This window comes from Anabas testudineus, chromosome 21, assembly GCF_900324465.2.
Source record: "Anabas testudineus chromosome 21, fAnaTes1.2, whole genome shotgun sequence".
Taxonomy (NCBI): domain Eukaryota; kingdom Metazoa; phylum Chordata; class Actinopteri; order Anabantiformes; family Anabantidae; genus Anabas; species Anabas testudineus.
Genome location: NC_046629.1, coordinates 18944273 through 19059886, shown reverse-complemented (window position 1 = coordinate 19059886; position 115614 = coordinate 18944273). Strand labels below are relative to the sequence as shown.

General features: G+C 40.0%; 7 protein-coding genes across 17 annotated transcripts; 2 read left to right on the top strand and 5 right to left on the bottom strand.

The window, feature by feature from the left end:
- Nucleotides 1-2084: 2084 nt before the first annotated feature.
- Nucleotides 2085-17731, top strand: tmprss3a (transmembrane serine protease 3a). Its single transcript, XM_026375874.1, has 12 exons — nt 2085-2298; nt 3111-3224; nt 4020-4136; nt 5191-5314; nt 7359-7478; nt 9981-10027; nt 10576-10741; nt 14336-14505; nt 15189-15284; nt 15409-15551; nt 16709-16930; nt 17585-17731. The coding sequence occupies exons 1-12, from the start codon at nt 2265-2267 to the stop codon at nt 17729-17731; spliced, it is 1500 nt and encodes a 499-aa protein (XP_026231659.1). The 5' UTR covers nt 2085-2264.
- A 3233-nt stretch (nt 17732-20964) lies between these two features.
- On the bottom strand, nt 20965-34569 carry pknox1.1 (pbx/knotted 1 homeobox 1.1). Of its 9 annotated transcripts, none has more exons than XM_026376599.1 (12): nt 34513-34569; nt 32936-33048; nt 30906-30974; nt 30469-30599; nt 29786-29957; nt 28616-28816; nt 28185-28335; nt 27952-28049; nt 27146-27271; nt 26979-27055; nt 23913-24079; nt 20965-22800 (listed from the first exon to the last, which is right to left on the bottom strand). In XM_026376599.1, the coding sequence occupies exons 2-12, from the start codon at nt 32984-32986 to the stop codon at nt 22619-22621; spliced, it is 1425 nt and encodes a 474-aa protein (XP_026232384.1). In that variant the 5' UTR covers nt 32987-33048; nt 34513-34569; the 3' UTR covers nt 20965-22618. The 9 variants fall into 9 exon arrangements, with proteins under 9 accessions (XP_026232384.1, XP_026232385.1, XP_026232387.1 ...); XM_026376600.2 differs by lacking the exon at nt 34513-34569 and adding an exon at nt 33546-34311; XM_026376602.1 differs by lacking the exon at nt 30906-30974.
- A 481-nt stretch (nt 34570-35050) lies between these two features.
- Nucleotides 35051-39737, bottom strand: ndufv3 (NADH:ubiquinone oxidoreductase subunit V3). Its single transcript, XM_026376058.1, has 4 exons — nt 39596-39737; nt 38563-38674; nt 36741-37694; nt 35051-35370 (listed from the first exon to the last, which is right to left on the bottom strand). Exons 1-4 carry the CDS (start codon nt 39638-39640, stop codon nt 35213-35215), a joined length of 1269 nt encoding a protein of 422 aa, XP_026231843.1. The 5' UTR covers nt 39641-39737; the 3' UTR covers nt 35051-35212.
- A 789-nt stretch (nt 39738-40526) lies between these two features.
- si:ch211-140m22.7 (uncharacterized protein LOC570370 homolog) lies at nt 40527-50431 on the bottom strand. Of its 2 annotated transcripts, none has more exons than XM_026376056.1 (7): nt 49999-50431; nt 49725-49787; nt 47565-47670; nt 44229-45458; nt 41765-41828; nt 41256-41380; nt 40527-41087 (listed from the first exon to the last, which is right to left on the bottom strand). In XM_026376056.1, the coding sequence occupies exons 2-7, from the start codon at nt 49767-49769 to the stop codon at nt 41056-41058; spliced, it is 1602 nt and encodes a 533-aa protein (XP_026231841.1). In that variant the 5' UTR covers nt 49770-49787; nt 49999-50431; the 3' UTR covers nt 40527-41055. The 2 variants fall into 2 exon arrangements, with proteins under 2 accessions (XP_026231841.1, XP_026231842.1); XM_026376057.1 differs by having other exon boundaries at nt 44229-44999; nt 49999-50428.
- A 125-nt stretch (nt 50432-50556) lies between these two features.
- wdr4 (WD repeat domain 4) lies at nt 50557-60849 on the top strand. The gene is made up of 11 exons (XM_026376619.1): nt 50557-50687; nt 51297-51365; nt 52425-52568; nt 52717-52873; nt 53214-53326; nt 53442-53502; nt 53925-54029; nt 54938-55002; nt 56061-56247; nt 57538-57607; nt 59388-60849. Exons 1-11 carry the CDS (start codon nt 50605-50607, stop codon nt 59561-59563), a joined length of 1230 nt encoding a protein of 409 aa, XP_026232404.1. The 5' UTR covers nt 50557-50604; the 3' UTR covers nt 59564-60849.
- Nucleotides 60850-60993: 144 nt separating this feature from the next.
- On the bottom strand, nt 60994-88505 carry pde9a (phosphodiesterase 9A). Its single transcript, XM_026376618.1, has 17 exons — nt 88267-88505; nt 77774-77844; nt 75917-75994; nt 72423-72466; nt 71437-71491; nt 70989-71059; nt 68311-68395; nt 68024-68084; nt 67115-67189; nt 66235-66321; nt 65998-66102; nt 64902-64984; nt 64612-64768; nt 63703-63816; nt 62230-62334; nt 61853-61981; nt 60994-61655 (listed from the first exon to the last, which is right to left on the bottom strand). Exons 1-17 carry the CDS (start codon nt 88327-88329, stop codon nt 61542-61544), a joined length of 1497 nt encoding a protein of 498 aa, XP_026232403.1. The 5' UTR covers nt 88330-88505; the 3' UTR covers nt 60994-61541.
- A 4985-nt stretch (nt 88506-93490) lies between these two features.
- On the bottom strand, nt 93491-113340 carry slc37a1 (solute carrier family 37 member 1). Of its 2 annotated transcripts, XM_026376006.1 has the most exons (21): nt 113186-113340; nt 111455-111708; nt 109865-109946; nt 109621-109762; nt 109415-109493; nt 108582-108717; nt 108075-108151; nt 107170-107336; nt 107023-107075; nt 106372-106446; nt 104804-104842; nt 104153-104275; nt 103632-103722; nt 102671-102733; nt 102360-102445; nt 101987-102035; nt 100622-100695; nt 100443-100521; nt 98927-99024; nt 95434-95498; nt 93491-95203 (listed from the first exon to the last, which is right to left on the bottom strand). In XM_026376006.1, exons 2-21 carry the CDS (start codon nt 111508-111510, stop codon nt 95188-95190), a joined length of 1650 nt encoding a protein of 549 aa, XP_026231791.1. In that variant the 5' UTR covers nt 111511-111708; nt 113186-113340; the 3' UTR covers nt 93491-95187. The 2 variants fall into 2 exon arrangements, with proteins under 2 accessions (XP_026231791.1, XP_026231792.1); XM_026376007.1 differs by lacking the exon at nt 104804-104842.
- Nucleotides 113341-115614: the final 2274 nt, after the last annotated feature.

The window sequence follows — 115614 nt, the reverse complement described above, 5'->3', positions numbered from 1 at the left end:
ACAAGCACAACACTGCTTTTCATATGAGTGTTAAGCTATTCTGTGACTGTGTTCATAATATCAATTAATCTAATTAATCTAAGTAGCATAATTAATGCAGAATCTGTAGGACATGTAATGCACTTACATTTCTATACTGTGGTTTTCTATATAATTCTTTATACAATTATACTTTGTAAGGTCTTAAACTTTACACTTGAAAGTGCTTTAAGATGACTTTGACTTCTGTTGATCTAATGTGATTTGGCACTATACAAATAAAATTTAATTGAATTTAATTGAATATTACTATTTCTGCCACTCCTGTCAGCAACTATATATAAAAACAAAAAAAAACTGAAATCAGTTTATACTCCAACAAGGTGCACCCCACAGTTTCTATGGGAATCCACTGTATTTCTAAACAGGAAACAGTCCTCATAACAACAGCAGTGTTCAAATGGAAACTTCTAGTTCTCTAAACCAACACAGGTGGAGTTTCATTTACCTTTGTATACTGAGATCTCAAACAGTGTCACATACCTACGTACCTGTGTATGGGCATGTTTCCATAAAGCAGCTGGACAGTGAAGTCACTGGGCAGTGTCCAGACTGTGACCAGCAGCTCCCCTTTCACCACCTGTCTCCCTAGACACTTAGGGGACACACGTATGTAATCCTACCCACAGCGTGGGAGGTCATCTGATCCCCACTCCCAGCACTCAACTGCTCAGGTGTCCCTTTTGTACCAAAGTGTAGGCATAACAGGGGAGCAGCCATTGAGGCAGAAAGAGAGAAGAGAAAAGGTGAAAAGGAGAGAGGAGAAGATAAAGTCAGGAAGTTAGGGGGATATGGTCATAGATGAAGCTCTGCTGAGTGTGGACAATGGCACAATGATGAAAAGCTGTGTGGAGATCAGTACGTTGGACATTATTTGATCAAACTCAGGAATACAGCTCATCCAGCCTTTTTCTAGAAGAATTCTGGTTGTTTTTTCTTTCTTCCATTTTCCACAGCTTCCTCTTCCTTTACGTTCATTTGTCTCTTTTTTTTTGTGTAATTTCTACTTATCCTACTGTTTCGACTATTTTTGCAGATCCTGCAGCCAACACTGCTGCTGCTGACATATCAGTAAGTGGACAAAATACAGTCTGTGAAATTAGTGCTAGAAAAGCTAATAGCAAACAATAAAGTTTTTGCTTTATATGTTATTAATTTTGGGGGGTTTGGACAAACTAAGACATATAAGGATCAGCAGATAAACATTTTAGCTTTTATTTCCAGGTGTTAACATCTGAATCTGATACACAACTTCTGTTAGAACCCACCCATTTTTCATCTAAGCTAAGTGGAACATGTGCATGACAGGTGTGTTTTGTTGCCCATGTGTGTCCTATTACATTGATTATTCAAACAATACATAGCACATAGCAAACAAGTAACTGTGAAGCTGAGAGATGATGGAAAGTCAATGAGAGCCATTGCACAACCACTGACCATAGCCAGTGCAACCTTTTGTCCTGAAGAAGAAAGAAACCACTGGTCTACAGAAGTCTACAGAAACATTTTGTCTGCCAATTTGAGGAATGATGCAACCAAACTGATTGGGAGATCCTTTATCATGCAGCAAGATAGTGCTAGTCCCAAAACATAATGCTATAACAATAAAAGAGCAATAAGAGGAAGATTGGATAAGTCAGTCGCCAGACTTAAACCCTTTAAAGCATTTTACCTGCTAAAGAGAGGACTGAATGGAGTAACCATCCAAAACAAACAACAACTGAAAAAGGCTGCAGTGAAAACCTGGAAAAGCATCACAAAAGAAGAATGCAAAAGCTTGGTGATGTCAGTGTTTGATGCAGTTATTGCAAGCAAGAATTTGTAATTAAATATTAAGTCGTATTCACTTAAATCTATTTTAAGTCTTGTGAAAAATGGGTTGGTTCAAATTATTTGCTTTCCAGTGGGCATCAATGAGAATGCCGAGAGAAGTCAAAAACCACAGAACAAAGAAATCAACAGATTTAATTTAATTTTGATTTAATTGTATATGAATCATTTCTCTCCATTTTGCTACCCTTTAGGAATTTCAAACAGAGGCACCTGAGGAACCAGACCACTCCAAGATAGAACTGGTCTCTGTGACAGAAGAAGACCTCCCCACTGTTGAGACCCCCAACACATTCAATATAAGCCCTCTGGGCAGCTTTGCTGCTGACCCCCAGTCAGAGAACGATTCTGCCAAACCTGAACAACCCCAAACTGCAGTTGCACACAGCCTAACCATGCCAATCACCAAGGTGCAGCCATTTATTAATGGTAAGAGCATGTTTTTGAGGCAATGATACAGAATCAATGGATAAATTACCAGAATATGAGCCAACATTACATTATTTGTTGTGGGTATAACAGTGCTACATCTTTCCAGGATGTAGCAAAGCTTTTTGTTCTGTAGTCCTCTTCACCTTCACAGATAGAAAACAGAATGAATAAATTAATTAATTGAAAGACCTGTTAGAAACTCTCCTAAATAGAAGGGACAGAAGACTGAGCATGACCAACAGACATATACTGTGTGTTGGTCACAAGTGAGCTGAGGAGAATGTACAGTAGTATTATAGCAGGTTCGGCTACATTCATACCATGCCTTTTACTTAATATAAGTTTAGCCCTCTTCTCAGCAGAGTGTGTGTTAAATTGTTAGTAGATCCGGCTGGTGTATTAACCAAACCTTAAAAAAATGTCTTCTACTAAGTATTCTGTGTTTATTCAAAGTTCCACATCTTCTACCTCTGAAATCTTAGAGACCCACTGGTTCACAAACACTAGTAAAAAGCATCACATGGTTTAATCCAGTACTGAAAAAGTTAGTTTTCTTCTGTTTGAGTTTGTTGGTTGACAGTAGTGTCCATCCTTTATGAAATGTATTATCCTTGTTATGCTTTTATGTATGATGTCCTCAGTAGGAACAAGTGGAATTGAAGCACAAGGATAGCCCAAGAAGTGAAACGTTCTCACTCTTCACCAAGTTGTACAGATTTAATTTTATAGAAAATAAATCAATCCTAGTAGCTCATATTGTATAATTTCTAAACCCTGTAGATGTTTATTTCTAAACCCTGTGTCAGCAGAGGATGACATGGAGAGGAGCTGGAAGAGCAGGTTGCTGGCCCATCCAGTTGAGCTACTGATCCCTTTGTGCCTCGTCTTGGTGGTCACTCTCGCTCTCGGCATCGGCCTTGGAGGTGAGGTGCTCAGTGTTTTGTGAACTTTGTTCATTTAGCAATAATGGAGTAACTGTAACATGAGATGTCTTTGCTCAATATTTGATGTTGTCATTACTTGATATACAGTTTAGTTTTCTACCACACAGTGCAGTTAGAGAGTTTATAGTCAGAGCACACAGACACCATTTTTGTTACACTTCCAGTTGTAATTTCATGGTCAAAATGTGTCCTAGGAGGGAACAGAAGACAATGGTATAAGTTAACATGAAAAAAGTTAGTAGTTACTGATTAGTTGTTACTGGTTAGCGGTAAATAGTTAGTGGTTACGTGTTACCTGGTCTGTTATACAAATTGTTGAGTGTTCGCGAAGAGACATCCCACATATGTGGGTTTGTCTTTACACCTTTATTTGTGGCTTCTCTATAAAACAATGTGAAAACATTTGACTATTTGCATTATTCCGGTTTGGCTGTAGCCTCTATCTCTCACAATGCCCATGTGTCACATTTTAACAACATATATTATACCCTGTATAACACAGCTCAGCAACATGAATCATTACTTGTACAGTGTAACAGTAAATATACAGTAGGCTACAGTATGTTACCTGTGCACTAGGCTATGCTGCTGATAAAATTAGAAACAGTGTAAAAACAGGGTCTTAAACCTTACAAAATCCTTATCTAAGTGCTTTGAGATGACTTATGTTGTGATTTGGTGTTATACAAATAAAATGGAATTGAAATGAAAAAATTAAAACCAAATGAATTGATTGTATTACAACATTTGGGTTGCTTCTCTGTGTACATGCAGTGGGCCTAAGATGTATGGGGAGGTTTCGCTGTGGTTCGTCAGCTCAGTGCATCAGTTTCTCTGCTCGATGTGATGGCAAGCTGCAATGTCACAATGGAGAGGACGAGCTCGGCTGTGGTGAGACGCACATTTAGAAACATGTACACAGACATGACTGATGACTTGAACTGCTCTTAAAAGCAGTTATGAAAACATTTACAGTATCCTGTTATTTAACTACACAGTAAATAGGTACTAGAATACCAACACAGAAGGATCTATAAAGTCCTGTATCTTCCTGAACTAGAGAGAAAGGCATATAGGCCTACCAGAGGTGTCAAACTCTGGCCCGCGGTGTAATTATATTTGGCCCGCGAGATCATATGAAATGTATATTAGAGCTGCCCCCCAGTAGGTAAATGGCGCATACACTGCTAATACTACCAATCCCAGAATGAGAACGCCAAGCGCCTCCTGCTTTTCTGTTGACAATCATTCGCATCCATGCAACTATTCACATCGGACAAACTTAACCTACCCCTCCCCAAAAATAGACAAATGAAAGAGGCCAGGTGAACAGTGCGCTAAAAAAACTTTGCGTATTCTGTACCGAGTTTACCCGGCGATTGGCCGACTTTAAAGCCCAAAAATGCAGATTTGAACTGCTCAGTAAGCCATTTGCGGTTGACTTGGAAAGCGCACCAACCAACCTCCAAATGGAGCTGATTGAACTCCAGTGTAGTAACACGCTCAAGTCAAAGTATGACTCTGTGGGTGCTGCACAGTTTCCATGTTTCCTCCCCGACACGCTGCCCTAACTCCGTGCCCAAGAGACGTTGATGCACTTGCATCTAAAAAGAGATGCCAGGTATCTGGCTTTTGGCATTCTTTTTGGCTTCTGGCATTTGTTTATAATACTAAGCTTTGCTTGCTCCAGATTTAATGATTACGCAAAACTAAAGTTTGTTTCCATATGAAAAGGTTCAACATTACATATCTGGAGAGACGGGAAAACATGCACAATTGCAGTTAATTTTTCAATATATATTGAGTTTGGCCCTCGACTTCGTCCCAGTTTTTAATTTAGGCCCACTGCGTATTTGAGTTTGACAACCCTGGCATATACAGTGTAACAACTTCTCTTTACAAGGGAGTCAGTGGGTGTGGATGTTTCTCTCTGTCTTTCTGTCAGTGCGTCTAAGTGGGAAGAGCTCAGTGCTACAGGTCCAGAAAGGGGGAGTATGGAGGACAGTCTGCTCAGAGGACTGGAACAATTGGTTGGGGCTCTCTGCCTGCAGACAGCTGGGATACTCCAGGTCTTATTTTCTTTTCCCTTGTTTAGCTTTTAGCAGTGTCTGTATGTCTTAGTACGAAGTTGTGTCTATGCCCCCTTTATATTTAGCCTGTTGTCTTGATTTATACTCTCTCGCATTGTTAATCCCAGACAAATTATGACACAATAGCCTCAACTACATACTGATGCTAATTGATGTTAAATCCTTTCCAGATATAAATATAGCGTTGTGCACCTTTCAGGCTACAAGTGTACAAGACACACTTACACAACAGGCTGATACTCAGTGGATTATATTTTCAAAATAAAATATTAAGCTGTAGGCTACATAAACCAAACAAATTGTAATATTAAGAACAGTTTTAATGAACTCACATTGACATCGAAATATAGAAATATCCTTCTAAATCCAAAATAAATATTAACACTGACAAATAATAAAAGTTGTGTTACCTAATCTAACTGCAACTTTTGAGGTTTTCCAAAACCTGCAGTAAGAATCGGAAGGTCTTATTCCCCCCCAATGCTCCCAGTAGTAGACGTTTCAACAGACTGAAGCCTGTGCTGCCATAGCATCCATTGCAATGAGGCTTAATAACTGCCTCAAAGAGAAGACAGCCACCTTTACATCTACAATCTGTCAACTACACTTGCAGAAACACCCAGCATGTGATGTGATGTCACAAAGTTTTTACAAAGGTGCTGAATATCAATGTTTCTATTTGACACCATAACCAAGAGAAAACTTAGACTATAAGGTCTTAGAGAAAGACCTTATAGTCCTGTATTGACCCTGAACAAATGGACTCAAAACCTCACTTTGATTTATCAGTCAGGAAAACTGAACTTTACAGCTCATCGGCTTTGTCGTCTAAATCAACTTTTTACTACTTCAACAATATGTTGCTAAACTGGATTCTGTTGGTTTTAATGTGGTGGTGGACAGGGACACTGGGAATGTTGACATCTATCGATCACGGCCAGAATTAAACAACGGGTGGTGTTAAAGTTGTTGGTTTACATGTACAGTGCCTATAAATATTCACCCCCTAGAATGTTTTCATGTTTCTTTTATTGACATTATAAATCAATCATGGTCAATAAGAATTGCCATCTTTGACGAATACATTTCAGAAAAAAACCTCATTAATGTCAAAGTGAAAACAGGTTTCTACAAAGTAATGTCAATTAATCAAAAATATATAAGGAAATCAGTGTTTGCATTATTATTTACCCCTTGCACTTTTGACTGCAATCCCAGCAATGGAGTCTGTGTGGATAGGTCTCAATTAGTCTTGCACATCTGGACAATTTTCAAGTCCATCCTAAATTTCTCTGTAGGATTGAGGTCTGGGCTTTGACTCGGCCACTCCAGAACATTCACCTTGTCTTCGGTAAACAATTTCTGTGTAGCCTTTGCTGTATGCTTTGCATACATGTTCCACTTACAAACTTCTCCAAAGCTGTAGTTGTCTTGCTGACTGAATAAGATTGTCCTCCAGGACTGTCCTATATTTTGTCGCATTCATCTTACCCTCTACCTTAACAAGCCTTCCAGAGCCGGCTGCCGAGAAGCATCCCCACAGCATGATGCTGCCACCACTGTGTTTCACAGTGGGAATGGTGTGTTTGTGGTGATGTGCAGTGTTTGGGGTACGCCAAACATTGCGTCTTGTCAAATGGCCAAAAAGCACCATTTTGGTCTCATCAGACCAAAGAACTTTAACACACCATATTACACATGCCTATTGGCAAACTCAAGTCATTATTTAATTGATTCATGGGATTTCACCTTACATATTTTTATTTAATTGACATTACTTTGTAGAAACCTAGAAAGACATTTTTTTGTCAAAGTCACCAACTTTCACTGACCATAATTGATTTATAATGTCAATAAAAGGATGAAACATCCTAAGGGGTGAATACTTTTTATAGGCACTGTATGACCAATGCAGCCTCAATATGTAAAACAATTCTAATTTTATTATTAATTCTCGTTACATGTTTAATGACATCCATCACTGTCTGTGCTCTTTTTTTGTGTGTGTTGCTGTGTCTGTCAGTTATGTGGAGTCGTTTTTTGTCTCTGTGACCTCCATTGAGAAGGATCTTCAGTACAACCTGGTGTCCGTCAACCTGAGCCAGTCACAGATCATTAAGCTCCAGAATGTCACGACCTTAAGGTACAAAGCACATTCCCATTCGAATGACTGAAAAACAAACAATGCAAGTACTCTTAAAAGAACATGAACCATTCAAATCAGTTCCATTACAACTATGGGTGTTACTTCTTTATATCTACTATAAGCCTAATTTGTCTTTGTTCCTGCTGTATACAGTATGTTGTTAATGTGCAGTTCTGTTACTGCCTATTTGCAAGTCTTCCTAGAGTCTGTTGTATAAGCTGCTCTCTCAACAGGAGGAAATAACTTTTATAACACCGTCAGTGAGTCAAGATTCTGTCATCCAGGGGAAGTTATCTGGAAGTTGAGTCATGGCAACTGGACTTCCTTCTTGTTAGGTTGAAGCTACTCATCCCAGTAATTCATGATAAAGCTACTTGGATGAGGAGGCTTGGTTATGTTCTGAGGCTGCTTTGCTCCATCTGGCACAGGGTTTCCTAAATCTGTGCAGGGTACAATGTTGGTTTACCGATACTGTTTGAGACCTAATGTGAACATTGCTACCAGCAGGTAAAGTTATCTTTCCAGCCTCAGATTGTGAGTACAGTAAAAAACCTGCACATAGCATGTGTTCTACATGTTCAGTTGATGTACAGTACCAGTGGTCCAAAAAGTATTGCTGACATTTATTGTTCACCCTTCCCTCGAAGAAAGAAAAACCCACAAAGGTCAATGAAATAACTTGAAACTGACCAAAGTAATAATAAATCAAAACTAAAAAAAAAAAAAAAAATTTTACTCATGAAAATCAGACATTGCTTTTGAGTTGTGGTTTAACAGGGGTTATTTAAAAAACAAACTAATGAAACTGATCTGCAGAAAAATGATGGCACCCTAAACTTAACTATTTGCAATCACTGTAAGCAAGTGATTTCTGTAACTCTCAATGAGACTTCTGCACCTATCGACAGGTATTTTGGCCCACTACTTATGAGTAAACTGTGCCAGCTTTAGCAGGTTTGAAGGGTGCCTTCTCCAGACTGTGTTTTTTTGCTCCTTCTACAGATGTTTAATATGATTTAGATCAGGACTCAAAGAAGGCCAATTTAGAATAGTCCAATGAATTGTTCTTAGCCATTCTTGGGTGCTTGTAGCTGTGTTTTGGGTTATTATCCTGTTAGAGGACTATGACCTGTGACAAAGACCAAGTCTTCTGACACTGGACAGCACGTTTTGCTCCAGAATGCCTTGATAGTCTTGAGATTACATTGTACCCTGCACAGATTTAAGAAACCCTGTGCCAGATGGAGCAAAGCAGCCCCAGAATATAACCAAGCCTTCGCCATGTGTCACAGTAGGTATAGTGTTCTTTTCTTTGTATGTTTCGTTTTTGCATCTGTGCACATAGAGCTGATGTTAGTTGCCAAAAAGTTCCAGTTTTGTCTCATTTGTCAAAGGACATTCTCCCAGAAGCTTTGTGGTTTGTGATCAGGCATTTTCAATTTTTTTTAATATATTTCTAACAGTGGAGTCCACCTCGGTAGTCTTCTATTAAGTTCACTTTGGCTTAAACAGTGACTGATGGTGTGATCTGATCTGATGTGATCTACCTTAAACTTGGATTTCTCCTCTAATCTCTTTGGAGGTTGTTCTGGATTCTTTGGTTACCATTCGTATTATCCATCTCTTCAATTTGTCATCGACTGTTCTCTTGTGGCCATGTCCAGGTTGGCTACAGTCCTGTTGACCTTAAATTTCTGAATATGTGCAACTGTAATCACAGGAACATCAAGCTGCTTGGTGACGGTTTTACAGCCTTTACCTTTAACATGTTTGTCTATCATTTTCTCTCTCTGAAAATAGAAATGGGAATTGTTTCACTTTCCCTGCTTAATTTACTTCAAGCAGATTGACTGATTACAAGTCTGAAGACACCTGTGATGTTAATTATAGGACATGCATGTTTGACATGTCATTATGGTCAAATTATTTAACTTTTCTAGGGTTGCCATAATTTTTGTTCAGGCCAGTTTCATTAGTTTGTTTTTTAAAACAAAAGCAATGTCTGATTTTCATGAATTAATTTTTAGCAAATATTTATTTATTATTACTTAAGTCAGTTACAAGTTAATTCATTGGTCTTTGTGGGTTTTGCATTCTTTAACAAAAGGGTGCGAATAATTAAGTCCACATCTGTATGTGAAATATCCATTAAATGTACACTGTGGATGCATTTCTATCCACTATAATATCCATTGCTCCAGTAGAGCATCCAGTTTTGTGACACTGTAGTTTTGGCTTCCACTTTGTTTGTGATATAGTCCAAAATGAGGCCACATGTTAAGTAACAGGTGCAATGTTTCCTTCTGAAATGTAGTACAAAATATGACTAACTACAATATGTCTAACTACACCTCAGTAACTGATGAAGCCAATATAAAAACATTCTTCTGCATTTTAACTCTCTGTTTTGTGTAAAGCGCAGGACTTTGACAGCATGTGTTGTTGTACTTCTCCACTACTTTCTCTGTGATTTAACCTCCAACTCCTGTGTCACCACAGTAAGAATCAGTGCAGCTCAGGAAAGGTGACAACTCTGAAATGTCTGGGTGAGACAACATACTGTGATCTTTGTTCTTATCATTGCTGGTGTTTCTATGAGGGTTTAAGATCAAGTGTGGAAGAGCTCACGTACTTCTCATGTACTCCTGCACTGCATGCAAAAGTGTGTTTCTTCTGTGTGTGTGTGTGTCTGTCCAAACAAGATATCAGAAAAATATGTCACCTGACACTGACATGATGTTAATGTAAAAACAGCAGCATCTGCTGCCAGGGTGTGGACATGAACATGTGTGTGTGACTGGTGTTTATTTGTGTCTGTATGAACTAGGGTTCAACCAATATGGATTTTAAAGTTAATACCAATACAAACATACAAACAGTCTCTGTAACACGTGCAATGGTATCTATATTGGAATATTTAAAGTCAAATTTGGGTTAAAGTTACTTGTAAAAAGCAGCATCATTGCAGGCCTCTAAGTAATCTTCTCACACACAGAATGACTGTTGCTAGTTCGGGACCAGCCAAGTACATGTAAATTGGTGTGGGTATTGCGGAACTGCCACCTTTTCACCACTGTCATATGTCTGTCTCCAGATTGTGGCTCCAGGCCTCTGTACAACACTCGTATTGTTGGAGGAAATGTTTCCAAACCTGGTCAGTTCCCCTGGCAGGTCAGCCTCCACTTCAACAATGAACACGTGTGTGGTGGCTCCATCATAACATCAAACTGGATCCTCACAGCAGCACACTGTGTGTATGGGTGAGTCACACAATCAACTTAAACAATTTACAAATGAGATGTTCTTCTGTGAACGCTCCCACAGGACATTTGTAGTGAGGCAAGCTGCCAATAAGTGGAGCCGGATCTGGTGACTCTGACGCATCTCTTACACTGTAACAAATTGCTTTAAAAAAAACAACAAATTCCAACAGTAACATATTGTTTCCCATTGTAGAAAACAATGCATTCTGGGAAATATTTATGGGCTGCTGGCTATTTACCAAAAATAGTATAACATACTGTAAATAGCATTGCATTCTGGGAGGGATGTTAGAATGAACAGCAGAGAGGCTGCCTAAACACAAGATGCTACTGTATTTTCTCAAGATGGCTGCAGAACAGGCACGGAGCCAACTCTGGACTTTCAAGAGTGTTATCTATTGGAATTCTAAACTGTAGAAGCAAATCAAATGGTAAGTTCAATTATATTTTATATGTCTGCCGATGTTAGCTTACTAACATCATATTTGTTACTAAGCAAACTTCAACTGATCAGTAATGTTAATGAGTTTAACTGACTAGGGGGTGGCTGTGGCTCAATAGGTAGAGCAGTTGATTGCCAATCACAGGATTGGTGGTTTGATTCCCAGTATCTTGGGCAAGATACTGAACCCCTAGTTGCCCCTGGTGAGTCAGGTCAGCTGCATAGCAGCTCTGTGTGAATGGGTGAATGAGGCGCAGTGTAAAGTGCTTTGAGTACCAGCTAGGTAGAAAAGTGCTATATAAGTGCAGACTAGCTTGCAGTGCTCTTGCTAAGAAGTGACTGGCCAGTGACTTGCTTTTTTAGTATCATTTTGGTCGTTAAGGCTGATTACTGAATAGTTTCTTTGGTCAGTTTTGCATGTCATGAAATGAAAACATTTCTTTCTTGTCTTAGATATTTTCCTTTCTTATAAGTTGCTTTGGATACAAGCATCTGTCAAATCACTAAATGTAAATATAGTTGGTTTGCATCTAGAAGCATTATTGTGTATCTGGTTTATGGATTTTGGAGTTTCTCCTCTCTTTTCTGTGCATTATCCATTATCCATCCATATCAATACAGTTCAGGTCTGGTAAAAGTAGATCTGTCTAAGGTTTACTTTGACTTAGTTGGAAATAGAAATGGAAATAGCTTTTATTTCCCTGTTTAATTTACTTGGACTTGTCCATCAGAAATGTACTGACTATCAAAGCACAAGTAATCATCCCTGTAACATCTTCACAACATCAATATTAGATTCAGAACATTTTGATATATAATTTTGTTCACCCAGCTCTATTTTCTGTACTAACAGACTTTATTTCAACCTCTAATCTCCATCTGCTTTGTCTTTCAGGAGATTCCTCATAATCAACCCATAACAGGGAGAGTTGTTCAGAAGTATATGTTCTACCTGTGTATAAATGTTCTACCTGTCTACTAAATATGAAATGCACTTAAAAATGTTTTTATGCTGTAGAATGTTGAAGAAAAACTTGTTTATGTATGTCTCAGGAGAGGATTGTACTATTGTATGTTCATATGTATATATTTTGTTATGAGTACTTGAACTTTACAACTGTATTAGAAGAAAGTGTTTGCATTAACAAATTAAGGTGCCTTTTTAAAATAAATGTTGGGTTACATAATTTTCATATTTATTTCTCTTCTTTACTATAGATGTTTGTTGTTGCATTTTAGTTACAACAATCTTTCAGCATATATTATTATTAGAATATACAACATACCAATAGTATACTGAAATTTTAATTAAATGCAGCAATGTACTGGCAACCCTGCTGCCAGTACTTTGGAATCAAGAAATGACAGAAATCTACTTCACTTCAGTACATGGTATTATAAAAGCAACATGCTGTCAAATTCATAACAGTAGGGGTACTGTTAAATGAACAGTAAAATGCCAGCAGCACTGCTGCCGGCTAATTACTGTTTATCTACAGGACAATCTTTTACAGTGTAGTTATTCTGCTAGATACATTGAGCTCCTCTCCTCTCCTTGCCCAACCAACCTTTCCAGTGTTTTGTTTCCTACCTATTGTTGTACTTTTTCTCTCTCTTTCCATTCATCCCAACCGGTCTAGGCAGATGGCATGACCATCTAGGTTTCTTGGTTTTGCTGGAAGTTTCTTCTATTAAAAGGATTTTTTTCTCCCCTTTCTCCCGTACTATGTAAGATACCTTGATATGACATTTGTTGTGTTTTTGTGCAATAGAAATTAACTGAATTGAACTGAATCCAATCTGAATTAAGACAGAGACTTTCTCTGTCGTAAGGTGTTAGATCTCTTAATTAGTGAGACTGCAAACAGTGGAGGCAGTTACTGTAAGTTAGTGCTGCAGGAGCTAGTGTTCACTTCTTAAGAGTTAATCCATATTTCCCGATGCTTCTCTAGGACACCATGATTTAGTTAATTATATAGTATATAGTTTTTGTGTCTGTACATGATGTTGGGAAGTACTAAAACTATTGGTATTATCATGAAACAGGTGTTAAATTACACTCTATGTGCTTTTTATACAGGTAAAGTTTTAAGCTCGTCCACAGCAACAGAGCTGATCCTGTCTTTCACTGCTCTCAGATTCTTACAGTTATCTAGTAAAAATTCATCCTGTAGTTTGGTTTGATTTCACACCAATTTAAACATTTAGACAGACTTTTGCAGTATCTACTTTATACCTTCATTTCTTTCATTCAAGCCTGAGCTCTGGCATCATTATGCCTATCCCCATCTGATACTCAAATAACCTAATCATTAAAACAAGAAACATGCCATCTGTTCTAATTGAGACTGTAGATTTGCCCATATATGTGTTGAGTTTCAGTGTACTATCCAGATGGAGAGGGAGTTGAATCAGAAGTTACTCAGAGCCTGTATTTTCTCTAAGCACCATTAAAACAATTTTTTAAAAACTCAATACACACACATACACAATACATACACAATGTTAAAACCGACACACAATTTTAAGCACTTTGCTTGGAGTTAATAGTTCAATCCGGTGTTTAAATTAATCTGATTGGTCCAAAGATGATTATTGATAAATTCATACTGTACTAAAATAATTACTTTCTAGTGTAGTGAGTGACAGTAGGGGGAGCACTGCTTGATTGGGTAACATTAAGTTGTTTCCTCTCTCATTCACGTTGTGTCCTTCTTGGATATGTAACATGATAGTTGGTGTTGGTAAATGTGACTACGTTCTGTGCTGGTCATCACTTTACAAGATTTCTAGGTATTGCAATCAACCCACTGCTTCCTGTTACCCAACTTTGCCTTGTGCAGTTTTAAATGACTTATTGAAGAAGGTGTCACATGTAGACAGCTGTTTTTTGTGCTCTGCTGCCTTCAGCTGCTACATAGACAGGAAGACAGCAGAGAGCACAAACACTCTTATCATGCGTAGTTAAAGTTCTAAGGGCTGGAATCAGATTTCTCTACAGTAATGCCTTTAACCAAGCAGATTGAAAGAGTTTGTCCAATAAACAACATGTTTAAATATCCTGACTGAAAACACTCAACTGTACTGTAGGTAGTAGGATTATGTTCAGAATTTTTCACTGACATGACTACTTGACTGTCTGTCATCAGGTTTGCAGACCCATCCATGTGGTCAGTCCTCGTGGGGCTGATAGAGCAGCCAGTCCACGGGGCCCAGTCTCTACACGTGCAGCAGATTATATACCACCCTCGGTACCGGCCCAAAGGACTGGACTACGACATTGCAATGATGAAACTGGCCACATCACTTGTTTTCAATGGTATTACAATCTTTTTCATTCGTCTTTCTCTCTAACATTATACTCTTTGTTCATACTGTAGATTAATTTATAATTCAGAGCTTTCCGGTGCTCTTCTACTGGATCTTTGGGTATCTGAGTCATTTGAAGTAAGCAGTTCCCTAGTTCAGTCCTCAGACTGTCTGGATGGTGGTCAAAGAGCAGAGCTTGCTCCTCTGTCATTACTGATTGCACTGGGTTAAGGTTGTATTCACACACAACTACATATAGGGCTGAGTTGGTGGTGATGTATTTTATCATGTTACATTAGATAATGACATACAGTCAAGTCTCATTGAATGCAGCTACGACCATGCTCATCCAAGCAAAAAATTGATTAGGTTGCACAGGGACAGCAGTATTTTTTTAGTTATGTTGTGCTATGTGTTATGCTTTTATATACTGTTTTCAGGTGATGTGTCACTGCTGGGTTAACATGTAGGCATCTGTTTTATGCCTTGAAATTAAACATTATTCCTGTGAAGCTGAGTGCTCTCCCTACCTCCCTTGCTCCTCCTCCTTGCACTCTGACATTCTCAAAGGGTCATGTCTTAATTAACTGTCTTGGCTTTCACCCATCTGTCTTCACCTTCCTCACTTTTTCACACTTACTTATAGTATGTGATACTCAGGGAGGCGTAGTCCATTAAATGTCTCTTGTGCAGGCTTTGTGCAGCCCATCTGCCTTCCTAACCATGGGGAGGAGTTTCAGGAGGGCACCATGTGCTGGATCTCTGGCTGGGGAGCAACTGAGGATAATGGTCAGTCTGAAAATGAGAGAAATGTATCTTATTTGTTATGTCACCAGCCCAAACACTTCAATGCGTGCATATTTGTTCAGCCCAGTGACAGTGACACATGCTGTACGTGCTGATATGGTTCTAGGTGAGCCCAATGTGCTTCTGCACGCAGCCACTGTACCCCTCATCTCCACTAAGACCTGCAACAAGCCAGAGGTTTATGATGGCCTTATTTCCTCCTGGATGATCTGTGCTGGAAACCTGGAGGGAGGAACAGACTCCTGTCAGGTGCAGATGCATTCTTTCAGCATTAAGATTCACTGTTAACTCAAAGCAGCTAAGAAACTCTCTGCAGCGGGAATCACTATGAAAATATCCGCTTCCAAAAATATTTAAGAAATAAAAGCAACAATATATAGAATTGAATTGAAAAGAAAATAAACCCTGATTAAAGATAAACAACTAAATAATTATATAACTCTTATTAGTTATTTCAAAGAGAACAAAGGGATTGATTGTGAGATTAAGGTTTAAATAATAATCTGACAACGAAGAGATGCTGGATGAAGTTCAAGCACGGTTGCCAAGATGGTGTGGATTTCACAGAGGACGTTTTCTTAGCCAGTCTCCAGGACAAAAAAAACCTTCGTTCAAATGAACTTTTTTCTTAATATAATATTGAAGAACAGAAAGAACTTTGGATGTATTCTATTTTATCATCTGATTAAAGGCCACAAGGAGCCTACTGTATTCCCAAAAGAGGTCAGTGAGGGAAAACAACTCATTTAACCCCCACATGTCCAAAACCTGATCTAATACACCTAGTAGACAATTTGGGTTACCTGTGTTAGGAATAACACAGGTATATAGTCAGGTACTGACTGTTTCAGTACAGTTCCCCAGGCCTTAGTGAGTGATTTCAGATTTTCCAGATGAGAGGGTGAGTCTCAAAAACTCAAAAACACTACATTTTAATTCTACACAGCGTAAATATGTACAAGCATTAATGCAGTAACATCAATATCAACTTGTAAGACAAGTGTAAGTGTATGAGTGTAAGTTTAATAAATAGCTGTGTGAAGACCTTACAGTGTTCTGAGACAGCATTAAGTACACACACTGTAAGATAGAAACCGGGAGTGACAACAGAAAAAACATTAGTTATAAGTTTTCATGTTCACCTTACTTGCACTGACTTAAAATGAGTGATCACACAATAAATCAAGAAGAATTAAGATACATGTAACTGTCTCAACAAGCGTAACTACCAAATCATATACTCTTTTTCAAAGAATTACAATGAACTCTCTGTTCCTTTCTATGAAACCATGCACATGAAAATGTCACCATGCTGATGCTGTGAGTATTCCCATTTGTGAAGGGCCATTGATTTGGCTAGTGAGTTTACTTCCAGTGTTCTGTGTTTCACCTGCATGTTTCCTCAGGGCGACAGTGGAGGTCCTCTGGCCTGTGAGGTCTCGTCTATATGGAAGCTAGTTGGAGCGACCAGCTGGGGAATTGGCTGTGCTGTAAAGAACAAGCCGGGTGTTTACACCTGCATCACAGAGTCACTGAGCTGGATCAGCCAAGAGATGGAGGTCAGAACAACACAAGCTGTGTCCAGTTTCAGAACCTGCTTCATTTACAGGAACATGCTCAGGCTGAAAGTAGGACAGGGCTCCTTAAAAATTTCATATTATGTCCTGTTTGGGGCTTAAAAAAGTTCCCTGAACTTCCCAAAATGTGCCTGTAAATGTCATGCTGAAAAAATGTGTGAATTATAGTAAGCTGCAAGTTTGAAAATGTGTGAGAACCGACCCTATGAAAAATTACTAATTTTGAGGTGCATCTTCGATATAAGTTTTCACACAATGTCTCTAGGACATCCTGACTGTCCCACTGTGTAATTAGCCCAAAGATTTATTCTGCTATGTAGATGAGTAGAGACTAGATGTAACATTACTGTGCAGCTAATGTAGCTAGATTCAACAAGCTAACCCAGTAACCAAACAACACAAAAAACTGGTGGTTATGATACTGGCAGGGCTAGAGAGTTGGTTGACATGATGCAGTGGAGGAAGGTGGACATACTGTGTGTCCAGGAGGCCAGGTGAAACTGTAGCAAGGTTAGAAGCTTAGGATCAGGGTTCAAGTTGTTTTACCATGGTGTGGAAGGGAAGAGAAATTGAGTAGGAGTTATTCTGAAAGAGAAGTTTGTCAGTAATGTTCTTGAGGTGAAAAGAGTATCAAAGAGGATGAGAACTGTGAAGCTGGAAATTAAAGGTGTAATGTTCAATGTTATTAGTGGTTATGTCCCACAGATTGGATATGAGTTATATGTTATGATGACGATGAAGGGGAACAGAGGTGATGAGATTGTGATGGGCAGGTTTGGTCTTCAGGAAAGGAACACAGAAGGACATATGGTGGTAGACTTTGCAAAACGGATGGAAATTGCTGTAATCTGAAAGAGATCAGTTACTGCAAAGTATAAGTAGGCAAGAGTGTAGCCAGACGGTGATGAGGAAGATGAAGAGGACTAAGGCAGAGCAGTGGACAACGTGGTGGGAGTTGAGGAAAGGAAGAATGTTGTGTAGTTTTCAGGGAGGAGGTGAGACAGGCTCTGGGATGTCAGGACACAACTACAACTAATGTGATCAGGGAGACAGGTAACAGGGTACTTGGAGTGTCTGTAGGGAAGCAGAAAGTGGACAAGGAGACTTGGGGGTGGAATGAGGAAGTCCAGGTATGTGTACAGAAATAGTAGAGTGGGACACTGAGAGAACTGAAGAGAGTAGACAGGAGTACAGGGAGATGCAGAGTAAGGTGAAGGTAGAGGTGGCTAAGGCCAATCAAAGGGCATATATAAGAGGTGGAATTGTACAGGTTGGAGAGGCAAAGAGATATTCAATTAAATTAATTTTTTTATTCCGCCAAATCACAACAGAAGCCATATCAAGGCACTTTACAGTGTAAGGTTTAGGAATTGTATTAAAAACTATGAAATATTTATAAAAAAAACCCAACAATCCCATTTGAGCAAGCATTAAGCAACAGTGGAGAGGAAAAACTCCAGCAGAACCAGGCTCAGGGTGGGCGACCATCTGCCTCAACCGGTTGGGGTGAGTGGAAAGAGGAGAGAGAAAAGAACAGCAGGCAACAAAAAACAACAACAACAAGCAGGAAAAACACTGGGCAGGTCGGTAGGACCAGTAACTGAACTCTGTAGACATACAGCTCCAAGGCCAAGGATACCTGCAGAAAAGTACAGAGAGGAGGAAGCACTAGTCTTAAATGTAGAGAGGGTGTCTGCCTCCCGAACCTGAACTGGGAGCTGGTTCCACAGGAGAGGAGCTTGATAGCTGTAGGCTCTGCCTCCCATTCTATATTTGGAAACTCTAGGAACCACAAGTAAATCTGCACTCTGAGAACGGAGAGTTCTGCTTACATATATGGTACTATGAGGTCTTTAAGATAAGATGGAGCCTGATTATTAAATATGATTTATAAGTGATTTTACAGGGATGGCTGTGGCTCAATAGGTAGAGCAGTTGTCTGCCAATCATAGGATTGGTGGTTCGATTCCCGGCTGCTACGTCACATGCCAAAGTGTCCTTGGGCAAGATACTGAACCCCAAGTTGCCCCCGGTGAGTCAGACCAGCTGCATAACAGCTCTGCCATCGGTGTGTGTATGTGTGTGTGCTGAGACGCAGTGTAAAGTGCTCTGAGTACCAGCTAGGTAGAAAAGCGCTATATAAGTGCCGACCATTTAAACGTCTAATAGCTAACTAATTAAAGTAATTTGGACCTTACATGATAACTAGTGAGTGCTACTAGTAAACTGGTAAAAACAAAAATATTACTATTGAAAATAGGTGAAGATTTTATTTACCTAGCAAGTTGCGTACTGTGATCATAAAAATTTACTAGTTAACAAGTAAAATCAGGATTTTGTCATTATCCTACCAAGTTAATTTGCATGTCACACTCTAGTAAACATGTTTGCCTGATAAACAGGAACAAGTTACCCTAGTGGCTGTATGTTGTGCTTAACATGTTAACTGGTTAAAGCAGCAAAGCTGACTAGTTCACTAGTTTAAACCTACCGGACTTTACTAGTTAACTAGTGAGTTTTGAAAATGCACATTAGTTAAGTAGTGAAGGTAAAAAAGGCGATAAGTTAACTTGTAGATTTTTTATTTTTATTTTATTTTACCAGTTAACTAATGAGAAAACAACTGTTATACTAGTTAACGTGTGTGTCATACTAGTCAACATGTATGTCATACTATGCACTGGTTAACATGTGCATGCAACTAGTTAATTATTCATTTGTCAATACCTTAACTAGTTAACATGTATGGTGCCCAAAGAACAATACATGTCAACTAGTAGTGCTCACATGTTAACTAGTTCACCAATTTGTCGATTTTGTTTTTCTATTTTGTTCTCTTTTTTACATGGAGCTAATAGAGAAATGTTAATGTAGGAGAATAGATAAAATAAACAAGTCAATGTCAGTGAGTAAACCACACTGAAGTCTAATAAAGGGTAACTGAGTTTTTTTGTATTATAAAATTATCTGAATTTTCACAGTAAAATGTTTGTCTTTTCAGTTCGGAAGAAATGTCCAGTTTACCAAGAATGAATAGCAAATTATTTCTATTTAAAATAGAAAACAACTAGACATCTACTTGTCAGGTTTAAACTAGGCTAAGCCAGGACTGTCTTTATGAAAGCAACTCCTAGTTTTATTCAAATATACACACTTATCTCACTCATACTACTGCATACTGTAAATCTGTCGGTTGATTACAAGTACTAGTAATGATAGGTAATGAAAAGTAATGGTATTATGGCACTTACAACAGGGCCATGAGGTTGCTGTGAGGGTAAACTACAGTTTCCACTGTTAAACCTTGACTAATTTGCCCCTGCCACATGATAGACCAACAGCTGGTTCTCCTTCTTACTGGACTATGTGTAGAGCACCTGGCAGTATAGTCTTTATTTCAGCTGTTTTTACATGGAAAATGTTTTGAAATAGTAACACCAAACTCATTGTGCTTTGATTAGAATCTAAATACTCCCAAGATTTTATGAAAGGTGACTATCACAGAGGTAATTTTGTTTCCATGCACTTGCTTCCATCGATCACAACAGATGCTTGAATCACTATATGATGAATGAAAGTTAATTTTGTGGGTTTGTAAGTTAATGGTCATTACAGGAATTTTCTTTAAAAATATCTGCACATTACGCCCTCATTACAATTTACCCCTGATTCACATAGAGATCGAACATTTCTACAGTTTTAGAAATGCACATAGTTTGGAATATGCTTATTCCAAACTATGTGCAATAATTTTACTGTTAGTGGAAATACATCTTATGCATTATTTGGTTAATGTTTGATCTGACAAAGCTTAGAATTACACTTAACTATGTTTTGGAAAAAAGAGATCTTTATGTTTGTTTTCTGTGCTGTCTTTCAGAGAGAAATGGCTCACAATTCTCCAACTCTGAGCACAGACAACTGAATCATCAACAGGCGGTTTTAACAGGATCCTGTATGGATGTTATCCAATTTAACAAAAAAAAAAAAACAATATAAACTGTACCACATCAGAATGGCAGCTGAACTAATTAAATCCTGCTCTGGAGTAAAGCTGATGGAAAGTGGAAAGATGGTGCACAGCAGAGAGTTAGGCATTGTTTATTCCAAAATAGAAAGTTCTAAGGCAAAACAGACAAGAGAAAAGTGAACAACGCGTCATAAAAATCAAGACAAATGCAAGTGAGGAACTGAGAGCTCAGTGGCAGCCCACCCAGATTCTGGACCCTCAGGCCGCAAGAGATTAACCATTTCAAGTCTTAACTTTACATCAGGAATATAAACCAGATTACTGCAACTACTAACAGCTGTTGTACAGTACAACATTACAGATATTCAAACAAGAGGCACATCAATCTGTGCAGTAATAGCAACTAATTGATGAAGAGATTTCAAATCTTTCACTACATGTGTCTGTAGTGGCAGTGGGAACTGACATCCTTCGGGCTGGCAATGAACAAGAGTCCAACTTTCAAACTGCTCTCGATTTCAATGCAGTAACATGTATGTTTACATGAATAAAAGCTGAATGCGTGCAAACAAGTCCACTGCTTCTTGCTGTTGATGGAGTTTATATCTCCAGGGGTTTCCACCTCAGACCCTTGTGACTGTGTGATTAGCATAGTGTTCTGGATTGTGCATTGAGAAAGTGACACTTACGCTACTACTGTAAAATTATTAAAAGACGTAATGAATGGTATACACAATGTGGGTAAAACAGGAGCTGTATTAAAAAAATGTGAGCACTGCAGGCAAGTAACTATGTAAGGTAACTCTTCAAAAAAGTGATACTGCAATACACAAAGGAATATTATTAATAATGCTTTACAGAACCACAGGTGCTCTACTGTTTAGTGTCTTTTTGATCAATTTCAACAAGGGTCAGACTTTCTTTTTGTGCTTCTTGAATTCTTTAGAAAAGAACATAGGTAAGGCCATGTTAGTATTGTAAGTTTAAAACCAATTTAAATAGCAATTTTCAAATTCTTTTTATGTATTTTAGAAAACCTTTAACAACCCTGGAAAACAGGGTCACTAGCTTTAATTATGAATCTGTACATAAATATTCCTTACAAAACAGAAGAACACAAAAATGAAACAAAAAACACTAATTCCATATGTTTTGTATATAAAAATAAGCATCTCTCCTCCCCCCCTCCCCCAAACATCTCCACCTGGGCTCTGCTCAGCCTGCAGTGGCCCATGTGAGAGCTGTTTGTAAGAGTTCCGCACATCTACTCAAAACACAAGCATGCAAAAAGTGAAGACAAATCCTTAGAGATACACCTTTAAAGTGTTGGCATCCAAAACGACATCTGGAGAATTGGGGCCAAGAAAATTAAAATGAAGAATCAGTCAACATTTATTAACAGAGCACACAAACTTGCTTCAGGTGTTTTTAACACTTCTTTTTCTTCTGTTTCTTTGATTTCATCTTTTTGAGCTTAAATAAACAAAAAAAAAGTGCACTCGCCAACGTCAACTAAATATTTTAAAAACAGTTTCTGAAATGAAACTCCTGATGTAGACACGCGCAGCATAAACTGCCATTCAGCAGGGTGGAGGGTTGGAAGAGTGCAGGACGCTTTCAGTTGCATCCTGTAGTTTTGTGCTCTATGTAAACCTAATGTGTGTCTGCTTGTACTATGATTCACTGTGTGTTTGACAACACACATGTAATCTGTAGAACTATTTACGCATATCTTGTGTGTAGATCAATGGTGTGAGGGAGTGTGTCCTCTATTGCAATGAGTCGCTGTTGTCCAGGCCCAGCCCGGCCATGTCCACATCATCGTCCTCATCTCCGCTGTCCCCCGACTCGTCTTCGCTGTGGCCCCCCAGCATCACCTGCTGAACTGCTAATGTGGCTCCATCTGATGTTAGGCTCTGCAGACCCTCCACATTCATTGTCACCATTGTACCTAACAATGGTGGAAGGTACAAGGTAAGGGACAAGGAAAAATATGATACATGAAGAAAAACGGAAAAAAAAAGTTCTTCACTCACAGTCTGTTTAAATTACTCTCACTTATTACTGAGAGAAACCTGTTTTTTCTGGTAATCGGGAACAAGTTTGCACTCAAGCAACCTGGTTAGTGGACACTTCTGATAGTAGCAGAGTGTCAGTAGCACATTGTTATGCACATGCGCTTTTGTAAAAAGACAATTAGAAACCCAGTTATGTGTTTACATGGCAGAATAGAGTTCTCTAAGAGAAATCTAGACCTGGAAATCAGGTTTCTCTAATCCCCTACCCCAACTATGGTAACCAGGTTTCCCGTTTACATGACAATCAACAAATCAGCTTACTCGAGAAGTCAGAGTAATGCATGTAAATGCACTGACTAAAACAGCTGCAAAATCTGACATTTGAAATAGAAAGAGACGAAAGGGTAATTGTTGATAATCAGTGAAGGACAAGTGTTTAGCCTAAGCCTACAGCTTTGGCAACACTATTCTTGTAACCCTTGATATTCTGTGGCCAATCATTTCACCTTTCGGTAACTGTAAGTGCACTTGCAAAACACCAGTGATTTCTTAAAAATTAACTGAACAATAAAGTAAAATTCCTTTTAATGTATTGTTTTTACATTTTCTGCAGCACACCCCCCTAGTGAAAGCAGCATGAAAAATGAGTTAGGACAGTTAATGAACATCAAGTGACACAATATGTAGTAAAAGTCCAATAACCTTTTAGCCCAGCAGAACATCCATGGGTTAGATTCAGATCACTCAGTATTAGGTTTAGATTCTCACATAGGAACTATGTGTTTTGTTACTGCATTAAGAAAAATAACAACTGTACACTTTAACAAACTACTGGAGGATGCAGTAGTTAAAGATGAAGTCAGATGAACCTCATCCCGGTGTTAAAATATAGCCATTATGTCCCACACAGTTCTGAAAAACTGTAACTGTCTGAATACATGCTAAGCACCAATGGGAGTTGTTGTTCTTTCATTTAATGGCCAATTTACTTTTTTTTACCTTTTAACTACATATGGTACATGGTATAGAAAACATTGTGGCATACCATCTGGCATGGTAACTTGCTGCTGGGTGCCTCCTCCAGTGGCAATGGAGTCAGGCCAGAAGCGCTGCAGAGGCCGGTTTTGAGGAGTTTTCTTCTTGGCTTTGGGTGTCTCAGAGGAGCTGGCGTCTAACATGGGTTGTAGGATTCGTCTCCGTGCATTTATAAACCTGGAGAAACAAATAGAATCCTGTTGGTTTTTTATAAGTAACTGCTCTGACTGAAACACACACTTTTGTACTTGTACATGATGTTGACACAGCACAGTGAGGCTGTGATTAAATCTTCCTCAAATTTCAAGGAGTTTAAGATGGACAATACATGCAGCTACCTAGCTTTGCTCTTGACATATGGTTGCAAAGCAATGGTTTTCTGCATAAATTGATGTGAAATGTGATATGATATATTCCTAAGACACAAATATCAACACACAATAATTCTAATTGTGATATTCAATGATAAATACAGTCATGATCTTTCATTTGTTTTTGAAAGGAACAAACATAAAAAGTGACTGCGGTGCATCAACGGGGGTGAGGTGTTAGTAAACCTGGAGTCTAATGATTGACTGTATTTATACGCACTCAAGTAACCAGGTTACTCTGAGAAACCAAGTTTTTCTGCACTAAAGAAACCTGGTTACTCAAAATCTGTGTATACATACATATGCAAGTAACTACATTTATCCTCCACCTTGGGTTGATTTTGAAAGCATGGTTCACAGATTCACGTCTATATATGGCAGAGTAATTGAGTTCTCTAGGAGAAATCTACTGGGGGAAATCAGGGTCCGTATTTCAGAACATTCCTAGAAAACTCTGAGTGAGCTTGTAATTTAGCCTAAACAGCCCTAGCTTGATCAAAAAATTTATTATAATGACCTGAGTGAAATGACTTCTTGGACTTCATATGCTATTTAAGTGCAAGGACTCATGGGTCTGCTAGTTTGCAGGTTCAAGTTGTTCAGTTAGTACTGTTGAGACTGTGTGTTGACTGGTTGATTGTGGTGTCAGTAGGTGTGGGTAACAACAATTTTAGAGTTTAGTTAACACCCATGAAAACTCAGATTTTTGTTTCCTGACTCATCATTTCCCTGTACACTTGCCACAATATTAAAAAATATTGGAAATGTGTTCATGACAACAAATATAAAAAAATAGGCGTACTTAGTACTTAGGAAGTGGTTTGAGTACAGTTTGATAAAAATAATTACAGAATATATTATAAGCTGATACTGATTGCTAACCAGTCTATGATAGTAGCATTAACAAGTAGTCCGCACTGAAAACTGTCACTCTCTTAAAATTAAAGATGTTATGTTCGCCCAAAATATTTTTGTTCTGCAAGGTCTGAACGTTATATAAACAAGGTACATGTACATCACAATAGGAAGCTATGAAAGTGCAGCAATAGTTTTTCCTGATCACTCTGCTGACATAAAGTTATAACAGACACAAGTCATCACTGCTGCCCTGTTTCATGTTGTTATGATATCATTTTCTGCAATTACAGTGTTACTGTGTTTGGTGGGTGATGTGAGACAACCTCTAATGAAATCAACTACCAACATTATTCCTACATGATCTACACTGTGTTATCACTGTCATTGAATGCTTGAAGATGTCTCTGTCCTTCCACGATTTAGTATTAATTTTAAATTCTTAGAAAATGTCATAATTTTAAGAATTTTCTTAGAATTGCATCACTAGGAACAACTTTTCGATTTAGAAAGCTTTGTGAATTAACTGTTATACTGAAATGCCTGCTGCCTAACACATAGCATGTGATCACCCATATGAGGATGGGTTCCCTGGTGACTCTGGTTCGTCTCAAGGTTACTTCCTGTTGCCTTTTCCTTGCCACCGTCCCCCTCGGCTTGCTCATCAGGGACAATCTCATTATTATGATTCATACATATTCACTGTTCATGTAATCTTCCATGGTTACTTTGGTTGTGTAAAGCTGCTTTGCTACAATGTCAATTGTAAAAAGCGCTATACAAATAAAATTTTATTGAACTGAATTGTGAATAAACCACTACCCTAATTACAGTAACTAGGTTTCCCATTTACACTGCAGTTAAGTAGCTTTGCTTTGGAGACACAAAATCCAACTTTTGGGATAGCCCAGTCAAAGCCCAGACCTAAACCCCATAGAGATGCTGTGGATTGATCTAAAGAGATCAAGAGAGACATTTACAGCAGACACAGATGACCTAAGAATATGTATGAACTGAAGATTATTTGACATCATGACCAGTTTGACCAAAATGAAAAAATCATCATGACCAAAAAAAAAAAAAAAAAAAAAAAAAAAAAATTGCAATTACTTTTTTGTAACCTGTAACCTGGCTGTCCTGTTTTTGAATGCACACCTGACTTCTGAAAAGTGCATATGATCTAGTAAGCAGCTGTCTGGGTTTTTTTTCTTTATTGAGAGAGTTCTACTCACTACTCTTATCAGTTGATGAGGCCTTCCTTGGTCTGTCATCCACTTTGCCATATGTAAGCCAATTATCAGCACTCTTTCTCAGTAAATTATGTTCCAAATCTTTCATTTTAGCAAGCCTGAAGGCCAGTCCCTTGAACCATTTTATGCTTGTCCCTCTTGCGTCTCATAACGGTCACTTTCAAACTGAAATTTTTAAATTGTGGAGCACAGAGGCAAGACGATAAAATATGGGTCTTTGTCCCAGAAATTATGGAAGGTACTATATAAAGCTGTAATACTGAAATTATATAAAACCTGTCCCCAAATATTTTAATTTGCAGAACATATTATGACAGGATGTCTGCTACCCATCAAAAATAGCTAGAGTTTCTCAAGTATCTTCAACATTCAACAAGTAACAGCAAAAATAGTTAATTACTTTAAAAACAGCTAGTTAACTTACACCTTAATAGTAATATGTTCGGGGTGCTGGCATGAAAGACAATCTTCTGAGAAATTGTTGTAAGTAGAAAAAGGAATAACACAACAATAACAACATTGCCCCAACTAGGGAGGGAGCAGAGCAGTTTCATGGTATCAGACAGTCTCTTTGACAACCACCAGAACAACAAAACTTACCAGTTGTTGACCTGTAGAAGGGTCAGGTTAGTCTGAGTGGCAATCTGTTTCTTTTCATCCTCTGTTGGATATGGGTGCTACAGAAAAGAGCAAGGAAGAAATGCTTCAGAGCTGTAAGTGTTTGTAGCAATACACAGTTGAACAGTTGCACATGCACATAGACTCACGCCGATGTGCTGGAAAAGCCATGAGCGCATGACATTGGTGGCATGCTTGGGTAGAACGCCACGCTTGTTCTTGGTTGAGTTGTCATCATTAAAGAGAGTCACATCCTGGTGAAACTGCAGCTGAAGCTAAACAAATAGATTCATTCAAATTCATTCAATCAGTCATTTCTTTATCACCAACAATGTATTGTTCTGTTCAAATTCCAGCCCTGGTTCACACTCTTTAAAGATAATTTTTCAAAGTTCAAAAGTTTTCAAACAAATAACTACTCGATATCTAAAACAGTAACAGCTTTAACACAACATGGGTGGACAAAAAAAACCCCAAAATATTCATAGGTTAATGATGTCATGGTGGGTGCCCAAACAGGTTTTTCCTGACAGGCCCATTTCGAAACCTGCAATGTGTCCACATCCCCATTTTTCCCCATTCCACCATTTTGGGATCACTAAACTCTTCAGTTCAGTGACCCCACGATGGTGGATCGAGCTGCCTAACTCTGCACCCTCAGCCACCTCACTTGCAATATTTAAAAAACTGCTGAAAACGGAACTCTTCCACATCTTCCTTTGCACTTAAAATAAAAAAGAAACACTTTTCTGCTTTTCGTATTCACATCTCTTGAAACAGAAACACTTTTTTGATAGCACTTTGCTGTGATGATTTTTTCTCCTTGACTTAGATTTTGTTTGCTTGCCTTGTTCCTCACTTGTAAGTCACTTTGGATAAAAGCGTCTGCTAAATGACTAAATCTAAATTTTAGGAACCACTTTTCAGCAGCATGTCATGTAAACAGATGTACTACCTGATTGTTTTGAACACGTATTGTCCCAGGAGAAAGAGCCTGCGTTACCACCTGGCCCTGAGGAGTGACGACTGTAACAGGCTGATACACTGTGCCACCTGAAATTAACACACACACACGCATGCACAGATTAATCTGCCGAGCTGTGGAGAGCAGACTGCAATGAGAGCTCTGAACTAAGCGTCCCACTGGTACACAATAATATATCAGTTGCAGACACGACAGAACAGTACCTGAGGGAGGGGTTGTATGCCATGGTGACATACCTGCAACCACCTGTGTGGGGTTGACCGCTGTCACAGTAACATTCCCTTGCTGCAGGGCTGATGCTGGGACCACAATTTGACCCTGGGGATTGATGGTCCCTGAGAGAGAGCTAGGAGTCTGCATGATAGAGCATGCACACACAAAATAAGCCTGAGTGACATGCATATTCATCTTGTTGTTGGCACACTTGTTTCTTATGTTATCTTAAAATATTATTAACTGGTTAACATTTTGTAGTGGGAAATGAACCAAATTGATTGAAAAACATTAAAAGAAAAAACCTGATCCCAAACAATAATCATGTCTAGTTTGACACTTTGAAGATCCGACTAGTTGTGGTTGTTGTGTTGCAGCCGTGTATTTGTTTACATGTGTGCAGTCCATCTACAGTCCACACCTGAGTCTTGGTGGGTGAGAAGCTCTGGGCCTGGCCTTGTACAGGGGAATATGGGCTTCCTGGCTCCCCACTCAACAAAGTCTCACTGTTCATCTTAGTTTTGAGGCAGGCAATGTAGCGGCTACAGAAGTCCTTGCACAGGTCGCTCACCTTCTCCAGCTCCAGCAGGTGGATGCGCAGTACTTGGATGGCTTTCACCATCTGCAGATAAAAAACAAATACAATAAGAGCTTCATGGCAGGCTGGGAACGGTAAAATTATCTTTCTTTAAGCTATACGTTGTATTTTGCCCACTTTTTTCCTAATAAATTTTTTGATTTCAATTTGATTATTTAATTCAACCTTTCACTTGTCTTGTTTATATACCTCCTTGTACAGGGCATGTTTACATACCTGTTACTACTAGTGGATATACTCAACATATACAGTAAAATAATGCCTGTACGTATCTATCCGCCTTTTTTGTATCAGTCTTGGCCAGCCATGGGACACTGAATTTTAATTTGCCTCTTACAGGGAGGTATGAGGCAAGGTTCGGTTACAGCATGGGTCCCATGTTGTACTTAGCACATCTAAAATGATTAAGATAACAAAGTCATCGGCTCACTGACCTAAATGCTGCATCAAATAATTCTGAGAAAGTACTGAATTATAAATAAAATGTAGGAACCAAAACAGAAGCGGGCACAGACTGCATGTCACCATGCTGCTGAAGTCACTGACACATAAGCGTGTGAATGAGTTGAGGCTCTTGATTTGGTTTCCTAGTGAAAAAACCCATATCCCTGTTTTAGCTTGATCATACACATGGCTCAAAACTTAAACTGGTTTTCAGTCATCTGCTTGTGCTATTAGCCTAAACAATCTTCAGATATGACTAGGAGCAGAGGGTTTAGAAAATATTAAAATTAGAGTGGGACAGTGATACCAATCAAACTGAATTCTGTCAAGAAAGAGTAAACTGTGTATAAGAGAAAACTGTGCTCCCTATCTTTTTCCATTTTATAGTGATGTGGTTTGTCACTAGTCAATATTAATGTTTAAACAGCAGTGTGTAACAGGGAATAAAAGTCTTCTCCACTAAAATGCAGTAGGAAAATAACAAAACCTAACAGAAAAAACAACCAGAAGTCTGAGAGTTTCTACCCATGATGTTCAGAAGCAGCTTACCAAGTTGTCGAGTTCAGGGTCCTCACTAAAGAAGGGTTTGCCTTCTTTCTCCTGGTTGCGAACAAAGTTCTCAATGTCCACATCAAAGCTTGCTGAGGTAATACAGTCAGAGCTCAGTGTGGACTGTTCACACTTTTCAAACAGCAGGGCCAACAGAGGGAACAGAGGATGCCTGTGAAATGTGTGCACACACGCACGCATGTACACATGCACGCACGCACAAAATAGAACAAGTTATGAAATAGCATACTTTTTCGAGAGATACTTTCTCCTCACTAACAAAAGATGTTAAGAGTATTTCTAAACAAATTATGACATACATACCCTGGCACATTGTAATGAATGAAGACTTTTCTAAAGGCTGACCATCTTTTTCTTCATCTACTGTATGTTTATTATAAACACACAACTGACTACAGAAGTATGACTGCAAACTAGACTTATAACAACGCAAAAAAGACTTCTGTTAAGAAGACATCAGAAAACATCAGCACATGTATACACCCACTTGTGAATTTTGAAGGCCAGAGAACAACACGTGAACAAAGGGTGTGGTGTCATGGACATCATGTGAGGTTATTTGGTGATAGTTTAGCTTCTGGTCAATATGGAACTAATGAAGTTCAAACATGAAAACAGAAGATACAAAATAAAAAGGTTCAAACACATGGATTAAGCTCTACCGATATATGGAGGCTTTGGCAGCGTCCATGGGTGTCTGTGGTTCTGTTGGTGCTGGACTGGATGCCTCTGCCAATGTCCCTTCAATAAACTTCTGCTCTGAATCACTGTCTACCTTTACCACACCTTGCATCTGCAGAAAAAGAGAAACAAACAAGTAAAAAAAAAAGATTGCAGTAGAGTGACAAAAAGAAACAGAAGAGGTGAAGGGAGGCAGAGAATTAAAAGAATAAAGACATCATGTGAAGAGCCAGAGTAGCTAGAGGACAAAGCTTGACACAGAGTACTGCTTCTTTGCCTTTGGGAAGTCATGAGGATACAGTCTGAAAACACTTTAAAAAATTAAACATGAAGAATTTTTACTGTGATCATCAAAAAGCCAGATTATTAGTGTCATAATTTGTCAGTCCTGAATCACCAGCACTGTATGTTGACGTACAGCAGGGGCGTCAAATCGTGGTCCAAGAGGATCCTGTGTGTTTTCCAGCCATCCCTGTCCTAACCACTGCTGATTACAATAGATCAGGTGTGTTCAATCAGAAGCTGAAGATACAGGAATGGTTAAAAAAACGATACAACAGAAAAACAAAGAACGACAGTAACATGAAAGAAGTCTTTAAAAAAGTCTTTGCAAATTTATTAAAAGAAAAAAATCATGAACATAAATATTCAGTCTTTGCTCAATGATTTGCACCTTTAGCACCAATTACAGCCTTAAGTGTTTTTGAGTATAATGCTACAAGCTTGGCACACCTGTTTTTAGGCAATTTCTCCCATTCTTCTTTGCAGTACCTCTTAAGCTCCATCAGAGTGTAAGGGGACCGTCAGTGAACATTTTCATTTTCAGAGGTTCAATCAGGTTCAAGTCTGGGATCTGGCTGGGCCATTCAAGGACATTTATAGAGCTGTCCAGTAGCCACTCCTTTGCTATCTTGGGTATGTGCTTAGGGTCGCTGTCATATTGAAAGATGAACAGTAGCCTCAATCTGGGGTCCAGAGCATTCTGGAACAGGTTTTCATCAAGGATGTCTCTGTACATTGCTGCATTCATATTTTCCTTCATCCTGACTACTCTACAACAAACTCCAGGTGGGCTGTCATGTTCATTTTTATTGAGGAGTGGTTTCCGTCTGGCCATTCTACAACATCGGCCTGATTGGTAGAGTTATGCAGAGATGGTTGTTCTTCTGGAGTGTTTTCCTCTCTCCACAGAGAAACACTGAAGCTCCTACAGAGTGACCATCGGGTTCTTGGTCACCTCCCTGACCAAGGCCGTTCTCTCTCGACCTCTTAGTTTGGTTGGGCTGTCAACTGTAGGAAGAGTCCTGGAGATTCCAAAATTCACAAATGGCGGCAGCCACTGTGCTCATGGGGACCTGAGATTTTTTTTCTGTACCCTTCCCCAGATCTGTGCCTTGATACAATTCTGTCTCAGAGGTCAACAGACAATTCCTTGGACTTCATGGCTTGTTTTGTGCTCTGACATGAACTGTGGGACCTTATATAGAAATATTACATATATATATTTCCTATTCATCTGAATTTCCTATAGGTGGACTTCAATCAAGTTGTAGAAACATTTCAAGGATGATCAGTGGAAATAAGATCCACCACAGCTTAGTTTTGAATGTCATGTCAAAAACTGAATACTTATGTACATGTGATTTGCAAAGGTTTCAAACAAACTTCTTTCACATTGTCAAAACCACAATGTGGTATTGTTTGCAGAATTTGAGGAAAATAATGAATGTAATCCATTTTGAAATAAGGCTGTAACATAACAAAATGTTTACAAATCTAAAAAGTTCCATTTTATATGCTCATTGACTAAGAGCTGAGTCCACATCCCAAACAGTGCCCGCCCAGTGGCAAGCCAGGCTCACTTTTGCTAGAGAATAAATCCCATTCCCAGCCATGTGACTCAGACCAACAGTAACTTAGACCGTGTACAAACTGGCTAAAACAAACACTTGCTAGGGGTGTAAAAATTCTTAGTCATAGATGGGGCTTAACACCCTAAATTTTGCACATCAATAAAAAATACTTGTAAATGATTTGCATAAATACAGACACAGGCTTACTAGGCAAAAATAGGGCTTGATATTGATTGAATCAGTGTCTCAAAAGTGATTTGTGACCACCACAAATAAAACACCTTTTGACAACCAACAGTTTACTAAAACAAATCTAACAGGATTGAAAGAGCTTATGTTTTATTGTCAAATTTATGAAGTGTTTACCTTTGTCTGGCTGTCCACGCTGAATTATACCACTAAATGTAACAGAATGATCCATGGGAAAAGACTGAAAAATACTAAAAGCTGTAGCCTAGAATATGTAAGTGTATTTGCAAATAATGTCCTTTGCAGTAATGTGATTGATTATCTTTGGCAAACAAGCAAAAACGTGCAGTTGAAGAACGTTGTGTAGGCCTCAAGGTCCCAAAACAAATTTGTCCCTCTCACCCACCTGCTGCTCTCCCTTTGGGTATTTGTCTATGGAAGCCGACTGGGCTGCCATCACGTTCACTGCAGATGATGCAAACACTGGGGCATTATAGACAGCGGGGACAGGTGCCCAACCTACACAATGCACATAGTTTCAGTTAGAGTAGGTGTAACGTATAAAGTGTACTCACAAAAGCTTGTAATGATGTCATAATTACTGAATGAGATTATTATTAGGCTTCTAAACTGGGCTGATATGGTTATGGAAGAATAAACAAGCTTCATTTAATAACTTTCTACAGATTAGTTCTGAACACGACATTTTATGGTAATATTTACAAAAAAATAAGACACAAAGCAGATGCAACGCATCATGTAGGACCACTGCAGAAATAATCAAAACATATAAAGGAAAACTCAAATATTGAATGTTTTGTTGGTATATTAACCCTTGGATAAAGGGACGGTGTTCACCCCATTTATTTAAATATTTCCGGTCAGTATTCATACAGATTTCAGTTCATTACATCATTATAAAACAAAAGAATGTTATTATAAAGTTAGAAACCTTATACTGCATTGTCATAAGTGAGCTTATGCAAACGATATCCTGGATCTTTTAACACACCCACCACGATGAAGTTAGCTTGTAGCAACGTGTTAGCTGCTGAAACATCATTTGTGGCGGCAAGGAGATTAAAATTTAAGCAAACGTTTCTGCTAACACTAGCCAACTATCCTCTGACAGGGATATCGTTAGTGTTAGTCGTTGACAAAGCAGCTTGGTTTGAGTAATGATACGCATTGTTTGCCCACAATATTTAGCTAGCTAGTCTGTTATGTTAACGCTACGTTTGCGTTAGCTTGAAAGCCCAACATGAGGTTAAATAAAAGAGCAACCGTGTGGTCAGGATATAGCTAACGTTAGCTAGGAAGCTCAATGTTAACTTAAAAGGTGTTTCTTGTGCTGGTACAGTACGACCAAAACGCAAAGCGCCATATTTAGCCATGGGAATCACTGCCAAAAGACAAGCTAACCTAGCTAGCCAGGTACAAAAAAAGACCCCGCTGCGGATTGATACGAAGCAAGCCGTGTGTGCCAAAATACCAGGACAGCTTCGGTCGCTTTAGCTTTTTCAATAAACATTATAAACGAGTATGCATTTATTGTCAGCTGTGTACAGGAATTCGACTACAGTAATATTAAGAAACAGCGACTGCACGCCAGGCTAGCCCGGTTGATCTTCTAATCCTTCCCACATCAGTCAATCAATCAAGCGGGGACAGCTGCCCTCTCCTTCCCCTCCCCTCCGCGCTAACTGTACAACTGTCGGGCCTGGTTTCTAGCTCTCTCGCCCTTTGCTTTTCCACAATCCTCCTCTGCCCCCAAAACGCCGACATATTTTTTTTAACCCCCCCTCCCTTGTATACAGATTTTTTTATTCTTCCCGAAGCTCTGACGCTTTTGCTTCCCTTCCAAAGACACCCTCCACTACCCTGACAAGGTCCGCGCTCCTCGCCCCGGGGCATTTTTGCGTGCGGCCCAGATTCTTTGATTGATAGGGAACGGAAAAAGAGGGATTTTGAGTGACAGCTTACCTGAGTGCCAATCTTCGTCACACTGACAAGCGGCTGCAGCAATCGGGACCCGCAGTTGTTGCGTTACGTCATCGCGTAAGGCCACGTAGGGGCGCTTAGCTCATGAATATTTATAAAATGGGCGGAGATATGACGTCCTACACTCTTCCAATCCCATTGCACCCTCCTGTTTTTTTGCTTTGCAAACACTGCTCACTGCTCTCAGTTACACAAAACGTTTCCTATGCATAATCTCGCACCAGCCGCACAATAATATACAAACATAACAGATGCAAATTGTTTACTCCTAAAAAAAGGCATGCAGCCAGGATAATTAGGACATTATGTGCATGCAGGCAGACTAAGGGATTCAAAATTGTAATGATTAAAATAGAAACACAGATAAACGAGTTGCACATTCAGCTCTATTCAAATGACTCCCCTAAGGCAAAAGAGCAGCAGAATAGCAGCATATAATAAGCATTTGATCTTTGCCTATCCATTTATATGCCTGTTTTTTGATATAAGACAAAACAGAATCACACTAGGCAAAGAAGACTTCATTTCATATGTGTGTACTTTAATAACATAACATTTGAACAGGTGATTTTCACGTAGGTCTGACAAGCAGGTGAGTGATCATAAGTAAAGAGGGACAACACCATCATCATGTATAAGCATTTATAGATTTGCAGCCAGGCCAGCTCCATTAGTGTCTGGGTTAGGGTCTGCCAGAGGAGGGCTGAGGGAGGCGGAATTTTGCCATTTCTACGTCCATGTCAACGAATGTGTATGGGGTGTAGCTGTGGTGCTGGTAGTTTTTATAAGTACTGTTGTCAAAAGGCTCATCAGGCTCTGGAGTTGGTGCTGCTACAGCCTCTGCAGAAGGAGGGAAGAAAAAAAACAATAGCCACATAAGAAAGTTGAGTCTGGTACAAAGATGAGCATCTCATATCTTTCTGCTGTTCATATATTAAAACTGAAATAGCACAAGAGTTGCCAAAAGCAATAGTTCTGCTGATTCTTAGCTAACAAAAGCAGTACGTATTACTGAATAAACTATAAAATGAGAACAAAAGTGGGGCTTGCTTGTTTGAAAGATTGTTCAAAGGACAAGGCATTTACATATTCACACGTTGACAAAGGTGGTTTATAGTGGGGCATTTCCCATAGTGGCCATGCATGGTACCCCCAACAGAGTGTGGAGACACACTGGTGTAAAAAATCTCAAGGAATGCATTTGTAAGAGGCAGCATGTGGAGGTAAATGTGCTTGCAGAGTGCAAAGACAGCCCATCCTAGGAAAATAACACTGCCAGAGGTGTGCATGAAATAGGTCTTGGGCAACAAGTCAAAATCACTGTTTTCTGAACTATATAAACCACATAATCATACACATCCATCACCAGAAAGAAATACATTTAAACAAATTTCCTTTTTGTCATTAGTTACAATGTATACCAGTCAGTAAAATCCATTGGTTAGCACTGGTTGGTAGCTGTTAATCAGTTTGACATTCATATGACTAGGATCCAAGGAATTTTTGGAACTGCATGATCTTGGTCCTTGAAATAATTTTGCTGACTCCAATTACTTCCAGCTCTGCTCATATAGCTACTGTCAGTGATACGTGTTTACTCTAACCACAGCACTGCCTTGTGCATGCTAACTGTTCCTGTAACATAAAATCTTCTCACAAAACCTGTAAAAAAAAACAACAAGAAGGAGCAATAGCAAGCAATTTACCCAGTAAAGTAAAGTAAAGAGAGATATATGCAGTTGATTTCTTATGCAAAAAGAGACAAAGAAAGTAAAAACTTGAGCAGGATTAGTGTCACATGAGTTATAAGCAACGTACACTGACAGCATCAACATAGTTGTGCAGGTGCGTTAAAATCTAAATTACAATTAGCAAGCAAAGTCCAATGAGTAACAAAATATGAGGAAAATGTATAAGGAAAATGAATACACCAAAGCCCTGCAAGCATAGTTAAAATACAAGTAGACAACATCCATGTCATGCAAAATAACCACAATAAATGCAATGAGAGTTTAGGCATAATAGAACAAAGAAAAAAAAAATCCAGAGATGATATTTTAATCTGTGTACAGCAACTACTGTGAGTGAGGAAGTCAAGATCTGGTCAACATGATAAAAGGGGGGTAGAGAAAGTATGTTCATCTAGGCGGGGGGCTTAAAGATCCTTAAAGAAAAAGCGAGAAACATAGATTAGGTGGTGTGGTGTGTACCCTCAGACGGTTCAACTCCGGCCTCCTCTTGCAGCTTCTCTCCTGCAGCTACAACTGGAGCACAATCCACTAGTGCCTCTGTTCTCTCTACAGGGACAGAAACCTCAGCTGTAGTCCCTGCAGTCCATTTAGTGGTGGCATCTTCAGCTTCTGCAGCAGAGGTAGTCTGTGTGGTTCTAATAGGTACATCAGTTGGTTGTTTTTCAGGAGTTCCAGCCTCAATCATAACATCAGCTGAAGTTTGTGTTTGAGTATCAGGGACAGCTGGAGATATACCATGTTCTCTTACTTCTAGAGAGAGTTTTTCTGCATCCTCAGCTGAGACTTTGATGCTAGGGACCTCTGGAGCATCTTCTGTAGCAGTGCAAATCTCAGCGGCAGAGTCCACTAACTCTTCAGAGCTAACACCAGGTGTCTCCACTGTAGCTTCTATTGTTAACAGAACTGCTGCTGGAGCATTCTCCTGTACAGCCTCAGCACTTTCAACAGGGGTATGCTCAGGTTCTGTAGGAACTTCCTTCTTATCTTTTTGACTAACTCCTGTTGCTTTTGATCTGACCTTCTGAATTTCAGCTTCTTTTTTCACTGTCAATTCTGACAGCTCTGGTGGTGAAGTCTTGGTTTCAGCCTTAACTTCTGACTTCTCGTCCTCTGAGTCTGAGTCTGAGTCTGAGTTGGAATCGGAATCGGAATCGCTGAATGAGGAGGAGGATGATCTAACAGGTGCTCGATCACTAGGTGCAGAGGAGCCTGTGGCAGCAGGGGCTGTATCATCTGAGGTGAAGGCTGTAGCTGCTGAAGCTACTGCTGCCTGTGCAGTAGAAATGGGGCTGACCTTTGACTCAGCTACACCTAAAGACTGTGTTAGGAATACTTCAGGCTGTGAAAGTCTAACTGGGAAGGAAACTGCAGTCTTGTAGGTTAGCAGGGTGTCTCTCTCATCTTGAGCTTTTGCTGCAAAGGAAAATGGTAAATGGGACAAATGTAATTAATTATAACATCTTGCACCCACATATGCATTCTTGGTGGTGGTTTAAAGTACCACAGCAAAATAGCCATTTGTTAAAATACAAATACCCCTTAACTTATACTCTTAGTAAGACACAGTCAGCAATTACAAACTGAATTTTAACTCTGTATAATGACCGGAAGATTGAGATAATATAAAGGCAGCTACAGACTTTGAGAAAACAGCAATCTGTGCCACACTGTGCGACATGGTTCTGTGTATGACATCAACTATGTAAACTTTGTGATAACGCCTGCTGATTTGTGGGCTACGAGGCAAGTCAGTATGCAAGTAATTATTAACAGTGTGCATGATCCACCTGTATCACTACAGTTGTAAACAAAAAAACAAAGAGAAAAAGTATTGTGTTGCGTTGCCTTGTGTGTCATTCATGCAACATTTACATTTAGTTAGCAGACATAGATCATAGTGGCAGTCACACCGTGAAACAGTCTTCCTAAACCTCAAAAGATAAAGAATTTTGTCTGAGGTCATCTTCAGTTGTAAAAACCATGATGTCACTCTTTCTTGACCTCTATCATGGTGCTACATAGGACCAATGTTTTGGAGCCAAAATCAAATATCTCACCACACTTCATCTTTTGTCTGGGACAGCCCAAAATTGCACAGTGTATACCTGCCTTAACACTTCATGGCACATTGTTGGACTGTGAAAAAAGTGACAGGTTAGGCTTTAAAAATCAACACTGTAAATTATGCCCCTGTAAACACACTCAGCATATAAAAGACAAAAATGAAAACAATGGAAAAACATAATTGATACACATTATCAAGCAGCAAACATGTTCTTACTTTTGCTTGTTGCCTTTGTCTTTTTTGCTGGCTTTGCAGGATCCCCAGTCTGAGTGCAGAATGAAACGACAGACTGGCTCCTCAGGATTCCCCAGATCTCCACCTGGAGACACTGCAGGAGAGCACAGACAACTTTTGGTATGAGTCTCAAACACACTGCAAGACAACAGCCAGCCATTAGTGGTTCAGTCGTTTCTATAGTTTGTTTCTGTTTTTCAGTAATCAGTAATACCCACCACCTAAATTTTTGATCTAGCCAACACTAACACCCATACTCATGCACACATGCCAGCATCACACATTTGCACAAATCTTATCTTACTATAGTGTGAATCTTCTACATGTTAGATTTCTGTAAAAACTCAGGTTACCTCTGCAGTGCAGAAGTCACAGTACCTGATGAAATTTAATTTCTTTACTGAAACACTGCTGTTGTCATCATAGCGGAATAGCCAAACCGCACAATTTCTCTGCATTTGTATGTGTCATCGCAACTGTAGTAAGACGACGCTTAGCAATGCTTTTGGTGATTGACGCTAGGGATTCGGTGATTTTTAATGTGAGAAACACAAACTTTCAGCTGTCATATTGTCAAAATTTACATACATTTTATACCGACGTTGCTAAAATACCAGGCACGCTATATGTCCAGTTGCAAAAGATAATGATGATATACTTTATTGATCCCCTTGAGGAAATTGTCACTATATTGTCCAGGCAGGCTGACTTTAATTATGTCAAACTAAATTACAATCGTCCGTTATCAATATCGATAATAGTATTTAGGTTTGTGGGTGACAATTAAATTACAATCTAAACTGTCAGTTTGTACATTAGGTCATTAACCTCAAACCAGTGGCGTATGCTTCGTACATTTAATGAAGACGCAGTATGTTGAAAATTGTTGTAATGTTTGTCAGACGGAGTAACGTCTAACATATGTAACTACGCCTGGTAGTTTTAGAGAACTACCGAATGCGCCCTTTGAACATTAGTGTGTTCAAACACATTAAAATGATTAAACTGTTTTTACCTTGAGAGGACGCATTTGCCCGTAGCGCAGCAAGGAGGCCGCCATTTCGTGTTCCTAATGCAATATTACGGTCGGAAACTGGCGAATAAACTATCGTTCCGCAGAGATACTGCGTTACCCACAAACAAGGAAATTACATAACATTCCTTACATATTATCTTACTGTAATAATATGTGTTATACCTTTATCATTTATGTGTAACGTTACACTTAGTGTCAACAGATATTTAAGTTTAAGAAGTTACTACATTACAACGGTTTCTGTAGAAACTTCCGTTTCACGTTTGTTTTAGATGTTTTCACCAACGACGTATAAGTAAGTCGGAGGTCGTATTAAATTCTAATACACAGTGCTATATATAATTATTGCACAGATATATTGGTTTGAAATGACTCATGGTCCTTGTAATGTTCTTCTAATACCGCTAGATGGAGCGGATGGAGCTCACTTGGGTCACCCGTAGACTGAGAGAGGCAGTTACGCGTCGCCTTAAAATAACATCAGATCGTCTTTTTATTTCTTCAAAACAGCTTAAAAATCATAACCTGGAAAGAGTGTAGCCTTTAGTCATAACACACAGGTGTTACAGTGACATCTGTCGTGTAATGGAATCCAAATGTACCAACAGGTGATGAAATAGCCGGACGTTAAACTGTATGTCACGTGTGCACGTCCTCCCGTTCACCTTTTTAAGACACTGCTCGTACCTTCGCTATCGCAGAGGTTTAGCTCAGTGGTTACTTCGCTAAAAGCCTAGTACTTATGCTCTAGCTCAACCGGCCCGCGGGTCGAGAGTTCGAACCTCGTGCGCTGTCCTCTGTTTTTTTTTTTTTTTTCCCCTGTCTTCATCATTTCGCTAATGTTTGACATACTGGTCGATTTCATGGTGTACATACCAGTTTTCAAATAAACAGCATCTACGTATAATCGTATATTAGGCGCACGATTTATTATACAATAAAACAGATACATAGCCTTACCTTAGTGAAGCACCTTCTATAAAGACGTAGTCTGATCTGAAATCACACTGTACCTACAGTACAGTATGATTCATTTTGCTTAACTAAAACACAATTTAAAATGCTTAATGCTCCTGCACATTCCCTAACTATACCGCTAACACTATAGCTTCAGTTTTTGCGAAAGCAAAATGTTAACTTTTAAGAGTACGATGTTAATTTCCATTTCTATTAAGGCTGCCTACAGCGACAGAAAGACACACACACAACAACAACAACAAATCTGAAGTTGAATGTTTTTTGTTTTTTTTTCCACACTGAGTGCATAACAGTCCAGACAAAGCTTATGTCACAGCACTGATATCCGATATTACTGATATCATTCTATTCTCACATATAAATCTACTGTGGGTATAAGGTTTTATTCATGTTCCACTATGGAGCTCAGATGCACAGGAAAAAGGCTGCAGAAGGATAGATTGATTACAAAGTGTCAATGTTCACTTCTGGGACACTTCATCCAACTTGGGCTCTAGAAAAACATATAACAGGGCTGTTAACACAATGTATTATTCAGCAGTCACCAAAACTCTAAATCTCCAAAAGTCTAAATCAACCATTAGAGAACACATATTAAAGTTTTGTTTTGCAACCATAGATTTTACAACATTTATTTCACAACTGTCAATTTTCATCTCACCTGCAAATTTGAACTCTGGGAAGGATGTGAGGTCACCACCACCGTAAAGTCTCTGAACCTTTGCTAGCTCTTCTGCCAAAGCCTCCTCGTACTCTGAACCTGGATCAACTAGCCCGCCAGTAGCCCTACAGGATATCACCAACATATCAGTTAATTTATGCTAGATTAAAAGAGTTGACAAAATGCTGGCAGCTGCAGTTGACAAAATGCACATGAAAAGAAAGCTGCTTTGTGGAAACAAAAATCAACCTGTACCAAAACGATAGGGAGAGCATGTGCTCATAACCAAAAACCTCCCCCTCAACGGTCAAACGTGGTACTGGTTCTCTTATGACCTGTATGTGTATGGTTCCCAAAGGCATTAACTTACAGTAACCTAATGTGACAGTCAGTGACAGTTCATCACACATTTAGCTGCTGGCAGAAATCAGATCCTACTGAACACACCATAATTATGTGAGGTTCTTGCGTTAACCTGACAACAAACAGGTTGAGATATTGAGACTCACTGGCTTCTTGACGAGTACTTGCGAATGGAGTCCAGGAAGAGCTTGTGAATTGGGTCCATATGAGCTGGGAGTCACAAGTGAGAAAAAAAGTAAACCTTCTTTTCACAGAACAATGTCTATGTTTATTTGTAACCCTTATGCACAAATTTACACCTAGCATTGGTAGACACAAGTAGGCAGCTACAGGGGTCTGATGGAAAAGAACGTGTGAAAGGTCAAGTCAGTTCATAGGCTAATAGGTTGCTGTGATAGGTCATGCTGGGCTACACATTTACAGCATTTACAGCATTGCTGTTAGACAGGCTGACAACGCTCTAGGCATTCAAAGCATGTAATAGCAAAGTCTAAAGAACTGGTTTCAAATATACTTTGACTCTATAGACAGCAACCAGGGTGCAACCTCACCAAGTACTTTTACCATGGAAGAAAGGAGCAGGATAGTTTACATTCACTCTTCAACCAAAAACAAAACACAACCAACAATCAGATCAAACACACAGGGGCTGGTTAAACATAACCTTTACTATGTGTCTGCCGAATAAATGTGAAGAGGGTAGGGAAGGAAGGAGGAGAAAGTGGAACTTTAAAGTGGAACAGATCCACAGTTTAGCTTTAGTTTTCAATAATCACAAATCCAAAATCCAAGAATAACAGACCAAAAAGGTCGACACAAAACTGGGAAGTTTTCAGTGCTGAAATTTATTTTCTGTCATGTTTGAACGTATTAGGTAAGATAACTGGAAACTGAACTAAATGAAAATGTGGATCTTCAAATAAAGGAGCGAAAGCACCAACAAACACAAACTTGAAGTGAGTTAGTAGAAGTTGGGGGGGAACGGATCACAGCGACTTATGCAAGATGCTGGAAAGAAAATCTAGAAAACGCAATCAGTGCAGCTGACAGAGAGATAGTAAGAAGGAAAATAACATAAAAGAGTCAAAAACTCATACATCTGCTTCACAACGTATTAAGACCTCTTCACATTTTGCACATCTTTTTTTGCAAATGTTTTGAACATAAAATTAGAAATATATATCACTGACATAAGTATTCAGACCACTAGTTTAGTACTGTGTGAAATCCCTTTAGTGGTAATTACAGCTACAGATCGTCTCGGTCTCAAACTTGGCAACTGGATTTGGACATTTTATCCCATTCTTCCTTACAGATTATTTCAAGTTCCATCAAAATGAATTCATTAATTAAACTAAATGTGTGAACTGCCACCTTCAGATGTATTCATAGAGACCAGTTGTATGAGGTTTAAATCTGGACTTTGGCCCACTCAAAGACAGTCAAGGACTTGTCCTCAGGACAGGAAGTTTTATCTTGACTGTGTGCTTCAAGTCTTTGTTGAGAGCAATCACCCCAGTCTCATGTAGTGTCAGCAGGTTTTCTTTAAGGACCTCTTTGTATGGCTTCCCTGTCCCTGGTGCTGGCAAGCTCCACCATAGCATGATGCTGCCACAGCCATGCTTCACTGTAGGGATAATATTAGCCAGATGGTGAGCAAAGCCAGAGAAAACATTCTCTTCATGCTCTCAGAGTGCTTTAAATGTTGACAAACTCAAAACAGGCTGTAGTCTTCAACTACTTTAAACACCTAATTGGTGAAATGCTGTTGAGATAGTTGTCCTTTCACTAGGTTCTCTCATATCTTTAGAGGACTTCTGAAACTCTCTTACAGTGGCCAGTGGCTTCATGGTCATCTCTATGACTAAGGTCCCTCTTGTCCAGTTTGGCCAAATGGCCAACTCTACAAAGTCCTGATGGTTCTAGACTTCACAATTACTGGGATCACTGTGTTCCTGGAACACTCAAAGCATTAGAGATGGCTCTTTCTTTTTTGATCTTTTCACCACAAAATGTTATTGTGGTGGTAAAGAATTCCTTCAATTTCAATGCCACAGATGGACTCTAGTCAAGTTCTAGACACATCTGAATTTGAAAACAAGATTCACCTTTCTATAACTTTAGAGCGCTACATCAAAGGGTCTGAATACTCTAATAAGAACACCTTTAAATTGTTCAACATCTTGAGCAAAAAAATATTTTTTACCCCCCATTTAAAATTAAATCTATAACACAGTAAAATGTGCAAAAAGTAAAGGGGTGTGAATACCTCTGGAACGGACTGTATATAAGACAGCACAATGAATAGAACTACCACTACATTTAATATGAAAAATAGGGCAGGGGTGTATGGGCTTGGTGGATATATAGTGTGATAAGTTTATGGGCTGAAAAGCCAAGTAGTCTATAAGAGACAATTAAAATACTTTGTGCAAGGCTAGAAGGAAAAGGTATGTTTGTGATGTTGAGTATCTTTACAGTTTATCCTTACACTCATCACAAACTGTTCCTTATAGTTGTGTGAATAGAGATGAAAGTAACTGTTCGTAGACTGCAGGGTCCACAGAGGAAAAGAGAAGGATTGTGGGAGAGGGGGGTTGTAATGTGTACCCTCAGACGGTTCATCTGGGACCTCCTCTTGCAGTTCCTGTCCTGCACCTTCAGTTATTACTGGAGCTCGGTCCACCAGCTCCTCTGCATTCTCTACAAGGACAGAAACTTCAGCTGCAGCTTCAGGATCCAGGGCCGCTTCTTTGGGTGCAGCTTTGGCCACAGGTTCCAGAGCCGCCTCTTTGGGTGCAGCTTCGGCCACAGGATCCAGGGCTGCCTCTACGGGTGCAGCTTCGAAAACAGAAACTGTGGCCTCTTCAGACACAGCATCCAGGGCTGTTTCTACAGGAACAACTTCAGCGGCAGTTTGCAGGGCCTCTTCTATGCAAACAGCTTTGGGCACAGGCTCTGGGGCTATGTCAACGGTTGCAGCTTCGGCTACAGGATCCATGGCCACGATCACAGGTGCAGCTTCGGCTACAGGATCCATTGCCACAATCACAGGTGCAGCTTCAGCCACAGGCTCTGTGGCCACTTCTTCAGGTATAGCTTCAGCCACAGGCTCCGGGGCTACTTCTATGTGTACAGCCTCGCCCACAGCCTCCAGGGAGATGCCTATGGGTGCAGCTTTGGCCACAGGCTCCAAGGCCATGATCACAGGTGCAGTTTCAGCTACAGGCTCTGGGATTACATCTACAAGAGCATCTTCAACAGGGACAACTCTAGGGACATCTTCCACAGCTGGTGCAGCTTCAGCATCTGTGGTTTCAGGGGCCACTTCAATAGGTGCTTTATTTGCAGCTTCAGCAGGAGCTTTACCAATTGGAGCAGCTGTTAGAGTGGCAAGGACAGTGACTTCTGCAAAATCACTTGGTATAGCAAGAGAAGCTTGCATTGCAGCTTTAACCACTGGAGCAGCTTCAGCAACAGCAGCAAAAATAGTTGCCACTTCAGAGGGAGGTTCAACAACAGGTACAGTTCCTGTTGTTGTGGCAGGTTCAACAGCTGGGGGCACATCAACAATAGGTTTGGCTTCAGCTGCTGAAACAGTGTCAGGAACTGCTGGTGCACTGGGACAGGCCTTCACCACTGTCCTACCAGCTACTACCACAGAGGTGGTTGCCACAGACTCAGGTGGAGCAGCGGAGGGCATGGGCTTTACAGCTGGTTTTGCAGCTGTTGTTGATGCTGTAGCAGTTGCTGCTTCTGCAGCTGTTGCTGGACAAACTTGATAAGGCTTGTGCTGGACAAGTTTCTCTATATCGAAGTATGTTTTAGCCTGTTTTTTAGCTAGGGCAAGCAGAGAAGATGCATTATTTTTAAACATATGGCTGAATAACAAAATGTCTACTGTAATGCCAAATTTATATTAAACTGTAACATTGACTATAACAGCTTTATACTGAGATCAACTGATTATTTTACAGTCAAAAAAAGACCTAAAAAATGCATTGCTACTCCTCAACTGCTGAGTTGTTAGTTAACTAATTTTCAAAACCAGTGGAAGGGAAGCCAGGAGTGACCATGGTGAACTGTGGAGTAAATCTACCATGTGCAGTATATCCTGCAAATGCTGACACTCACAAAAGCAGCTGAGTCTAGTACTAACAACTTTAATGGGGATTTTATTTTTTTGTATTTTTTAACAGCTTCTGCATGTTATCTGTTGAAGATTCAACCATGATGTAGGACATGTGGGTTGGAATCTCACCCCTGACCTTTGCTGCACTTCATCCTGTCACGTCATCACACAAACGCTAAACCTTTCTATGGTACATGATAATTACAAACATACATTTATCAATGTTATCATGTCTAGGTGGCTATGGTTCATATCATGCCAATCATAGGATCGGTGGTTCGATTCCCAGCTGCACCAAGTTGCCCACGGTGAGTCAGACCAGCTCTGCCATCGGTGTGTTTTTGAGTACCAGTTAGGTAGAAATGCGCTGTATAAGTGCAGACCATTTACAATTTAAAAGTAGTAGTATCTAAAGTATAACTGTAGTTTCAGATGTTTAACAGAGTTACTACATGTCCTATTTGCATACAGTTCTAGAATAAGTGGAGTCACCATAATCTGACATGTGACAATAGTACTATGCTACAGTTTTTTATGAAAACTTAACTTAATTTTTTTCATCTAAATCCGTATATAGAATAACTACTATTCAGAGGCTCTGTTCAAGAAATATGACATGAAATAGAGTCTTCATGCTGTCAAAAACTGTACACTAACAGTAAAAAGGATAGATTTTTATGAGTTTGGTTTCCCTATTTCAATTTGAGAATAACCTGATATCAGTGTTTCCAAACTCCATCTTAGGTTAAGTTATGTATACTATAAGTATGATGTTGCCATGTAGCAAGTTGCCTGTTGCTACACCCAACCCAATTTTTACTTCTAACTAAGCCTTTCCTTTCCATTTTAATTAATATATACCATGGTCCCATAAATTCTAATCCATATCCCGTTTCTTCCTTAACCAGATCAAGAAGTTTTGGGAGGGCTGGGCATAGTGACAGAATGGGCTGACTTTTCATGCTAACTACTACTACTAACTTACCTTGCTAGCACTACGCATATTGTAGCTTAGATTTTTTTGAGTCATATGTTTTTTGCAATGACAGCTGTGGACGTCTTCTCTGATCCTTATTGTTGTGTGTGAAGTTTTTTTGACAGTATCAGAGACAGCATCAGATACACGCATTATTATGGCATCATAACTGTTTACAAATTAGGACAGCTGTTAGCTCTACAGAGCACAGGTCTGCACTTTGGCCAAACATTTCTGGTTTCCACCCTTCCAGTGTGTTAAGACAGTGTGTTAGGTGTAGTGCCAGAAACCATGGAATTATGGACCACCATGGCCTGGTGCATCTCTTGCCTGTCTGCAGGCCTGTGCCACAAAGGGGACCAATGTCCACAGGAACAGTCAGAAGATGGTCTGATGAGTCTATACTTTCTTTGACAGCTTAATGAACTGGTCACTTTATTGTAAATGTGGCTTTCCTCCTCCCCTTCAGTATATAATCTAACTTGTACTGTAATGTTTGCTACTAACACGTTTTCCCTCTGTGGGTCAATAAGTTGTTATTTTAATGGTCAGTACCAGTAGACAAAGGCCCCTTGGTAAATAGATATTACATAGATAAATCATGGATAAATCATTTAATCAGTTCTCTTAAACAAACACAAAATTTAATAAAATTATATAAACTAGTGTGCTGATGCTCCACATCTTGGTGACTTTGAAGTCCACTGCTGTTTTACCTGCACTGAAGTCTAACATGTTTCTGTCTTGACTAGAAAAATCACACTTGTACCACAGTCTAAGCACAGCAAGCATCAATAAATAGTTGATCAGCCACATGCAGGGACTCTCTGAAACCTACCTACAGTGTTCTTTTGAGACAACTTCTTGGAACTCCCAGATTTTGTGCTAAAGGCTACAGCGACGGGTGCTTTGCTCATTGTACTCCAGCTCCCAGCCTGCAAACACTGAAAACACACAAACATGCACACTATTCGGTTACGTTATTTTCTCATCCTAAAGAGTACTAGCAGAGCATTGTCAAAATGCTTAGTTCAGCACCTTTTATGGCAACTATGCAATCATCTGTGATCACCGTGTCCTGAATTTTTGAGTGATTAATAAGGCAGGTAAAATGTAATTACATTTTTTAATAATTAAATATGACTGACTATTAATTTGTTTTTGATCAGTGCATACCAAAAGGTTGCCCTGCAATAACCTTACAAATGCCTCCTTACAATGTACTGAGGTATTAATAGTATGTAAAATATTTTATATACTATAGACCCAATACTAGGAATAGTGTTCCAAACAGTTTTAACCACAGCTTAGTGCTTAGTGTTAGTTTTCAATTAGTAGCCTTCTGTCTATGACAAAAATTACTTTAGTTTGATAGGACACTTTTTACATTATTTGAACTTGAATAAAAGCTGCTCTTACAGTGAACAGTTTTATGTTAAGCTAGAAGCTTTAACTTAAATTTGTATTATAATGACCTCTGGTGGTCTGGAAGTTGAGTCATGGCAACTGGACCTCCTTCTTGTTAGGTTGAAACATTTCACTACTCACCTAAGCAGCTTCTTCAGTCTGGGGATAGTTGGTTGGAGAGAAATTGATTGAATTGACAAATTTATGCTCCAGGTTGGTTTTACGTCGCATCTGGCCTAAATAGGCTCATTAGTTAATACAATGGAAGGGGATGGTGTAAAAAGTTACCAGCTTCTCCAACCCCCCATAGTTTGGGGCTGGGTCTCCCTGGTGAATTGGGTCCAATTTCTTTTTTCTGGGCATGGAAGGCCTCCACCTCTGTTGAGTGAGGGGGTATTTATTTGCACGTGCAAAGCTTTACTCAGACACCTCTCAAACCTGTCTTTTCTGTCCAATATGTTAACATCATTGTCCCCAAATGAGTGCCCTCTGTCCTTTAAATGACCTAACAAGCCTATTCAGGCAAGATGTAAAGTGAAACCAACCTGGAGGGTAAATTTGTGGTCTTTAACCTAACTTTAAGAAGCTACTTAGATGAGCAGTGAAACGTTTCGACTTAACAAAAAGGTTTCAGTTGCCATGATTCAACTACCAGATACCTTCACCTGGATAAATGAGAATTTCTACTCATTTACTTCTGAGAAATCTAGTGGTGCTGTTGTGACTTAGTAATAGCGGAGCTTAATAGACCATGTGATTTGTTCCAGACAGCATTTGTTCCAAACCTGTTCTTAACCTTAAGCTAAAGGAACGATGGAATAACAACACCCAGTACGTCTCTGTCCTGACATAGACTTTAACCCATTCAAATGAAGAAAAGATGACTTCAGACTTCATTCCACTGAAAAGCTGTCAGTCAAGTCAATGACACTATATAATGTTCTTGTGAGGTTTTATAGAACATCCAGTTTATCACTTATGTTTCCAATAAAGTAGCATGAACACATGTAATTGCTGCATGTTCCAGCTCCTACTGAACCTCCAGTATATGATGTTTATTACATGAAAAAAAAAAACAAAATGCAAAATGAAAGTTTTTTTATGACTAATTTCAAAATCTCTTATGTATCAAAGAACTAAAATTCTGTGGGTTTAAACTGATGTCTGATGTCACAGCATGACTTTGTTCTGACTGTGCCACTGGTATGTCAGTGGGATGTAACGGGTTAAACTGACTTTAATCCAGACTTATCTTCACACACAGCCGCTTTCAAGTAAACATGTCAAGAACCATTTTTGTGGATGGACCTTTAATTACAGACTCCATTCTGGTGAAGGCTAACTAAATATCAACAACTGCCACGACTAGCAGTTTAGAAACTCAAATCACTCTGGTAATTTAAAGTTATAGCTTCAACTGGCTGTTTCTGGTCTATGTCTGATACATTGTGGAGTACAGCTAGCTAACGTTAACCCTGCAGAGGTGCAGCTAGATAAACGTAAAGACAACACAGATAAACAGCTGGTACCTCGACCGGTGTTCCCAGCAATTTGACGAATGTAATTATGCTGTCTTGTAATTTTAAGTTACCTTGACACAGCCCAGTCGTCCTATTCTCATCAGGGAAGCCGCCATTTTTCTGTGCAGCTGGTGCTGGCATTTAGTAAAAACACAACGGTAAATCAAGGCAATAATAATAAGGTAATCGAAACACATTCAAATTGCAATAAGCAACATTAGCATCCCACTAAAAACAAAAGCAGATAAAAACAAACAGATGCAACAAAGTGTCCTACTTCGTTTGGGTGAGATATAAAGCACAATGCAGGTATTAAAATTACAGAAACATTTAGACGTTTGTTACCTTTTGATAAATAAGAATAGTATGTGCTCTTGTTCTTATGATCAGTGCTCCAGACGCAGCTAACAACAGTGTTCCGTCAAACTTCACTAGCTTTTATGTAACACATGGTTCTTACAGTGAACGCCCCCTTCGTAACAAAAGCCTGCATTAGTGAATGCATGAATTCATCAATTAGTTACACTCAGTGATTACCTTATATGTGGCAAATATTCTGACATGGTAAACGTGAGCAAGTGTTTTTATAAAACAGTGTTAACTTAATACAGCAAATGTCTGACGGTTGCACGACAGCTTGGCTCATTCAGTCGTTTAGGCACCTTTTCAAACCGAATTATAAAATGGCAAATGTTGTGTATTGTGGCTATAGTGCCCCCTCTTACTTTAAATTAAATAATTTATACTTCTTTGGTCTATATTATGGTCTGAAAGACTAAACGCATTCATTCTAAACAAAGAACAGGCTTTCCCACCAGTAAGTGCTCTTGTGTACATTCTGTACTCTCTCGAGGGGGCGTGTGTTGTGTGGTCGGTGACGCAAATTGTGCGCGCCAAAATACATCTCTCCGCGTGGGCTACTTCCGTCTAGTATACACAACTGCAACAGACATGTCTGCTGTCGATTTCAGTGGAGAGTGGTTTATGGCCAGCTTCGACAAGAAACTCGTAGCAATTCACACTAAACAGACCAGGTTTGAATCTTTTAAAAAAGGTCCTTAATTATTGATGAGTTGTTTGCAGATAGCTCATGTTAGCTTTATTGGCTAGCTTTGTTAGCTAGCTGCCGCAATTTGACTAACGTTCCTAGACAGCTTCGGAAAGCATGTTAAACACGTAATGCATAGGAATGTAATGCTCAACCAATGCTTAGCTGGATATTGATAACTAACCAGCTAACTAACTTCATCAGTACCGTCATTATCTCATAGTCTAACAAATTGTGTGGTCAGTAATGATGGGTAGGTGAAGCCTCATGGAGTGTGTGGCACATTCCCCTAACTGTGTTGGTGAATCGCTTAATAGTGACATCTGCTGGATTTAAAAAATCATGGATAAAGAGTGTGGAGAGAAAATGAACGCGGTTCATTCATTCAGACACCTAGACACCTGTTGGTTTGAATGTTGCGGCTGATCGATGTACATCTGTTAATAAGATGGTCTGTGTCAAACTAAAATTCACAACACAGACTTCAAATATTTTCAATTACTATTTGTAAAGAATATAATGCTTACAATCAAATGGCAACATGCAGTAACTTATCCGCATGTAATACATGATCATCTTTTGTACTTGATTGCAGAGAGCCGTTTGTGTTTGACTGCAGCACTGCTGAGAAGCCCAAGAAACCAAGCTCCAAAGATGACACTAGGTAAACACCTGCAGATGATTGTTTGTTTAGTGCGTAGTGAGACTTTGTTTTATAAAGGACAATGTCTACATAAGGATAAGTGGACAAAGACCTGTTGAATAAAGAAAACACTTTCACATTGTCTGACAAAGGGAAGCATCCTAAAAGATCTAAAAAAGCAACACAAGCCGCAATCTAAAGTAATTCAAACAGATGAAGTTACATGTATCAGTCTAGAAAGGTTACAAAGCCATTTCTAAGGCTTTGAGACTTCAGTGAGCCACAGTGAGAACCTTTATCCACAAATGGGGAAAAGAAAGCACAGTGCTAATCTTTCCCAGGAGTGACCATCCTACCAAAATTGTTCAAAGAGCTCATACAGGAAGTCATATAAGAACCCAAAACAACCTATGGTGTTCTAAAGAACTGCAGGCCACATTTGTCTCAGTTAAGGTTAGTGTCATGATTGTATAATAAGAAAGAGACTGGGCGCTTTTACACTGGATCTCATTCACCCATTCGCACACAAACTCACTGGCAAAGCTGTCATGCAGCCGACCTGATTCACCATGGGCAATGTGACAGGAGGACCTGGGAATCAAACCACCAACCATGATTGGACTCCAGAGCCACAGCTGCCCTAGAACAACAAAAAATCCAGAAGGAATATGTCCTGCCATCAGATGATGACGTCAAGTTCACGTGGGTTATGCAGCAGGACAGTGATTCGAGACACTCAAAAACCCTCTGGTGTGGCTGAAATAGAACATTGTGAAAGAGTCATTGTCAATTATCGCAAACTCTGGATTGCATTTCTTGCCGCCAAGGGTAACACAAGCAGTTTTCACATAGGGTCTGGCAGGTGTGGACAGTTTTATTCCCTCAATATATAAAATCATTTAAAAACTGCATTTAGTATTTACTCTGGTTATCTTTGTGTAAGTAAAATTAGTTTGATGATCTGAATCATTTAAGTGTGACAGATATGCAGGACAAAAAGTCAAGAAGGGGGAAAGTACTTTTTTCACAGCACTGTACAGAGTAATTTTAATGCATATATCTTGTCTCATTTGTCATTAGTGATTGTGGCTCAGAGGAAAGAGGAAGTGACAAAATCTTGGCCTTTGCTGCATCTCCCTCTGGAAAGCTGGTGGCACTTACAGATGACACCAAGAGACTGGTTCTGTTTCAGTGTGCACCTTTTTGGCAGTTGATCAGTGTCAGGTACAACTTTACTCTATCCTGCAGTCACTCTATCCTACAGTAACAGCAGCGTCATGTTCTGTTGATAATATTGTGCACTGGCTGTGTGTGCGTGTGTGTGTGCGTGCGTCCGTGCGCGTGTGTGTGTGCGTGTGTGTGTGTTACAAAGGTGGGTGGTCAGGAGGTGCACATCCCTGGTGTTCAGCCGGGCTGAGGACCTGCTGCTGGTGGCAGACAAATCAGGAGACGTGTACTCCTTCTCAGTTGTAGAGCCACAGAGGGAAGGAGAGCTGAGAATGGGCCACCTGTCCATGCTGCTAGCTATAGTAAGGAACACCAAGCCACATCAGTACTATCACAACTGTAGTCCAGGGCATTGATAACAATATAAATACATACTGTATACGCTGACTTGTTATTTACACTATTTGCTGGGGATAGCTGTATTGCTGTGGTCCTGGTCATTATTAAGGGCAACATGTGAGGGCCTTCTGCTCCTTTAGAAGCCAGACTCGTGTCTGTGACCATGACAGTCCATGACATTCCCAGCTTTAGCGATGATCACGATCACTCTGCAGACTATAGTTTGTGCTGCTGTTGATTTTCTCCGAATGTGTCTGCTGCAGTTGAGCAACTAAATGTTTGACCTCTTCTGCTGTCCATCAGACCATGTCGCCGGACGACAGGTACATCATCACAGCTGACCGTGATGAGAAAATCAGAGTAAGCCACCTCAGGTGTCCATACAACATCCAGTCCTTCTGTCTGGGACATGAAGAGTGAGTAACCAAGCAGGTGGACTACAGTATGGCTGTACAGTGCTTGTTTGTTGCTCAAATTTTATCTTTAGTGTTTTTTTTTCTTTGTGTGTTTTGTTTTTTCTCTTTCTCTCAGGTTTGTCAGCGCCTTGCTGATCCCATCAGCTTGTCCACGGTGTCTGTTGTCTGGATCAGGGGTATCTGTGTCTTCACATTTCTGTTTTCTGTGCTTTATCTTCTCAGTTTTAGTGTATTTCCACTTGCTGTGTGGTTTTTAGACATAACTCCAAATCAGCTGCAGAAAAATGTGTAGCTGCTATTTCATCCTTTAAAATCTTAAAAAGTTTTGAGTGTTTAACCAACATTTAAAACTTGTTAGCCATGTTCATACTACCTGTGCAAGAGCTACAAAAACTAATGCCCTTTTTTAATTTATATAAAAAAAAGACCTGATGATAAGTGATTTGCCATCTACTTATCATTACACACAAATAAGTTTTTGTCTTATTGGTAAGAATTCAGATTTCTGGGACAAATGTTTGTTCTTAAATGCATTAGAAATAATTGTCCAGTAGAGTTAGCATGAATGCTATTTTTATCTTGTCTTGGTGTGTGTCAGGATGGGACAGTGAAGCTGTGGGAATACGAGTCTGGCCGTAGGCTGCAGAGCTGGGATCTTAAAGAGCTTGAAGAGGCACAGAGTTCTGAGGCTGACAAAGAGAAGGTGACCGCAACAAGTTTCATCCTACAGCACTAGAAGAACTATAGACTAGCCGATACATCACACGGTGTTAGGCTGTGTGATATTGAAAAAATTCTATCACAATAGATTTTTTTTTTCAGTCAATACGAATATATATATCGATATAGGTTAAATCACTGTTTCTTTCCAGCTTAAAGTGAGATGTAGGGCAGCTTAAATCTGTCTTTTTTGACTGTGCATACTGGCTGTATGTCTTTTGCAGTAAAGTAGGATATTACGCATATTTTATTATTGTAAGACATGGTGCTGGAAAGTGGACACAATCATGTTGTTGCTGCGCTAGTATCACACTGGTTGTTTTATGGGCACCACCAGCACCTTGTTAGGTCTTGGACTGTTAACAGCTTATACTATGGTCTGTGTTGTGTGCTTCAACCTAACCTGACATGGCAGTAACTTTTCCAGCCACATGATTGGCTCACAAGGCACTATTGTCATCATCATAAGCTTTTCGTGTCATGGATGAAATGGGTTCTATTGAATATATATTGATTCTCTTAAAGTAATATATAGGAAAATATATTTTGCAATAGATATCGTTATTGTATCATCACCCAGCCCTACACTGTGTCCTGTCGCTTTTCTATCTGCTCTTCTATTCTCCCATAACACATTGCACACAGTACAGAGAAGCTCTCATAAAAATATCAAATAAACATTAGAGGTGCTGAAATGGCTCTAAAACTCACTATTAGACACTATTAAACTCTGTGATGTTACAATGTTATACAGTGTTGCTTTGAGCCACTGTATAACACTGTTTATGACAGTAATACTATTTTGCTTATGTTCAGCTGGTGTAACATTAAACAAGCGATGTTAGAAAACCTGTGATGACCCACCCACTCTGTTTTTGTCTTATTCCACAGGAGCTAACTGTGTGTCGTATTGCCAGCTCCCCTGATGGTCACCACATAGTAGTGCAGTGTGAAAGGTGAGTGTAACCCTGAGTGTGTTTGTGTCTGTGTGTCTCTTGTTCACTGCTCATGTGTTTATGTCTGGAAAAAGCACCATCTACCCTAGATCATAATAACTAATTTGATTTGCACCCTCATATTTGACCTGAAGCTTCTTTCTTGGTGGACACTTCATGCACTAGTCTGCAAATTCAAATTAAAATGTAACTAGTGAATACAGGAATCAGATAGATGTAGTGGAGTTTAAAAAGAAAATCAGACATATTTTTTGTGTTGTGGTTCAACAGTTTTTTAAAAAACAAACTAATGAAACTGGCTTGGACAAAAATGATGGCACCCCCTAGAAAAGATGCTGATGATGATGCAGATAATTTGACCATAGGGATGGAACTAAGTTGTGTCCTGTAATTGGCATCACAGGTGTATTCACACTTGTAATCAGTCAGTCTGTCTATTAAGTGTGAAATGTGGTCACTGTACTGTTCATGGTGTGAACCACGCGCAACATGAAACACAGAAAACTGAGGAGAGAGTTGTCTCAGGAGATTAGAAATAAAAATGCCAACCTGAGACAGCTTGGAGAAGTTTGCTTGTGAGGAGTGGACCAAAATACCTCTCAACAGGTGCAGAAGTCTCATTGAAAGTTAGAACAATTGTTTGATTACAGTGATTGCTTCAAAAGGTCATGCAACAAGTTAAGGGTACAATCATTTTTGTCCAAGCCTGTTTCATTAGTTGTTTTTTTCGAAATGATTCTGTTGAACTAAAATTCAAAAGCAAAGTTTGATTCTCATGAATTAAATTTCAGTACATTTTGATTTATTATTACTTTTGTCAGTTTCAAGTTATTTTAAATACCAATGATGGACCATCAATTTTTTCCATGTATCTATTAGAAGGTTATTACACCCTGACCATGTGCACTTTTAAATCATTCTTTAAATCGTATCCTTATCCAAGCAAATGGCAGATAGTTGGTACCGTGATACTCGGGTTCAGCTACAGTGTGTGGTTTACCTGGCTTATTAAACAACTTAATGACAGATCCAGATCTGTCTGTTCTTTGTGTCCTTAGAGTGTCCACGGTTCAGTTTTTCACTGTGGACCAGGGGGGTGGAGAGAGGCTTATGCCACACAGCAGGCTCACCCTGCCGCACTGTCCGCTGGACATGACCTTTGACCCAGAAGGCCAGCTCTGGGTGCTGATGGACTCCGATGATACACCACTGCAGATCTACATACACAGACAGGGCTGCTGGGAGGTATAGTGTGATACATTCTTGCATGTTGATGTTGGCATATGTCCTTCAAATATATATTTAAATGATTTTCTACGCATTGGTTAGTAACTGTACCCAATTTGTAGTTAAGTCTATTGACAGACGTTTTTGTCCAAAGCGACTTACAAGGGTACAAGGTACAACAACTCAAAGGCAGGGTAAGCATAAGGAAGTCTTGCCTAAGGACTACTGGAGGTAGGCAACAGCCAGGATTCAAACCTTGGTCTCCCACATAGAGGGCAGCAATATTAGCACTACACTGTCCAGTTTGTAAACATACACCACAGCAGGTAATCTAATGGATTCTAGCCATCAAGATTCAAGATTTCTATTTGCCATTTATGCACAAACAGTTCAGGCACATAGGTATTCTTATGTAGAGCTTTATTGGAGTCAAGTAAAAAGTTAAAAGCCATCATCAGTTGTTGATTTGCTTTCAATGCTAGTTGAAAAGCAATGAAATATAGGTGAATTCCATGTGTTAAACTGTCTCTTTAATGTATATTGGGTTTGAGAGCACATATTAGAAAATAGTCTTCTTAACAGCAGTTTAAGAAAAACATCTAAACACATCTCCTATAACTTCATAATGACTCAATGAGTCATGCATTACTTAGGAACTTGGTTTAGATGGTATAGCGAGTCAGTAAGTTCACTAGTCAGAACTGTTTGATTCAGAATATGTACATTTATGTTGTTTGCATTTTTTAATAGTTTAAACATCCTAATAAGCTGTGACTAATCTCTAATCACTGACACTGATGCTAGTGATGCATTTACTGTCCATATGACTGAGATAATAAGTTATTAAAGTTGAATTACTTAAATCACAGAATTCAGAGTTTGATATGTCTGGCTTACTGCAGGCTATGTTTGTAGTCGCCATGGTAACCACTGTTTTCAGCTGGTAGTTAAATGGTCTGCACTTACATAGCGCTTTTCTACCTAACTAGTACTCAAAGCACTTTACACGGCATCTCATTCACCCATTCGCTCACACACACACACACACACACCAATGGCAGAGCTGATTTAGTTTAGTAGCTTGCCCAAGGACACTTTGGCATGTCACATACTAGCCAGGAATCAAACCACCGATCCTATGATTGGCAGACAACTGCTCCACCTATTGAGCCACAGCCACCCCTATAAGTAGTAGTAGTTGACAACCTGTGGGAATTTCCTGTTATGTACTTGAAGATTGATTGACTGACTTATTCCTATCTTGACTATTTCACATTTCTCATCTCTGTGCTCTCCTGCTCTGTCTAGTGTAACACTCAAAGCCCTGAACTCAACACAGTGACTGAAGTCTTCAAGCCACACTGGGACACACTTGAAGGTGAGTTTGTCCATCTCTCTCGCTCTCTCTCTCTCTCTTTTGTGTCTTACACACACACACACACACACACAAACTCACATGACAGTCAATAACATAATGCATTCTGTAGCTCCCTACCTTAATCCTAACCATCACAACTAAATGTCTAACACTATAACCTAGTCTTGACGGCTGTCTGTTGGTGTCTCCTAAAAAAAGGAGAGGTCCATCAGCAGTTTAATCAGGTTGATGGATTGTATGTAGTTTTCTTTGAAACCTGTCAGTATCCAGCATGTCTGCTGCTTTGGCTTAAAAGGGGGAGTTTATAGTTTTTACAGACTAAAACAATCCTTATAGACTGTTTCAGAAAATAGTTAGAGACTTGTATGACCATGTCCATTCCTGGCTAAAACACTTGAACCAGGAGTCTTCAATGTGACTCAAGGGGGTCAATTGACTGACCCCCTTGATGTCAACCAGTCTGGCCAGAGGCTTTCTCTCATCCAAACAGAGATGTCAGAGAGAGGTCCAACTCTGGCAGGTCCAACAACTTTTTTCATATATACTACATACCTAGGTTCCATTACCCAGTCGCATGACTTTTCCTATCGTTGCTATGCTGACGACACACAGTTCTTTCTGTCCTTTACACTAGATGACTCCATTGTCTTATTACACATCTCTGCATGTCTCTCTGACATCTCTGTTTGGATGAGAGAAAGGCATCTTCAGCTCAACCTCTCCAAGACAAGAAGTTCTTATCTTTCCGGCCAGACCTTCAATACAACACACCATCAGCATTAACATAGGGTCTTCTGTGATTGTCCACACTAAGTCTGCCAGAAACCTGGGGGTGATCATTGATGATCAACAACATCTCCTCTGTGTCAACATGGTAGATGGTCTGCACTTATATAGCGCTTTTCTACCTAGCTGGTAATCAAAGCATTAAGAGCATGCAGATTTGCCCTAGGCGTCCCTACCTTTCAGAAAATAATCCTCTTTTGGAGCAAGCTCTTAAACCTAAACCTGTGTCAGCCTTCATATTGAAACTTGAGTGTACTTTTTAGACGGAGAAACAACAGAAAGGTGCAGAGGAATGGAGACATACAACATACGTAATCAGACCTTTTGCAGCCAACAATTACATTTAGTTACTTATTCTGTTAATCGTTGCTGAGATTTGCCTAAACTGCCTTAGAGCTCAGAGATAGGATTATTGCAAAGAACATATCTGTTGCGCTGAAGGTACCCAAGAACACAGTGGCCTCCATAATTCTCAAATAGAAGAAGTTTCGCACAACCATGACTTTTCCAAGAGCTGGTCGCTGAGTCAACAACATTCTCCACCCAAAAACTGGGGGAGAGGGGTCTTAATAAGAGAGGTGACCAAGAACTCAATGATCAGGATCCAGAGATCCTGTGTAGAGAGGGGACAAAGTTCCAGAAGGACAACCGTCACTGCAGCTGTCCACCGACCTAGGCTTTATGGCAGAGCGGCTTGACAGAAGCCATCAGACGAGAGTGTCATGTTCCTCACAGTCTGAGAGTCCTTAAGGTCCTTTTTACAAACTCCAAGCAGGGTTTTATTCGTTTTGCACTGAGGAGAGGTGTCCATCATTAAGGAGTACTGAGTGTAGATTAAATGCAAAAAATGCATTTGAACAATTATAGCATCCAGTAGCAATATAACAAAATTGAAACAAGTGTCTGAATACTACTAATATGACAGAACAGAAAAGTGTGCAACTGCGTTTCCTGTCACTTACCTTCTTCCTCCTCCTTTTCTCTTTCACAACAGCCTCCTCAAGGACCAGCAGCAGCTTCAAGCACCTGCACAAGGTGTGCTTTGACAATGTGACAGCGTACATGCAGAAAAAGCAGCAGCGGCTGGAGGAGCAACAGCTGAAGAGGACAAAGACACAGAAAGCCAACAGCACCAAGAAGGCCAGGACAGAGACTCAGCCGTCTGCCTGAACACACACACTTTGAAATAGGGTCTCTATTATTTCCTTTTAGTTTGATGCTTTGAATGATGAACCTAGGTTGGCCGTGTGCCGTGATAAAGCACATGGAAGATGTGCTTTCCCACATGGACTGGTGGATTTTTATGTTGAGCTCCAATGTCTGGCACATTTTTCAAAGTAAACTGCAGTTAACAAAATGTGTTTTCTGTTTCTGCCACAGACACTGTCTGAAGCATGCTTTCTCCTCACATCCACTGCTGTTCTTTGCTTTCCACCTGTTACCCTGACTTATGTCACATTTTCTGATGTTTTGTTATGTGCACAAATAATTGATGTAGCAAAATAACTGATGTAGCAAACATTAGGAAGTAAGCTACTATATATAAATTGAAGAATGGATTAGATTAATGTGTTGCTGTGTGTGAAAGGCAGCCCATGGCAAAGGTCACTTTCCACAGACATTCCTATTCACCAACACACCAGAGCAGATCTGGTTGTGGTCAGTTAGTGGGAGGTTGTTCATAGATTTGACAGAAATAGCTGCCTTCACTGACAAATAACAAAATGCAGTGCGTGACATTTCTGTCTCATATTTGATATGAAACCATTTCCTACAACCACATAGACAAGAAGGTACATAATGTACATAGAGCCACTGGTAGAAGGTAACTGTTTTAAGGTATTTTGATTTTATGTGAGTATTTCCATTTTCTGCTACTTCATATTTTGACTTCACTACATTTATTTGGCAACTGTTAGAAACAAACCTTGGCATAGTCCAATGTGTAATATTGGAGAAACTTTGGAGAGGAGTATAATCAGATATGTCAACAAGAACCTAATGACGATTACTGAACTGGCCTCTTTTGGACATGATATTGTCAGCTGTCTTCATCATGGTGGGCTTCATGAAAACTCCATTGCTCACACAGCAGCACATAAAACCATGAACCCATGGACATTTGAAACATCGGGATGAGTTTTGGATCTTTGGTCTTTTGCTCTTATGAGACCAAATTCAAGTTATTTCAGGCACAGGGAGCCTTGCTCGTTTATGGGATAATAAAGAATGTAGATTAGCTCGAATCAGTGTTTCTACTGATCCTGTGTGAACTCTTAAATAAACAATGTATTATCTTTGTTAGCATAACAACTGCAAACCAACACATTTTTACCTGAGCCCAAGCAAGTACCTGATTGGCGACACTCGGGTCAAAAAAGTCTCTTACTACTAATCATAAAGCTTTTGCTGTAGTAGCATGATGAAACCTGTGCATAAAGTAGTATATAAGTCCAGACAGATTTTTTAAAGTAATCCTTTTATTTATTTATTTATTTTAAGAACAAAGGTAACTACAAATCTGTACAGTTTGTATAAAACAACACTCTTAACATAAAAAACCTAGCAACATGTATCTAAATACTGTTCACTGAAATAGTGTGTGATGTACAAATGCTAACATTTCCTGAAAAAGGCTTTGGATTGTCTGTGTGAGCCTGGAGTCCATCAGTAGTTTGTAACTCTGTCTCATCCACTCCTTCACTTTACTGTGACACACTGGAACTTGACCTGATGTCCTCAGATCACACATGCTGCTGGTTCTCAGCTCTTCAACAGGCTGAGGTGAGGGAAGGTTCTCAGCCTACAACAGACCAATGTTTCTGACTACTCCACTTTTACCCCTATGCGCTATTCTCTCAGGTGCTGAAACAGATTAGATTCATAAAGCAAATTGCATCTGTGTTTCTCCATTTAGTAGTACACACACACACAAGGTCTGGTTATACAGTGACAGCACACTTAAACATGTTCTATTCCTTCTTACCTTTTCAATAAGTTTTACTTCTTCTTCCCTCCCATGGTCAAGTTCTCACTTTTCTTTTTCTGCACCTGAAGGAAACATTACTTGCTATTAGTCTACACAAAGTAAAAGCTTTTGTATTCAACAAACATGCACACACACATACTCATACTCACACACACACAGTTATAGAAATCCTCCAACCTCATTCATGGCATCATCAATCTGTTTGAGTTCTTCATATCGGTCTCTTGACTCTCTGAGAGGCTGCACCATCACTTCCTCAATCTGTGGAAACAGCTAGTACACACGGGCTCTAAGTGCAAGTATCTTATTACTTTGTGTTTATATGCAGTGATTGCAAATGTTTGTAATGACAAAAACTGAAATAAAACTGGCTAATTAAAAGATTCATTTAAATCAAATGCTATTTCACATTATTCAGACTAGACTCCAACTTAACAAGTCTTAACTTTGATCTTGAACTGCATATTCACCTTCATCACTGTCTCAAACATAGGGATGAGGACAAACTTGATGAAGCCAATCTGAGCTGTGGGCTTTGTGACCTTTTCTCTGTCCATGAATGGAGCCACAGGAAGCCCTTCAGCCTTCTCTCTGTCACTCTGAGCATTACACACACACAAACACATCAGCACTGTTACTGTTATTTGCCATGGAATTCTAAGTCAAGTTACAAGTGGCAAGTCCTGCTTAAGTAATAATCACATAAAAAAGAAATTACTTTCTGATCATCATATTATTATCTCAACAGCTCCAGGGAAAAAGATCTCGTCTAAAAGACAAACCCAGCAATAAGTTGAATTTCTGCTTCACATGCTGTTTCAGTTTTAAAACCATGTGGTGGACCCACCTGCATGAAGTACTCCTCCAGAAGACAGTCGACCCAGGGCTCAGCCACCTCCATGGGCCGCACTTCATTGGAGATGTCACAGCATTTGATGAGCACCATCTTCAGCTGCACAGTGTTTGAGGGCAAATGTCACTAGGAATACTGAGCTGCACATTATAGCAATACTAAGCATTGCTAAAATGCAAAGTATAGTTTACAACCTGGTGTAATGAGGGGTTAGAAGGCCATTTGAGATTAAATGCAAAAAATGTTCTGCTATTGTGACCTTAGTAAATGGATCCCCCTGCACTGCTTTACTCAGTGCTTGAAAGCACCTAAGCACATTTACATTTTCTATTAGAAACACATCTTTATGGTCAGATTTATGATAGTGCCAACAGTTATAGAGAGTTCCTGTAATCTGCAGCAAAACTGTCAGAAGCAGACATAACAGTGCAGTATAAAACACATGTACTTTAAGTCACATGAAAGTAGGATTACTACAGTGTGTGAAAATACCTGTACTTAAATTCCAAGTAAGAATTGAATTTTATTTTATATGACTATAGTTGGAGTTCAATTTAACTTATCTAAATACATATGTCACAGTCTCTGGTCTTCCTGCCCATTCCCCTCTCTCCTTATAAGGTCCCCTTCCTGTTCTCTCCCTCTCCACTCTCAACTTATTACCCTGACTCTGCTCACCTGTCATCTGGTCCCTTTAAAAGCAGGTCTGTAAGTCTCTACTCCTTGCCAGATAATCTACTATTCCTTCTACGACAGCAACTATCCAGCGAACTCTCCTGACGGATCTTTTGATATCGACCCAGCTTCATGACCTGAACTTTTTTCTTGCCCTTTTGGGTACTGTGAGTAAGACAGTTTGGGTACTTGGTGTTTTTCTGACCCCTCTCTGTATTCTTGTGATTATGTGTGTATGACTCTGGACTGGCTGTGTTGACCCTGTGTAGGACTCTAGACTGGCTCTGTTACACAGGGATATTGGATCCTGGACAAACTTCGGACCTCTGGAAGATTAACGGCTCATTACAGACCACAATTGTTGCCTGCTCCCAGAGACTGTCATCCCTGAATGCTCAATCTCATTCTCTACTCTCTACTAACCTGTCATGTCATTCAGTGCTTGTGTTCCACTTTATTCTCCTGCCATATGCATTCCTAAAATGCACATGTTCCAGTTTATGGGGGCTGCCCTGTTGGGGAAGTGACATCACTCACCTCCAACCTTCTGGACTATTTTGTGTACACACTGCTTTTTACAAACAGGAACTCATACACTTAACAGATTTAGGAACAAATGTTCCTAAAAGGCTCATGTATTATCTCCTGCAATCTGTGCTCTTAATGCTCACAATTGATTATTTGTTTCTGGCTGGCTTTAATGCTACAGGAGTGAAGTGGTGTTTATGTCATCTTGACTCGACCAGCAGAAGTGAACTACATGTGTGACAGCAGCCTGTTACATGTCCTTACACAAGTGACGTGTTCCTCATTTGTGTAGTCAAAGTTGTCGACTTTCTGCTTAAAGGAGTCCAGGATTTCACCGTGTCGTGCCATGTCTGTAGCCAGGATCAATGTGATAGTTCCCTACAAAACAGAGTGAAACAGCTCATCGATAGATGAACACAAACACTGGACATGATATGTTTTCCCATGTGTAGCCAGTGCTATAGGTTGTGGCTTGTTGGGTTTTAAAATCATGCTATTGCACAATGATCTGTATGAATATTTGATGTTAATAGGTCTACAGTTCCATCAGATGGAAATATTTCTGATATATTCTGCATATAAAAGTTTACCCCAAATTTTTCCTGACCAAGTTTTGTATGCTTAGAAACTTTGGGTTTGCCATGACTGATACACCTGTTTCATCGGCTCATCTACTGCACCAACCTTATACAGTGCACATACACACACAAACTGTATTTCACTATTCACGCACTACATTATACAAAAAAATGTCACAGCATCATCAGAATATCTCCAGCATATTATTTTTGACTTCAGTTGTAAATAATACCAGTCCTAACCACACTGATAAGGCATTGTAGAGGTCTGCACACACACACACACATTTTTGTATGTTAGCCATTGTGAGGAAACTCACAGCCCCCTACTGTCTTATGTGCCATGGTAAACTACTCTGTATTGATAATTTATCACCTGTACTGTCTTACCCTAACCCTAATCATCATAGCTAAGTGCCTCACCATAAACCTTACCCTAACCAAAACCTAATTCTAAGCCTAACCCTAAAACCTAGTCTTAACCCCAAATTGCTCTTTTGTCTTCACTTTGTAAAAATCTCCTCAGTTCAAGGGTTAAAAAGTTATGCTGGGCTTATAATGATAGCCATACAAACACCGACACACACAGGTCTACCTGTCGTATGTGTTTGAAGGTCTCTGGGTCAAAATTGGAGAAGATGTTGCAGTCAGGCTGAGAGAAAACCTGGAAGGCCACAGCACAGTGGTGATTCTCCAGAGGGGAGATGTCATTATAGCGAACCGCCAGCTCTGTTCGGGCATTGATCTGATACCTGGAAGAAACAGTAGAACACAGACAGAGAGAATGAGAAAAATACAAAGAACTCAGGGGCAAAGGGTAGGAAGAGATGGGAGGGAGGAGAATGAAAGAAGTTACTTTTATGGTTAATTTATACTTTGTCTTACGTGTTGTTGAATCCAGGGTGATCGAGATCATGACACACAGCAGCTGTCATGAGAATCAAAATGTCCATCTGAGTGAACTTCTCCTGAACAATGGGCACACAAACACATACAGTATTTATATTACTATATACTCTCATGCTTAGTAGTGATGTCCATACATGCGCTAATGTGTGTGTGTGATCGTGAAATTGCTCACAGTCTGTGTGTTTATGTATGAGTTTAGATGTTAAGAGTGTATCCCGCCTCATTAGCATGTCAGTGGTGCAGATGCTTCATAATCAGCCATTAGGTCTTTGATAATTAAACCTACTCTGACAAGAGAAGAAATCAACAATGAATACATTCCATTTCTTCAAGTCAAACAAAACACACGGTATGAAAATGACAGTGTGCTTTTGCACTATCTGTGCTTTTGTACAGATGGTGGCGCTATCTTACTCTCTTCTCTCCTCGTTTCATCTGTCTGCTTTTTGGAATCTGTTTGTGTCTGTGTCTGTGTGTGTGTGTTGAATTGGGCTTTGGTTCGGGTTAGGATACGGGCATAGACGGGCATTATGTCCAAGTGCCTTCACAAGTATAGTGGGACAACTACTCAATTTGTTATATCCTCACTTTGACTCCCTGGTATTGGTCTAGCTCCAAAATATTTCTAAACATAATACAGACATTTTTAAACATGTCCTGCTGTTTTAAAGTCTCCCAGCTCAAGTTAAGATCACTCAGATATAGTCATTTCAATAAATGCTCCACTAGAGTCACACAAATATTAAGCAATTTATTTCATGAGTAAAATTTACTCAATTTATCATGAGTAATAAATTAATAAATTGACTTTGCTGTTAAAATTGGTGGCTAATGCCCCTTCAACAGTCTTCAACAGTATTATACAAATCAAGATCTTGACTATTATATATACTTTCAACATTTTAATGCTATGATAACAGAAATTCTTACATAATGATTTAACTCACGTTATGTGTTAATGTTTATTCGTTCTGTGACTTTACCAGTTCAAAACCTGAAAGTGCTTTCAAGCCATGTCTTTATTAAGTGAACCCTGGACTCACACAGCCAAAGTTTCCAAGAAGCAGATTACCTGTAGGCTGCAGAGGTAGATCATGCTGTACATCATCTGGGTGACACAGAAACAGTGGCGGAAGTTGTGGAAGGGATTATTCCTGTAGTTGTCATGAACACACAACTACAGACAGAGAGAAACAAACAGACAAGAGGCTGGGTTTTACAGGTATGTACAGGTATACTAAGTGAGTGACAATGTATCAACAGCTTTCCTACATTAAAGCATCTAGAGATACTATTCTGGTCTGCTCACCAGCCATCTCTTGAGTGTGATGGGGTTAATGTTGAAGCCTTTGACCAAGCCAAGGTCATGGTACATATGTTCCAAACAGCTCAACATCTGGCAGAATAGAAAAAACACATTGTAGCTTCATTTGAATTTGGAGGCTCCTCTTTCATCATATACTGTGCGGTGAAATTTTAGCTTTACACACAAAACTCTGTTTAATAATAGTTCCAACACATGGATTCTTGCAAATATGACTTTAGTTTGTCATGTGCAACAAGTCTTTACTCACAGACAAACCCCTACATTTGAATGACCTGGAATAGGTGTAGCTAAATCCAGATATCATTTTAAGAACCAAGCTTAACTTTCTGCAGCTCAGGAGCAGTTCAGTTCAGATCAGTATACCTCTGGCTCCAGACCTTGATATCGATCTCGCCCATACAAATGCAAGGTGGCCTTACACAGAAGGCTTGAATGAGGTGGAACTGTCTTTCATAAAACTGTTTTTGGATTGACAGAACTCTTTATTGGAAATCTATGATTGGGTGCTGCAGTTTATGGCTTTGTTTTACACCAGCTGTAATACCTCCCTCAGGTTTTAGATTTTATTTGTTCTGATTCAACATCTACTGCCCATTAAAATGCAAGCACTTGATTGGTGCAGTTTCAAACTGTGGTGCATCAAACACCACAACAGTTCACAGCAGGTAATGTCAGGTAACTGACACTTTTTTCTGCACTAATCATAATAATAATAATCATAGTCTTTTGACTAAAATGGGAAAATAATAAGGACCCCATTCATTGATTGATAATTACGCCTTCATCATTAGTTGATTTATCAGTAATATAAACAGTAACAACTAAACCATGCTTAATGAAAAATAAATAGGTTAAGTCTCACCTCATTGGGCTCCCACTGCCAAGCATCGAATGTAGGCAATCTAAGAGCTTCTATTGTCTCCTCAGATAGATGGTACTGCAAACACATACACACACACACAAACAGAGGGGAGGCAACAGGACAGAGAGAGGCACAGGGAGAAAGGAGAGAGAGGAATTGTGGGAAAGATGGGTTCAGTGACCTGCTCAGTCTTACCTTGTTGGCATTCCACAACCAGACATCATAGGCTGATTTTTTTATGGTGTTATGGTCTGTTGTGACAGTATGTACTGCAGGCTGCACAGCTTTGTTAACCCTTTCTGCCTTCGCCTGGTTTAGGGGCCCACCACTACACAAACCTACTGCAATTCTTTGACGTTATGTAAAATTTATTGCTGGACTATAATAACTATTGCAAAATATTTTGCGTTCAGTTACTGTATATATTACAGTTTGAGAGTAACAAACACCACTGGCAGTCATATTGAAGAAAGCACTAGCTGTTGGCAGGTGAATGCTTTTATAATATACTGTCTCTATGTGCTAACATTTTATGGATTCACTGATGTGTTCTGAGTTTTTCTGAGTAGAGACAACGTGATCACTATCTCACAGTGACCTACTGTACTCTAACTGATTTCTGGGAAGAGACTGGCTCTAAACCTGATTGGCACATATAAACTGTCCAATTACATTTCCACAACTGTCACATTTTCTGTGTTTTTAGAAAATCAAAAAATCTATCATATTTGGTGTGTTTTATTTGACTAAACAAGCATGTGGAGCCATACATTTGAGAACAAACACTTAGTGTTACCTGTTTCCTGGAACTACAGTGGAGGTGTGGCATTTCTTAGTACAGCTACAATATGTAGACTCCTGGCAGTGGAATGAACAGTGTCTGGCAGAGACTTTCTAGGAAAGCCTTACCTTGGGGTAGGAGGGCACGTCTCTACGAGGAGTCAGCTTCTTATTGTCTTCCTGGAAGTTACTACGAAAAAAACAAAAAAAAAAAACTTGACACTAACCAATGACAAATTCATGAACTGTATTGTTTTGGTACTTATTCTAATACAGAAAATATTACTGCAGGATACTAATGCAATACTATCCACAGTGAATGTTTGCACTTCCAGTCATGTTAGGTTAACAGTGTTAACAATATCCACAGGTTCAGTGATTACTGAACAGACAGTTGCTGCTGTTGTTGCTGGCACCTGTTGTTTTTGGATGCCATCTCCTCACGGAGCTTCTTGATGTCATTGCGACATTTCTCAATCTCCACCACCTTCATTCCTTCCACTGCAGGGAAAACACAGAGACATTTATTAATATTTCATCAGAATAAGTGTATTAGATTCATAATTTCTTATCATTCATCGATCTGCATGCTGGTCTCACTGTGAAATTAGCAGAGCTCAACTACTGAACCTGCAGCAGTCTGTAAGTCAATCATTATTAATATTGGCAGCTAATTTGAATGCTGCTGGCACAACTCTGACATGTTTATCTGACTGTGTTCTCCTCTGTCTGCCCCATCCTCCGGACTCCTCTCTCTCTTTTATCATTCCACCTCTCTGAAACTGAAACTCCAACAACACTTCAGCTCCCATCAGAATAGGTGACCATGGTGACCAAAGTGATGAGAGGATGCAGATCTGTGTGGGCGCCACACAGTTGCCGTAGCGACCAGGTATCCAGGCAATTGGCATGCTTGTGTCAAGTGGCTGTGCGTCAGATCTGCAACTACAACTACAGTACTGCCAGTAAAAAAGAGTGGGTACTAAAAAAATATTTTTCAGTAATAGATCTAATATAAATATAAAGAATATACTTACTGACTTTACTTGATTTATAGACTGGAAAATCTTCACAGTGACAATTAAGTTTTGTATTCTGGTTTGCTGTGCTTAAAGTGTAGTTGATATGTGTTTCAAGTCAGAATTTCTGAAGGTATCCCAGTTTGATTAATTAAAGAGAGAATTTCAGTTGAATTGGCCACAGTCACAATAACTAGATTTGAAATTAAGTTGGAGGATATATTTCTTATGAATATGAATTTATGTGAATTCAGTGCACATTTAATTTAAACAGTTTCATTTAAAAACTGAGGCCCTTATACAGACTAGTTACTTCGCATTTTACTGAAACTCACATGTCAGCTGCATATAAGATGTCTTAAATGGCATTCTTCAGAATGGGCTAAGACTGAGAACATTGTCTTAGCTACTTAACTCACACAAGGGGCTCATCAACCTGGCCGACACAAGTCACTAGCGAACTGAACTCACACCTGTCAATCACTCTGTCTGCCTAAAAAGAAATCCAAAGAAACTGATGAAATCGCTATATGACCAAAACAAACTAAGGTCATGTTGTCATTGTGACTGAAAAAGTCGCCCAGAAGACCTAGAAGTCTATTAAGAAACTGCAATTGTAGGAAAACTCATGCAGACATAGCAACAACATAGCTGAAGTTTGTCAGTTTTTGTGACGACATGAAGTCTGGTATTTGTTCATGCAAGGTAAATATGGTTTGCTGCATGGTGCATTTTCAACACAACTTGTACACGTAGAAAGAACAACAAGTACACGCACAGGTGCTTCTTGCAACAGAAAAATAAATGGGGTGTTATGTCCCATCACACACTCCAACAAGCTGATGTGGGTTTTCATGATTGTTTATTATGTTCTTCACTTGTAGCATGATTAGGTGAAGTAAAATCTGATAATACTGTGATGATTCAATGTTACTCATTATATTGCTACATTGTGCCAGATCTATTAAAGTGAATTTGACTAAACCTATGCACGTTTGACTGTGGCAGAGGAATACACACTACACAATAAACTACACATGGTAAAGATATCAACTTGCTCACGCTATTCTACTAGTCTATTTTACAAAATGTGAGTGTGTATCAAATTTAATATGTGTTTACAGGTGTGCAAGAAATGTAATTGTTTTGCTCTGTGGTACAAAAATTAAACTTGCGGCTAAAGAGCAAAAGCAGATTTCCATCTCTGTAATCGGAGATAGTGGAGCAGCACTGCAATTGAATGCAAGTAATCAGTGTCTGTTTCCCATGCAAAAACACAAGTACAACCTAAATATTTAGATGGATCTTTATCTGTAACCATAGCTTCCTTACTAGAAGAATGACTCATTTAATCACTGATTAAATGTTCTTGTAGGTAATTACTACAACAGCCAGCTCATCGTAAACACTGAGACCTGTACTATAAACACTGATGGTGTGGGACAGTATAGTAAAGCTGCCTATCACAACACCTTTATTGACTGCATTTTAAAGCTTGTTTTTGTCTTGGGGAAATTGACACATCTACAAGTGCCAAGATGCCAAAAGCCAAGCAGATATAAATTATGTAAACTGTGGCAGGACAATGAGTAGGTTGGCACACTCAGACCTTGCAGCTCACCAAAGCTTGGACACTGATACTAGTTAGTGGAGGTGGAAAGGGCATCAGTAAGTGACCACAGAGTGGATATTGCTTTACTGTGTGCTCTAAACAGATTAAAATGTGGTGATAAGCAGATTCTCAACAATCAACCTCAGCTGTGCTTCCATCTATCTATCCATCCATCCCTCTAACTGCTTTTAATTTCAAGGGCAGCAGGGGTGCTGGAGAAAATCCCAGCTGTCATTGGGTGAAAGACTAGGGTACACCATGTACAGGTCACCAGTCTATCACAGGGCTGACATATAAAGACAAACAACCATTCACACAATGTAGAGTCACCAATTAACCTAACTGCATGTCTGAATTTTACTTTAACCATTTCAGGTCTTCTTTCTTAAATGTGTTTTCTTTTTCTGGGCAGCTGGTGATAGATGTGTGTAAATGTGACAGTGGACTGGTTGGAAGCACTTACACTCTACTCTCTTCTCCAACATGGCCAGGCGGTTGGTGACTTCAGTCTTTAGCTCATTGATCTTGAAAGCTCTGTGCAGGTGGGAAACAGACAGTGAGGGAGAACTGAAAAAAAGAAAAGCAATCTGCATCTGAGACTTTGTATCTATAACAATAAAGCTTTCTTTATATCTACACATTCCTGCTTCAGGGGGTATTTACAGGCCAACTACTGGTGGCACTAAAGAATAGATTAACAATTTTCATAACCAATTAAAAGCTTCTATATTTATTGGAAGAAACAGCCAGAAATAAAAACCTGATTAAGGAGAATTGATGTTTGATATTCTACAGACATGATTTATGGTTTCATATCCTATATATGGAAAATGTGCCCTTGTAATTTTCTAGTGACTACAATAGTAGTAGTAGAGTTAAACGAAGAGCTACTGCTGCAACCCTCTGCTTACCTTGAAAACTGCTCTGCTACTTGCGTCAATACATTCTGAAAGAGTTCCTCTTTATCTGAGAAGAGAGCAAGTTAGAGATGTGTTACAGAACCATTTACACACACACACACACACACACACACACACACACACACACACACACACACACACACACACACACACACACACACACACACACACACACACACACACAGTCACTGTCAAGAGACTAAAGTAAGTGCATCAGTAACCCTGATAACATTCTCACTCACAAAAATAAAGAGCCAAAAAATGAGAAGAGAAAGGATAAATAAAAAATGCTCCCGTCTGTCTATTCTCACCATTGGCGAGTGTCTGATGTGAATAGGAACCATCTGACAGCTTGATGTATTAACAAGTCCCTTTATATTCCTCTTCTCAAATGCTGAGAAAAGGCTGAACACACAAACAAAGCCCTGCCATTGGCTTAAAGCTACAGTGTTGCGGCCAAAGTTCATCACTATAGGCTAATAAACTAACAGCTACGAGAAACTGTGAAGAAAAAAGACAGCGATAAAGAGAGAAGGAACTATTGCCGCTCTGTAGGTATTTGTACATTGTGTCACTCACATTCCAGGGGTCACAGGTAAGAGCTGACAAACAGTGTTGTTAAAGCTTTTCTCTCTGTGATTAAGTAATACAGTTCAGCTAATAATCCAGTTTAATGATTAGTGGACTGCGTGTCTGGTGGGATAATTTTTTAATATAATTATAATACTGTTGAAGTGTATGCTGCATCTGAAGAGAAAGTTGAGCAGTGTATGCTTAATTCAGTTGTATGGGCCAAGTAAGTTGGAATGTATTATTGATCTAAGGTGTGTGGGTGCTGTGACTACTTGGATTTATTTATTCCTTTAAATCCATTTTATGAATATCCAGAAATTTAGATTTTGACATTTTTTCTATTGAAATACATTTATGCTCTTATGTTATTTAGTGGCCCTGTCTGAGTGTGTTCTGGAACTCACCAGCAAGTTGTCCTCCAGTCATAGGCACTATGCGGTATGGTGACCTACAACACAACAGGACACAAACAAGTGCAAGCCATCCTTTATGAGTGTGCACCTCTGTATCATTAATGTGATTTTAACCATATAAGCCTTTGGTCAGAGATCGAGCAGGTGACTCTCAACCATCTCTTAATTATGCTGCTATAGTTTAGTCTGCTGGGGGACCTCCACTCCTCTCATCTCCTCTCTCCACTTATATGCCACAATTGCATGTTGTTGACAAATAGTTGTGTTTGCTCCTCTCTGTCTCCCTCTCTCTGTCCTTTACTGCAGGTGTCCTCGGCGTTGGAGCTGTATATTTCCAGAAGGCAGTTGCTGACCCTACCAACCTCCCCAGTGTTTTTGTTGCTACTTATATGCTGCTGTTTTCTCTCTCCTCTTTTAATTTGGCACTATCTAAATAAACTGAACTGAATTGAAGTTGAACCTTGGGTGTAGTATTTAAGATACAGGCTGAGGGCCATTCAGCTTTAAAAGAGAAGCATCACTTATCAGATTGCATGCTTTAACTAACAATGGTGAAAAGTACACAGTTTTTTATAAGTGAAGTGGAAGAATGGGATGACACTTTCTACAGTTCACTGAAAACTGTGAAAGAGCTGCTTTGGAAAAAATCTCTGGACTATAAATTGTTTAAAAGGGTTGAAGGTGTAGTTACTTCCTTAAAGCTAATCTAGACACCATTTTAACAGGCAAAATACTTATCACACTTCTGTAGCAAAAAATACAATGGCAGTTTTAGCCATTCAATCATAAGTAAATCTACTGTGGCTGAGAACTCAAGAACAAATAATTCTCTCTTGTGGACTTTCTGCACATTTTACATTGTAAACTGTCTGACTGTCTTACTTTTGCCCAACAATTTATACACTATTACCCAAAATAAGAATGTGAAAAGATATTAACAAAAAAAGCTAATAAGAAATAAAAATTTTACCCTACTGTGTAGAACCCCTTTGGCAGTCTTCTTGGTTAAGTCGCATGCCTAGATTTAGCCAGTTTATGCCAGTCTTCACAGAGAGTCACAGCTCTCCTAGAATAACTGCCTATAACTGCCTATGACATATATACACTGCTCAAAAAAATAAAGGGAACACCTAAACATTGTAACTCCAAGTCAATCACACTTCTGAGTAATCAAACCGCCCACTTAGGAAGCCACACTGATTGACAATCAATTTCACATGCTGTTGTGCAAATGGAATAGACAATAGGTGGAAATTATAGGCAACTAGCAAAACACCCCCAATAAAAGAGTGGTTCTGCAGGTAGTGACCACAGACCACTTCTCAGTTCCTATGCTTTCTGGCTGATGTTTTGGTCACTTTTTAATGCTAGCGGTGCTTTCACTCTAGTGGTAGCATGAGATGGAGTCTAAAACCCACACAAGTGGCTCAGGACCGCCCAACCCAGCAGCAGGACCGCTACCTCCGCCTTTGTGCAAGGAGGACCACTGCACTGCCAGAGCCCTGCAAAATGACCTCTAGCAGGCCACAAATGTGAATGTGTCTGCTCAAATGGTCAGAAACAGACTCCATGAGGGTGGTATGAGGGCCCAACGTCCACAGGTGGGAGTTGTGCTTACAGCCCAACACCGTGCAGGACGTTTGGCATTTGCCAGAGAACACCAAGATTGGCACATTTGCCACTGGTGCCCTGTGCTCTTCACAGATGAAAGCAGGTTCACACTGAGCACGTGACAGACGTGACAGAGTCTGGAGATGCTGTAGAGAATGATCTGCTGCCTGCAACATCCTCCAGCATGACCGGTTTGGCAGTGGGTCAGTAATGGTGTGGGGTGGCATTTCTTTGGAGGGTCGCACAGCCCTCCATGGGCTCACCAAAGGCAGCCTGACTGCCATTAGGTACCGAGATGAGATCCTCAGACCCCTTGTGAATATGCTGGTGCGGTTGGCTTTGGGTTCCTCCTAATGCAAGACAATTCTAGACCTCATGTGGCTGGAGTAGCTGGAGTGCAAGACGAAGGCATTGATGCTATGGACTGGCCCGCCCGTTTCCCAGACCTGAATCCAATTAAGCAAATCTGGGACATCATGTCTGGCTCCATCCACCAACGCCACATTGCACCACAGACTGTCCAGGAGTTGGCGGATGATTTAGTCCAGGTCTGGGAGGAGATCCCTCAGGAGACCACCGCCACCTCATCAGAAGCATGCCTAGGCGTTGTAGGGAGATCACACAGGCACGTGGAGGCCACACACACTACTGAGCCTCATTTTGACTTGTTTAAATTACATCAAAGTTGAATCAGCCTGTAGTGTGTTTTTCCACTTCAGTTTTGAGTGTGACTCCAAATCCAGACCTCCATGGGTTAATAAATTTGATTTCCATTAATAATTTTTGTGTGATTTTGTTGTCAGGACATTCAACTATGAAAACAACAAGGTATTCAATAAGAATATTTGTTTCAGTCAGATCTAGGTTATGTTATTTTAGTGTTCCCTTTATTTTTTGGAGCAGTGTACATACAGTGGCCGGAAAAACTTTGTGAACCTTTTGGAATTTAATGGTTTTCTGCATTAATTTGTCATAAAATTTGTTCTGATCTTTATCTAACTCACAACAATAGAAAAACACAGTCTGCTTAAAATAACACTACACAAACATTATATGTTTTCATGTTTTTATTGAATATAACATTCAAACATTCACAGTGCAGGGTGGAAAAAGTATGTGAACCTTTAGACTTAATAACTGGTTGACCCTTCTTTAGCAGCAATAACCTCAACCAAACGTTTCCTGTAGTTGCAGATCAGACCTGCACAACGCTGTGCAATAGAAAACTGTTTTTTTTTATGACAAATTAATGCAGAAAACCTTGAAATTCCAAAAGGTTCACAAAGTTTTTCCAAATGCAGGAGAATGTCACTTGTGTAGCAGGGAATCAGAAACATTTACACCGCTAGAAATCTTTTCTATGGGAAATACAAGCAACAATTAAATGACACAAATCTTTTTCATTATGTGTCTTGATTCCCAGAAAAGCATTTTCTGTAATGACCTGGGGAAATAAACTGTCCCTTTCATCTTCTTCACAATAAGAAGTATTCTTAAAAGCACCATTCACAGGATGCACATCTCCACCACTGAAATTCTGAATAAAGTTCTGTGTTGAAATGGTAACTGATAAATCTTTCTCTAGTCAACGTGCAAAGGTAGTTAATAGTGGTAATACTATGTTCATAGATAGTAAAACGTGAGACTTTTTTACTCTGACAGACTGTTACTCTGATTACTGCTGAATTAAAAGGTTTTGGGTAAATGCAGTCACAGTGTGGCTTCTAATGCAAACCCACAAATCATAATTGTAGCAGGATGTGGGTCAGAAGTAAGGAAAAGGAAACACTAGGATTTGTGGTCAGAGAATATCTCTTTCAACAGCCAGCCAGCTCATGGACTAAACAAATGTTAAAAGACAATAATTCCAGTACCTCTCTGTGTTTTGTGGCATAGTGGGGTCAATGGACACTATGGCTCCAGATGAATCCAGCAGGGATAGATGAGTGTTCCTGCACAGAGAAATCCATCTAAACCATCAACATGTCTCTCAGACTTCATCATGACACTGAGCTCTTTAATTGCCCATTATGTTTTTGTTAGATCTGGTTCAGGATATAATGGCTCCAGAAGAAAAAGAATAAATACTGTATATAACGCTACTGCAAATGAAACTGGAATGAAGACGCAAATGAAGAGGGTAATATAAGTGGCTTTCCAACAACCTACCCTGCTACTACAGATACAGAATTAGTTTGAAGCATATGAAGTTTTTAAAAATCCCCATTATGTTTTCTGGTTGTGCAACAGTCAGTCCATGCAGCTACTCAATTCTTGTGAATGCAATATATATGAAACACTTGGAAGGGATTTCCTTCAAATTTAGCACAACTGTCAACTTGAACTCAGTGATGAACTGATTAGATTTTGGTGGCAAAAGGTCAAAGGTAATAGTGACCTTACCTTCATCCAATTCTTGTTGTGAATGTAATGTCTCAGGCCTCAGATCCTTGAGGTAATTTCTTCAAATCTGTCACATATTGTCACTTAGGGTCAAGGATGAACCGATTAGATTTTAATTAAATTTTATTTGTATAGCGCCAAATCATAACAGAAGTAATGTCAAGGCACTTTACAGTGAGAGGTTTAAGACCATTAAACCATTAACAGAGTGCAATTGTATAGAAAATTACATAGAAAACGCCATTTGAGCAAGCTTAAGCAACAGTTGAGAGTCATCAAAGACCTCATTGTCAATGCTATATCTCAAAAATGACCCAGGAAAATATCTCCTTACATCTGGGACAAATGTTCACACTCACTAACCCTAACCCATATGCATAAACTTCGAAATTAAATCTGGACAGACGTATGTAAAGAACAACGTCACTGGTTAGTGGACGCAAACAACAGTAATGGAATGATTCTAGTTCCTCTAAACACAAAGATTTAACTTGAATACCTGCAATTCAGTATTTTAAATTGCAACATGTGACTACAATGTCAAATACTTTCCTATGAGTAGTCCTGCTCCTCCTGAAAGTATTAGTAAGAGGCTTCATTTGTTTGATGAAGTCCTATGTTGAGTTGTTAGTTTTTATGCATTTATGTCTAAATAAGCATTTATACTGCTGTAATTTCTGTAAATCTTTGAATTCATCATGAGTTATTATGTCAGTAAAGAGCAAACCTAAGACAATGATCCTACCTTCACCATGCTTCACAGATTAACTTTTTTGGCTCATGAACAGCTCCCTTGCTCAACAAACCTTTAGCTTTTCAATCAATTTGCTATAGGGGAATCTGGGACTCTTTAGCCTATAATACTTTCTTCTTTCTTCGCTCAGATTTTCCAACCAGGCTTTCTACTGAAAGAGGTTTGCATTGTTGTGGTGGAGGTCTATCCATCTATTATTTTAACAGTTTGTTCTTTAAGAATTGTGGGAGGGCTGGAGCCTATCCTAGCTGTCATTGGGTGAGAGGCAGGTGTGTGTGTGTGTGTGTGTTTGTATGGCTAGCATTAATTTTTAATCATTGGACTGAGAAGATTTTTCAGTACAGAAGGACATTTTAACCAGTCCTCACAATGAGAAGGCTGTTTAAAGAGCAATTTCAGGGTTAAGAGTAGGTTTAGGTTAGGGTAAGACAGTATATGTGATAAATTAAAAATGAAACAAAGTAGATTATCATGGCCTACGTGACTGTAGGGCATGATATGAGCATTATCTCAATGAGTGTCCTCATACTGACTGCCATACAAAAATGAGTGTGTGTGTGTTTGTGTGTGCTACCTTGGCACTCCCAGGACTGTACAGAACAGCTCGTTGATGTCACATGGGCTGCAGAATCTACTAAACACCACCTGAGCAAGGACAACACAAACATAGATGAATGACAAAGCTGATTTATAGTCAATGACCTAGCAGCTGACCTGCTGCAGACCAAATAAAATTATGACACATGCACATCATGCAGCACTTAAAGTATTAGAACAGATTCTCTCTAAAATCACAAAAATGTTACAGGTGGCACTTACTCCTTGCATAAGAAGAGCTATGTTAGTGTTTCATTCAAACCGACTATATTTCTAATTTTACTTTTAGTATTTTATTGTGGTAAAGAGGAAGGTATTTACCCAGTAGTTAACCAGGAAAACATACTGCTTCCATGGGTCAACCTTGTTTGTCCAGCATATCCCATAAATGCTTGATTGGCATGGGGAATTTAGAGGCCAACACCTCAATCTCGTTGTGCTGCTCATTCCTAAACCATTTTTGCTTTCTGGCAGAGTACATTATGCTGCTGAAAGAGATCACAGCCATCAGGGAATAATGTTTCCGTGAAATATGGCCTGCACCAATGCTTAGATAAGTGGTATGTGTCAAAGTAACATCCACAAGGTTTCCCAGCAGAACATTGCCCAAAGCATAACACTGCCTCCAGCGGCTTGCTATAGTTTCATAGTGCATCATCTCTGCCATGTGTTACCCAGGTAAGCAAAGGCCATGCACCCGGACATCCATGTGATGTAAAAGAAAATGCGATTTATTAGATCAGGCCACCTTCCTTCTTCAATTCCTCTGTCCATTTCTGATGCTCACATGCCCATTATCGGCACTTTTAGCAATGGACAGGGGTCAGCATGGGCACCCTGACTGGTCTGCAGCTATGCAGCCACATATGCAACACACTGGGATACACTGTGTATTCTGACACCTTTTTTATCAGAAGCAGCATTAAGATCTTCAGCAATCAAGTTACAGTAGCTCCAAGTGGCAGGTATAGTGTACAGGAACATCTGTGCCGGGTATGGGATGGATGTCTTAAGGTCAAAATGGGATGCACCTCCATGGGTAGTAAGAATGACTAAATTAAGATCCTGTGGGATTTCTAGACAAACAGGTAATGGCTAACCAACCGTACATAGTGGTGGAAAAACAGAAGAAGAATGGCATAGATGTAGCAATTACAAGAGATACTGATACAAGATACTGTGCAGGACTCTCAAGCTCCCAGGCCTGTTAGAGAACCCGAGTTTGAAGCACAAACAATGTCCACAAGTTCAGTTGAGCAACTAGAAACCATGGTTTACCAGTGTAGTGAGTGCACTGCTGAATCCAAGCAATGCTACCTTTAATTCAGGGGACTAGGAGACTCTGAGATCTGCAAGGGCCAACCTGAACCAAGGAGTGAGGGCAGCCAAGAGAGAAAATGGACGGATAACTCACTTCACTTCACTGATACAAAAGACCCTAAGCTGTGGCAAGGCACCCAGTCAATGACTGGCTACAGGTCCCCACCCACACTGTGTGAGGACACTGAACATTCTGAATACATTCTTCAGCAGGTTTGAGAAGAACAATACCACCACACCAACAAAGGTATCTCCCAGTGCAGGCAACCATTTATTCTCTCTTGACACAGCTGGTGTGCGGAGGAACCTACTCAAGGAGAACCCCAGGAAAAATGCAGGTCCAGACAACATAGTGGGTCGTGTGCAGACGAGCTTTGTCAATAGGGCATAGCAGTGGCTTCACTTCCTGAGACGGATGAGGACAGCAGACTTTCCTCCTTCTGTCCTTACTTCCTTCTACAGGGGTGCCATTCAGAGCATCATCACCAGCAGCCTCTCGTTCTTGTACGGCAGCTGCACTGCTTCTGTTAAGAAGCAGTGAAAGTGGTGAAAGTGGTGAAAGCTGCAGAGAAGATCATTAAATATCCCCCTGCCATCTGTCCATAGCCTGTACTTCTCCTGCTGCAGCAACAGAGCCTCCAACATAACCAAAGATCTCACCCACCCGGCACATGGACTGTTTACCCTACTTCCATCCTGCCAGCTCTGAAACAGCTTCTTTCCACAGGCCATTAAACTACTCAACCTGCTGAAGCAAATCACATGACCACACTTCTCTCTGATCCATCTCATAATAACCAAACATACACACAGACTGTCTTACCCACTTATCTGTGGGTCCTCAGACCCGCTAATCATGCTAATACCTGCACCTTATACTTATGCTATATTAGTTCATCATGAATAATTCAGTAACTGTTGTTATGCTGCCATACATGTCACTTGCAATTATCTCTATTGCCAGTTTTTATTGTGTTTTCAATCAGTGCAATACTATCCACTACTTTCCAGTGCAATATCTGCAATTCTCCAAACATTTCTAATTTTTTAAATGTAAAGTGTCTCTCAGAAAAATACCTCATTAATGTCAAAGTGAAAACAGGTTTCTACAAAGTAATGCTAATTGAATAAAAATATGTAAAATCAGGTAAAATCAGTGTTTGCATTAGTATTGACCCCCTTTAAAATGACTGACCTAATCCAACAAAGGTCCAGATATTTGATACTATTAGTCCCACAATTAGTGAAATGGGGTTTACCTGAGTGCAGTGAATGTGTCTTAAGTGATTGCAGTGCAAAGACACTGGAAAGGTCCAGTCACTGGTAATCAGTATTTGCGGCTACCATTACACCATGAAGAGCGTGAGCAGTTTTGCCACGAAAAATGGCATAAAATGCCAGTGTCCAGATGTGCAAGTCTAATTGAGACCTATCCACACAGGCTCCATGCTGTGATTGCAGCCAAGGGTGCATCTACTAAATACTGACCTGAATGGGGATAATATGTCACGGTTTAAGGGCAGACATGAGGCAAGGGTAAATGGGAAGCAGGTTTATTGGCAGGTGCACTTTACAGTGGCACAATAAAATGAAACCAGGTAGTATCGACCCGCCTGGGAACTGGAGGCACAGCAACAATGACCTCTGCGTCGACCCGTCTGGAAACTGGAGGTGTGGCAAGGACGACCTCTGCATTGATCCGCCTGGGAACTGGACAGGAGCCACTGCGACGGCGACCGCAGGGGCAGGAGCGGGAGCAGCAGGAGCTTGAACAGCAGCAGCGTCCAGAGCAGCAGCAGCAACTGCGGCAAACAGAATAGCAGCAACTGCGGCGAAGGGAGCAGGAGCAGGAGCAGGAGCAGGAGCAGGAGCAGGAGCAGGAGCAGCTCCGGTGACCGGAGCAGGAACAGGAGCAGGAGCTGCTGCGGTGACAGGAGCAGGAACAGGAACAGGAGCAGCTGCAGTGACAGAAACTGGGGCAGCAGCAGGAGCAGCTGTGGTGACAGGAACTGGGGCAGGGGTGAAGGGGAAGCAGGTTTATTGGCAGGTGAACACAACAAAAGAAAACCAGGAGGAGCGTCAAATGGATTATTCACAAACAGGCTGAGTGTTAAAAAAAAATTGCAACATAAAACAATCACATTGGCGGCTCAAAAGGTAACTAATGAGAAAAGTACAACTGAAAAAATGGGTACAAAACAACAAAGGATCACTGCACAGAGGCAGGCAAAAAACTGAGCAGGGGAAGATGGCTGGTAGCAGGGCTGGTCGTAGGGAATGACATGTGGGGACATGGAAAACACGACAATGTGGCAGTGGGCAGATGACTGGGGAGATGTTTTATAGGAAGAGGGGAACATAGGTGGTACCAATCTGTAATTATGGCCTGGGAGAGTGAGAAGTGAAATGGCTAGTGGGTGGAGCAATTGCAGTGGAGTCCAGTGGGAGAGGAAGAGAGAGGGGAAAAAAATGCAGCTGGGCGGGTGCCAGGCTGAAACAGTGACATGATATGGTAAATGGTCTGCACTTATATAGCGCTTTTCTACCTAGCTGGTTACTCAAAGCGCTTTACACTGCATCTCATTCACCCATTCACACACACAAGCACACACACATTCACACACCGATGGCAGAGCTGCTATGCAGTTGACCTGACTCACCGGGGGCAACTAGGGGTTCAGTATCTTGCCCAAGGACACTTTGGCATGTGACGTGGCAGCTGGAAATCGAACCACCAATCCTGCGATTGGCAGTCAACTGCTCTACCTATTGAGCCACAGCCACCCCCAATATTAATATTAATGCAAACACTGATTTCACCTTCATCTCTAGTGCTACTTGTCTTTAATTCTTCTTATCCTTCTTCTCAAATATAAAGTACAGTATATAACTGCAGGAATCAACATGTCATCTGCAGCACATTATGCAGAAGGATATTTTGGTTATATTTTGTCCTCTGACTATAGTAATGTGAAAGTGGAGCAATCAGCCACTGGGGAGGAACTGTTGGGTCTGAATGTGCAGGCTTCCCACGCTCAAGGCTCATCTTCTGATTAAAGAATGTGCACTGTGCAGCACAGCAGCAGTAAATATTTCATGTGTTCATTGCATCACTTCCTGCTGCTTTGTAAATAGGGTCAAGTGCTATCATTGAACATAAATGATTTGTGTCACATTACAGCCCACAAAGACAGATGACAGACATAGATGTAGAAGGTAATTAAATGTGATGGCATCGAAGACCACCAGCAGCCAATTTGCAGCGACATATAACATGAGAAGGCCTGGCACTGTGAGCATAGGCAGGGTTGGGTTTAATGGCTTATGTCAGGGGTCCGGAATAAGAGATGATTGTGGAACTGGAGAGAGGTCAAAGAGCACTTCAGCAATCTGGCAATGGCAGCCTGACACAGGTGAAAGAGACAGGGACTGGTGGAGGTGATCGGGCAGAGAGAGCTACTTCAAAAACCTTCCACTTCTACTAATTTTTATTTCTGAACGACAAGGATAAGATTCTGTTTGTTTTATTTCAAAGTTTAATTCACAGAATTTTACATCTGAATACATTCCTCTAGGTAAAAACTAATCCTATTACATATTAAACTTATTTTTTCAGTGGAAAGTGGGGCCAAATTGAATTCAACTAATGTAGATAAGTGTTCAGCAATATAATATCCTAATTTGGCAGAAGTGTAAGAAGAGAGACAGGTCTGTAATTCTCCACAAAGGAGGAGTCTAGAGTCAGTTTCTTAAGCAGTGGGGAAATCTGGGCCTGCTTAAATGAGATGGGAAAAGTAACTGTTAGGAGTAACTAAAGGAAGGAGAGTGAGAAAGGAGATTGGATTTGGAAAACAGGTGGTAGGATGGTTAAAAAGTAGGAGGCCGGATGCATTGTCCTCAGTCAGAGTGGCAATCGAGGTGAGCAATGTGCTGTTAGATGAGGTTAGTAGGATGTCTCTGTTTGAAGGGGGGAACTGTGAGCTGATGGCTGCCACCTTTTTGGTGGCAAAGTCATCAGCAGTGAGAGAGGTGAATTAGGGATGTAGAGCGCGATAGAGGATAGACTTAAAAGTGGAGAAAAGCTGTGGTGTTGCTGAGTTTGTTCTGGTAGTAGTACTCTGTTGTTGCCTTGGTGACATTATAAGAAATAATAATAATAATAATTGGTGAAGATTCTCAGTCGTCCTAGTGAAGTTATCTGGAAGTTGGGTCATGGCAACTGGACTTTCTTTTTGCTAGGTCGAAATGTTTCACTACTCATCTAAGTGGCTTATCCAAGAGGCTCGTCCAAGTAGTTTCACCAAACATGCCTATTTAGGCCAGGTGTGGAGTGAAACCAAACCTGGAGCATAAATTTGTGGTCTCTAACCAACTAACTTTCAGACTGAAGAAGCTACTTGGATGAGTAGTGAAACATTTGACCTAATAAGAAGGAAGTCCAGTTTATATGATTGAACTTCAGAATAATAATAGATACTTTATTAATCCCCTTGGGGAAATGCTTTGTATACAGTCTATAAACTTGAGGCACTAAGGGTTCAGGGGACACTTTGACATGTGACCAGGAACTGGGGGGAGTCAGAAAGTGAACACAAGTAGGTCTTCACAAAAGGAGGGCTGACCACAAGGGATGATGCTCCAGCTCAACAGGTGCCTTAAGTATGTGGTTAATTGGCTCCAGCTGAAACCACCCTCTCATTGAAACCATAATTTGGGTGCCTTTGTTAGGCCAAAGGTGCAAATGCTCTGTGATTACTAGCAACAACAACAGACCAAGTATCAAAGTCCCCAGAAGAGCAAAACTTTCTAGCTACAGTTTTTAACACAAACAACAGATTAAATCAGCAGACTCAATGCCAGAGGAAAATCAGCTACCCCTGAAAGAAACAAACAATTTCAAACAGCTCTCACAGTGTATCTCCTGTCCTAGTTAGATGCTATCCTGTCCTTTTACATAAACAGTTATAACAGAGGGGAACCAATTGAAAGCAGAAGACTAAGAAAATTTTAAAAAATCTGAATAAATAACTTTTCCAGCAGCCATGATCACTTGAATGTAGAATGTAAGGCAGAGCCTTTAGCTATCAAGCTCCTTTCCTGTGGAACCAGCTCCCAGTTTAGGTTTGGGAGGCAGACAGCCCAACCATTTTTATAAAGCTTACAGTTAGAGATGGCTCATATGACTCTGAACCATCTCTTAGTTATGCTGCTATAGGGGGACCTCTGCTGATACACTGAGCTCCTCTCCTCTCTCCTTTCTCCTCTATTCATTCAATGCTACCATTGCATGTCATTAACTTTGTGTCTTTTCTTTCCCGTAGGTGTGCTTCCTCCTGTCTGTACTTTTCTGCCGGGTATCTTCAGCCTTGGAGCTGTATATCTCCAGAATGGAGTTGATCTGCCCAATGATTGTGCTGCTTTTCTCTTTCCTCTTTCCACTCACCCCAACCGGTCGAGGCAGATGGCTCAGGGCCTCTAAAGGGAGTTTTTCCTCTTCACTGTTGCCCAAAGCTTGCTGAAATGGGATTGTTGGGTTTTCTATGTAATTTTCTATACAATTATACTCTGTAAGTCTTAAACCTTACACTGTAAATGCCTTGAGATGACTTCTGTTGTGAGTTGTGAGTTTATACAAATTAAATTGAATTGAATTGAACTGAATTGAACATGATTGATCAATTGGTTATCACAGTTCCATCTTCTCAAACCTCAATGCAAGACTGTGGATGTTTATATCATGTTTTTAGAATCAGCATTATTAAATCGTAGTACTGATGTATCAATCTATGTATTCTTTAAAAACAAACAGGAGAATCTTAACCTCAATCCTATATTTAAAGAGTGGAGTGCTAACTCCCTTTTCAGGTTGCTGAAGGAGAGGAAGGATTTTAGTTTGGCAATATTACATAGCCAAAAGAAACGTCCTCTCACAAGTTATTTTATCTGATAATAGAGAATCAAAGATGACAAGATGTTTGACATGGACATAGCAAGACATGAACATGGCAAGTAATACCGCCTTTGATTTGAAGGATGCAAACACAGACTTACCATCCAGAATTTCACATCCTGGAGGAACTCAATGATTGAATCAACTTCTTACTATCCTCAGACTCAAAGACACTAACCCATAAGGTAAAACCAAGTATTGCCAGCGTGCTTTAACCACTGACATTGGGCCTTATGCAGGAACCACTTGTACACACATGTGTTTTTTACTTCCACATAAGTCATTTAAGAGAATTTGCAGAATTCATCAAGTTCTTCTTATTTAGATTTTTTCTCTTGCAGTGCTGTGACAAAGTATTTGCACCATTTCAGATTTTTTTTAAATCTTTTTGCAAATTTGTCAAACTTAAATTATTCTGACAATTAAACTAATATTACACAAAGATAACCTGAGTAAATACAAAATTGAGTTTTTAAACAATGATTTCATTTATTGTGGGGTGAAAAAAGCTGTCCAAATCTGCTTGGCCCTATTTAAAAAAGTCCTAAACCCAATAACTGGTTCTGCCACTTTTGACAGCAACAACTGAACAGTCTGAAAGAGTCTTTCACATAATTTTTGCTCCACTCTTCTTTGCAGAATTACTTTAATCCAGCCTTACATTATAGGGTTTCTGAGTATGAACAGCATGTTTAAGGTGATGCCACAGCATTTTAATCAGATTTGAATCTGGACTTTGACTAGGCCACTCCAACAACTTAATGTTATTATTTATTTATTTATTTTTAGTTATTCAGAGGTGGGCTTCCGAAACTGCAAAGCAGCCCCAGACCATCACACTACTACCTCACTGTTGGTATGAGGCTCAATGACATGAACTGAGGCAAGTGAGGCTTGCAGTTCTTTAGGCTGACCACTGGTGGGAAGGTTCACAGCTGTTTCAAGTTCTCTCCAATTGTGAAGAATTGCTCTCATCGTGGTTCACTGGAGTCCCAAAGCCAAACAAATGGCTTTGTGACCCTTTCCAGACTGATGCATGTCTGTTACTTTGTTTCTCATTATTGTTGAATTTCTTTAGATCAAGGCATGATGTGTTGCTTTTTGAGACGCTTTTGCGTGCTTCACTTTGTCAGATAGCATCCTTTTAAATGATTTCCTGATTCAACAGGTCAGGCAATCAGGCCCGGGTGTGAAAAGTGATAACTCAGCTTTCCAAAAAATGTGTTGTATTTACTTAGGTTATCTTTGTGTAATATCAAAATCTATTTAATAATGTAAATTATTTAATTGTGACAAATATGCTAAACAATAAAAAATCAGCAAGGGGGCAAATACTTTTTCACAGCACTGTAGGTAAGAATCAAATTCAGACTTGTCTTACGTATTATGAACAGACAGACTGCCTGTCTGTCTCCAAAGGGGGAAGACACTCTATTTTGACTTATAATTATATTGGAGTTTAAATATAATATGGAAATTGATTTCATTCAAATAACCTGCCTTATGTGTTGACTTTAGCGGCTAATTATGTTACTGGTCAAATCTCATGAAAGCGCAGCTGCTCATGAACACACAGCTTGATGACTGATGTGGAATACTCATACCAATGTGAGTCATGCACAAAAGTAAGAGACATTTAAGACAAGAATATGAAAATGTTTTTGCATGAGGGCCATTGTGTTTGCAGAAGATAGATGCTGAGGTGACTATATAGGATCTGAGGTATGGAAAAAAAACAGCTATGCATTCATGCATTTTGCTGGATGAATAAATTGCCTGGCCCAGATTACTGATGTATATCATTTTTTAATCAATATGAACAGAATGTGTGTTTAATATACTGATTTGTATTTAGGCAGCACGGTGGTGTAGTGTCACCTCACAGCAAGAAGGACCCTGGTTTGAATCCACGGGTCAGCAGGGTGCCTTTCTGTGTGGAGTTTGCATGTTCTCCCTATGTCTGCAAGGGTTCTCTCTGGGTACTCCAGCTTCCTCACACCTCCAAAGATATACATGTTAGGTTAATTGGTGACTCTAAGTTGACCATAGGTGAAACTGTTGATTTGATTAAAATAACTGCAACGGACTGACGACCTATTCAGGGTGTACCCCACCTCTCGCCTGATGACACCTGGGATAGGCTCCAGCACTCCTGTGACCCCTGAGTGGACAAGCCGTTAAGAAAATGGATGGATACATTTTTATTCAGAGGTCAGAGCCTCTGTGTTATTCTTCAACCTCACTTCAAAAGGACCAGTGGAGCAGAAACCATTATTTAACACCCAAACAACCATGTGAGATTATACTGCCTGCAATCCATTTCTCTCTTCATGCACCCAGACACACACAAAGAAAACACTACCCAATGATTAGGTGACAGTAAATGGGGAACATCATAACACATCATCATAATGTGTCTCTGTACTCACACGCTATTTTTAGCCAATAAAGTGTTTGGTATTTGTGCTTTCACTTTGATAAATAGACATAACCTTCCTCCTAAGGGCAACATTTGTATATCATTTACACGTTCTCCTGAACAATATAATAATAAGCTAATTTCTCTGCAATCATATTTCTTTGTATCATATCATTTATAATAATGCTATAGGAATTGCAATTTTATCTCTAGAGACTTATTATGGAATTAACAAAAGGCAAAATTAAATGATTGTATTAGGTATTATCAAATTAAAAGTTATTTATAACATTAATTAATAACATTAACAATGAATAACAACATAAATACATAAATAGAACAGTGCAATTTCAGTAAAAGTAGGCGTTTTGGATAAATGACAAAATGTAATCAGTACTGATATTGCTATTGTCAGAAAAAAGTCGCTTACCACTTTATACAGTTGTTGTTTTTTCCCAGTAGCCATTTTTATTTCTAGAAATACATTTTTTGATAACTTTTATCTATAACGTTACTTTTCGCGTTTTGTTTTGATTTTGTTGATATCCTGTTAATCACCACCCCCTCGCTTTTCATGTCAGTCATATTCCTCTAGCAGTATCATCTGCTTTGTAATAGCCGTTTTGTCCAATTTTTTGTCGTGTATCACTTTACTGATATGCTAGAGTTTAATTGTCAGATGAGAAATCCACATTTATATGCCTACATTATTTTCTCTTTTTTATGTTTTTACTCTAATTGTTATCACATACCCTCCATACAGTAGGCCTATGTGTTGTACCTTCTGAATCCTGCCGTCCACGTCCAGGTGAATGACCCGGTAGGAGGAGGAAGCAGAGCCCATGGTCTCCTCTCCTCTCGTCTGCGTCTGTGTGTCACTGTGCGGTTCTGATTACCGGTCCTTGCCGCCACTCCGGAACTACTCCCACCCCCGTTAAACGAACCGAGAGGATGAAAAGTGTGTCAGCGGTCCGACAACATCCCACCTGTCAACAAGTCTGTCAAACGGATATCAACACTTTATCTGGTTCTTTTCCTCGAACTCTTTTCCCGGCGCCACTCCGCTCTGTCGCCTCGCTATCCAACCACGTCTCATTAAGACTATCCACGCGCGCCCCCGCCTCCGTCAGTCACTATAGACTGCCGGGGTCTATGCGCGCTCACCGACAGACACACAGCCGTACAGAGTTTTTCAGGTATGCTATACTAATACTACTTTGTGTTTGGGTTTTGTCTGTGTGTGTGTGTGTCATCTGTGGAGGAGAACGTCTCCATTTCTACCAATCAGAGATAAGTCTGAGTGTCACTCAGCCCCCTGCGGCTGGATGTTGTCTTGGAATGAGCCACGCGCACATTTACTGTATGTTCATTTTAAACATATAACGGGATCAAAAATATGTATTTTAAGAGTAATAATAATAAAACATAAGACAGACATACCACTCAAATAGCCTACTTTTGACTTTGTGATGGGTTTTAGCCAATTATAGAACAATATCCAATCTGCCCTTTATCTCAAAAATCCTAATCCTAAAATCTTAATGAGTCTTCCATGCACTTCCATGCTTGGACCAGTTCTTTTCACTCTATATATTAGGCAATATTATAAGGAAACATATTACATTTCCATTACTATGCAGATGACTCCCAGCTATATTTATCAATGAAACCAGAATAAACAAATTAATTGGTCAAACTTCAAGTAGGCTTAAAAGATATAAAAGCCTGGATGTCCTTTCATTTAAGGACATTTTAGGTGGGGTTCCCTGAAACACTGGAACTCTGAAAACCTGTTGCCTACTGACCATCGATTCCCTGCCGAGACCTGGTTCTCATCAGTCTTCATTCTATCCCTCTTCTGATCTGACATGCTTTCTGCTCCTCTGCATTATCTCTTACGGATTTGTGGATCTCGAACTCTGTTAGCCTTCTTTCTGACTGTGTATTTTGGCATTGACCTATTTTCAGACCTAACTTCTGTTTTTGGATATTGCCATACCAAACAAGGCAATGGTGGACAATTCCAGAGTCAATGACATATACACTTTATTATCTACTACTGTACAATCTAATGCAGGGGTGTCAAACTCAAATTTCCAGTGGGCCAAAATTAAAAACTGGGATGAAGTCACAGGCCAAACTCAATATATATTGAAAAATTTACTGCAATTGTGCATGTTTTCCCATCTCTCCAGATTTGTAATGTTAAACCTTTTCATATGGAAACAAACTTGCATAAACATTGAATCTGGACCAAGCAAAGTATTATATTTATTTATTTCTATTTTATCATCATGCCGAACCCAGAGAGCATTTGAGTAGCTTGGGCACGGAGTTGGGGCAGTGTGTCATGGAGGAAACATGGAAACATGGAAAATTTACATGCTGTGTAATTTTTTTTTGCAATTGTAATTGAGTTTGACACCTCTGATCTAATGTAATCCAATAACTCTACCATGAATTCTGCTTTTATAAGTCTAACATTTCCCAGTTTTTACATTTAAATTTCAGAAAGGTGATAATTCTACTACAAGTTCATTGCTAAGGTCATACATATTAGGTGGTGTTCTACAGAAGTGCATTATATGAAGAGATGTTGCTCTTTTATTTAAGTAAATAGAGTGGCTGCTGCTCGGAATGCATTCGATTGTACATGTGTATATAATTTACTGGTATATCCATCCATCAAGGCCACAAGTAAAGACAAAGAGGTGAAAAGGGCAAACAGTCTGTAATAATCACTGAGCTGGCCTGATTGAAGTGCAGAGGTTATTGACTGGGGCACAGGATTTAAAGTACATATTGTGTGGGTAACAGAGAGAGTGGCCCTTTTACTACTACGTGATGCTATCCTCAGATTAAAAAGTGTTCCTTTAATTTTTATTTGAGCAATTAAAAATATTTACTGAAAAGGAACTGGCAGTAGGAAAAACATAGCAACCTTCACCAAAGATGGACAATACATATCTTTCAGTTTAGATTCTGAAATCTTTGAATACTTAAATGCAGTTTCTTAGCTGGAATAATCTACTTTCTGTATATTGAGTCTGTTACCTGTCTCCAAACAGTCATTGGTGAATCTCAGTTGTGGGGATGAAAGGATTGTTCAAGCTTTTGGAATACTCACAGTCTTGCTGAGAAGAATTTGAAAAAAATGGATACTAGTCTCATGCCTGTCTGCTAATCTGGCCACAGTGGTTGCAAGCCAGTGACTTCTGTGCCGGTCCCAAGCCCGGATAAATAGAGAGGGTTGCACCAGGAAGGGCATGCGGTGTGAAACTTGCCAAAAATAACCATGCGAATCATCCATAGGAATTTTATACCGGATCGGTCGAGGCCCGGGTTCACAATGACCGCCATTGATCCTGTTAACCTACAGGGTACTGGTGGAAATTGGACTACTGTTGGTCGAAGAAGAAGAGGAGGCAGAAACGTTCGTGGGCAGAGAGAGAAGAGGAAAGGCAGGAGCATAGATCTGAGAATAGGGACTCTTAACGTTGGCACAATGACAGGGAAAGGCAGAGAGCTGGCAGACATGATGGAAAGAAGGAAGGTAGATGTACTGTGTGTGCAGGAGACAAGGTGGAAGGGCAGCAAAGCATGTAGTATTGGAGGAGGATACAAACTGTTCTACCATGGTATGGATAGGAAGAGAAACGGGGTAGGAGTGATCCTGAAGGGGGAGTTTGTGAACAGTGTTCTAGAGGTGAAAAGACAGGGTGATGAGCCTAAAGCTAGAAATCGAAGGGGTGATGGTGAATGTAGTCAGTGGGTATGCTCCACAAGTGGGCTGTGAGTTAAAAGAGAAGGCGAGATTCTGGAGTGAGTTTGATGAGGTCATAGAGAGTATCCCCAGAGGAAAGAGACTAGTTGTTGGAGCAGGCTTTAATAGGCATGTTGGTGAGGGCAACAGAGGTGATGAGGAGGTGATGGGCAGGTTTGGTGTAAAGGAAAGGAATCTAGGACAGATGGTGGTGGACTTTGCTAAGAGGATGGAAATGGCTGTAGTTAACACTTCCAGAAGAGAGAGAAACACCGAGTGACATACAAGAGTTGAGGTAGGAGTACGCAGGTGGACTACATCCTATGTAGACGAGATAATTTGAGAGAGTTTAGTGACTGCAAAGTGGTGGTAGGAGAGAGTGTAGCCAGACAGCACCGCATGGTGGTGTGTAAGATGACTCTGGTAGTCAGGAAGAAGAAGAGAGGAAAGACAGAAAAGAAGACCAAGAGGAATTCAGGCAGAAGGTGAGACAGGTTCTGGGTGGTCAGGAAGAGCTTCCCGATGACAGCAGAGGTTATCAGGGAAACAGGTAGGTAGGTGCTAGGTGTGTCATCTGGAAGGAGGAAAGAAGATAGACACTTGGTGGTGGTGGTATAAGGAAGTACAGGACTGCATCCAGAGGAAGAGGTTTGTTAAAAGGAAGTGGGATGTACAAAGGACTGAGGAAAGTAGACAGGAGTACAAGGAAGTGTAGCGCAGAGTGAAGAGGGAGGTGGCAAAGGCCAAACCAAAAGCTTACGATGAGCAGGACATGTATGACAGGTTAGAGCAACAGCTGGAGAGGTGGAGGTTTGCTCTGGAAAGAAGAGGCATGAAAGTCAGCTGTAGTAAGACAGAATACATGTGTCTAAACGAGAGGGATCAAGGTAGAAGAGTGAGGTTACAGGGGACTGAGGTGAAGAAGGTGGAAGAGTTTAAGTACTTGGGGTCAACAGTTCAGTGTGATGGGGAGTGTGGAAAAGAGGCCAAGAGGCGAGTGCAGGCGGGTTGGAGCAGGTGGAGGAAAGTGTGAGGAGTGTTGTGTGACAGAAGAGTGTCAGCAGGACTCAAAGGAAAGGTGTACAAGTCAGTGGTGAGAACAGCTCTGCTCTATGGGTTAGAGACGGTAGCAGTGAGAAAGAGACTGAGATGGAGGTAGCAGAAATTAAGATGCTGAGGTTCTCCTTAGGAGTGACGAGGTTGGACAGAATAAGGAACGAGCACATCAGAGGGACGGCTCACGTTGCCTGCGTTAGCAACAAAGTCAGAGAGGCCAGATTGAGATGGTTTGGACATGTGCAGAGGAGGGATAATGAATATATTGGTAAAAGGATGTTGGAGATGGAGCTGCCAGGCAGAAAGGCAAGAGGACGACCAAGGAGGAGATATATGGATGTGATAACAGAGGACATGAGGTTGGCTAGTGTGAGTGTAGAAGATGCCCACGATAGAGTGAGGTGGAAAAGGATGATTTGTTGTGGCGACCCCTGATGGGAAAAGCCGAAAGAGACAAAGTCTCATGTCTGTCTGTTAAGTATGGAGCTGAACACCAAACACCTGTACATCTTAGTATTACTGAATATATGTTTGTTTAATATATGCTCAAGCAAATATGTAAAAGTCACAAAATTGTCTGTTACAGAAAGACACAGACCACCTAATCCAATGTCAGAAATGTGTAGTGGCAGTGGGTTTTTAAATCCATTCCACCCTGTGACATGACAGAGTAGGTAGGCTACTGTGGAAGAGATCTGGGTTAATTGCATTATAACATTTACCAAAGCTAAAATGAGGCTGAAAGACAAATCAAGTTGTTTTAGTACAAAAAAAAAAAAAAAAAAAAAAAAAAAATCCTTTGTGCTGCTGCCACTCTGCAAGACAACTGGGGGGATTTCATACATACATACATTTTGTACATAGTGTACAAAAGAAATACTCATTTTGGCTAAATCAGACTGTTTTGCACAAATGAGTTTGTATCAATTTTTTCTCAAACACATATTAGGGTGGTAAAAAGAAGAAAGTGAAATTTGCCTCAGGATAACCTTCCCAATTCTTCCTGTGTTTGATTTCTAGGCTGCCTGTGTCACCAAGTGGCATTGTTCTGTTTGGAGCTTAGCATTTCATATGACACCTGCCACCTCCAGCTGAGATTTAGGGCCACTCCATGCCATGAATTAGACAGATATATCCAGCCTGTAGTATTATGTTGCAAAATAAGCCAAGAATATGAACTGAAACATTTCAGTGAAGAAAACAAATGCTTTATTTTTTCCCAACTGACAACAGACGAGGCACACAATGTTTCAAGTGCTAGGCCAACCACTGACGCAGTAAATACACACAACATGTAGTCTTGTTCTAAAGAAGGCAGAACCTTGTCTCAATGCTTCTGTACTAACATCAACACTGCACTGCAAAATTTGACTTTAACTTTGAGACAGTCAGTCAGTCTAATTTGACAAGAACTATACATTCATATTATGTCATCCACCCCTACATCAGAAACCATACATTATTATCTGGATGTCTGATAAAAGATACAACTTTGGTGCCTTTATATTTTAGCCAATTAAGGAAAAATAAAACAGAAACCACCACAAAATTGATACTGAAATAAATTACATTACTTTCTAAATAAGTAGTCTCTTATTTAAATTACCATATGATCCCACAATCTCTTTGGTTCAGTAAGGCAAAGGTGACAATAAAACAGCAACTTCCATACAGAAGAGGACAGTTGTAGTGGTCTTAGTATGTGCTCCGTACACACACAGGATTAAAAGTTGATCCTGCATTCCCCTCTCGAGCTCAAGCTCAGCAGTGTGGACACTCCAAGCTACTAGCATTTACACAAAGGTTAAAGAGTCCGTTCACATAATAACAAACATACGGTACTCTCTCTCATCCTTTTAGCAGCATCTGTCCTAGTACATAGATTCCTGCCTCCCCCTTAATCCAACTGAAATTTGTTTTTACTGTTCAAAGATAAAAATAGAAATATCTCTGTTGTTGTAGAGCTAACAGACGTCAGCTTTTAGCTAAACTCTTTTTTTCCCCTAGGTCTTGAGTGAATTATCTAGAAAAATATAAACAAGGTTGCTAAGTTTCTACAGTAAATGTCATTTATGGCAATGCTGACAGAAGCATTAACTCAGTTCCATTCATCTCCATGCCACTGAATTAGGGGCAACTGAATGGATAGTGAACGTATGTAAAATATTTGATCAACAGACATTACTGCTGTTGTCCAAAAACAATTAACGACACATGAGACAGACACATTGCTTTACACTGTGACAACAGCAGTAATTTTTCTTTGAGGGGATTGTTGAAAATATGATTGACTCAGAAAATGAAATGGTTGGTGGCACAAAGGAACAGGACGACCTAGGTTGCACACTAGTTCAATAGTCTGAAACCAGAGCATGCCATCACTGGAAAGTTAAGTTTATGTATAAAATAAAAAATGGTCCCTTGGTTAGATTAGTTAAGTTCATTTGCTTATCAGGGCTTTGAGATCTTACAAGGATCCTAAATAAATATCTGTTACTTCTGGCTTATCTAAAGACCTAATATAAATATCTAAATATGGTTACTTATATCTCTGAACAGGATTAGAAAGTCCAAAGAAGAATAGGTGAGGCAAATCTGTTGAGCAAGTGTGTCAAGATGAATCCTGTGACAGTTCTCTTTGTTTCATCTGTTGGAAGTGCTTCCATTCTTCCTCAGGCATGGAAGTCAATTCTTGTTTACAGTAGACCACTCAATCAGTGTGTGTGTATGCACATGTACATGAATGCTGCTTTATTAATGTGTCTGTATGCCCAAGTGTATCCTTAATGCCTCATGTCCATGAAAGTCCAGTTATTATTTGGTTCAGAGCCACGGCCCATTTACAGCTCAGATTTGGTGTGTGTATGTGAGAGATCAAAGGGCTCAATGCTCCTTCAACCTGTGAAGCAGAGACAAACATTAACACTATTTCAATAAGCATCCTTACCTTTTACACTCAAAAGCAATAAAGTGTATAAAAACTCTGTGCACAAGAGAACAACGTTCATTTAAGGTTTTTACTCAGTATTCTAAATAAAGTAAAATACAAGTATGAAACAACTGATGAGAAATAGGGTGTCAAAGAACAGAAAGAAGTTAAGATGGGAAAGGGACAAAAGCAGGACTTACTCTGCAGTGGAGAGGGGACGGGACTTAGTTGAAGTCAGCTCCTTCATCACAAGCCGGAGCAAAAGCTGCACACAGATGAACACAGTAGTTTATATATTTATTATGCTACAACTTTCAACCCAAAATTCTATTGTGTGGTGTTAGCATCTGAACTTTAATTAAAATGAGACCAGCCTGCATTTAAAGCTACATTAATTGATTTCATGAGGGATTAATCTGTCTCTTTAAATGCTGCATGCTTCACAGTGCTCTCTCTCTACTCTGTATGCAGGTAGAGGACAGTGGGTTTTAATTTTTTTTTTAAACAGCTGCTGGTGTTGGCAAATATCTTAAGAGTGAATCAGTAGCCAGTAAAGCAACGATCTTTAAAACCAAATCAACAAGCTAAAATAGGCTACATTCAAGATTAAAAAAACTTGCCTCATTACAGTTGTTCTCAACACAGAAAGGGAACCACAACCAGACCAACACAGATACACAATAACATCAATGCAGAGAACTCAATATACAGGTACTGGTCATATAATTAGAATATCATCAAAAAGTGGATTTTATTTCACTACTTCTGTTCAAAAAAGTGAAACTTGTATATTATATTCATGCATTACACACAGACTCATATATTTCAAGGGTTTATTTCTTTTAATTTTGATGATTAGAACTGACAACTAATGAAAAACCCAAATTCAGTATCTCAGAAAATTAGATTACTTAAGATCAATACAAAGAAAGGTTTTCCACACTCTAATCAGCTAATTAACTCAAAACCTGCAAAGGCCTTTAAATGGTCTCTCAGTCTAGTTCTGTAATCACGGGGAAGAATGCTGATTTGACAGTTGTCTAAAAGACGACCATTGACACCTTGCACAAGGAGGGCAAGAAACAAAAGGTCATTGCAAAAGAGGCTGGCTGTTCACAGAACTCTGTGTCCAAGCACATTAATAGAGAGGCGAAGGGAAGGAAAAGATGTGGTAGAAAAAAAGTGTACAAGCAATAGGGATAACCGCACCTCGGTGAGAATTGTGAAACGAAACCCATTCAAAAATGCGGGGGAGATTCACAAAGAGCGGACTGCAGCTGGAGTCAGTGCTTCAAGAACCCCTACACACAAACGTATGCAAGACATGGGTTTCAGCTGTCGCATTCCTTGTGTCAAGCCATTCCTGAAAACAACAGACAGCGTCTGAAGCATCTCGCCTGGGCTAAAGACAAAAAGGACTGGACTGCTGCTGAGTGGTCCAAAGTTATGTTCTCTGATGAAAGTAAATTTAGCATTTCCTTTGGAAATCAGGGTCCCAGAGTCTGGAGGAAGAGAGAAGAGGTACAGAATCCACGTTGCTTGAGGTCTTGTCCTGTGTAAAGTTTCCACAGTCAGTGATGGTTTAGGGTGCCATGTCATCTGCTCCAATGTGTTTTCTGAGGTCCAAGGTCAAAGCAGCTGTATACCAGGAAGTCTTAGAGCACTTCCTGCTTCCTGCTGCTGACCAACTTTAGGGAGATGCAGATTTCATTTTCCAACAGGACACAACGCTGCACACAGTGCCAAATCTACCAGTACCTAGTTTAAGGACCATGGTATTCCTGTTCTTAACTGGCCAGCAAACTCGCCTTACCTTAACCCCATAGGAAAGCTATGGGATATTTTGAAGAGGAAGATGTGATATGCCAGACCCAACAATGCAGACGAGCTGAAGGCCACTATCAGAGCAACCTGGGCTCTGATAACACATGAGCAGTGCCGCAGACTGATCGACTCCATGCCACGCCGAATTGCTGCAGTAATTCAGGCAAAAGGAGCCCCAACTAAGTATTGAGTGCCGTACATGCTCATACCAACCATAGTGATGGTTATAAAGAAAACAGAAATTCTTCTTCACATAGGTTAACTGTTTATAGCCTAAATTTTTACTACAGGTCTGTGTTTATCACTCCTTACAACCTTGTGACCCAGAACCCATCAGAGTCCATCACCAGCTCTTTTGTTTTACTGATGTTCAGTTGAAGATGTTTTTGTCCACACCAGTCCACAAAACCACCACTCCCTGGTATGCTGTGACATTTCCACCATGAATACATCCTACAACTGCAGAGTCATCAGAGAACCTCTAAAGATGGCAGGGCTCCATCTGAGTCTGAGGTATACAGGGTGAAGAGAAATAGAGACAGAACTGTCCCCTGTGAAGCACCTGTGCTACAGACCACAGTGTCAGACACAGTCCTGCATGCAAAATGTGTGGGTGATTGGTAAGGTAGTCTGTGATCCACAAAATCAGGGGGTGTCAACCTGCATGTATTTTAATTTCTCTCTCAGTAGTGCAGGCCGGATGGTATTGAATGCACTCAAGAAATCAAAAACATGATCCTCACTAACCCCCCAGGCTTGTTCAGGTGGGTGCGATGGAGCAGATGTATGATGGCGTCATCATCTCCAACTTGGGGTTCATAGGCAAACTGGAGGGGATCAAGTGAGGGTTTGACCAGAGGTCAGAGAGACTCCAGGATCAGCCTCTCAAAATCCTTCATAGTGTGTGAGGTCAGAGCAACTGGTCTGTAGTCATTAAGGACTTTGGGATGTGGCACCTTCACAGGGACTTTTCCCTGTGAATAAGGTGCAACCTTTTCCACCCAAGAGGAACTCCCTCCAGATGCAGGCTGAGGTTGAACATGTGTTGGAGAACACTACATAGCTGAGGAGCACAGGCTGAGATCGTTTGGGTGGTGGCTAAGTTGTGTGGGGTTAAAAAATTATTAAATTTGGAAAAAATTATTAAATTTGTTGGCTCAGTCCATCGTCCCCACAGTCGCCTGGCTGCTGGACATTTAGCCAGTGATGGTTCTCATGCCCCTTCACACCTCCCTGGTGTTGTTATCCTGAAGGATTAGTTCCAGTTTCTTCCTGTAAGCCTCCTCCTTCTTTTTGTCTTTCAGGATGGCTTTGATGTCTTGAGTGACCCAGGGTTTGTTGTTAGGGAAGCAGCAAATTGCTTTTTGCGGGTACGTGGATGTCCACACAGAAATTGATGTAGTCAGTGATGGAGTCTTTCAATCTATCAATGTCCTCACCGCGAGGTTCACAGAGAGTCTTCCAATCGGTATCCTCAAAGCATCCCTGCAGGGCAAAGCGTGCCCACTCTGTCCACTTTTTTACAGTTTTAACTGTGGCAGGCTGCCCCAATAACAAAGGTGAGTACTGTGGGAGGAGATGTACTAGGTTGTGATCTGACTTTCCCAGAGGAAGGAGGGCAGTGGAGCTGCTGTCCTCTCCCCCCTGGTGGGACAGCTCACAAACTGGGTAAAGGTAGGAAGGGTCTTGGTGAGGGTGGCGTGATTAAAGTCTCCAGAGATCATAACGAAGGCATCAGGTAGTCTGGTTTGCAGACTGGTGATGACAGTCTGAATGACGTTACACGCAGCAGCAGCTTTAGGGGATGAAGGAATGTAAACATCTATTACGGCTTCTACTACAGGTTCTGTTGATTATCAAAGTACTTACCAGCAAAGCAAGGAAATCAGCAGTCATCAGCATGTAGAAGACCTGATCCCAGCCTCCTGCAGACAACAGGCCAGCCAGCAGGGGGCCCAGAGCCGCACCTGATGACAGAAACAGCTGCAAGTATGTAGATTATCCTTACAGTTTTATAAAAAACAAACAAACAAATAAACAACAACAACAAAAACACACATGTACAACTCTAATCTTTTCTTTTCTTATAGAATTATTCACATCTTTAATGTGGAAGCCCAAATTGTAGTTAGGTGGGTGAGTGCCTTTCTTTCTTTCTTTGTTGTGTGCATATTTTTTTTCCTTTTCTTAAAAAAAGTAGGGAAAGTCTTGTCCTGCGTCGCACGCCCCCGTTGGTCCTGTTCTGCTCACACAGTGAGCCTGAAGCATGCCAGAATGCACTTTTCTATCAAAAATTGGCTATTGCGAGGTACTGTTGTTCATTTTGTTGGGATGTAAAGGCCACAAAGCTAAAAGTGCAGGTCTTCTCTTTGTTTTAGAGCGAGGGGGTGAGATCTGAGTTAAGCTGGATGTAATCTGTGCTGAGTGCTGAGCAATTATGAGCAGAGTGGCCTGGTGTGGCCTTAAAAGGAGTGGTGCAGGCAAAGGTGCGAGGAGTGGAACTCCATTCCACTGATATGTGCTCAGGTCAATCCTGTTTGCTTTACATTTCCTTCTGATGAGTCTAGGACTTGACTGAAAGTCCACCTGTAGCAAATTACAGTAACTGGGCCTATTTTGGAAAGTTACACACATACACACAAAGTAGTTGTCAAGAGTTGCTTTCACAAATTGCTCTGACTTTTTTCTCTCCCAGTAACTTAAATAAAGTGTAAAAAAGACATGATTAAAAATTAATTTTGTTTAGAATTTCTTCATATCAGGTAATAAATGACTCGAGGCTTTTGTTTCCACTTGAATCAAAATAATTGACTCTCACATGCTGTAGCTAGCTCTGTGTCATGGGTTGTCAAGGTTATCTGCATAAAATCGAGCCTTTCACAACATTCCTCTGTAATATAGATGGACCCCTTTTAAATATCATGTACAACAATAATCCAGAACAGCCAAGACAAGGCTGGAATGGTACCACCAAAGAAGTCTCCCAAAAAGATTGGCATGGCTTCAACAAAATATTGAATTAAGATGTGAATATTGTTTTAGTTTTGATTTAACTTGCAAACATTTCAAAATCATGTTATTATGGTGTATTGTGTGTAGACAAATGCGTAAAATTTCTTCAAATCTATTTCCAAAAAAATCTACAACTGTTCCATTCACCTCAAAAACATAGCTGTGTTGAGGATACAGTTTTATGTAAAATATTACGTGTGGGACAGTGGACTGTTGACAGCAGTTCAACATTTCTGATTTGACAAAAGTCTATCATGTTGTGCAACAGCCTTTTGCTTTTTCTGTATTCATAACTTCAAACTTGTACTAGCTGTGTACTGTGTTAGGTAATAAATTACTTTATTCTTATTGCATGTTGATCAATGGTACTGACCTACAGATCCTGTGCCATCAATGATGGCAGTGACAGTAGACAGTGCTTTGGCGTTTCCTTTGAGGCTCTTGTGAGTCCCCTAGGGTCAAAGGTAAAAAGGCAAAGAAGGAGAGATGAGAGAGGGGCCCTGTTTCATACAAACACACTTTAACTGGAATTAGAGAATTAAACATGCTTACCAAATCTGCAGACACTGCAGTTGTGATGAGGGAATATGGTCCATTGACTAGACCTCCACAAACTAGCAGCATGCCTAGGAAACAAAAACTTGTTAAGTTTTATTTTGAGTTTCAGTGATAGAGAGTTTTTACAGTTGCACACATCTACCACTCTATGTTTTTGACAGTGATAGATACAGAAAGATATGCAGTATCTATACAGACTTGTGCTTGGAGCAAACTACCCTGTGGGCAATGGACCACTTAACATCTGATAAGGAAACCTCATCACATCCTGTTAATGCTCTGCAGCTGAACCTTAACCTTGGCTGCATCAAACTGTATTACATCATGACATATCAAAATTCCTTTTACCACTCTGTGAGAATAATAAGTTGCAGCTCTGACCCCCCACAGCTCAGTCAATGAATGAATAAAAAATGTATGAGTAGTATTCAGACAATCAGTGTTGATGAGCTACTAGGATAAATTTAGAGTTGTTCATCTGGACCCCCTACATGTTTGGCAGCTGGACACACAGAGGGATAGCCTGCTAAAGTGCAAATGTGCAACATGACTCAAACTGCTTTGGAACATTTAAGAGACCAGAACACAAAAAATACTTCCATCTGTGCAGAAACACAAAAAAAACCTCAAAGAGAATAAAAGCCAATCAAAGCTAAAGTCTACAAGATGTTGGTGTTAGGAAACTCAGAGTAACTTTGCTATCACTACAGTGACTCATGACTATCAAAAAATAACGTCTCTCTCTTCATAAAATGAGTGAAGATTTTTATCTGTGGACATCCTGCATTATTTCTGTAATGTAGATATATTTTGTTTTTCACTATAACTTACTTATATATACTTCTATCACTATAACTTGATACTTTTATATCTTGTATTTAGATAGAGCCAGTGTCATGCAGATGTGTGTATAATCCACATTAATCATGCTTAATGGAAGTACATATGAACTGAGGTAATGTGGGCTCATCCACTTCATACTGATATATCTTTTCACTGACTTGACTCTCCCTTCTCAGTCGCTTGTGTCTGTGCAGTAACACAGCCACCTGCTGGTCTAACTGAAGAGCTCTCTGTCATTTTGGAGCTGGCACAAATTTGAACATTTCTCCATTGTATTTACACTATACTAATCACCTAGCTCTCACATATTTCTGCTCCAAATAAAACAACAAACATTTTCTATTGGGGCAAATCCTTAATGGTCACTTCACTTTCAGCAAAGCATAGTTTTACTTTTAAGACTTAAGTTGACTCTTTAAAGATTTTAGAGCTAGGATCAGTTAATGTTTGGTAGATGTTCTTATGATTAATTTGTCATCATTTCAACTAAGCTGAGAAGTGTAATTTGGCTCTTACCGATAGTTGGCCCTATACCAAACTGACTGATCATGGAGAAGCCATACAGCTGCAACACAAAGACAAAACATGATGGTCAAAAGAGTCACACTTTCAGTCACTATTCATAACTCCCACATCTAAATAAGCCCTGTGAAAAAGGTTTTAGGCACCAGGGAGTCCTGTTATCAGTCCAAGACAAGGAATAGTCAGTGTACTGTGTATCATAAACAAAAGGGTTAACATGTTCAAAAAATTCAAAAGGGTTACTATCATGACTTGATATTGCATGCAAAAAATAACACAAAATATAAATATGCAAAAAGGAGCATTTTTGTCCAAGTGCACTAAATACAGGGAGAAGAAAATGCATAACAGTGTAATGAAAACTTACTGTCGGAGCAGCCAGCAGCAACATGAATGCACAGGTTGTGGCTCTCTTCCCCAGTTTATCAGAAATCACTCCTGCAAAGATCCCACCTGCTCATGTATGTGCGTACATGCACAAACCCACACACACACACACACACACACACACACACACACACACACACACACACACACACACACACACACACACACACACACACACACACACACACACACACACACACACACACACGAAAGTAAGTGAATGTAGGATGAACAAGCATGCACACACACTGTGAAGAATGATAAGAGAAAGAAGAAAAAATGTGCACCTACCCACAATTCCTCCCACATCAAACAGGGTAGAGAGATCTCCAGCCTTCTTAGCATCTAGGTGAGCTGAGACACAACCATTATTTTGGTTTTTTATCTAGCAGTGTCTTTTGTCTGAAATATTAGTGCTTTATCATAACAAGGTTGACAGGATAAGAATGGCTTGGTGCAAACTGCAGATACTATTAAGAGCTTGACAGTGTCAATCTGGAAGTTGAGTCATGGCGACTGGACTTCCTTCTTGTTAGGTTGAAACGTTTTGCTACTTATCCAAGTAGCTTCTTCAGTCTGAAGATAGTTGGTTAGAGCCCACACATTTATGCTCCAGGTTTGGTTTCATTTCACCCCTTGACCTGAATAGGCTTTTTAGGTGAAACAATGGAAGGGGAGGATGTGAAAGATGTAATAGTCACACCGCTGCAAACCCCTCTTATCACTTAAAGTGGGTCATTAGGTGTGTCCAACCTGGTACTTGACAGAGTCAAGTATTAGGAAATAGGTAGTAGAATACACTCTGATAACTTAATCAAGTTGTGTGAAAATATAACAGGGGATACACATGAAAAGCTGGGTGAATCTTGTATTCTAACAGTGGTCAATCGGCGATGCAGCCTGTGAGAGAACAATTTTCCCTAAGACAACAGAGATGTTTCAAGCCTGTGTCACTGTGTCACTTGGCTGTGCTATTAAATACACAGAACATGGGAATTTGGGAAAATATGGACGGTACAAAGCATGTTACATCTGGAATACTGGATTCAATTATATTATAATTACTACATAACTTGATCCTGTGTTAAAGCCTGTCTTTGACTTTCAGTCATCACATAGTGTCAGTAAAGTACCCGCCTGATACAAATACAATACAGAACAATGTACACAAATGAAATGACATTTTGTTTGGGTTGATTGTGCAAATCAAGAGGATGCCAATGAAGGACAGTATCAGAAATACTGGTTGTACCTGCTTTAGTGATGTAGAGTGGCAGCCAGAAGAGGAAGGTGTAGCTGACCAGTTTGGCAAACAGTAGACACAGAGAGAACTCAATCACCCCCTAACAGGCAAACACAAAACACACTGGAAGTGAGCATGGAAACTGTCTGGGTCGTGATTTAACTATTTGCCTTCATTTTCTTTGCAACACAAACCTGGCTACCCTGAGGGATTGATAAAAAAATCTGCCCATATAACTGCTTTCTTTTTGTTGGCCCTTTTGATTTTGATGTTTTAGCTGCATGTTCAAGATCTTGGCCATTAACCTAGCCGATAGAACCGGTCCATTAGAAGGTTGTAACGGCCCGTTGAATGTTGTATTGACACGGTTATTGGCTAAGATCTTGAACAAGCTGGTACAACCTTCTAATGGGCCAAACAAGGGCAACAACTTAAAATCCAAGTAATGACATGTCTGTGTCCTGCCAAATAGATAGGTTTATATGATGGATTTGTGTGTGTCCCTGTATGTGTGTTTATGTGTGACTGACTGGTATTCGTAGGGCTCCCATGAAGCTGATGGCGGAAGGTTTAGATTCACTCTTCACGACAACAACTGGTTGCACAGGTACACACATAGTGTCCTTGGGCAGCAACAGCTCAGTGTCGTAACTCTAAAGGAGACACGAAGAGAGAAAAAAAAAACAAGACAATGATTAGGTGCTGCAGTAGTAGCTGGATTTCTGTACCATGTAACTTGTCCACTTAATAACAGAACCAAAGATTGATTGTAGGTCAGGAGCCATTCATTGAAAAGATGTTTGCGTTTCAGTGATGTTAAATTTGGATCTGTTGAGTTCATGCAGCAACTTGTATGTAGACAAAGTGAGCTGGTTAGTGTTGTGGTAACATCATCACCTCCCATGAGGCTGAATCCAAATGTCCTACACTTCCTAAGAGCAGCAAAATCAGAAAATTCACAGTTCATGAGGTCGAAAAAGGGTCAGAATCTTTATGCTGTCAAGAACTTGATGTAATGATGGTGTCAGGATACAATGTTTGACTGATGTCCACAATGGGTGGACATTTGGATTCAACTTAAGAACCATTTCCAAGTTATCACCCAGAATGCCACACAATCCCACAGCTCTGCCTGCTGCTGAAGCCAAGAAAGAAGACCTAGAAGCACTGAAAGAACTGACCTTCCTGGTTTGAATACTATCCTTGCAACAGTAGCATCCCTAAATGGATTACAAAGACATGTTACAGTGAAACTTGTTACAGTAATTAGTCAGAGAATCTACCCTCTAATACTGTTCACACCATTTAAGGTAATTGACTTGGACAGTTACCACTTCATTAGACAGACACACACAGCTCAGCTACAATATTAATACCAAGTGCTGGACTGGGGTCAAGATGGGAAAATGTAATGCTGGCCATGATCGACAGATGTCAGAATACAGTGCATCACAGTTTGTTCATGAGGCTGTGAAGTGCGCCACAATATTAAAACCACTGTGTGGTATGACTATGGTGGGTGATCGGTGTAAAATATAAAGGACTCTACTACTGGTCCAGCAACAGACTTCGAGAAATGTTTTCCTCTGTTCACAGCACTTCACGGACAACTGTTTTCAACAGGATTATTGGCTAGGATGTTACTACAGAACAGTGCTGTTCTGACTGTAGCTGCATGAGTGGAAAAATCAGGAACATTGTAATGAAATTGTTGGACCACTATTGTGTTTTATAAGTTATAACATTTCATGTGGACCAGACAACTTTCTCTAGTTTGAGATGGCATCTGGAGCCAGGGAGAGATATAAGTGGTTCCCATTACAGTTGCAGGCGCTCAAATGAGTCTTTGCAGGGTACATCCCATTTCCCTTAATTGCATCCATCTCTTCTCCTTGTCTTAGTCCTTCCCACTAAAGATACATGGAGGGATACAAGGAAAGATTTTTAAGAGAGAGGAATTGAGAAAACAGGGTTTTTGGAGACTTGAGACATCCTCTCCTCTGAAAATCTGCAGCGTCTGTTGCGATGATTGTGGATCAGCTGACTTTGTGGTCACTTTTGTTTGATTGAAAATTACACTTGTGCAAATTATAATTAAGATGCAGTTACCACTGTCTCCACAGCATATGAATTTGTAGAAATGCTTTATTAGATCCAACAATTTTAATAAATAAAATAATGGCTCCATTTATATGCATGTCCACGCTGTCCTGGGTCAATGACAGCAGTTGTCCAGGGTTCTTTGTCAAAGAGAACTACAGATCCATTCTCCAAATGATGGATTTGAAAACTGTGCTGTTATGATTCGGTTTCAGATCAGTGTGATCACATTTCCGACAAAGGATGGATACTTGTGTATCCTCGCTTATCTCTCCTCAAACATAATTTCTCGCTCCTCAGAATGAAATAAGATGTCCTTCTAGAGAGAGGAGCAGAACAACTTCCAGTGAGGATTGAGGATCCAAGAACGATCAGTTAAGGCAACTTGGATGTACCCTTAGTTTCAAGACAAGAGCTGTTGCAGAAATACACATTATAACATGTATTTGCACTTTTTAAACTTGAAAATCATATGGTCTTGTATCAATTGGATCCCCATAAAAATGTAAACCTTAGATTGACAATAGTATGGCCACTTTAAGAACATGTAGATAGATTCCGTTTTCTGGCTGCTTATAGGAAGTAAGCAAAGAAAATCTATGTAGCTGTTCTAACCCTAACCCTGTAACATACACAAAGTGACACACACCTGGCTTTTGTTGTCCTTGTATTGAAGATACACTTCAGTGTGTCCATTTACTCCATTCCAACTCTTGGTTGGAACCTGATTGAAGAGACAATTAATCACATACCATTCACAGATTTCCCCATCTTGTGTTTGTTGTTGTCAACAAATTACAGCAAGTATTTCAGAAGATAAAACCAACAATGTGTTAGTCTTTCACTTCAGAATCTGACTTCTATGCTCTGTTTGTGGCTCTCAGCTCATGGCCAGAGGTTCTAATAAAGACTGAAATCTTACACAATCAGTGAGTTCAGGAATAAGATGATGGGAGATTTTGGTTTATGAGAATCATCTTGGTGACTGTGTTTGTGATTTTAAAACGTTGTTTGTGTGCACGTGTCAAATTACTGTTGACAGCTGCTGCTTTAGAGTCACTCAGGTGGAGACTGTAACTATGGTGACTGTCGTCACGCACCCCATTGAGTGCTCTTTAAGTCTTACGCTGCATTATAACTAAACTGTATGTTTTACAGTGTCAAAACAGCTCAAAACATTGCTCGGGGTGAGCTGACATAAATACTAAGGCCCTAATGGTTGGTAATTAATAACAGATGAATACATACAACATACAATACAATGCATTCACAAAAAAAAAAAAAAAAAATCTGTACTCACACTCTTGCCTGGGGAAGAGTTTTGAGCATGAATGGATTTTAGGTCATTTGGATCTGAAAAGGGAACAAGATGGAATATGGTTATATTCTTATAAGAGCTGCTATTGATTATCAATGATCCATAAAACAGGCAACAGATAGCACTCACGCTCAATGAGGAACAGGAAGCAGACGACACCCATGGCTGCAATAATGAGACCTGGTACGATGAAGGACAGGCCCCAGTTGGACGAGACCCAGTAGCCAGCAATTAGAGAGCCCAGGATGTTTCCTACTGAGGTGTGGGAGTTCCATAGCCCCATAATGAGTCCACGCCTGACAGGATCACACGCTTTTTGTCAAGAACTAAAAAAGCTTTGCCTACTATATGACGTTGGCTATACATTCCACCAACCTGCAACCTGTATCAACTGTATAGTGCCTCCTGAATTATTTTTTTCTTTGTTTCTACTATATAAATTGGAGCAGACAATGCACTGAGCAAAAGATAAAGACATACACACTCTTGCAAAAAAATCTGGTCACACCTATATTTGGCAGATAAAGCTGCATTCTTGAAAAGCAATCTACCTGAAGAGGTCAGGTTTTTCTGATCATGCACCTTAGTGAGTCTAAATAAGTTAATTTCCATCCCTTACTTTAATGCTCTTACACACACAAAAACAGGTCAAGAAGCAGCTTCTTCTGTCATTTTATAGCTAATTTGTGCTTCTAAAAATAAGTATGCATGTATACTTAGTCAATAATATGTTAAACTGTAGTTTACAAAGTACTGACAGACAGTGTTTACGTTGGTAGTGAAAAATAATGAACACGAAATGTGGCATCTTAACTGACTGATGTTGACACTTGCAGGTTTATATTTGGTTCATGTTTGCTGTAGTTGACTAGCAAATTAGCTGGCCAGCCTGCAAACAGTAACAACAGGTCAGGAGGGGAAGGTTTTGCAGGTCCCTTTCATATGTCATCATTAAGCTACAACACAATACCATAAAATGTCCATGTTTGTAGTGCACTGGATAGAAATCTATCCATTTATCCACTTGACCTTACCTCCCCTTTCCAAACCAGTTGCCGATGCAGGTCACCACACTGGGCCAGCCAGTGGTTTGCACCAAGCCATTGGCCACCTGAAATCATGACAGGAAGAATTAGGAGAGAATATGCTTTACAGTGAGGTATCAGAAACTCTGTTATTGAGACACTCTCTTGGTTAAAAGTGTGCATACAACTTCTTTCTGTTTCACCATGTATAAAAACATGGTACTTAAATCTCTGTTTACATATGTGTACATGAGTGTCTATCTGAACTATTGTCTGTGTTGTGAGTGGCAGAATGGGTTATGTGGGTAACACATACCCAAGAGTTCTTGAGCAAAATATTTAAATTTTCCAGTAATGACACAACAATGTTTTTTCTGCTACATGCTACATTGTAATTTCATTACAGTACTATAGCAAGTACAAGCACTACAAGTTGGCTCCATGTTTTGCAAGGTCTTGCTTTCTTGGTAAAAGAATTAGTTGTTTTTTTAACTAAAACCTTATGGTGCGTCTCACCTGAACAAATATATAGAAGCCCAGGTTGTGGATATTGTAAATGTAACCCAGTCCAAACATGCAGGTAAACAGGCCGCTGGTCAGCATGCCTACAGTCAGGTACAGTCGAATTGGAAGGCGCTCCCCAATGATGCCGCTGTGTGGATAAATATTAGATACATTGCCATTTTAACAGCTTACTCCCATAAATAGGGTTGAATGAGAGTTTTGGTGGTTATTAACTGTTACAGCTTTTCTTAAACAGGTATACTTTCTTCCCCCAAACAACACTTGGCACTAGCAATAGATGACTTCTGCAAACCACTGCATCTGTAGCCATTTTCACGTATGCACCCTGGACTATATCCAAAGGATCATATCAGGACATTGCGCAGTTGTTGGGTGAGTTATTGGTCTCTGTGACACAAAAAGTTACATGATTATAAACAATGCTTTATGTATGTAACTCCAGTTTCCTGAAGGAAAGAAGCATGATCCAGCAACAGAAACCTGGTTTTAAGTCCTAAACTTTCAGGTGCTGTGCAGAGTGGACTGGCTGAAAGGAAACGCAAGGATGAAATGTCAGCTACCAGATCCTACATATTAAATTAAAGTAAATTAAGATTTAAACTAAGACAGAGATAAGAACTTTTCATATAATAAAACCATTCAGTTAAGAGGGCTGAGTGTCTTGCTCTGTTGACAAATTTCACTGACCATTACAAAATGACACAATGGAAACGGATTATTATAATACTTACATTCATATAATCTGGTGTGTTTTACTCTTTTACTCATAATACAGTGACTCAATTCAGCTACAAATAACAAACCACCTCTTTCAGTCCTCTCACCTGAGGTACATCCCGATAGCATAGGCACAGAGGAAGGAATAGTCCATGGCTCCAAGCAGCTGTTTGTAGTTGCCTTTATCTGAGAGAATCAAGAAATTTTGTATGGTTCAGGACAATATAGACGGACATTCAAAAATACTAAAATGGTTAGGCGTTTGGAAATCCACCATAGTCTCTGAAATGTCACAGGTTGAGCAGATACAAACCAAAAGGCTTCCAGCTACAGTCCATGTCTGCCTGGAGAGATGGTAGGGAGGGCTGCTGGCTGCCACTGCCACTGCCACTGCCACTGCCGGAGGCCATGGTGACTAGGTCGCTGACAGATGAGCAGTTTTTGTGGAGCTCGCTCTGTCAATATAAAAGAGTAAGTGCGCTACTGAGTTAACCATAAAACACCATAAGTCACAGACAGAGAGCCAGAAGACATGCGGCTAAGATGTAAACAGCTACCTTGACGATGCTGATGGGTTTCCTGGAAAGGTGGAAACTGGTATAGAGCAGGAATGTGAGGATGAAGGTAAGAGCTCTGTACCTGCAGAGAGGAAACACAAAGGCAAGAACATATGGGATATTTTATTAAACTTTGGGGATGCCAGGGAGTATTAATGTGTGATATGACATTTTGTCTTCTCACGCACCCAAGAAACCTGGTTACTGGAAATCCGAGTATAAATGCAGCATAAAAGTATTCTTATTTCTTCTCTGCTCGGGCCTGGTCTGATTTTAGAAGCATGGTAACTAATTGTATGTAGACAGAAAAGACCACTTCCTGACCACTTCTTTCTATCTTTTTTTTCCTGATATGTGTGTCAGGGAGCTGACAGGCAGAAAGAGACATACTGGCAGTCATAGCACTTGCAGCGCAAACTGTCCTAATTAAAGAAATAGACGGTGAAAAGTGCCTTATTTAGACATCTATGGCGCACACTGTGTTGGTTTCAGTTTTAGTTGGGTAGACTTGATAATGTGGAACAATCTCTCCTTTTATTCAGCCGCACTTCTCAGCTGATAGTCGTAGAGTGATGTCAGCAGCCTCTGTTGTACATGCGCTCTGGTAAAAAGCTGACCCAAACCCAGTAGTTTGTTGTCACAGGAGTTTTCTGGGAAAAATCTGGAAATCAGGTTTCTTTAATCCTCTACGCTGATTACATTAAACTTTAGAAATCAGCTTACTAAAGAAAACTGACTGGAACCTGGTTACTTGAGTACATGTAAAAGAACCAATATAGAGACAGACACCCATTCACAATCACATTCACCCTTGTGGGCAATTTAAAGTCACCAATTAACCTTTACCCTAACCACATACAGTATGTTTGGACTGGGAGGAAGCTGGAGTGAATTCAAATTCGAATACTCTGTAACAACTAGGAATGTCAGACATCTCAGCCAACCAGTAGGTCTGCGACATTCTTCACGTCACAAAGAACCTGAACATCTGGTTTATACAATGAGCAGGTATTTGAATCTTTCACACTACAGATACAGGAACTCAGTACCACTGTCAAATATTAACTTGCTTACAATAGGGCTCAAATATTGACACACACCCATAAAGCCTGACGGACAGGTGGATTTGCTGTACAGCCAATTAATCCTTTGAGCAAAGACAGGTGTAATCAATAGGGCTTTAGTACGTATGAATTAAGCATTGCGGATTTTCCCGAAACCGTCACAGGCCACAAGGGAAAAGACTGAGTTCAAACATTTTTTTCTATACCTTCACTTACACACTACTCTAACACAGTACATATAATATACAGCATACAGTACATACAACACTGAACAAACAATTGATACATTTTTTTTAACAATTTATTATTTCTATTTAGCAATTATACACACACACGCGAGAAAGACCCTTGGATGGGGTAAATGCTGACAAATACACAATGCAACCAGACTAAGAGTTAAAGATGGTGGCTAACAAAGCACATTTTAAAATCAGAAATGAAAGCTCATAACAAATATTGGAGTGTGACTGTTCAGACAGTGAGCTGAAATTCAGAGAAAATGCAAACATATAAAATGACAACTCACCACTGATCCCTGTCAAAAGAAACCAGGAGACGGATCCCAGGAGGAACAGGGGCCATGTTTAGATGTAGGTGTTGACAATAACAGTGACAGGCAGATGATGTGAGCTCACGCTGCAGAGACTGATGGGATACCTGCAGACATGGTAGTACTGCCTGAGATCATCTCAACTCCAGAGGAAACTGCTGGGACATGGTCAGTACGAGGACACGTGGCCGGCACATAGAGCACCGGAGCTGGATGGAAACTTCAGCAGTCTGAAAAGACGATAAAAGGCAGAGAGGTACCGTAGGAGAAAAGAAGAAAAAGAAGGGACCATAAAGTGCCAGCCAACAGGAACATTTGTCAATTATGGCTGCTGCTAGGCCCATTGTCCTTTAGAGCATAAAAAGCAGGCTCACATTGTGTGACACGTCAGTGACAGTGACACCTATTTACAATCAAAACACAGGACAAATCTATAATGGAGGCAAAAGAAAATGTGTGTATTAAATTTAGAAGGCCCACAAATGATGACATTTGCTACTTAAGTAATTTCTGTTTTTTTCGCCGTTTCCTAAAACCTTTTTTTTTTTTTAAATCAATAAAGTACCCAATTGTCTACGAGCACTAACCACTTCACACATGAACTGTCATGGTAAAGATAATGTAAAAAGATACTTTAAAAAGCCATGTATTGTGTGTGTATTTCTGAATTTGAATTTGAAGGGAGAGGCAGTCAGTAATGTTGATTATCAGGGCACAGATTTCAAGGGGTGGTTAGAAAGAAACTGATGTCTTTCACATTCCCAAATCCTCATCTCTAACCTCCATGCTGCTGCCTTTTCCCCTTTTTTGACCCCAGTGTGCTTACAGGCACCTGAGGACAGGAGTGTGGAAGCACATCGCTTTCCCTTTGGTAAGCAGCAGCAGCAGCAGCAGCAGCAGCAAGGTTTTGGGATATCACAGTTCCTGCACAAAGAGGCAGGAACTGCGTGGACACTAACGTTAGTCTAACTGGAGTTGTGTTTTTCGACAGTAGGCCTACTGGTTTTCGATATAATTCTGTATTATTCTGAGTTATATTTTGTAAACCTTAAACTGTAAAGTGCCTTGAGATGATTTCTGTTGTGATTTGGGTCTATACACATAGAATTGAATTGAACTGTTGGAGTGCAAACCTTGAAGCCTGGGCACGTTACAACCAGCAATTCTATGCATTTGCGACATTGATCAGACGACTTTTATAATCACCGATATACGCTTGTAAATCTCATGTGACATGAATAGCTTCCTGGCAGAGTTTTCTGCTTTTTGAAGCTTCATCATGTGGTAACTTAAAGGACAGCAGTGTTTACTGAGGCTGAGAAGAGCATCAGAGACCAAAACTACAGAATGGACTGGTTGAACTTAACGTTCTCTTGTTCGGTTCGTGTAGGCTATATCACATGTCGAACAGTAACTCAACCATTACGTTAACGTTACTAAAATTGACCTCAGTTATCAATAATGCACCGACGAAGCCAAAAGACAGATCATCAGATAAACGCGGAATTGTTTCTCCTGAGGCAGGGCACCAACACGGTGATTGATATAACGCCGAGCTTTCTTGTCATTTCACCAACAGCTAACGTTAATGTTAGCTAACGTCAGACAAGATCGCGGCTCAAACACACGTCCAACCGCAGACCGTGGCTCGGTTTCGAAGCCACACAAAATTCTCCAGAATCACGTTATGTCGGCTGATGGACTTACCTCGTATAGAAAAGTCGACGGTTCGTGGTTGTTTCCGTCTTCAACGCAGCGACATATCGTCTACTTCCTTGTGTGCAAGCTAGCGACTGTCACCTCAAAGCCTCTCTCTCTCTCTCTCTCTCTCTCTCTCTCTCTCTCACACACACACACACACACACACACACACACACACACACACACACACACACAGCTGGGCTGCCTGCGGCGCACTCTCGCTGCTTTGACGTCACCCCCGGCTCGTGCTGCCCTTCACACTCCGATCAGATCCCAGCTGGCTTTATGTCACACAGGAATATTAGAAACACCTCATCAGCCAGTCATTACAGGTTTGGTTTTCGTGATTTTGAATAAAACAAAGCAGCGCTCTCACAACATAGCTCTGATGTTTCTGTGATCTGTTGGAGCCACGAGTTCAGCGTAATAGAAAATAGTTTAGGGTTGGAGCAAGTTACTGTACATTTCAACAATTAATTTTAAAGTCTTTAAATTGGAGATCTTCATTCATTACCCTTCAGGTAGCCAACTCAGCAAGACGCCCAAACACCACAATCACTAACTGTAATTGATTTTAGTTCTTAAATATTCATTAAATTACTAATGGCAGACATTAGAAACGCCAGTTCCTGAAGTACACAATAGGCCAATACTGAGAATTTTCAATACTTAGTTGATGAACAGTGAAAACAAAGAAGTGATTTCTATAGATGCTTGTAGGAAGACATAGAAAAATTACAATTTTAAAACATGTGCAAGATATTTAAGATTCCCACCAACAAAGAAGACAAAGCATTATCATATCAGATTAACAGAAAACAGAAGGCCCATCACTCTGAAAGTCAGACTATCCACTGCATTTATAGGTTCACTCTTTGAACCTTATGACAGAAACACAATATGCCTTTGACTTTACTATTGAAAAATCTGCATTCTGTAAAGCTGACGCTCATTCCTGATTTTGCTCTGCTCTGTATGTCTAGCTTTTCCTTGCCTTGTTATAATTCTCAAAATCAGCCACCTTAACAGTCTGTCAGTGGTACATCCCATGCAGGGACTTGACTTGCCATGGCACTTCATCTGGTTGATTATTATTCAGTCTCCTGCTGCCGTTGTATATAGTTGCAGGAAAAAGTATGTGAACCCTTTGAGGTTACATGGAGTTATTTAATGTACTGTATATTTTATTACTTTATTCATCCCCTTGGGGAAATTCGGTTGGATAGCTACTACGGGGTTTCAGTGTCTTGTCCAAGGACACCTCAGCAAGTAGCCAGGAGAACCGGGAATCGAACCAATCACCCTGGGGTTCATAGGCGACTGCTTTACCACCTGAGCTACTGCCGCCCGGACAAGTCTTGCATGAATTTGTCATAAAATGTGCTCCAATCTTCATATAAGTCACAACAATACAAAAACATAGTCCACTGAAAATAATAGTACACAAACATTATATGTTTTCATGTTTTTATTGAACATAACATGTAAACAGTCACAGTGCAGGGTGGAAAAAGTATGTGAACCTTTGGACTTAATAACTGGTTGACCCTTCTTTGGCAGCAATAACCTCAACCAAACATTTCTTAACGTAAAGGTCATGCCACAGCATTTCAATCGGGTTGAGGTCAGGACTCTGACTGCGCCACTCCAGAAGGTGTATTTTGTTCTGTTGAAGCTATTCTTTTATTGAATTACTTGTATGCTTTGGATCATTGTTCTGTTGCCTCATCCATCCTCTGTGGAGCTTCAGTTGGTTTACGTTTTCCTGCAAAATGTCTTGATAAACTCTGGAATTAACTTTTACATCAATGACAACAATCCGTCCAGGCCCTGAGGCAGCAAAGCAGCCCCAAACCACGAAGCTCCCTCTCCCATGTTTTACTGTGGAGATGAGGTTTTGATGTTGGTGTGCTGTGCCTTTTTTTCTCCACACATAGTGTTGTGTGTTTTTTCCAAACAACTCAATTTTGGTTTCATCTGTCCACAGAATATTTTGCCAGTAGTGCTGTGGAACATCCAGGTGCTCTTTTGCAAACTTCAAACATGCTGCAATATTTTTTTTGGACAGCAATGGCTTCCTCCGTGGTGTCCTCCCATGTACTCCATTCGTGTTTGATGTTTTCCTTATTGTAGACGTGTCAACAAAAATGTTAGCATGTGCCAGAGATTTCTGTAAGTCTTTAGCTGACGCTCTAGGATGCTTCTTTACCTCATTCAGCATTCCGCGCTGTGCTCTTGCAGTCATCTTTACAGGACGACCACACCTAGGGAGAGTAGCAACAGTGCTGCAATAGTAAACCCAAAACTGGTTTGTGTTTTTAAAGGGCAGAACAGCTTTCAGCAACACATCCAATATCATCACACTGATTGGACTCAAGGTTGGTTCACTCCTGGCTCCAATTAGCTCTCGGAGAAGTCATTAGGCTAGGGGTTCA

Bases quoted from the DNA above. Each gene is read 5' to 3' on its own strand.
- ndufv3 (XM_026376058.1), bottom strand. From the start codon at position 39,640: ATGGCGGCCTCCTTGCTGCGCTACGGGCAAATGCGTCCTCTCAAG. The intron at 37,695-38,562 runs GTAAGAACATGT...TTTCCTTTGCAG, and splicing joins GACAAAGGCAACAAGCAAAA to CAAAAGCTCAAGATGAGAGA. The intron at 35,371-36,740 runs GTACACACCACA...CTCCTTCTGCAG, and splicing joins CGGAGTTGAACCGTCTGAGG to AGGCTGTAGCAGCACCAACT.
- wdr4 (XM_026376619.1), top strand. From the start codon at position 50,605: ATGTCTGCTGTCGATTTCAGTGGAGAGTGGTTTATGGCCAGCTTCGAC. The intron at 53,327-53,441 runs GTGAGTAACCAA...TCTTTCTCTCAG, and splicing joins TTCTGTCTGGGACATGAAGA to GTTTGTCAGCGCCTTGCTGA. The intron at 55,003-56,060 runs GTGAGTGTAACC...TTGTGTCCTTAG, and splicing joins ATAGTAGTGCAGTGTGAAAG to AGTGTCCACGGTTCAGTTTT.
- pknox1.1 (XM_026376598.1), bottom strand. From the start codon at position 34,443: ATGCCCCGGGGCGAGGAGCGCGGACCTTGTCAGG. The intron at 33,049-34,409 runs GTAGTGGAGGGT...TGCATTGTGTAG, and splicing joins GGAGCGCGGACCTTGTCAGG to GTTGGGCACCTGTCCCCGCT. The intron at 28,817-29,785 runs GTAAGCTGCTTC...TTTTATCTGCAG, and splicing joins ACCCTGAACTCGACAACTTG to ATGGTGAAAGCCATCCAAGT.
- slc37a1 (XM_026376006.1), bottom strand. From the start codon at position 111,510: ATGGCCCCTGTTCCTCCTGGGATCCGTCTCCTGGTTTCTTTTGACAGG. The intron at 104,276-104,803 runs GTCAGTTCTTTC...TGTCTCCTTTAG, and splicing joins ATAGTATTCAAACCAGGAAG to AGTTACGACACTGAGCTGTT. The intron at 102,036-102,359 runs GTAAGTTTTCAT...TTTGTGTTGCAG, and splicing joins TGCTGCTGGCTGCTCCGACA to CTGTATGGCTTCTCCATGAT.
- si:ch211-140m22.7 (XM_026376056.1), bottom strand. From the start codon at position 49,769: ATGGCGGCTTCCCTGATGAGAATAGGACGACTGGGCTGTGTCAAG. The intron at 41,829-44,228 runs GTACACATTACA...TGTGACTCCCAG, and splicing joins CCCAGATGAACCGTCTGAGG to CTCATATGGACCCAATTCAC. The intron at 41,088-41,255 runs GTGAGATGAAAA...ATGTTTTTCTAG, and splicing joins CCCAGAGTTCAAATTTGCAG to AGCCCAAGTTGGATGAAGTG.
- pde9a (XM_026376618.1), bottom strand. From the start codon at position 88,329: ATGGGCTCTGCTTCCTCCTCCTACCGGGTCATTCACCTGGACGTGGAC. The intron at 75,995-77,773 runs GTAGCACACACA...TTCTCTGTGCAG, and splicing joins ACAGTCCTGGGAGTGCCAAG to GAACACTCATCTATCCCTGC. The intron at 61,656-61,852 runs GTGAATATGCAG...CGTGTGTACTAG, and splicing joins TGTTTGAGACAGTGATGAAG to CTGTTTCCACAGATTGAGGA.
- tmprss3a (XM_026375874.1), top strand. From the start codon at position 2,265: ATGCCAATCACCAAGGTGCAGCCATTTATTAATG. The intron at 4,137-5,190 runs GTGAGACGCACA...TCTTTCTGTCAG, and splicing joins AGAGGACGAGCTCGGCTGTG to TGCGTCTAAGTGGGAAGAGC. The intron at 10,028-10,575 runs GTGAGACAACAT...GTCTGTCTCCAG, and splicing joins GACAACTCTGAAATGTCTGG to ATTGTGGCTCCAGGCCTCTG.